General features: G+C 47.4%; 7 protein-coding genes across 8 annotated transcripts in view; 5 read left to right on the top strand and 2 right to left on the bottom strand.

Annotated features, from left to right (window-relative positions):
* The first annotated feature begins 8,630 nt into the window (after positions 1-8,630).
* ccnd1 (cyclin D1) lies at positions 8,631-10,613 on the top strand. The gene is made up of 5 exons (XM_068739250.1): positions 8,631-8,831; positions 9,305-9,520; positions 9,819-9,978; positions 10,140-10,273; positions 10,353-10,613. The coding sequence occupies exons 1-5, from the start codon at positions 8,631-8,633 to the stop codon at positions 10,512-10,514; spliced, it is 873 nt and encodes a 290-aa protein (XP_068595351.1). The 3' UTR covers positions 10,515-10,613.
* Positions 10,614-14,256: 3,643 nt separating this feature from the next.
* On the top strand, positions 14,257-17,822 carry LOC137894194 (C-signal-like). Its single transcript, XM_068739673.1, has 7 exons — positions 14,257-14,403; positions 14,970-15,024; positions 15,331-15,527; positions 15,783-15,840; positions 16,618-16,736; positions 16,917-17,027; positions 17,416-17,822. The coding sequence occupies exons 1-7, from the start codon at positions 14,257-14,259 to the stop codon at positions 17,527-17,529; spliced, it is 801 nt and encodes a 266-aa protein (XP_068595774.1). The 3' UTR covers positions 17,530-17,822.
* A 1,253-nt stretch (positions 17,823-19,075) lies between these two features.
* bcar1 (BCAR1 scaffold protein, Cas family member) lies at positions 19,076-43,755 on the bottom strand. Of its 2 annotated transcripts, XM_068739179.1 has the most exons (9): positions 38,463-38,474; positions 30,921-31,228; positions 30,497-30,878; positions 24,925-25,074; positions 24,180-24,275; positions 22,686-23,051; positions 21,354-22,235; positions 20,969-21,055; positions 19,076-20,288 (listed from the first exon to the last, which is right to left on the bottom strand). In XM_068739179.1, exons 1-9 carry the CDS (start codon positions 38,472-38,474, stop codon positions 19,755-19,757), a joined length of 2,817 nt encoding a protein of 938 aa, XP_068595280.1. In that variant the 3' UTR covers positions 19,076-19,754. The 2 variants fall into 2 exon arrangements, with proteins under 2 accessions (XP_068595280.1, XP_068595279.1); XM_068739178.1 differs by lacking the exon at positions 38,463-38,474 and adding an exon at positions 43,545-43,755 and having other exon boundaries at positions 30,497-31,228.
* An 18,695-nt stretch (positions 43,756-62,450) lies between these two features.
* On the bottom strand, positions 62,451-68,596 carry cfdp1 (craniofacial development protein 1). Its single transcript, XM_068739768.1, has 7 exons — positions 68,530-68,596; positions 66,253-66,391; positions 64,674-64,890; positions 64,010-64,119; positions 62,993-63,100; positions 62,757-62,915; positions 62,451-62,541 (listed from the first exon to the last, which is right to left on the bottom strand). The coding sequence occupies exons 1-7, from the start codon at positions 68,594-68,596 to the stop codon at positions 62,451-62,453; spliced, it is 891 nt and encodes a 296-aa protein (XP_068595869.1).
* Positions 68,597-92,565: 23,969 nt separating this feature from the next.
* On the top strand, positions 92,566-100,423 carry gal (galanin/GMAP prepropeptide). The gene is made up of 6 exons (XM_068739210.1): positions 92,566-92,646; positions 93,504-93,558; positions 95,756-95,821; positions 97,346-97,432; positions 98,709-98,780; positions 100,289-100,423. The coding sequence occupies exons 1-6, from the start codon at positions 92,566-92,568 to the stop codon at positions 100,333-100,335; spliced, it is 408 nt and encodes a 135-aa protein (XP_068595311.1). The 3' UTR covers positions 100,336-100,423.
* Positions 100,424-104,280: 3,857 nt separating this feature from the next.
* Positions 104,281-137,936, top strand: wwp2 (WW domain containing E3 ubiquitin protein ligase 2). The gene is made up of 24 exons (XM_068739209.1): positions 104,281-104,350; positions 107,330-107,486; positions 107,697-107,818; positions 108,626-108,763; positions 110,959-110,967; positions 112,916-112,994; positions 114,973-115,127; positions 116,438-116,642; positions 117,068-117,157; positions 122,734-122,908; positions 127,264-127,318; positions 128,469-128,550; positions 129,900-130,028; positions 131,575-131,653; positions 133,007-133,078; positions 133,415-133,503; positions 134,679-134,838; positions 135,352-135,485; positions 135,562-135,702; positions 135,778-135,898; positions 136,522-136,626; positions 136,751-136,847; positions 136,959-137,031; positions 137,356-137,936. The coding sequence occupies exons 1-24, from the start codon at positions 104,281-104,283 to the stop codon at positions 137,453-137,455; spliced, it is 2,637 nt and encodes an 878-aa protein (XP_068595310.1). The 3' UTR covers positions 137,456-137,936.
* A 1,757-nt stretch (positions 137,937-139,693) lies between these two features.
* Positions 139,694-142,312, top strand: part of adat1 (adenosine deaminase tRNA specific 1) — a 3,592-nt gene continuing 973 nt past the window's right edge. Inside the window, exons 1-8 of the mRNA XM_068739693.1 lie at positions 139,694-139,829; positions 140,095-140,163; positions 140,276-140,330; positions 140,411-140,541; positions 140,627-140,763; positions 140,800-141,254; positions 141,510-141,655; positions 141,892-141,991. Coding sequence (XP_068595794.1) covers positions 139,694-139,829; positions 140,095-140,163; positions 140,276-140,330; positions 140,411-140,541; positions 140,627-140,763; positions 140,800-141,254; positions 141,510-141,655; positions 141,892-141,991 — 1,229 coding nt within the window. The remainder of the gene's footprint in view (positions 139,830-140,094; positions 140,164-140,275; positions 140,331-140,410; positions 140,542-140,626; positions 140,764-140,799; positions 141,255-141,509; positions 141,656-141,891; positions 141,992-142,312) is intronic.

Genomic DNA, 142,312 nt, shown 5'->3' on the forward strand with positions numbered 1-142,312 from the left:
TGTGTCAGCGGCACGGCACCAACCTGACACCTTGACTAACCCGGAACATCCCAGAGGTCAATCATGCAGTGGCTGTTCCTTCTCTCGACTGTCAGATTACAAAACGGATGTGGAGGAACGACGTCTTCGTCGTCACACGCCTGATCTGGGGAATGGTCCTGATGCCCACATGGCTCAGAGCCTGAAGATGAAAGTGTCCTTTCATTTTCTTCTCCCTCTACATCCTTTCACTCAAACACATCACTGATTATTTATTAGATTCAAAACTCAGTGAAAAACACAAAGTATAAATGAAGCTGTGTGAGGGGGGAATAGATTAAAGTCACCACGATGAACAAAAAGCAATGAAAGATGCAGAATATCTGCATAACACAGGTCAAATATAAGTATGCAACCGGAAATTAAATGGGAAGAAGGAAGAATGGCTTTCGCTGGATCAGCAGTTCATTCATTGCCTCGGTCCAAATCTTATATTGCAACATTCCGTTTTTCCTGCAGCGCTTATTTCTCTCCCGCTGAAAACGGGCGAGTAAATTTCATTCACCGTAGAAGCGATGACTTCTCATAAGAGCAATGTGTACAGCATGGTGGGGGTTAGCTAAGAAAGACTGAGCACTCAGAGCACAGACCTCCCCCAAGCAGCTCGTTCCCCTCCTACCTGGATCTACACCGTCCACATGGTGATCTGGATCAGCACCAAAAGGTTCTAGATTGTTCTCGGTATCTTTATACACCAACCATGAAAAGTAAAAGTGAATCAGAGTTGATGTTTATTTTTAACTGATGTTAAAATGTAATATTTGTTCCAGACCTCATTCAGAAGACATTTCAATAAAACTTTATGAAAATGATCTACATGTTGTTTAAAGTTCAGCCTTTGCTCTCGGTGGCGTCTCGTCTACTTTCATGACACGTGTCTACAGTCCAAAGCTCCACTTAGACCCAATGTTTCAGAACCGTCTCTGCTGAAAGACTAGATCCCAGGTGGACAGGTGGGTCCAGGTGGACACCTCTAAGTACAGTCAAGTGAATCTAATCCGTGTGTGCTGTACTCCAGTTCACAGTCTTTGTAGCATGTGCTAACAGAGCCGCTACGCTCCTGGTGTGACATCATCAAACATTTAACTTAGACCAAGTTGTTATATAACTAGTTGTTCTGATGGGAGGGGGTTTACAGCCTCAGTGCCGTATCTGTGTGTGGTCCCCTACCTGCAGGCTCCGCCTCCTCTGCACCTGCTGTGGAGGGTTCCTGCAGGTGAAGCCAGTTTTCAGTTTCAGTGGGTTAGTATGCGCCGTGTTTATTCCGTGTGTGCTGTACTCCAGTTCACGAGACGGTGGCGTAGTGGTTAGTGCTGTCGCCTCGCAGCAAGAAGGTTCTGGGTTTGAATCCCCTCTGTCCGGAGTTCGTCTGTTCTCCCCGTGTCAGCGTGGGTTTTCTCTGGTTTCCTCCAAAAACCTGCTCCGTAGTGTTTGTGCGTGAACGGTTGTCTGTCTATGTGTGGGCCCACGATGCTCTGGCGACACGTCTGAGGTGAACCCCGCCTCTCGCCCAGAGCCAGATGGGAAAGCCTCCAGCAACACTCGTAACCCGCAAAGCGGAAGAAGATGGATGGATGTTTTCCCTCGTACTCTTTCATTCTGCTGCAGACCAGAATATTATATCATTTATAAATAAACCATTTATTTTGAATATTCCCCTCTTTAATGCGTTACTCTCCGCATTAGCATTGGATTGTTCAGCAAAGTGTTTTAAAACAATGAAAAGGAACTCCATATATGGGCTTCCTGTGTGTTTTTATTTTCTTCAAGAGGCCTGAAAGTTTCTAGTATATTTGCTATTTCAATTTCAGATTATAATCCGCCCACGCACACATAAACACGCCCTGCCAATCCGCCCACACACAGATAAACACGCCCTGCCTCCACTGATATCCGTGTCAAACATTCCTGTTTTATGGCTCCAGGTTGGTTGCAGCGGACTGATAACACGGATAACACACAGGCATTCTTGTGTGGCACGCAGGGGAACTAATTTCTCTTTCGCTCTGACATTCAGACACAGGCAGCTTATCGCTTCATTCACTGGAACATATGGTTTATTGATTTACAGATTTATCAACTTCAAAGTCACTGAAAAAGTGATGAAATCATTTCAATATAAAATCATTAAGTTCATTGTTTGACATAATTTCATTCTTATAATTGACAACCTCTTTTGTTTTTCAATAGTTGGAGCTGATATTCTGGAGTACCATGTGGACTCGTGCATAATTGTGAATTAAGTGGCAAAGTGTTTTCAAACCTCTCTTGACTTGCGGCCGTACCTGATCTCAGGAAAGGCTTCAGGAGTGGCGCCCCTAAGGCAGGAGGCAGGTGCTTTGCACTTCCTTCCGGCCGCTCCTGCAGTGAAACTGGCGACAGGTTGCATTGGTTCATCCTTTCCCTTGGACCCAGCCAGCGTAACATAAACTGGGAACGCTGGCATCTGGGCAGCCCAGCGTCTCCTTATCTTCCCGCCCAGGCCTTTAGTGCAAACTGGAGAAGACACTCCAGCGGGGTTGCAAGACTCCGTCCCAACATCGGACGAGACACTTACCGGTTCTAAGGTCCAAATGATTGGCTTAAGAAAGAGCGCCAAGGGTCTCGTCTTTCGGTGGGAGAAGCCATTGCAGCTTCACCGGGCAACGATACCTCACACTGGGCTGCCCCCCAGCCAGAAAGGTGTGGCCCCGTCATTGCTCACCTGCTCTACTGGGTGCGTAAGAGTGAGCAAGAACTTGCACCAAATAGTCATAAGAATAAAAATCATCTACTCTTCAAGTTGCAAGCTGTGCCATGGACTCTCCGATGATCTTCAGCAAATTGACGACTCCCGCAAGACAGCGATCATCAACAAGGAACTTGCTCGGCTTAACATTGACGTCTCCCGTCTCCAAGAAACCCAGTGGGCCGACAGTGGATCCCTTAGAGAATCAGATCACACCTTCTTTTGTCAAGGTTTGTCCCGGGATGAGCCCAGGCAGCACGGTGCATGTTTTGCAGCTCAGATCCCCACCACAGAAACTCCCACCGGACGGTCACTGAGAATCCTTGCTCTAGGCATAAAGACATCAACAGGCTTTGTGAACTTCATCTCAGCCTATCCCCCAATGAAGCCAATGATCAATTCTACGAGGCTCTGGAAGCAGCAATGTCTGGAATTCCAAGATCCTATACTTGCCAGGTGATGTCAATGCTCGCGTTGGGACCAAATGGAAAGCATGGCCTACCTGCCTCAGCCACTTCGCCGTCAGTAGGCAAAATGAGAACGGGCAAAGATTGTTCAAACGTTGTTGTCACCACGGCCTCTGCGTCACCAACAGCTGATTGGTGAATTTGATGTACAATCAACAACCAGCAACCCTGTGGAGGCGGATGCCAAATGGTCTTACCTTTGTGATGCTATCTATGACTCAGCCATGGCAGCATTCGGTAAGAAAGAGTGAAAGAATGCTGAATAGTTTGAGGGGCACTGGGACGAAATGCAACCAGACATAGGGAAAAGCACTGCTGGTTCACAAGCACAGCCCTTGCAAGAACCAGTAGACTTCCTGCCAGTGTACCAACAAGTGCTAGTAGAACCTGTGTGCCAACATCCAGCTAGCTGCCGACTGCGGCCACGCTAAGGGGATGTATGAGGGGATTAAAATTCAAGACAGCTCTGCTCAAAGCAAAGAATCGGGAGGTCATTACGGACCAGAGCGAGCAGCTGCAGTCTTGGGTCGAGCACTACCTTGAGCTGAAATCGACCCGGAACATTGTTCCTGTCCTCAACCTGGAATTTCATAGTGTGTTTGCAGTGTAAAAAGTGTGAAAACATAATGACAAATAAAAGCTCATCTTAATCTTAGCCGTAGATGCTGTCCTTGACGACGGAGCTCAGCAAAGCCGTTGACCGTCTCACCTGCGGAAAGGCACGAAGAACAAAAACATCCTATACCAGACAAGAGCAGTGACTCGACAGATTCCACCTACGCTGCCTTCAGCACCTGCTGCACATCAGGTGGCAGGACAAAGTCCTCAACACGGAGGTCCTGGAGCTTGCTGGCCTGCTGTACATGTACATCCATGCGATGTTCATGGCTGGCTTGGCCATGAACAAAGAGGGGGCACCGAAGGCGGAAGAGAAAGTTGGAGTCCAGACGACATTCAAGAAAGCAGCGAGGAAGGAACGCACCGCCTCTGCATGTGATCCCAAAACACACATCTGTGCCACCTGCAACAGAAGATCCTGCACAAGCCCCCAGCGATAAGCCCCGCCTCTTCAAGACGATGATGTCATACATACAGTTATGTCTAAATAATATGAGGATTTAAATGTACCTGACTGTGCTGCTGTCATCATTTATACACTTCAAAATGTAAAAACATATGTATGTATGAATATGATTACACAAATAAATATGAATATACAATAAATAATAAAATAGAAATAGAAATAAATAAATAGAAATAGAAATTCAATTAGAATAAAGACTCGAATTGGAATAGCACCAAGATTAGTACATTCCTGGGTGAAAAAACAAACAGATGTTTGTCAACAAAATACAAAAACATAGTACAGTATATACATGTGTCAGCATTTCTGTCAGAATTCGCGTTTCAAACGTTTATGAATGTCGGTGTGAAACCGACAGGCCTGCGCTGCCTTGCTGATCACTGTCAGGTTCCGGTTCTAGAGCTGCTTCTTTGCGTTTGTCTGGATGTTCCATAGTTTTTCCACTTGCCCCCCCCCCGGCATGGACCGCCCCTCAGCCCCAGCATGCCAGGACTCCAGCTGGGTACCACAGTGCATTGTAATAATGTATTGAGTATTGGAATACTTTTGACTTGACATGAATAGAAAACGGAGGAAACTTACTGTGCATTTACCGTGTGGAATATTGTTGCCATGTCTCATAATCAACCTATCAAAAATATCACTGGTTGTTTTTTCATACTCATCAATGCAATAAATAAAAGACAACATGAAAACTGATGATTTGGAAGTGGGCGGGGTTAATGAGACCTTCTCCCACTACATCAACAGTGGCATAAAAACGTCTCTACGAACGGACCAGAGGCATCAGAGGTGTTCATTAAAATGTCCAACTCCTGCTGGAACAAAAGTCCTTCCAGCTCATTCAGATCACAGATGTGCAGGTGGCGAGGGGGCGGAGCCTCAGTCCCACATCAATGAATAGCAGCTATTAGCTTTCACAAATCTGAGCAACTTTTACTGTGCAGGGTCATTAACTCGTACAATGCGCTTCTCTTTAGAGGGCATGGACCCAACAACCTATATTGTGCTTTAAATTGGAGAGCTTTTTATCTTTAACCCCGTGCCTGCTGCCTTTAAAGAGCTGAGGGTGGGTTTTATCAGTGAAGTGATGGGTACTGTAGTCCAACACCTGAAAAGAAACTACAGCCTCGATAATGCACATGATTAATACCTCAAATGGAATATTATTACCTCCGTTAAGGACGTGTTTGTTTGTCTGTTTGTTTATTTAGAGAGCGATTCGGATTCCCATCTGGACACAAAAACATCTGGACTTTCCCATTTACTTATAATGAAGACTTTTATAAAAAATCCTATCTTGTAAAATCTGCATTCGATTCAGTCACCAAACATTCCAGTCATAAAGGGGTCCGATATGAACCGTCATGAAACACGTCTTCTGGTTCTGATCCAGAATGAGGTCAGTAAAAAGTATTACATTTTAACATTAAACCCATTTATGGATTCAAGAATCAGTTAAAAATAAACATCAACTCTGATTCACTTTGACTTCTCATGTTTGGTGTATAAATATACCAAGAACAATCTAGAACCTTCTGGTGCTGATCCTGATCACCATGTGGAAAATACTGAACCATTGATTGCCCCCAGCAGTGGTTCAATTGGTGTGAATGTTAACTACCCCTAAAGAGCAGGTGGTTCCTGCAAGGTCCAAACGTCCCCACCGTGAGAACGAGGGTGAATGGCTGAGGGCCGGCTCGTGTAAAGCGCTTGGAGAGGTCCGGTCCAGTTCCAGCAGACCAGTTCAGCGCGGCGGACTCTTCTGGTTAGTCTCTGCCCCTTTATGTATTTTGGGGGGGGGGCAGAGAACGAGTGTGGGGCACCCACTGAGAAGGACATTGTCGTGGGGGCTTCCTCATTTACACCCTTGGCCTCTCGGGCTGTCTCTCCTCCTTGCTCTTACTAACACACACACCCACGCCCCGCCCCCTCCCGTCCTTTCAGACAGGACAATTACTCTGTCCATCTTTTCACCCGCTCCATTGTGCCTGAAGTCTTTTATTTGAAGCCGCCTCCTTCTCTAAGTTCTTCTCGGCTGCATTCAGCAGTGATGAAACGTCACGCCGTTGGCCCGGTAAAGAGTTCGATGTGTGTTAAATTACTCCAAATTACTTAGGTTCTGTCCAAGGTTTCTTCCTGATAAAAGGAAGTGTTTTCTTGCCTCTGTCTCCAAAGTGCTTGCTCATGTGGGTCCAGTTGGGTTCTGCCTCTCCCTGCTACTCCTGTAAAGTGCCTTGAGATGACTTCCTGTTGTGATCTGGCGCAATAGAAATAAAATACAATTGAATTAAATTGAACATTGCGTACGTAACGTTGTTCTTGAAGGTATTATTTGGTCTGGTTTTTAAAAAGACTGCTTGTCATTATGTGCATGGAGATTGTGTTCATTTAAATGACTATAAAAGGTCACTTCAAAGGAACCTGCATCCAGGGAGAAGTTGCTGTTATTTCCAGTCATTCGTCTCCTTGTCGCTCCGTGAATGTGGATTGTCAGGCCCGGTTCTTTTCATTAATCTGATGAAGGATGATGATGATGTCACAGCCCGGAGACCTCTGTGTGCTGCCGCCACATTCACCATTATGCCTGGGCTTGCATGTCGCTTCTGTCCTCCCCCTCCTCTGGTCTTCACATTTTACATCTCTTTAAACAGAATCCGAGCTATGCTGCATTAATAATCTGCATCCATTTGTGTTTCAGTCAGCAGGTGAAGTCGCAGTACAAAGGTATTTAATATATATATAAGTACAAGTTGTTTCCTTCCTAAAGAGAACACGTAACTCCTGGTCTGATCCTAGAGCCCATCCAGGGACATTAACCCCTTAATGATCACAACGGATCCGTCTCTATTGTAAGAGCAATCAATCCTGATGAATCAATAGAATCTTCAGTGTTCTTTTGTATGCAGTGTCCGGAGTATGACCCTGGAGACGACCACCCTGCGAAAGGGAGGTTAAAGGTCCCACAGACGCAGATAGAGACAGCGCGGATGACAAGACATACCACTTCAAATCGCAACGCTGCTAAACCCTGAGGACACGGCACGATGCTAAACCCTGAGGACACGGCACGATGCTAAACCCTGAGGACACGGCACGGTGCTAAACCCTGAGGACACGGCACCATGCTAAACCCTGAGGACACGGCACCATGCTACACCCTGAGGACACGGCACGATGCTAAACCCTGAGGACACGGCACGATGCTAAACCCTGAGGACACGGCACGATGCTAAACCCTGAGGACACGGCACGGTGCTAAACCCTGAGGACACGGCACCATGCTAAACCCTGAGGACACGGCACCTTGCTGTAGCAAGGACACGGCAGGATGCTAAACCCTGAGGACACGGCACGATGCTAAACCCTGAGGACACGGCACAATGCTAAACCCTGAGGACACGGCACCGTGCTAAACCCTGAGGACACGGCACCGTGCTACACCCTGAGGACACGGCACGATGCTAAACCCTGAGGACACGGCACGATGCTAAACCCTGAGGACACGGCACCATGCTAAACTCTGAGGACACGGCACGATGCTAAACCCTGAGGACACGGTACGATGCTAAACCCTGGGAACACGGCACGATGCTAAACCCTGAGGACACGGCACCATGCTAAACCCTGAGGACACGGCACGATGCTAAACCCTGAGGACACGGTACGATGCTAAACCCTGGGGACACGGCACCATGCTAAACCCTGAGGACACGGCACAATGCTAAACCCTGGGGACACGGCACGATGCTAAACCCTGAGGACACGGCACCATGCTAAACCCTGAGGACACGGCACGGTGCTAAACCCTGAGGACACGGCACGATGCTAAACCCTGGGGAAACGGCACGTTTTTTTTTGTTCATAGTCCACACATTACAAAAACACAACTTTTAGCGTTCCTAATATTTAAATGTTGGGTGTAAAAACAAAACAAATTCCCAGGTTATATGTAATTAAACGTGTTGTTTTTTTACAACCTTAATAAAACCCTGTTTATCCATCCACCGCTACGTTGAGTGTCATTGCCGTGTTTTATTTTGAAATGTGAGACCGGAAGTGTCTTCGGTTCATGCTGTCTGACTTGACTTGAAGCGATGCCATAAGTAGGACGGCGTGGAAAGGAGCCAGTCCTGCGCAGCAGAGACAACGAGGGACATGTTCCTAGAATAAAGTCCCTTTTCATTTCTAACGCGGGACATGTTCTGCTGCAAATAAAGACGCCTCCGAGACACTTTAGTCTCCGAGATGTTGAGCGGCTGACTTCCGGTTCCCGAAGCTCTAGCGTGCAGGTTCTCTGCGGCAGCGGCGCATGGATCCTCGGCTGCTGTGCTGCGAGGGGAACCGGCCGGTCCGGAGAGCCTACCGGGACGCCAACCTGCTGACCGACCGCGTCCTGCAGGCGCTGTTGCGCGCGGAGGACAAGTACCTCCCCGCGTCCAACTACTTCAAATGCGCCCAGAGAGACATCGCCCCGTGCATGAGGAGGGTCGTCGCCACGTGGATGTTGGAGGTGAGTTGGTGAAAACATTCTAATAATCACATCGAGTTTTGCTCCAGTGACAACAACAAGGTGTCTCCGCGCGGAGGGACGCGCGTTTTGGTTCCGGAGTCCACCGGAACCCGATGGATGGATGGAAGCGTCTGAAGCACGTCTGGTCCATGTGTGAGTCTATGTCAGACGCTTCTGACGTAGCTGAGTGGGCTTATGACGTCATTAAAGTTCCTGTCCAGACGCTGCTCCTCGTCTTATTACCACGTTTATTACTCGGTTATATGATGCTGTGTTTGTCACGTTTACGCTGCAGCGGCTCCCTAACTCATTTGAGCAGTTCATTTCTACATTTTCCTTGTTTTGGGTGTTTTATCCCGTTGGCATCGCCGCTGACCGCGTTTGTCAGTGAATCGTGACATCGTCGCATTCCAAACCAATCGAAGCGACATCTTGTTACCAGACGTGAGCTGCGGGACGTCTTTCGTCTGCAGGTGTGTGAAGAGCAGAAGTGTGAGGAGGACGTCTTCCCGCTGGCCGTGAACTACATGGACCGCTTCCTGTCGGTGGAAGCCACCAAGAAGAGCCGCCTGCAGCTCGTCGCCGCTGCCTGCATGTTCCTGGCGTCCAAACTAAAGGAGACAGTCCCACTGACTGTGGACAAACTCTGCGTCTACACGGACCACTCCATCACGGCCGGCCAGCTGCTGGTGGGTTGCCTAGCAGTCACAGCGGCTCCGCGTTTCCCGGGAAACCGGAAGCAGCATGTCTGTTATGATCCAGCTATTTCAGCAGTTACTGGCTGTTATCTTGTCGTCATGGTAACGCCCTGACCAAACGTGTAGAATGTATGTTTGACTAGCATGTTGTATAAAGAACTGGCTGCATGGAACTTTACTGTGGCGGCGACTTCCTGCTCCTTTTCCCAACATCAGCCAGTCCTTTCTGTCTTTTTGGCTCTCTCCTGAACCTGTCCTTCTGTCCCGCTGGCCGTCCTCGTCCGCTCAGCAAATGGAGCTGCTGGTTCTGGCGAAGCTGAAGTGGGACCTGGCTTCAGTGACCCCTCTTGACTTCATTGACCACTTGCTGTCTCGGCTTCCGGTCCAGCGAGAGAACGTGGCCATGCTCAGGAAGCACGCTCAGACCTTTGTGGCGCTGTGTGCCACAGGTAGGCGTCCATGTTTACTGCTCTCTGATTTCACAGGGAGGCGTGGCCTCTGTGGCATTAGCCTCGCTGAGGGAACACTCCCTCAGCGAGGCTAATGCTAAGCGAGACAGAGATGATCATTTTAAATGTACTGTGTTGATATGAAACCTCGATGCTTGCAGACGTTAAATTCATAGCCAGCCCTCCGTCCATGGTAGCGGCGGGCAGCATGGGGGCAGCAGTGGAGGGCTTACAGCTACGAATGGCGTCCCAGAACCTGACCGCGCGCCTGGCGCTGACCATCGGGAGCGACTCGGTGGGTCCAACAGTCCCCGGCGGTAAACATTTCATTCCTGCTCTGATATTCAGACTGACCTGAACTCTTGACTCTTCAGGACTGTCTCAGGGCATGTCAGGAACAAATTGAGTCCCTACTGGAAACCAGTCTCAGACAGGCACAGCAGCACCACCGCACAGTTACCATGGAAACTAAGAGCATCAATGAGGGGCTGGACCACTCGGCGACACCCACAGATGTCCAGGACATCAACATCTGATGAAGTGCTGCCTGGATGAGACCAGAAACAGGTTGAAATCACGATTGACAATCGTCCCCAGGGACGGGACTCGACGGTCCGGTTCACACTGGATGTCCTGGCTGGGACGTAAGACATAATAAAACGTTCTGAGTAACGGTTGGATATACCCACCAACGTTACGCTCCGTCTGATACCACGTACGGAGCTCACAAGCACCGAGCAGGAAGAGTGTTGGGACGTTGTGGTCGATCGGCACACTTTACTGAACAGCAGCCTAAAAGAGCACATTCTATCTTCATACAGTTAATCACGTTACAGATTACCTTTTAATCTGATGTAAAAGTTTTTTTAAATGTTGCTGTGTCTTTTTTCTGCATGTCTTTGTGTCTTTTAGTCCATGAAGCAGTTGTTAGAGGCTTGATCCCTCATGTTCCCTCATCAGAACCACACTAGCCTTGATTCAGGCGGACCCTCAGCTGGAACCTTCCTTGTTTTACGCCTGATATTCATTTGTCCTGTTCTCCTGACTTGTACAGTAATTTAACGGTGAAGCTAATTTGTCGCATCATGGGGAGATTTGATTATTTAGTGTTGCACTCGAGGACCGAGCGTGTCTCCGGTCTTACGTTGGGGATCCGCCTGTTTATCAGAGGACAGAGCGCAGAAGGAGGAACAAATAAAGGAAACTGGTCAATCGCCTGGTGTTGCTCTGTAGACGGGTGCTGTCATCCTAGAGGTGAGGCTACATAAAGCGTGGGGGGGGGGGGCTTCCATCCCAGGTGGGCGAGACGCAAAATGAAAACCTCCACTCTTGTTTATGTGTTGTCTACATCTTATATTAATATTTGTGTAACTGGATTATTCAAACCCAGTTCGGTAGTTCAGGCAGCAACATCCGGACTGAAAAACACTTGTAAATGATGTGAAAAGGATTTTTAACTTCTGTCATCAAAGGGGTTTAAAACAAGGCTAATAGAAAAGTTTATCATCACCATCTAACAAGCAGCAGAGTGCATTAACTAAAAAAATAAGAGCCAACATCTGACAGGTAAGTAACGGCTGGCTCCACCTTTGGAGATCAGAGGCAACCCCTCCATCCAAGGAACACAATGTTCTCCAAGAGTGACACTGAAATATTTTTAGAATATGTGTCTGGTCTTTATTACTGTTTAATATCTGAGGAATTTAAAGTTCAAAACGTTGGACAATTAGGGGGAGGAGGAGATGTCAGGTATGAAGAAGAAAGCAAGTTTGGAGGGAGGAATTTAGGGTGGAATATCAATTAAATAAAAATCAACTGGTCTGAGGTAGAGGGTGTTACTCTGGACTTAGAGGTAGAGGGTGTTACTCTGGTCTGAGGTAGAGGGTGTTACTCTGGTCTGAGGTAGAGGGTGTTACTCTGGTCTAAGGTAGAGGGTGTTACTCTGGTCTGAGAGGTAGAAGGTGTTACTCTGGTCTAAGGTAGAGGGTGTTACTCTGGACTTAGAGGTAGAAGGTGTTACTCTGGACTTAGACGTAGAAGGTGTTACTCTGGTCTGAGGTAGAGGGTGTTACTCTGGTCTGAGGTAGAGGGTGTTACTCTGGACTTAGAGGTAGAGGGTGTTACTCTGGTCTGAGGTAGAGGGTGTTACTCTGGACTTAGAGGTAGAGGGTGTTACTCTGGACTTAGAGGTAGAGGGTGTTACTCTGGTCTGAGGTAGAGGGTGTTACTCTGGTCTGAGAGGTAGAGGGTGTTACTCTCGTCTGAGGTAGAGGGTGTTACTCTGGTCTGAGGTAGAGGGTGTTACTCTGGACTTAGACGTAGAAGGTGTTACTCTGGTCTGAGGTAGAGGGTGTTACTCTGGTCTGAGGTAGAGGGTGTTACTCTGGACTTAGAGGTAGAGGGTGTTACTCTGGTCTGAGAGGTAGAAGGTGTTACTCTGGACCTAGAGGTAGAGGGTGTTACTCTGGTCTGAGGTAGAGGGTGTTACTCTGGACTTAGAGGTAGAGGGTGTTACTCTGGTCTGAGGTAGAGGGTGTTACTCTGGACTTAGAGGTAGAGGGTGTTAATCTGGGCTTGGGGGTAGAGGTTGTTACATTTGTACCAGGTCTGAGGCATTTTCTAGTGTCTGGTGCTGAGAACAGAATAGTTGGGACCAACGTACCCCATATGGAGCAAGGAGGACATTGTTGGACAGCATAGCTGAGGGGATGGGGCTGAGGCACAGAATAGCCTGCAGCTTAATGGTCTGGATGAGCCGAGGACTTCCCTCATAATCTGTTCCTTCAGTTATGACCAGAGACTCATCCGGTTCTTGTGTCGCTGGTTGTCGTTAAAAATAGTTTTTGTTTTTTTAACGAGGTATCATAGCTATGTCTTTGCCTTGTAACTTTAAATGTCATCATGTCTCTTGGGCACAATGAAAGGGAGCACATGCCCCAAAACAAGTCAGACAGCATTGATGATATACTTTTGTCCCCACCTTTGAAACATCCGCCTGGATTTATAAGAGACAACGTCCTTAATTTTGCAATAAATGCATGAGCACTGATGTCCACTGGCGAAGAAAATCAAGTTGTGTCCAAATGCTGCTGGGACACCTCAGCTAAACATTCCACTGCCCATATTTTTGTCCCAGTCCAGAAACATGAGGGTATTAGACTACTGGGGGACTGTTGGGGACATTAGACTGTTGGGGACATTAGACTGCTGGGGGGTATTAGACTACTGGGGGACTATTGGGGACATTAGCCTGCTGGGGGACTAATCTATCAAATGCTCCCTCTACTTCTACTCTTTGATTCTGCAGCCGCCTGCTATCCGGTGGCGCTGTGACCATTGATTGATTGATTGATTGATTGACCACAGTATAATATCACACCCTTACCCTACCTGCCGGCAGCATACTCCCTGTGTCTCGTGAGATTATCCAGAGACTACGCTGATTGTTGGACAATAAGCAACAAACAACACAACAAAAACATGTACTGGCTCTTTGTTGGAGGATTGAAAACATGTTGACTGTTTGTAGTGAGACCCAATCAGAATCATTTTTATTTCTGTAACACCAGATCATAACAGGAAGTCATCTCAGGGCACTTTACAGATGTCGGTGGGAAAGACAGAACCCAACTTGTCCCACAAGACCAAGCACTTTGAAGACGGAGGAAAGGAAAAACTTCCCTTTAACAGGCAGAAACCTTGGACAGAAACTAAGGCTCATAGTGGACAGACATGTGTCTGGACCGGTTGGGTTGAGAAAGAGAGACAGAGACCAGGACATGTAGGAGGAGAGTCAAAAACAGAGAGAGGAACAATTGTCCCTGTAGACAGGAAGTTGCTAAACCCCATTGTCAGTTTGGCATTTTTACATTTCAGCATACCACAGCCTTTCCAAATATCCTGACTCACGTTGTCACTCTGAATTACTGCACTAGTTTTAAATGTTGCTGATGTAAACACGTCAAACATCAGGACACGTTGGCTATTATTAGCTATTATTAGCCATTATTGCATGAGCAAAGGGTGATTATGAGAAACCAGCAGAGAGTCAGCGCTGACGCGTTCGCTCTGGCAAGGTCAAACGTCTGATAATAAAGCACGGCAAACGGAATCAAAGGATGACGAGTACACACGCTTGCATGTGAAGAATGTGAGCGGCTTAGTCCTGCCTCCTCACAGAGGCCACGCCTCCATCAGGTGCGTGGCGCACACGGGGCCAGTAGCACAGGAACGCTGCACAGCGTAAAAGCAGTTACCTCAGCTCAGCTGACAGCCAAAATGTCAGGGGAACTGGAAGGCAGTATCTTAGTGACCGGATCCAATAGAGGTATTGGTTTGGAGCTGATCAATCAGCTGGCCCAGACAACCGGAGACGAGTCTCACATCTACGCCTGCTGCAGGAATCCAGAGGGACCGGGGGCCCAGGTAAGACGGCTGCCTGGCAGGTTCTTACTTTCTGACACGTAAACACACGCTCGACCTGTTATATCATTATAGAGTACTGAGTACCGAGTACTGAGTACTGAACGCGGGACCTGATTAATGACTCCTCTATGGACTCTGGAACCCGGAGGACTTTGCATATGGCCGACAGTTAATGATTTACCTGTGGCTTAAGGGCACGTTAAAGGCACTGAGATCCCTTCATGCTTGAAACACACACACACGGGAGAAGCAGATTAAAGGTTACGCACTACAACTTCGATGTTCTTTAACGCACCATCGCGTGGCCCCTCTGAACAAGCAGCCTGCTCATCAATCTAAGCCAAATCCTGACTGATGATTGGCTCATATTTCTGAGAGAATAGTGAAATGGCGGTTTGGTATAAATGATGTCACTTTTTTTCATGAGTTTCACATTTATTTGCAGTACTAGTATTTGCTGTATTTTATGAAATCGCTGAAAGCCAATGAAAGTCGCTATTGCTCATCATTTGTCTGGATAACGAGGGAATACTTCGAACATCTCTTGCTTTTTCTGATCCCTTCAGGCGCTGAGAAGCCTCAAGGCTCAACATCCCGGAAAGATCACTGTCATCAAACTGGGTAAAGACGACACGCCGTACTTACACATCGAGAGACGTGCTTTCAGGGCTTTCAGAGATTCCGTCCTTAATGATTCATACCAAACCCTGAACGTGCTTCACAGATGGATTACCTCCTCTGAAACATTACAAGTTAGTTATGTGATTATTACAGATGAACAAATGCCATCTTCCTGCAATAAAATTTACGGCTTTAGCTTTAACTCCTCATTTATTGCAGGCATTTGCTGCATATTTAAAAAAACGAACATGTAGTAAAAGAACGATTTGTTGTATTGCCATCTACTAAACGACCGCCTGTGTGAAGACATGGCGGACGAGGACAGCATGACGGCTGCTGTCCAGGCTGTGAGCCAGCGGGCCGGCGCTGACGGGTTGAACGTCCTCGTCAACAATGCTGCCATCAACAAGCCCGCAGCACCGGCACCGCTGTCCAGCACCGGCAAGAAGGACATGATGGAGGTGTACGAAACCAACGTGGTGGGGCCGTTCCTGCTTTCAAAGGTCGGTTCGGCTGCACACACACACACACACACACAGTCGATGTGTATTTTTAACTGATTTTTGAATCCATAAATGGGTTTTAAGATTAAAGTGTAAGATTTATTATTACTTTTTCTTTATTAGGATTTGTAGGATGCTTTAATCAAATGTAATAAATGAATTAAATGAAATGGGTGGATTCAGTTATTACCAGTCGGGACGCAGCAGAAACGTGTTTGAGCTCTGCTCAGGAAACCGTCTCCTCTGATTTTTCAGATGTTTCTTCCACTTCTCCAGAGAGCAGCGGAGAGACGGCCGTCCGACGAGAGCGTGGGTAAGCATCTTTTGTTGCAGTGGTCGGCAGTGTGCCCTCACAGGAAGACGGTTCCCTCTGTTTGGTCCGGCTTCTTCCCGCAGTAAGAAGGACAAGCATGCAAACCTTTTGGAACTTTCTGCATTAAAATGCCATCAGATGTGATCTGATGTTGATCTAAGTCGATGCGGTTCACTAAAACAATGTGCCTAAAATAAGGAATGCATAGAACAGCTAAGAATTCTGAAACCAAGACAAGCTCACAGAGCTAGTGGACCTTTGAGTTAGGATGCTAACTGGTGTTAGCATACCTGGAGGCTTTGAGCTGGACTAGAGCTACTAGAGCTCACCAAAAAGAGCTTTCAGGGGGATCTACGATCAACAATAATTTCTTTCCAGGAAGGTAAGTGTTCTGAAGTGATTTCAAAGTAGAAATTCACCATTCTACGGTTACTGTCTACAAACCATCGTAGAACCTGGAACAATCAGCGCGTGGATGGACAAAGCGGTATCGCTAAAATGTTCTGTGGACTGACGGATCTAAGATTTTATTGTACTATTTGGAAAGAGCAAACAGCAAAGTTAGACACGTAGAATACCGTTCAGCACTAACAGGACAGGCTGATATCGGATGTTGTTGTGTCCACAGGAAGCATGAAAGACAAAGCTGGGCTGCAGTTATTTACCTAACCCTAACCCTAACCGCTGCGACCACCCTAGATAGATGTTGATTAGTGCATCATGTTTGCTGGTATTCATGTTAAGTGATGCAGGGATCTTCATCTGTTTCCCTCTCAGGCAACAAAATGTCGTGCAGGAGGTCAGCCATCATCAATGTCTCCTCCTTCATATCATCTATAGAGAAATGTCCAGAGAACTTTACTATTGCACAAATGTACCCTTATAGGATCAGCAAGGTACTGTCAGCCGACACCGATCCAAAATACCATCAGCTAACTACACAACTGAAGTAATATTCAGAGTAATCAGCCAGAAAGACCAAATATCTCGGTTTCAGAAACACATATCTGTGTAACAGCCATTCAAAAAAACTTTATTTACTGAAACATGGCATTCTTTTTGCTGCTGGTCACCAGGCAGCACTGAACATGCTGACTCGCTGCCAGGCAGAGGACTTTAAGATGCAAAACATTCTGGTGGCAGCGATCCACCCCGGCTGGGTTCGCACCGACATGGGAGGAGAACAGGTGAGGAGAGAAGAACCGGACCGGTGTGCTACTGCCTCAGAGACAAGGTTACAGTGGTTACTCACTACGGAAGCAGCCAACCTTCAGTGACCATCCGGTACCCGCCTCACCATGGAGGTTCTGTCTGTCTGTTAGCTAGATTACTGAAAACCTGCTGGATGGATCTGGATGAATGACATGTGTTCTCTGAACTGGCTTTATTCTGCCCGACTGACTCAAATTGATTCACAAAATGAGTTTATGACACGGAGGATGAGGTTTAGTGTGTCAGTGAGAACAGCCCTGATGCCACCGATGTCCCCAGTGGGGACACAGTCAGCACATAAATGATGCAGTTGCCTCCTCTCTTACCTTAAAGTGCTTTATTCCTTTTTCTTGTACCCTCTAGGCTCCTTTGACCACCCAGGAGAGCGTCCTTGGTATGCTGAATGTGATGTCCTCACTCAGCAGCAAAGATTGCGGGACACTTTTGGACTGGAGGGGTAACAGTATCCCTTGGTAAACCCCGCCACAGCCGTCCACAGCAGAGCTACCACGCTGACGAGTTTTCCATATCTGACAGTCGTCCCGTTGAAAGCCCTTCTGCTGCGTTGTCTCTGACGTCCATCATCGGTGAACAGAGCGGCGGCTGCTCGCAGGTTGGGGCCGTCTCCTCTGCAGAGCGGGAATGTTGGGCTTGATGTGGGACTCTAGAGCCAATTCTTTTCAGTTCCATTTTAATACTCAGCCGGTCACATGTTTATCATCCATTCTGCTCATATTGGCAATAAAGAGTCCTGACTTGCCTCTAATTAAAGAGGGACAAAATACACCGTCTTTGTTTTTGTGTAAACGCTTGTAAAATCACTGAGAGCACAGACCTCCGCCAAGCAGCTCAATCCCACAAATGTCCACTACAGAGGACACGCTAACAGGCTGGGTCTCAGGAGGATATTGTGATTTATACCAAAAATAATGCAATTTATATCATCTCTATTTTTAGATTCCTTAACCATGAAAACATTCCAACTGGATTCACATTGATATCATTATTAGTTTAGAAGTTATTCACGAAAAGCACATGTTCATTAATGGCGGTTTCTTCTGGATCTAGATCAGAGCTTCTGTTGGACCTCCGTTGGGCCTCCGTTGGTTCTCCGTTGGTTCTCCGTTGGGCCTCCGTTGGTTCTCCGTTGGTTCTCCGTTGGTTCTCCGTTGGGCCTCCGTTGGCCCTCCGTTGGTTCTCCGTTGGGCCTCCGTTGGGCCTCCATTGGCCCTCCGTTGGTTCTCCGTTGGGCCTCCGTTGGTTCTCCGTTGGGCCTCCGTTGGCCCTCCGTTGGTTCTCCGTTGGGCCTCCGTTGGTTCTCCGTTGGTTCTCCGTTGGGCCTCCGTTGGTTCTCCGTTGGGCCTCCGTTGGTTCTCCGTTGGGCCTCCATTGGCCCTCCGTTGGTTCTCCATTGGTTCTCCGTTGGTTCTCCGTTGGCCCTCCGTCGGGCCTCCGTTGGTTCTCTGCCGGCCCTCCGTCGGGCCTCTGTTGGATCTCCGTTGGTTCTCCGTTGGGCCTCCGTTGGTTCTCCGTTGGTTCTCCGTTGGTTCTCCGTTGGCCGTCCGTTGGCCCTCCGTCATGCTACATGGGAAAGTCTCACGTCCATTTTTCTGTCCAGTTAGTATGAGTGTAGGATCCACAGCTTTGTGTAGCTTAGCAGTTAGCCTAGCATGATTTTATTTTTCACCTTTCATCAGGAATCATTGAAAATGTTGGTGCTGTCCCATTACGTCCACTGTCCAGCATCAATCTAATCTTTGGTAACGTCCACCCTGAAGACATTTATGCAACGATGTTCAATCTCTGCAGATAAATAGCATGTAATTCTTGACCCTCCTGATTTGCTGGCGTTAATACAGGCTCTTAGAGTTCCCCTCCGATTTACACGTTCAAGATAAATACAAGTGTGTATTTATATAGCATTGAGTTTTTTCAGTGATTAAACTTTTTGGTAATTTTAGTATGATGATCATGAAATATATTATAAAACATAGCAGAGAAAAATTAGAACGCAAGACATGCCTACATAAAGTTTTCCAAAACTGAGACGACACCAAGTTCATCTTAATTTTGGTCAATTTATTGATCAACAGGCATAACATAGTGCGTCTCCTCAAAGCCGGCGCGTAGAACGGTCCGTTCCATCAGGCTCCAGTGAATTCTTTTGGGAAGTGTGCCTTTGGCAGGGATGTAGAAGAACCTAGTACAACATACAGTCACACAGTCTCCATGACAACGATCAAGAATCAGAGCCATAATTATATGCTATAGTAATAAAACAATTATTATTGTCATCTTAAAACTACACTGATGCTTTCATCTGTTCTGTCTTCAGAAAACAAAACCATATATTTCTATTCATAAACTGGAAGTTCTGAAGCGTCTTTCGTCTTTTCTGACTTAAATATTTACAATGATTATTTTACAACCATTGGCCCAGCCCACTGAAGATAAAGGTTCTTTAAAGCTTGTCTAGAATACGGAGCTGACGGAGGAACGGTCCCAGTGAGAGGCGAGGGGGGGGGGGGGGGCAAGGGATGGATGTGAAGTCTGCGTCCCCGTTTCCCAGAAAGGCTTCCGGTGAGGGACGACGAGGCACGCAGGATGGATGTGCAGGGGGCGCTGCAGGATGCGCCCCCTGCAGGCTCCTCCGCCGCGCTGCAGGAAGCGCCCCCGCTTGCGTGACCTTTGACCCCGGTCCTCTACATCACCAGCAGCTGTCCCAGCACCATCCTGAACTGCTGGGTACAGCCCGCCAGCTCCCTCACCCTCTCAGTCATCTCCCGGACGGCCCCGGGGGATGGGTACTGCAGGGCTGCAGCCTTCGTGCTGATCACAATGTCTTTGAGCTTTTCACAGAGGGTGTTGCTGCTCTGCGCCGCCCGACCCCTGACCTCGGGAGACTTGGACTGCCGCGACAGCGTGTCGCCGATAAACACCAGCTTGTGCGCGCTGAGGATGACGAACTTGCTGTGAGCCACAAAGATCTTGGGGGGCTGGTTGGAGTTGATGGCAGAGAAGAAGGCGTCGATGGCGTTCGTCACCGTGGTGACATTCTGCTCGCACTGCTCCTGGTAGAAGAGGAGGAGCTGTCGGTCGCCATGGCACAGCTTAGAAGAGGAGGAGCCTCCGGAGCCATTCTGGGCCAGCGGCTGATATGGGGCCGGAACCCAGCCCGTCATGTCATTGTTGATTGGCCGACTGACTTCCTGCTCCAGGCGTTCAAACTGTTTAATCTGGAAGGGGAGGGAGGAAGTTAAAAACACAAACCCAAACATTTTGCAGTAGCGCATACTTCAAAGTTGAAGAGGTACAACTTGAAATATATTATTTTTGGACTGATACCGGAATGAATTAAGATTGTAAACCAAAGACGCGAATGCTGCGTCGCTAATGCTGCGTCGCTAATGCTGCGTCGCTAATGCTGCGTCGCTAATGCTGCGTCGCTAATGCTGCGTCGCTAATGCTGCGTCGCTAATGCTGCGTCGCTAATGCTGCGTCGCTAATGCTGCGTCGCTAATGCTGCGTCGCTACACAGCACTGTCTGCAACGCTTCAAAGCTTTGTGCTTTAGATACCAACACAAGACGACAATTTGTGTCCACAGCAGGACATCAGATCATCATCATCATCATCATCATCATCGTCGTCGTCTGACCCCCCAGCCCCTGATGGACCCGGTCTTGTAACTTAGTTCTAACCGACAGTGAATCTTCAGAGACACAAGAGGACATTCTTCAAGTTTGAAAGCTGTAAAGATCTGAAGGCATACTTTGCCAGGCTCCACACACACGCACACACACACACACGCACACACACACGCACACACACACACACGCACACACACACGCACACACACACACACACACACACGCACACACACGCACACACACGCACACACACGCACACACACACACCTGTTGCTGTTCCAGTTGTGTCTTGTGTCGGTTGATGTTGCCTTTGTCCAGCAGCTGTCTTTGGTTCTTCTCAAACTCTTCCTTTCCCTGATGGAGCGACACAGTTACAGTTACAGTTACAGTTACAGTTACACCACCTGCACTCCGTGCCAGACGGCGGCGCTAGAGACTTAACTTGCTGCAACCCCCATAAAACAACAAAAGGAGAAACTAAGACGCCACTCGTGCAGCGTCAGAATGAGGCGGTGAACGATGCGCCACGGCTCCGGCTCAGAATCATCTACACTGTTTACATGCAAACATCTACGAGCCACCAGAGAATACCTGGTAGTCAACATCAAAGGTAAGACTGAAGACGTTCTCTCTGAGGTGTGTGTGTGTGTACCTGTAAATGTACATAGTCATAGTCCTCCATCCACCCTTCCCCTGTGGACTCGTATGGCCTGTCCGCGCCTTCCTCCTCCTCTGGAGACGGAAACTTTGGTGGAGGTGGGAGGGGCCGTGACTGAATGTTCCCTCTCTCCCCTCCCTGATAGGTGCCACTCCCAGACCCGACCATGTGACCACCGATCTCCCCCGGGATGGGAGGAAGTGGCAGCTGCTGCTGATTTCGGGTCGTCCTTTTGAAGAGCAGCGAGGCGTTGCCATGGAGAAAGGACGCCAGCTGCTTGGTGTCGTCCGGTATGCCTCGCGCTGTCATGATCAGCTGATCTAAGTCATCCCCGCCTGATGGCGGCGCTGCGAGCGCCGTGTGGGACCAGGAAACGGCGTCTAAGCTCTGACTGTGCTGAATCAGACTGTGGAAGACCTCCTCCATCTTGCCCACCTGACGGCCCAGTTTGGCCTGCAGAGAGCGGTCCGTGGCCTGGGCAGCGTTTGCCACGGCCCCCCCGGCAAACTCCAGGAAGTCTCGGACCGAGGCGCGGACCCGGTCAGCGGCCTGGTGAATCGCTGGGAGGTTCCCTTCCAGGTGGGCGGGGCTTCTCCAGTTACCGGCGATGAACGACATCATGAGGGACACACTGGACTCGACGGCTTGCTGGAGGCGGGACAGACGCTCCATAGCCTGCTCCAGGTCCAAGATGAGGGGCTTCCCTGGAACGGAGCCAGGAGCAGGAAGTGAGGAGGACGAGGGGGTGTCACGGACAGGGACGGCGTCTAAGGAAGAGCTGGAGTGATTGCTCCGTGTGCTTCCTGTGCTCGAGGCGGACAGTCTCTTGAAGGACATGGTGAGCTCGTCGCTGGTGGGCGGGGCATCACGCACAACCTGGAAGACACACATCGCCAGTGACAGCGCGCAGAGACATTGTGTCTCATGATCTGTGCACAAACTCAGTTGGCTCCTCCCACAGAGTCAAAGAACCATCAAACAGATTGTAAATGCATTTTGTTCTGTCTTGTCTTTTTATCCCTCTCCCTCCTACTATGTGTTGTTGTCTCTCTATCGTGCTCTCTCCCTCTCTCTGTGTCCTAGTCTCTCTCTCTCTCCTTCTTAACCCAGTCGGTCCAGACAATCAGTCTTGGGTTCTGTCCAAGGTTTCTGCCTGTTAAAGGGAAGTTTTTCTTTGCCTCCGTCTCCAAAGTTCTTTCTCTTGTGGGACAAGTTGGGTTCTGTCTTTCCCTGCTACTCCTGTACGACTTACTTTGAGTCGTGATCCGGTGTTATAGAAATAAAAATTATTTGATTTCAGTTGAATTTAATGTGGGACTGTCCTACCTGTGGTGGGACATCATAGACGTTGTTGTCCCTCATCTCTCCCCCTTTGTCCTCTCGTTCCCGAGGGAAGTCGTAGACATCCAGGACGGGGTGACCTCCAGCCCTCAGACTGGCCGGGAAGTCATAGATTTCCTGAGTGACTCCGCCCCTTTCTCCGTGGTAATGTTTGTCAGTCAAGATTGGAGGCGGGACATCATACACGTCCTCTGGAATGGGTGGCTCGTCGTCGTCGTCATTGTGCAGATACGGGGTTGAAGGGGCTGGTGGCTTGAGTTTGGCAAAGTGGGGCGGTACATCGTATGTCTCCTCTCTGATTGGCTGAACATCAGGAACGTCTTTATTGACAGACGGAGGGAAGTCATAGATCTGTGGAGATGAATGCTGAATTTAGTCTTATTGATCGTAGCTTTGGTCTCACAGCACAAACATTATTTCTTACAGGTTAACGAGTGGCTCCAATGTTCAATGTTCGTTCTTTCATTTGACCTGACATTGTTGCTACGCTCCTTCGATTAGCATCATCTTGACTGCTCGAGCTAGCATCAAATGCTACTGCGCTGCGACCTGAACCTCTGATGGTTGCAAGTCAAGACTCCCTGGCAGGCAGAGAAAGGCCCGCCGTGCACGCAAAGCAAAAACGTGCTGTCGTTTTCACCTGTGTGCTGAAAAAACTCGAGAAACAAGACGCCGCGTTTACGGCGGAACACGAGGGCAGCATGGATCGCTTAGCATTTAAAATGCTAACTGCATAAACAGCGAAACGGAAGAATCCGATACTCTCCCTCGCTCGAACCATGTTGTGTAGCTTTTCAGCCAGAAGCTACACTGAACATTACTGGCTGATGAGTTTTATTCAACGTCGTAGTGTAGCCTGGTCCTGCTCGAATAAACACAATGCATTTCATCATCATATTATATAGACGTTAACAAAATAGATTTCCGCTGAGGCGCTTCAAGAAGTAGAAGCTCCTTCATACAAAAAGTGAAAAGATAATTTTTCACTTTTCAAATGATCCGTCTGCTACAGTATTTTTTATTTCTTTAATGCTCTTTAATTTTCTCTCCAACACAACATTCACAATTTTTAATCACATGTGTCTCATTAGTCACATAAAAAATAAACATCATGCACTTAAAAAGATTTAATTTTATGAAAGTAGATTTCAATCAACACAAAGTTGGGGAATCTATTAATGTCTCCTTGGTTTTAATGTACTGCTATTTGTGCTCATTGATTTTGTATTATTTCAATATAAGATATAATAATATCTAATATATTTCTATTTCTATTTATTTACTTGGTTTTTGAGTCTTGTACTGTGTATTGTTCATTGCCTATGGATATCGATTTCACAATAAAGTCAAATAAATGAATGTTGGAAGAGTCATCAGACCCATTCAAACCACAAAGCAGTAACTGCACACAGAATTAAGTACTGTACACAGAATTAAGTACTGCATACTGTCTACTGCATGGCACAATAACAGTTTTACCGTCTGCTGCGTGTTCTTGTCTGCGCTGGCTAGCGTGTCATACACATTTAGACCACCAGAGGGCCCCTTCACCACCATGGGAGGGGTGTCATAGACCTGAACACAGGGAGGAAAAATAGTTCAATTCACTTAAAGGCTAAAACCCAAATATGAATGAATGAGTGTGGTAGAGGGCTGGCTGCCCCCGGCCCCCACTGACGGCTGGACAGCCCCTGCTGCTTTTAACGCACGTCAACAGTTTAACCTGCAACGATAGACTTTTCCTGTTAAAAAGACGTTGGTAAAAAGGTACTACAAACTCACTTGTGAGCTAATACTGCCTACAGCTAATACATTTACTACAAAGGAAGATAAAGGAGCAGGGTTAGGGTTCTTTGGACCCGACTCTGCGTGGACTCGTTTGGGTGGAACTAACAGCGTTATTATAATAAAGCTGCAACTGCTGCTGCATCTGCATCAAAACAGACTAAGAAGGTGGAGCGAACATGAAAAACTTGCCGACTTACATTTGTACTCGCACTGATTACAGTAGCAGTACTAATGAGTTTAACTTAATACCACACCCGGCCTGGCTACGATACTGCATCCATGTATCTTTGTCGTTTTACGGATCATTTGGATTTCGTTCATGTTGCATGTTTAAAAAAAACATTTGCATTAAATGCTGAGTGAAAACTGTGAAAGCAAGTTCAACAGGAAACACTGTGGCAATAATAGTACACACACACACACAAGGTAGTCCGACCTGAGTGTTGTACTGCTGGCGGGTGGGGGGCACGTCGTATATGTCCTGTTGAGTTACGGGCTGATGTCTGGGAGGGACATCGTATTCGTCCTGCTCCTGTTTCGCCGTGTCGTACACATACACCTGTCCAACCCGAGTCGGAACCACCACCTGCACACAGAAGCAGAACCGGGGGGGGGGGGGGGGGGGGGGCAAGAACGAAGACTTCAGTCTGAACACAAGAGGAAAGACGCCAACTCGACTGCAAATGATCAATGGACAATGGACAGCATGGCCCCAACCCGGCGACGGACAAAGCGGGTTCGGAAGATGACGTCATCCTGCAGGGTTGCTTTCTACAGGGTGCACCGCCATCTGCTGGCTTGACGTTATTACTGCAGCCTGTCAACCCTTTTTGTTGGTCATGTCCCCCAGCCTCCGTCACATTAACATGACTGTCGGTGACTCCAGTCTGATGAAAGCTGCGTTCCAGGGCGGGAGCCGCTGGACAGGTTGCAATGATGTCATCAAAGCTGCGACTATCCTGAAGAATCCACGCCATAATAATCCAGAATTACAGGCAAAACAATGAAATTAAACTTAAAAAGAAAAATTACATGTAGTAAGTCCAGAAAAACATAGTTTCCACAAAACGATTGAACTTTTCCACGATGTTCTAATTTGAACACCGGCTCTCTTAAAATGTGACGTTTTTATGTATAAACATTTTATATTTCGTTCTTTGTTTCTCTGCAATTCCCAGTCTGTCCAATGTGAACAAGCCTTTTCTGTCAGAAAGCTTTTAACAGTATTGATGACAGTTGGCTAAGTGCCACACACACACTAAGTGATTAGTTCGTCTGTGAGTAAAACATGGATTTACAGTAACAGACTGCTCGTCATTTAGGAGTCCGTGTCCTCCTGCAGAGTGACATCATACTCCGGTAAGTGTCCCGCTATCACCATCATCAGAGCTTCAGGACTAAAGGAAGTGTCTTTGCATTATTACTCATTCCTTTGTCCACGTCCTTCTTGCCGAGGGTTTAATCCGATTACATTTTTACGATCGACCTTTAATCCACGACTCAAGGACAATGGAAGGTTTGACATTTGCAGGCTTTCCTGGTGAGTTTTGGTCGGGCAAACAAAACGGTCCGGGTGTAGAACTGAGCACCAGGGTGTGGCGCCGTCTCCGCCCCCCCATGTGAAATGTGAAATCTGCTGCAGCGTATAGAAACGCGACAGACTCGTAATCCGCCTTCTCTTTGATCATCAAGGAATATGATGAAAGCAGAAAGAGAACAGTTTGTCACACGAGGCGATTTTAGTTTCACCAGCAGGTGGCGCCATCACTGAATAGTTGAATGCCTTGACGAAGGTACGAAACCCTTCCAGATTTCACAAACACTTTAGCGTGATCGTCGCACTGTCGGGAGGTTTTTGGCTGATTCAGCGCACCCACAGGTTTGTGCAGATAAAGGCACATTGAGGAAGTGCCTCTGGAGTCTCTTGAACAGGTGCCGGACCGTCCAGAGGCTAGCAGCTATGCATAAACCACCCCTAAAAATGCTAACGAGCTGACGCGGCTGCAGCGGGCCCAGAAATACATGAAGACTAACGTTCAAACGGTCTGGTGCACTGGTGGACGCCCACCATGTCCCAACAAGGCTTTGAGGTAATGTTCACACCTTCAGGGACCCTAAAGGGGCTGGCCGGCTCTCTCCCCGTAATTCTTATCTCCCATATTGCTTGAAAATGTTGGTCGGCTTAATTAACGTGGCTCATCCTTCTTTCATGGGTTTACCTGGTAAACTAATTGTCACAGGCGTCTGAGATTGAGACACAAAACCATCTCTAAGTTGAAATGTGATCTTTGTGACACTTAAACACAAGGTGCATGATTATTTGGAACGCGGTTTGAGACTTAGTATTTGTATTTCTTTATGATAGCATTAGCATTTATAGCTTTATATAGCAGCTCTTTAGTCAGTACCTTGTTCAGCAGCCTATATGTTACATTTTATTTTTGTCTGCTCTCTCTCTCTCCTTCCTTCACCCAGCTGGTCCAGACAGATGGCCGTCCACCATGAGCCTTAGGTTCTGGCCAAGGTTTCTGCCTGTTAAAGGGACATTTTTCCTTTCCTCCGTCTTGTGGGACAAGTTGGGTTCTGTCTTTCCCACCGACATCTGTAAAGTGCCTTGAGATGACTTCCTGTTGTGATCTGGCGCTATAGAACTACAATTGAATTGAATTGAATTGCTGGGTTAGGTTGGGTGGGTTTTGTGTCTCGATTGTCCTGTCCTTGTCCAGCTTTGCCTTTTCTCTCTGTACCATTCTCCACTTTGTGGCAATGAGAAAATGACAGATTATGAAAAAGCAGCTATGGGCTTTATATCTGTGGGAATATGCCACAGCAAATATGGAATAGACTCGTGTGAAGTCCGGTCTTCCAGCTTCAAAGTGACCACACAAAGAGAAGAACTCTGTATGAAGCTGCACCAAGAATACATCTAACAGCACAGACAGTTCAAAGAAAGGAGTGTAAAAATAGCGAGTCCTGCTTCCAGTGGACGCTTCGGTGGAGTGTCTGCGCTGGTGAACACGGCTGCTTCAGATCCAGAGCTGCGACCGTACAGCGCTTCATTTCTCAATACATTTTCCACTAGTCGTGAACCTGCAGCATTTTGTAGTATGTACTTGTAGTTTTTGGTACATACAAGTCTTTCGGTACGTTCTTTTATTTTTGTGCTGTTCATTTAGAGAGGGTGAAGATTTACTGGAATGTTATTTTAGAACATTTTTGTCAAGACAAAAGTGGAACATTTGGTTTCAGGGTTATGAGCATGCATCAGGAATGGACAAAGGTTTTGTAATTGTACTCAGTCTCAACACAGACTAAATGGTTACCATAGTTACCACAAAATATGATTCCATGTTGCTGTTATGTGCAAAACAGTGCCAGCACATGCTGAGAGAAGTTAACTCATAAATGACCTGGACATATTGTTGGGAAAAGATTTTACTAATAACTAGAACAGCACTCAGAGAGCACAGACCTCCTCACTGGATCTACCCCGTCCACATGGTGATCTGGATCAGCACCAAAAGGTTCTACTGCAAAAGGTAGAAGTTACTTCAACACCTACTCTAAGGATGTAAGCTGGTACATAAACCAGTACTACTACCAACACAGAGGAACAATGGATGACAAAGGGTCTGAGCCACAGCCTGGAAATAACAAGAAGTTATGTTTGACATGTGGCCTCTCACACACACACACACACACACAATACAAGGGTCTTAATGGCTTAGCTCATGGGGAGACAGACTGCGTCTCAGGGCAGCACCAACACGGCACCACCAGACTGAACTGGATTCCAGAACCACTGGGCAGAACTGCTGGGTGCTGTGTGTGTGTGTGTGGTGTGTGTGTGTGTGTGTGTGTGTGTGTGTGTACAGCCTCAGATGGCTGTCTGCTGATTCTGGCCAGATCCAAATGGGACGATTTATTTGTTAGCATGCTGTCACTCAGTCTGACGTTTGGTCAGTGTAACTACAATGCAAGCTCTGTGCACGCGTGAGTCACTGATTCAAGCCAAAGCAGCATCAGCCATGTCATGGTGGCACATGATGATGAGGAGGAGGAAGGTTGATGTGTTGTGTGTCCAGGAGACCAGGTGGAAAGGAAGCAAGGCTAGAAGCTGAGGAGCAGGATACAAGTTGTTTATAACGGAGGAGAGGAAAGAGGAAAGAGGAATGGAGGAGGAGTTGGTGCAGAGTGTTGTGTGGCTTTCAGGGAAGAGGTGAGACAGGCTTTGGGTGGACAAGAGAGGCTTCCAGAAGACTGGAATACAACACCTCAGGTGATCAGGGTGACAGGTAGGAGAGGACTGGGTGTGTCTTCTGTAAGGAAAGGAGATAAGGAGACCTGGTGGTGGAACCAGGAAGTGCAGACCTGTCTACAGGAAGAGAGGTTAGCTAAGAAGAAGTACGACATTGAGAGGACAGAAGAGAGTAAACAGGAGTACAGGGAGATGAGACGCAAGTCAAAGGTTGAGGTGGCAAAGGTCAAACAGAGGAGATATGATGACCTGCATGCCAGGTTAGATAGTAAAGAGGGAGAGGAGGATCTGTACAGGCTGGACAGACAGAGAGACAGAGACAGGAAGGATGTTCAGCATGTTAGAGTGATGAAGGGTAGAGATGGGAAGGTGTTGACAGAGACCAGTAGTGTGTTGGAAGATGGAAGAAGTATTTAGAGGAATTAGAGAATGAGGAAAATGAGAGAGAACAAAGGGAAGTAGAGTCACCTGTTGTTGACCAGGACGTGACAAAGTAATACAATAAACAACACTTCAATGACCGGAACAGTTAAATAATTTATATTCCATATCATCTATCTTTCTTAGGCCAGATGCCAAATGGCATAACGTGTCAGTCCAGATTTGTGCTGATGCAGCGGCCATGTTCATGCCCAGTGCACGCATTGTCTAAGCGTCAGCTTCGTTAAGCAGCCGTGTGACTGTCGGCCTTTGAGTGAGGTGCGCTCAGGCGCATCACAACTGGCCGTGGCGTGATGAGATGGAAGGAGGCAGCCGCACCAGTAAAGACACAAACTATGGCATCAGAGACGTGTCCACATGCTACCGGTGGACGGCGGTTTCACTCCAGATCATTTCAGTGGATGGAATATGCGTGACCTTTTGCTCATGTTGACGAACAGAGAAATGAACATCGGCTCCTGTCAGCGTATCCAGAAAGGTGAATAATTAATAAAGGCAGGCTGCCTCTGGGCCAGGCAGCAGAGAGGAACGCATTGCTTCTTCTGCTGCAGATAAATATTTAAATCACGTATTATTCCTCATCTGATATTAATCTGAATCAACATGTATAACCTCTTATAAGCAATTGTCCCCACTTGGCGGTCAATCCAGGAAGTTGACGTGTGGGACTGCTATGTTTTGGACAACCTTGTGAGAAACTATGATGAATGGTCCAATTTGCAGCTAAGCAGCTTTTTGCATGTGTGCAGGTTGGATTAGCATCAACTGCTGCAGCGACCCTGCTCAGCAGCAAAACAGCAGATTAGCCTCGCCTTGGGTTGCGATGGGACAGAATATAAGAACTTCCATTCCATTCCATTTACCACATACTTCAGACCTAAGGTTATGCAGCAGCATCACAAACACTGACTAGAGTATTAGTACTGCAGTTTTACCAGTGCAATAATCCTCTTATGCAGTATCCAAGTCTGAAGCCGGTTATTCCATGTCTGAACTGAATAGACCCGGAAGAGATCTTGATCCTTCATACGTCACCAAGACTTTTGACACATTCACATTTCATTAGATTAGCAAACAGTTTATGTTTAAAAGTAAATCTTAAATCCCTCAATTAATAGAGGAATATAAAAGCTGGTGTATGGGACGGGGGGGCGAGGGTTGAATGACCACACCTGTAGAGGTGACTGATATCCTACAATGTTCCGACACAGACACAGACACAGATACAATAGCAGGATCTGCGTGTGCGTGTTTTCTTTATTTTCAGTAACACCTTTCTGCTCAGTTCATCCATCTGATTGATCCTTACCTTGCCCAGTGGTTTGCTGCTGGCCTCCCAGTTCCTCTTATCCAGGGAGGGGGGCACCTGGTACACGTCCTGCCCAGCTCCTGCCCCCCCAGCGGACGCGGTTCCCTGGCCTGGTCCTACGGATGGGGGCACCTGGTAGATATCCTGCCCAGGCAGCAGGCCCTGTCTCTGGACTAGAAGTGGGGCTTTGCTCGGGGGTCCTGGCTGGGCCTGTGATGGGGGTCCGCTTGGGCCAGAGGGAACCTGGTACACGGTTTGGGGGCTTGGTTTGGGGCCATGAGAGGGAGGCATCATATAGACAGAGTCCAGGTTGGGCTTTGGGGGTCTAGTGGTGGAATAGGCCTGGTGCATAGATGTGTACTGAGTCGAGGGGAGTGGCTTACTGGTGAACCCAGATGAGGAGGAAGTAGCAATAGCAGCGCACGATGAAGCAGGTGTTGGTTTGGCATAGGTGCTCAGCGAGGGGAGGGGCCTCTGCCCCAGGGATACAGGACAAGGAGCAGCTGAATCCGGTGTGGAATGCATTGCCTGCTGTTTGCCGTCGTACATGCCGACCAGGATCTTGAGGCGGTTGCCAGGGACGATGCCTTGGCGACCGTGGAGGGAGCAGAGCCACCAGCCGTCCAGGCCCTGCGTGTCCCGCTCCATCACCGTCATGATGTCACCCTTACGAAAGGACAGCTCATCTGGAGACTCTGCCACATTGTCGTACAAAGCCTTGGCCAACACGTTCTGTGGAAGGGCAGACGTAAACGTGCTTAAGATCAAATGATGAAGAAATACATTGCACATTTTAGCTTGGGGGGTGGGGGGGGGGGGGGGGGGGGCAGCGAAGCGGGTCGATGCAGCACTGCATCAACACAACAAGGTTTTCCTCCCTGACAGAACTTCTTTCCGGCAGAGTCTTCTACTTCCTCTGTGCTCTGATCGGGACACAATCCACAAAAACTGATGCTTTCACACTCAAAACCTGCTTTGAGTAAGTATTTAGTAGGAAACTGAGGGATGACAAAGGTTCTGATCTTGTGTTGCCATAGAGTGGGTGTGCCGGCGATCCAAGCCACAGCCGGGTACAGCAGCAGTATCGTCTCACCACACACACACGCAGTCTGTGTGGAAACCCAGCCTGCAAGCAGAAACACCTCGCCTCACTATCGCCTTCAATCTAAACCAATATTTGTCATCCACATCTGAAATGGGCTCGCTGGCCTCGTCCCGCGTGTTAGCTCGCCTATTAGCGACTGGTACAGCCTGTACTGTCAGCGCCACACACTCCCACTCCCACAGCCACAACAAAGCACTTCTCACTTCAACAAGGTCATGCAATTAGCTTCCAGACTTGTAGTCTGCCTAGTCTTCAACGGCACCAAAGACCTGCTCATGTCTCCAGAGAAGGCTGGGAGTGAGACGGAGACAGACCATAACACACTCACACCGTACAATCCACTGCATTACAACACGCTAAAATGTCCCGACAAGAGGAAACGACTTAACAAATGTGTGGGAGTCATCAATGTTAGTCTGTGCACCAAACGGGAACACATGGGACAACACGGCTGAGCGTCCCCGATTGGCTGCAGAGCCACAGAGTAATCCAGGACACCTTTAGCATGTGTATGTACCTGGCCAGGAATTGACCTTTCTGTGACATGCCCCCTCCCACCCCGTAATGTGACAGAGCGGTCATTCCGACATAAAGGGATATAAAGGGATGAAATCTCGTTGTGTTCCGATTTATGCATTTAAATCAGTACAATTTTTTACTGAAGAGTGGGAAACGGACTTCTGTTTCACAAATGTAAAAGACAAGTGTGTGTCTGATCTGTGGCACGAGAGTAGCAGTAGGTAAAAAATGCTACGTGGAGCATCACAACAACTTCTCCTGACATTTTCCTGTGGGAAGCAACCTCCGCAAACAGAAGGTGAAAGAGCTGAAAACGACACTCCAAAAACAACAATCTCTCTTTACTAAACTGACAACGAAGGCCAGCGCATCAACCGAGGCGTCATTTAAAGTGGCGCACATCCTAGCCAAGCACAAAAAAACCCTTCGCTGATGGCGGTGTAATCAAAGAGGCAATGACCGCCGTGGCAAAACTGTTAGTCCGAGACCATAAAAATAAGATGGAGATTCTGCCCGGTATTGCCGATGTCCAGCTCGGTGTGAACACTGTGGCGTGGCGCGGATCAGCCTCTGGTTGTCACTGGTGTGATGAGTCCATGGACTCCAGTGACACAGCACAACTGGCTCTTTTCATGGCGTTTTTGACGTTACTCCCACTGCAAACCATCACAAAAGGGAGTTGATATGTACAACACCGTAAAGAGCATAACAAATCATCAAGTCCATTCGTGCAAAGACCAAGCAACACCAGAGCTTCAAGCTTTTCTTGGAGGTCTACTCCTTCATGGCTCGGGTAGGATATTACGACTTTCTTCAAGATGGACGGCTCAACCTTTCTGTGTTGACTCTGTGCAGACGGAAATGGAAGTCATAAACCTCCAGAATGATCCCAGAAGCATTCGCAGCTGTTCTGGAGTTTAGTACAACCAGAAAATTATAAAAGACCTTCACCAGGTTACTCTGAAAAAGGCAACTTTGTTTGGGTCAACATATTTGTGTGAATCTGACATGCATGTCATTAAATCAACGTTCAGAACCAGACTGACAGATTGTACAGCTTCACCTTCAGTGTTGGTCCTAATATTTATATACCAGTAATAATAAAAACAGTTTTAACACAGTGGTATTTTAATGGGCCGGGGGTCACCAGGGGTCAATGAATATTCACATCCTGTGCAAACACACAAACATCCTGTGCTCTCTCTCTCTATCACATTTGGATGCAGCTCAAGACGCTCCCGAGAGAGATCCGCTATCTGGGAGTCATTACTTTATCTACCCGGGAGAACATGGTGGCATCTCTGACTGGAAGGACGACGTTGGCCGAACTCATGAGAGGAAACATCTCTCAGCTGGATGATGACATCACACGACACACAGAAGACTGGGGGGTGTCCAAGCCCCTGTGTGCCGACCACTGCGCTAACTCTTGGTCGCCTATCATGGACATGTAGGCTCTGACTCCAGATCAGGGAGACTTCCTGTTACTCGCTCTACCTGGTTCTGTCACTCCGCTATTGCTGAAGCGAGCCTGGACCTGTCTCACTCTCTCCCTTCCTGTCTGTCTCTCCCTCGCTCACACACACATTCCAGACATGTCACAACACACACGCACAAAATCCCAATAAAGATAAGAAAATAAATCAGAACAGGGATTCTCCTTTTCCTGTCTCCGCTCCCCTGCTTTCTTTTTCTCTCCTCTGCTCCTCCTCCTGCTTCCTCCACCTCCTCCTGCCCTGGCATGTTCGACTGTAGTTATTGAACCAGCAGTAAAAAGCCCGATCCCGTTGGATCTTTCTTTTGCTCCGTGTTTCCATGTAGAGGGTCCGAGTCATTTCTCATCGGGTTATGTGTTCTGTGGCTGCTGCGATGTCAACCCTTAACGCTACGCTAAGCAACGGCTAATGCTGCAGCTTTTATGCGCGATGATGCCGCCTCCAGAAACGCTGCCCTCCGGCTATGACTAACAGCAGAAACAACAGCACACGTTGTGTAGCCTGAGGCTCGGAGTACGCTCTGGAGGTGTGGCCCGAATATTGCTCAACCTGATGACACACACAGCACCACTTTACACAGAGCAGAGACAGCAAATGTGCTCCTACTATTGATCATCCTGCCTGAAATAGATTTGAAATCATTTTTATTTATTTTTTGTAATGTAAAAGGTGACTCTCTGTCAGAACAGAACTAATAACCACCACTGCACTTTGACTGAACTGGAAAAGGTTGTTCTCACCAGGCCAGAATTTGGTGCTAAAGATTAAATATGTGTTAGCATTGAAAATTATTTCTGCTCTGTTCCAAGACAGTCAATTTGAGCCAGGGTACCGATAGTGTGGCCGCAGAAAGAAGAAAGTAGTGCGGAGCACAAAAACACGCAAAACAGAATAAAGTAGAAAAGCACTCAGAGAGCACAGACCTCCTCCAAGCAGCTCGTTCCCCTTCAAACTGGATCTACACCGTCCACATGGTGGTCTGGATCATCATTAAAAGGTTCTAGGTTGTTCTTGGTATCTTTATACACCAACCATGAAAAGTGAATCAGAGTTGATTTTTGAATCCGTAAATGGAGTTTTAACGTTAAAATTGAACAGACAGACAAATAAAGCTAAAACGAACCTCCTTGGCAAAGTAACAACACTTCGAGAAGAAAGGACAACAGATTTAGTGTTCCGCATGGATGCATCCGGTTCGCAGAGACACAACGAGTTGACTTTAACACATTCTAGTGTTAGCATTTAACAGAAACTGATGTGATCAGGATTAAGGCTATTTAAGAACTGGAGTTAGTTCTTGGAACATAAATCAGAGCCGGCCGGTGTGTCTTTTTTGTTCTCAATTGTTAGCTGCTTAGCTAACTAGAAATTCTGTTGGCTTCCATTCACCAGGTGATCGTTGATCATGACCCGTGACAGTCAGAAGTGTTTGTGCGTGTGTGTGTGTGCAGCACACAACAGCGTACTGCCCACGCCGGTGTTTAACGGCTGCACCAACCTGCACTTAGCCAAGACTTCATCCGCTAGCTGTTGACACAACACGCCGCATCACGAGCGTTGGATGGCAGACGTCATCATCCAACTTACCACTGAACACAATGACGTGGACACATTTGTCTTCTGACCTGGAACTCTTTTGCTTGAAAACATTTTCCATACACTTGGACACAACCAGAAGAGGCCCTGAAAGGCAACATGATCTGTTGCCGTGGAGACGACCGAAAATCAATATCTGAAAGTCAGTAGCTGAAATGCGTGTACTATCAACAGGCAAGCAAGCATATCATTAATTAGTGTAGACATTTAATCTGGAGAAATGAAGACTAACTACGGGCAGTCGTCGATTTACAACCACAATTAGTTCCAAAGGTTTTGTCATAAACCGAGTTGGTCATTAGTCGCGTAGAAAGAGACAATGTCCTCTTGGTAGACATCGTGGGTGAGACCGCAGAAACTGACTTACACTCGATTCGCTCGCTCGCTTTCCAGTATGTTGTAAAAACACCTCGTAAACAAAACAACAACAGACCAGTGAGGTTGTAAAGTTGCGAGACGTGTAGGTCGTAAGTCGACGACCCCCCCGAACTCACTGTGTGGATCTGTATGGCAGCGGTTTCTGTCGTGGGCGTCTCTCCATTGGACAGAGCCTGTCTGTCCCTGCAGGCCTCGATCTGATTGGCTCTCACAGACACTGGACCATCTATGTTCAAAGTGACCGTGGTCACGTATCTGGCAGACAGAGCACAATGCAGAACCTTTGGGACTCGGACGGACGGCCTGGGTGCTTGTCATGCAAGAGACAGAGGAGATTTCCTGCTGTAAGCCAGGCCTCCGTGACTCAGCCAGTGAGTCAGGACAACACATGGCCTCAAGAATGTGCAGTGAGACAATGAGTACCACAGAGAATACTACGCTGCCCTTCATATCGGAGTACTTGTACTCCATAACGAGGACCTGCAACACCGTTACAATGCTGGGAAAAGACAAATGAAGTGTTTAATGAATTAGTAATGAATCTCAGCGTGCACACGTCTGGAGGAAACGTCACCGCTAAGATAAACACACTCCTCCACATGAGGACGACAATTCTACACCTTTGAGTTCTTCTGAGACAGATTGTGATCTGACTGCCGGAGACGACCTGAGCAGTAGCTAAAACCTACGACTAGACCAACCACACTTAGCGCTTCCACCTGCTCTAACAACCCACGTCAAAGACCCTAACCCGGACAGCACGGCGAGGGGTCAGCCCCCAGGTCAGGCCTGCAACGGGAGACAGGTCTGTTACCAGGCAACAGATTAATGTCCTAATCACATCCATTGGCCGCTGCATAAATGCCCTCTCATATTTGCCTCCTGGCCTTCTTCTGTGTCTCCTCTCCTGTCCAACACTACATGAACAAAGGACGAGTTTTTACAATATATAGTCAGAGGATAATGATAGAACCAGAATGATGCCGGGGGTTCCAGCAGGTTCCATCGAAATGACCGAAGATCAATCTGTGTGTTTAAGCCCCTCCCGTTTGGCCTGTTGTTGGCCTGGTGGGGCTCTCGTTGGCCTGGTGGGGGTCCTGCTGGCCTGGTGGGGTTCTCGTTGGCCTGGTGGGGGTCCTGCTGGTCTGGTGGGGCTCTCGTTGGCCTGGTGGGGGTCCTGCTGGCCTGGTGGGGCTCTCGTTGGCCTGGTGGGGGTCCTGCTGGTCTGGTGGGGTCTCGTTGGCCTGGTGGGTGGCCTCATACAATGGTTGGGCAAACATCAGGCTGTGAGGACTTGTGACTAAACTCTTGAAAGCTCAGAAATGACTTTTTATTATCTCAGACAGGCCGGAGGACACATGTCCAGCACGGCTCAAACTGTTATCAAGTCATATTCAGGTGTGATGCCACCATCGCTGCACCCAAAAGATGTTTCGGTGCTGAACTAGCTGGACCAGGAGGCCTATAATGGACATTTAACATGCATATGATGTCAGCAGTACCGCAGCAGGTTCACGATGAAGACGCGCCACACAACACCTTGTTTTTCCTCAACTGGGTTGAAGATTTAAACATATATTAAAGTAACAATCATCGTAAATCACAAGTGTAATACAAATCCCTTTTAAAAACAACAACATTGAAGGACTGATAGTGACACTCCTCTTTTCTTCACACCTCTCCTCCTTCCATCCCCTCCATACCAAACCTATTAGCATTCGCTCCGTCAACCTGTCCCCCTCTGTCTCCAAATCAATATCGTAATCAATAGCTGAACACGTCATCTTGCTCTCTCTCTCTCCCTCATTTTACTGAGGCATTTTCCTTTTTCGGTGGCTCGCTCGTTTTCTGGAAATACATCCCTCCTTTCTCCTCTCTTTCCCCCTGAATCAGCAAAAAGGCAAACCTCGGCTCAGCCTCTCTTTTTTTTCCTTTCGTACCGATTTTGTGCAGCGTTGCGTTTAAAGAAAAAAGATGAAACGAAAACCCGCAATGTTAGCGTGGAATTGAATAAGCGGGTGGATTGACTGTTGAGGATATTGAAAGTAAACTGGAGACCCACAGTGGGCCACCAAAACGTTAACTTTAAGACAATGACCAGGATTTGAATCAAGATCTACACCACAATACAACTCCTTCACCCAGTTTCATAGTAAATCATCAAGTCTAAGCCCGATTGAAAAATCTGATCTGGAAATGTTAAAAAGCGTAAAACATTTCTGAATCTTGTTGATCAGGATCAAGTACGAAGTTTGATTCGTCCTCACTTGTCCAACTCTTCAACCAAGCCTCACCCGAAGCTTCCAGGTAATTTAGGAACTGGTGAAAAGAAGAAAACTCATATCTTAAATGTCAAACAAAGAAGACGTCTCGGCTGGATCCACTGGATGAAGCGCGGCCGAGCATTTTGACGTCTTTGACACCTATTTTGGCAGAAATAACTCTTCAGGGATGTAACCAACAAAGGTTGTTTTACTCCTGCCTGCCCGTGTCTACGTCCCTCAGCTCCTTCACTGTGATAACAGTCAAACGCCTCAGAGAACTTTACAGGACAGCGACGTCTCCATGACTTCTTCTGACACGGACATAAACATGCCCTTCGCTGAGAGCCAACAAGAGGAAGGACTCTTCAGAAAAAATGTCACCTCCTCTCCACTCCTCTCCCCCCCTTCACCTTTTCTTTGTACTGACCCCCTGCTCTCCCCCGTCCCAGCCCCGGTCCACGTACAGCCGGGGGACGGCAGCTCCTACTAAAACACTCTGAACACACACAAAAGATCCAGACAGACATGGAGGAGTGATTTTACATACACCCTTTGATCTCTCTCTCTCTCTCACACACACACACACACACACTCACACACACACTCACCAGGTAGTTCATGTTGCCCCTGTTGCAGCGATCCAGGGCAGGGCTGTAGCTCAGCCCCGGTGATACACTTTGCCAAGTAGATTCTTTGTGGAGGGTAGGTCCCAAAAGATTCTGAAAGTATTCCAAGCCTCCCCCACTCTCCCCCTTCCTCCCGTCCTGTGCACTTGCGTCCCCCGGCCTCTTCTTCCGTCTTGCTGGGTCTTGTTTTCAGGAGGCGAGCAGATCCCGACACATTCTGTCGCTCCGTGATGTCACGCAATAGGAATGAGACCGCTGCTTGACCCATTTACTTCTAACCCACTCACCCTCTTGATCTCGCTCTCTGTTTGAGGAAAAGAGGGAGGAGTCTGTAACATGACACGTCACTTCCTGCTGGATTCTGACATTCCCTTTATCCATTTCGGCCTGAGCAGTTTTTTTTCATGCAAACAAGCTTTGCATGAATTTGACCTTTTCCCTGTAATGCTACCTGTAAAAGGCCAAATCCTAATGTAATAGGTTTTGCATGTCATTTATATTAGTATTTATTTATATGGAGTATTAGCTCACACAAATACTCCATCCATCTGTTCCTCGCCCGGCCCCTTTGTCAAATTTTAGAACCCATTGAGGCCCGCGAGTCAAAAAGTTTGCCCACCCCTGTTCTATGGCAACCTTCTACATCATGAAGACAAATACAAACAAATCATATCAAGGATATGAAGGTTTTCCAGGACCCACAGTTTCCTATAAAAGGCTCAATCATTACTACAAGCAAGAATACTACAATAGAATAATACTCATTTAAAACTACATTTCTATATTTCCGACTACTACTGGACTTTCTTATTGTCCCGTGAGGGGTCGCCACAGCAAACCAACGTTCTCCACTTCACCCTGTCCTTTGCATCGTCCTCCCCAACACCAGCCACTCTCATGTCCTCCCTCACTACGTCCATGTCTCTTCTCCTGGGTCGTCCTCTAGTCCTGTTCCCTGGCAGTTCCATCCTCAGCATCCTTCTACCAATATAGTCCCTGTCTCTCCTCCAGACATGTCCAAACCATCAAAGTCTGGTCTCTGTGACCTTGTCTCCAAAACGTCTAACCTTCACTGTCCCTCTTATTGTCTCATTTCTAATCCTGTCCAACCTGGTCACTCCCAAGGAGAACCTCAGCATCTTCATCTCCTCCACTTCTAGCTCTATTTGTCCTAAAAACAAAAGAAAACCGTGCAATATTATTTCAGAAAGCCCACCGTACCTCCGAGTGGTCGTTAAACTAGTACGTCGTTAAATGAAGACCATCTGTATTTAACCCCTCTCTCCCGAACGGGTCGCCGGCGATCCTTTTGTCTTTGCCCAGTTTTACCGTAATACGCACCACCGTTACCGGGAACAGGCGCTGGTGCTCCGGTCGCAGAGATCGATTTTGACCAGCAGGTGGTGCTGGTGCCATGGCCGTAATGGCGATAGGGTGCGCTCAGACCATCAGGACTACAGCGAACACACAGTTCATAAATGTCTTCCTGTTGGGTAGCTTGTATTGTCGTCAATGGGAGTTCACTGGTTTCTGAGCATGGCTTAAGACCGCAGTCTGGAAGCAGGAACTGGAATTTATTTTTTTTGGTATACTTTCAAAATGTATCTTGCTGTTTCTAGATTAGGAATGGGGGGAGGGGGAGTTTAAGGTTTGTACAAAGGCTTCGTAGTAATGTCGCTCATGCATCCATCGTAGAGGTCGACAATCTTTTATCAGTTGTAACCTCTGTCTGAGGGAATGCACCATGAATGTGTCCTATTCACTGCTCAGCAATAGCCATTCATAGCAGTCTGGGCCATTAACATGCAACTCAAACATACAAAAAATGCCCCCCTATCATGCATGCAGACGTTTGGAAGACAAAACCAACTGGACACCCATTGCAGAGACATACACCAAATCCACAGAATAAATAGCTAAATGTCACCCCAATGACGTCGGCAACCAGACGCCTGGGAGTGTGAGGGTTCTTGACAGCTTCTCGGTTGTTTCCGAGGACTACACTGTTCTGGAAGGAGGTTCACATGGAGTCTGATGGTACCACTCTTGAGCTCAGCCTGTTCTCGCCACTGGTACCATTTCTTGATGTCTACATAGTTTACTCATTCAAGTTAAGAAACAAACAATTGTATAAAAATTGTAATAGTAATAACTATGATCATAATTATATACCATACGGTGTCATATCAAGGTATATTCGAAGGCTTGTCATATCATGTTCTACAATCTTTGCAACCCTACCAAAAGTCTTTTGTCCCCTGAAACATGTAAAAAGCTTCACTTTCACAGTGCAACCTGTGCAAGGTCTTCAGGTAAGCGAGGTTAATGGCTCCTGTGAGAAGAAGGAGTTGAACTGGACGATTGGCAATCCCAGACCACACACCTGACAACTACAGTTTGGCTGACGTCACTTGACTGAGTCTATAGAGCCTTATCTGAGTGGTTAATCATTTCTTTATTCTTTCAAGAGCCAAGCCTCCTCACAGACAGTCCTCACAAACACTGCTCGGTTTTTATTCCAAAGGCAATGTCTCTTTGCTTCCAGGAGAAAATGCCACTTGTTGACTGTTCGATAGACCTTTAGCTTCAGATCATGTAGCCTTTCAAGTATGATTATACTCTATATACATCCAATGTGTGGTCTGGAGTTTAATGAATACAGTTTTCTGCAGATGGCGAGTGAGCATAAACTTTTCCATTGCATGAATGTAATTTACAGTATCTTTCCACTCCTGTATGATGGTGGGGAGGGCAGATCGGGAGGTAACTATTGACCTGTAAGCTGCTTCTTACCAGCTGTTAAAATGCCAAGTAAACAGTCATCAGGCCAATTTGCCTGAAAGATTCGCACTTCCTCAAAATAATATGAAGAATTACCAGAGCAAGTTGGCGTCAACCTTTGTGTTTCCAGTTCAGAAATTCGAAACTCCCTCACAGACAATCACCCTCCTCACGGGAGTTGATTTATTGTTAGGAGGTGTCATTTTGGGTGAAATCTCAACTTTCAACACAAAATCTCAAAATGTAACCTGTATCCTATAACTTGTATCAACCTGTCTATGACCCTTCAGACCAAAATGTCAATTGTTTTCTAGAAAGTGTCCAACAAAAGGTCACAGAGGAGTGATTTGTGACAAAGGGTGCTCATTTTGATTTTAACATTTGCCTTCTTCCCCTGCAAAATAAATCTAGATTTTCTTTTTTTTTCCAATTGAGATGGTTGCTCTGATGGAATTTCTCCCAGAAGTGCTTGGACAATACGGACATACCTCGGAAGGATATTCATCCTTGTGGTCTCAATTCTATGACTGGGGTCAAGGAAAACATGGAATCCCATATGTGTATTGTACTTTTTGTTAAGACATGCCATAAATTACCATTATTACCATTATTGGTCCTTAATATGATGAAACGATTCTCTAAATTGTTTTGGAGGTTCACAGCTAAAAGTTAAAACACATGTTTTGGGATGTTAAAATTCTACCGTGCTTATAGACCAAATATCTCAAGAACTGAACTACTGAGAAAATTAAGGGGCTCATGTAAGTACAGGTATATTCAATTGTAATCAGCATACAATGTTCATTTGTGGTCATCTCCGCTTATGGAGCGGCCTTTGATGCTTTCAATATGGCTTTTTGCAAGATGCTCTATATGAAGTGCAGGTGACAGCTTGACGTTGGATCGGGAGAAGCACTCCAGAGCCTGCATTGTTGCTTTCAAAGAAGCTTTTCTACATGGTAAGTCGCTCAAAGACTTGTTTTACATACTCCTGTACAGCGTAATGTGTTGAGAAGGTCGTGTGTTACGTCTTTGTGTATTATACGTTAATAGTGTGTTATATGTGAGTTGTGTACTATATCTTATTGTGTATTAGATGTTAGTTGTGTAAATATGTTAGCAGTGTATTTATAAGTGAGAGTTGTATTTATAAGTTAGTTGTATATTGATACGCTAGCTGTGTGTATTTATAATAGTGTATTTATATCTTGTGTATATACATTATTTAACATATTGTATGTATGTATGTAGAAGAGTAATAAGTTATACAAAACTTCCTTCGGGATTAATAAAGTATCTATCTACCGGTATATCTATTGATTGAAATAGAGGGGTAGAGGAACAATCCCTTGAAAGAAAGAACTGCTGCTGCAGCAAAATAAGTACACAAATAGCATGTGAAGTAAAAACTAATGCGAGGAGATGCTAATGAGTATGTAATAGCATTGCTGTAACACACTTTAGAAAACTCAGCCTGGAGATGGAAATCTATCTGCTGATCATCTTCCAAAGGGGGTTGTGTTTAAAAGTGACTTGTAGTATTTCCTAAATACTTTCGCTGGTATTTGGTTTTATTTATATTTTATGGTTTTAGAATCAGGATTCTTAATTTTAGATCTTGTTTGGTCTTCGTGTTGTTATTTTTTAACTTCCTTGCTAATATCGTGGCTGATTTTGAGCCATTTTGAAGTTCTTGTGGGTCCAGTGTGTTCCGGGGTTAATAAAGATTCTGCTAGTCCAGCTAAATAAAGTTCTCCCCACGAGAAGCCTTTACATCTGGGGGCAGAAACCGAGTATAGCCGGCCAGCGTGGGTAGAACTCTGTCCTCTAAAGCTGGGGTTAGGGTTCGAGCTGTCCTCATGTCCCGGCGTGGAGGTCATGGACGCGTTGGACGTTGGCTCGCAAGAAAGGAAAACTGTCATGGAATCCATGGAACAGGGAAAGACATTCCATGCGAATGTCCAGATGTAGGACAGGACATAAAACAGGACAGATTCCAGATGTGGTGCAGCTGATCCTCAGGCACCAGGAGGTTCAGGGATGTGATGAAGAACAACACAACAAGTTCTGTCAAGACATCCAGCCCTGAGACACGCGTGGGGAACCCACCCATCACCCCGCTGGATGTGACGCCGGGCCTGCAGAGAGCAGCATCCGGCTGGTTCCGACACGCCGGACCGGCCCGGCCCACTGCCTCCAGCGGCTCCCCGTCGAGCGGACGGGCTGCTCCGTGACCGGATGTGTTCGGTTGTACGTGGGCCGCGGGCGGGGTGACGCACTTACCGGGACAGACATCGTGCCGGGTGTCGCCCGTCCTTTTCCAAATGGCAGCGCTACTTTCCTTTCACCCACCCCCAGGTCTCCGTCCTCCGTCCATTCCACGGTGAAGTCTGCGGGGAAGGCGAACCGCCCGGGCGGGGCGGGCAGGGCTCGGGCTGCCGCTGACAGCGCGCTCCGTGTCCGGTAGACCCGCTGCTGTCCGTCTTCCGTCCTGTCCTCTGTCCACAGCGGCAGATAATGTTTCACCGTGAGACGACAGGCCTCTGCCGAGACCGAGCGCAGCGCTGGACCGCCTCTAGCACCGCCCGCCGCCTGCTGCCCCGCACGGAAACGAACGCATCCAGCCTTAAAGCAACAGCCTCACGACGAGCAGCCCTTCACCGCCTGTCCAGTGTCCACGGCACGCCAACCCACGGGCAGCCGGGAACACGCCTCCCACACAAACGGTGTTTGTACACGAATCTGGTGTATCTGTACAATCAAACATCCCGCAGAGACCCCCCCCCCCCCCCCCCCCGCGGCACCATGGAGCTCATAAAAGAAATCTAACAATAAATAAAAACACGAACCTTAAATTCCAATCAGAAGATTCATTTTAATCAGTTCCATCATGTATCGTAAAAAACACAGAAACCTACTTGGTCAGCAGGTTTTTCCGACCCTGAAGCTCACCTTTGTCCAACAGGTACAAAATAGTAGTAATACTACTTCTAATGAGAGTACAGGAGAAAATATACACTATATGTGAAGTAGTATAAGACCAATGTCTATGTCCCTGACAGTTTTCAGACTACTAGTATGCAATCGTAGCAATTGTAATTTCAAGTACTCCTTGCTTATACCAGCAGTACTCAATGATACTATTGCACTGACGGTATCACGATGTCACGTGGACCCAGCTCCTGAGCGATGATTCTGACCTCCATGAACAAAAACACAAGTTCTTCTCTTCAGTAATAACAGGGATGCCTGAAATAAAGTCCCCGACAGGCTTCAGCTGCAGAGGGGACACCGGTTTGTCTCTGGAGGACGTGCACACGCTGCTGCAGCTTTTAGTGGATCAACATGTTCCAATATGGAAGAGCAAACATTTGATTCAGAAAGCAACTCCCATGAAAGAGTCAATCCAATCGAAAATATACTTGGGTCCTCCAGCCCCAGAGAGTCCAAGAAATGAAGCATCCAATGAGGTTCTGATGGAGACGCTGCAGAAGTTCCAGACTCCACCAGGCGCTTCAAGAAAAGGGTCAAAAAAGCTTCTGCTTCTGTTGCTGCAGAACAAAAACTGTGGGGGATTGATTTTTTTCTATTTTCATTTGTACGTTTATTTGTAAGTTTAACAATGGGTGTCTCACGACGGCCTACGTGCGGCCTCACAAAGCGCCGGCGTCGCGTCAGGGGTGCTTACTTGACTCCGTAATTAGCTAGCAAGGCGGATAAAACGGCTGTCGAAGAGACGACTGACGTCACCTAAAAAAGCCACATGGAAGTTTCAGTCTTTGCTGTGAATAAATATCAGTTGGACTGATTTGTGAAATAAATATATTCATAGAATTTTTTTTCTTTCATTTTGTACATTTTAGATTTTTGATGTTTTTAATGTGTTGGGACACAGCAAACACTACATACATGTGACTTGATATAAAAACAAACATTAAGACCTTTAAAGCAACACTGTTATTTTTAAATCTAAATGGATTAACACTCAGATGGCGGCGCTTGTTTGTTCCTGGGCAGGAAGCACATGGAGCATTCTCTAATGGATAGCTGCACCTTTTTAGACCGTCAATGATTTACCATGGTGTCATCATATTAGAATACTGTCAAGTGAAACATTTAGAAATATATCATTTATAGACTTTTAAACACTGGAGTTCACTTTGAGGAGTTTTCCTAATAAAACATTTTTACTTGTCTAAAATTCTTGATAGAGGGCAGAAGAAAACAGGTAATAAAATAGAATGGATGCACAGTCCAGTCGTGAAAAGTGCCAATTTTGTGATGGATTGTAAAAAGGAAAAGGGGCCAAAATGTTTTCTTAACAGTAACTAATACTGTCGTAATAATGCAGGTCTGTAAATTGTCCACTAGAGGGCACCGTGCTGCTTCACTGTGAAAACTAGGGACTGATGTGCTGCCATGTGACACTGATCAGTGAAGAGCTTCTCCTTGTCCTGAGGCAGAATGTGAAGGAGTAACGCTCTCCTCCCACTGCCTCGCCCCAGTGCAGTGTCCACAATCCTCCAGCAGAGGGCAGTTATTTGACTGGTTTTGCCCCACTGCCTCACCTCAGTGCAGTGTACAGAGTCCTCCAGCAGAGGGCAGTTGTTTGACTGGTTTTGCCCCACTGGCTCGCCCCAGTGCAGTGTCCAGAGTCCTCCAGCAGAGGGCAGTGGTTTGGACTGGTTTTGTCCAAACTGCCCCGCCTCAGTGCAGTGTACAGCGTCCTCCAGCAGAGGGCAGCTGTTTGACTGGTTTTGCCCCACTGCCTCGCCCCAGTGCAGTGTGTCCAGAGTCCTCCAGTAGAGGGCAGTGGTTTGGACTGGTTCTGCCACACTGCCTCGCCTCAGTGCAGTGTGTCCAGAGTCCCCCAGTAGAGGGCAGTGGTTTGGACTGGTTTTGTCCCACTGCCTCGCCTCATTGCAGTGTACAGAGTCCTCCAGTAGAGGGCAGTGGTTTGGACTGGTTTTGTGCCACTGCAGTGCTCGGAGTCCTCCAGTAGAGGGCAGTGGTTCGGACTGGTTTTGTCCCACTGCAGTGCTCGGAGTCCTCCAGTAGAGGGCAGTGGTTCGGACTGGTTTTGTGCCACTGCAGTGCTCGGAGTCCTCCAGTAGAGGGCAGTGGTTTGGACTGGTTTTGTCCCACTGCAGTGCTCGGAGTCCTCCAGTAGAGGGCAGTGGTGGTTTGGACTGGTTTCGTTTCCAATGGCTCCTCGGTGTGAGCTCCTCCCTCGGCGCCTCCTGCTGGCCTGTAGCAGAATCATTAAGTGCTGGTTAAAGGACAATGCAGAATATTATATCAGATAAAAACGCGGCACAAGCCTCTAAATATCATTTAGCAATATATCCATGATGATTTATTTATTAACCGCAATTGGAATTTTGTGTTTTAACAATGTGCAAAGAGTAGGCAGCAGATCAGATTATTATCTGGGGGGGGGGGGGGGTCGGGGGCGTCCTACCTGCAGTCCCAGCTCCCCCTGCTGGACATCGGGATCCATCCAATGCTCCATCAGACTGACCTCAGCTCCCAGATTCCGGATCCTGTGGAGTAGAGCAGCAAACAGATCTGTGAAAACTAGGGAGTGTGTGTGTGTGTGTGTGTGCGCGTGACAACGCACCACATGGAGGAAGCGGGTCATCCGTGCACCACAGGAAGTCGCCGTGGAGCACAGGCTTCACTTCCTGTACGGCTCCCCAAACGTCTTCTGGACGACGATGAGTTTGTCTGACGGGGTGAAGCTGCTGCTGAACGAAGACACGGAGTCTTAGGAACACAATAAAACACTTTCAACATTTATAATCTTCCAAGTTACACTTCAATATAAAAACTGAAGAAATTAAGTTTTGTTTTTAAATCCAACAGAACCTGTTCTAATATTGCAGCTACAGGAGTGGGATGTGACCCGGGGCCAGGCGCTCCTGTCAGGCATAAATCAGGGAACAATGACGCGTGTGCCTTATCATGCACAACATCAACAGCAGAAGAAGAATCTGGATGAGATTCCTGCTCATCACCTGATCTGTTGACGCGTCTCCACAGCGTCACAAAGCAGGAAACGATCTGTGGGGAACGTCTCAGAACAGAGAAGAAGCAACCGTTCACATTCAGGCTGGATCACAGGCGATCAATGACGCTGTCCGACGGATGAAGTTCATGAAGTACACGCAGGATGTGACCCGCTTCTCCTCTCCCAGGATCGACATCCATGCAGGCCAGAACTTCCTGCAGGAGAACAGGGGAGGAGCTTCAGAGGAGGGCACAGTCGAGGGAGCACCAATGGGAGGAGCAGCGAGGAGCAGCTCCACCACCGTAACACTGCAGACAACAATGAGGAGCAAAGGGTCTACTTTGATGAGACACATTTCAAACAGGGGGGGGGTTCTCCCAGAGGCCTCCTGTTTATTTCAAACATGTTGTTGTTGTTGAACAGCGTCTGATCTGTCAGGATAATGTCAAACGATGTTTGTCACCAGTTCAGCAAACTGTAAAATCAGCCATTAAGTGTAGAGGAGTCGTTTTCCTGGGGGGGCGACAGGAAGAACCGAGTGATACACGCCTCCTGCTTTACCGTCAACAAACTACAGCGTGTGTGTGACGGGGATACAGGACTGCTTCCATTACTGTCGTTTACACACAAAACACACAATACAGACACACACAAAGAAAATCAACAGAATTTGAATAGTTGAATTAAGTGTGGAACAAAATAAGTCACATACCCTGGTTGAGTTTTAGGTGTGTGTGTGTGTGTGCGTGTGTGTGTGTGCGTGCGTGTGCGTGTGAGGACACTCACCTTTAAAGTGTTAAGAGTCATGTCTGCCTTTAGAGAGTCTGGGACCACGCCAGCATCATCTGGTAACCCTGGAAACAGAAACCTGGCAACAATGCATTGTTCCGAGCAAAGCAACTCGTGTAGCTATAATAATAATAATAATAATAATAATAATCGTGTGATGAACTAAATTTGGGGATAAAAGAGAACATTTGAAAAGTGTTCTGAAAGAGAAAACCTGCCAACTAAATTTGAGGTTTCACAAAACTCTAACTTAAAATGCAGAAGACGAAGAAGAGATGTATTTTGTCTCCAGGCTAGCATTCAGGCATGAACGGGTTAAATATACGACAAACACCAGCTTCAGTTTCGGGCTTTCAGATCTGAAAACTACAGGATCTCAAAAGGCTCATTTGAAGAAGCAAACAAAAGGTGTGAGTACAAAGTTTAGAATTTACCGGACGAGGCTGTAGAAAGTAGCCTGAACCTCCGGGACAGCCGGCCCGGAGGGGGGGGGGGTTCCAGCGTGTCTTCCGTCGGTGTCCAGCGTGTCTTCTGTCGGTGTCCAGCGTGTCTTCTGTCACGCTGGACACCACACGACCTGGACCCTGACAGAAGACACGCTGGACACCGAAAAATCTGGACCCTGACGGGAGACACGCTGGACACCGACAGAAGACACGCTGGACACCGAACGACCTGGACCCTGAAAGAAGACACGCTGGACACTGGACGACCTGGACCCTGACGGGAGACACGCTGGACACCGACAGGAGACACGCTGGACACCGAAAGATCTGGACCCTGACGGGAGACACGCTGGACACCGAAAGATCTGGACCCTGACAGAAGACACGCTGGACACCGAAAGATCTGGACCCTGACAGAAGACACCGAACACCGAACGACCTGGACCCTGACAGAAGACACCGAACACCGAAAGATCTGGACCCTGACAGAAGACACGCTGGACACCGAAAGATCTGGACCCTGACAGAAGACACCGAACACCGAACAACCTGGACCCTGACAGAAGACACGCTGGACACCGGCAGAAGACACGCTGGACACCGGCAGAAGACACGCTGGACACCGGCAGAAGACACGCTGGACACCGGCAGAAGACACGCTGGACACCGACGGAAGACACGCTGGACACCGAACGACCTGGACCCTGACAGAAGACACTGAACACCGAACGACCTGGACCCTGACAGAAGACACGCCGGACACCAAACGACCCGGACAGAAGACACTGAACACCAAACGACCCGGACCCTGACAGAAGACACTGAACACCGAACGACCTGGACCCTGACAGAAGACACGCCGGACACCAAACGACCTGGACCCTGACAGAAGACACGCTGGACACCGAAAGATCTGGACCCTGACGGGAGACACGCTGGACACCGACAGAAGACACGTTGGACACCGAACGACCTGGACCCTGACAGAAGACACGCTGGACACCGAAAGATCTGGACCCTGACGGGAGACACGCTGGACACCGACAGAAGACACGTTGGACACCGAACGACCTGGACCCTGACAGAAGACACGCTGGACACCGACAGAAGACACGCTGGACACCGAACGACCTGGACACCGACGGAAGACACGCTGGACATCGACAGAAGACACGCTGGACACCGACAGAAGACATGCTGGACACCGACAGAAGACACGCTGGACACCGACGGAAAACACGCTGGACACTGAAAGACCTGGACCCTGACAGAAGACACGCTGGACACCGAACGACCTGGACACCGACAGAGGACAAGCTGGACACCGAACGACCTGGACCCTGACAGAAGACACGCTGGACACCGACAGAAGACACGCTGGACACTGACGGAAAACACGCTGGACACCGAAAGACCTGGACCCTGACAGAAGACACGCTGGACACCGAACGACCTGTCCAGCGTGTTGCCGTCAGGGTCCAGCGTGTCTTCTGTTGGTGTCCAGCGTGTCTTCTGTCGGTGTCCAGCATGTCTTCTGCCGGTGTCCAGCGTGTCTTCTGCCGGTGTCCAGCGTGTCTTCTGCCGGTGTCCAGCGTGTCTTCTGTCGGTGTCCAGATTTTTCGGTGTCCAGCGTGTCTTCCGTCAGGGTCCAGGTCGTTCGGTGTCCAGCGTGTCTTCTGGAAGACACGCTGGACACCGGCAGAAGACACGCTGGACACCGGCAGAAGACACGCTGGACACAGGCAGAAGACACGCTGGACACCGAACGACCTGGACCCTTACTAAAGACCTTCCGTCAGGGTCCAAATCTTTCAGTGTCCAGCGTGTCTTCCGTCAGGGTCCAGCGTGTCTTCCGTCAGGGTCCAGGTCGTTCGGTGTCCGGCGTGTCTTCTGTCGGTGTCCGGCGTGTCTTCTGTCGGTGTCCAGCGTGTCTTCTGTCAGGGTTGTGTCTTCCGTCTGTGTCCAGCGTGTCTTCCGTCAGGGTCCAGGTCGTTCGGTGTCCAGCGTGTCTTCCGTCAGGGTCCAGGTCGTTCGGTGTCCAGCGTGTCTTCTGTCGGTGTCCTCTGTCGGTGTCCAGCGTGTCTTCCGTCGGTGTCCAGGTCGTTCGGTGTCCAGCGTGTCTTCCGTCAGGGTCCAGGTCGTTTGGTGTCCAGCGTGTCTTCCGTCGGTGTCCAGCGTGTCTTCCGTCGGTGTCCAGCGTGTCTCCCGTCGGTGTCCAGCGTGTCTTCCGTCGGTGTCCTCTGTCAGTGTCCATCGTGTCTTCCGTCGGTGTCCAGGTCGTTTGGAAGACCTGGACACTTTGTGGATCAACCTCCACAAAGTGGGACCACGGACTCCTACATCAAGACGCATTACCTTCAAGTGGAGACCGAGTCCCAGCGTGTCCTCTGTTGTGGTAAAGGTCAGATATGTGACCTTGAGATGTGACGAACGTCCGACATTAACGTCAGATTGAATTAAACATCGCTCAGTCGGAAATCAAATAATTTATAATGTTGCCTCAGTCCAACAAACAATGTCCCGTTTAGGGACACGTGTCGAGTGCGTATTTAGAAGTACTGAAAGAATGCAAGCAAACAAAAAAACTAAAAAACATGCTTCTATTCCGTTTTCCTACGTCATGGCGCTGAGCGTCCAACCGCTGTCCCGCCTACTCCTTACCTCCTGGAGCGACACGAAGGAGCAGCAACGGTTTGCATCGCTCACTCAGTGACGCAGGACAACAAACCTTCAGGGACAGTCAACTCATGAAATCAACTGTTCCGGGACAGACAAAGCGGTCCACAGTCGTCCTTAAAGGACATCTACCTGGAGACGCCCACGCACGCCGTAGCTGGGATCCAGTGGCCCACCGGGGGAATTATTGGCTAGCGTTCCGGAGCTCAGCCGCAGCCGCGCCGCTGCCCGTCAGCGGGACACCGAGGCTGAGCTCAAAAAGGAACAAACACCATTAATACTGAGGAAGTCTTCTTCAGAAAGGAAGAGGAAGACATCACTAGAAAAGAGGACAAGAGAGCCAAGTGGGGGAAGAGGAAGAGCAAGAGGAGGGCGGAGGAGGAGAAGAGAATGAAAAATGGATGAAGGTCAATGGGAGAGGGGGGGTCAAGTTGGGGAGAAGTGGGAAGGGGAGGGAGGTGGAGAAGATAATTAAAAGGGATGAAGGTCAATGGGAGTGGGGGGGTCAAGTTGGGGAGAGAGGTGGAGAAGAGAATGACAAGGGATGAAGGGAAAGGAGCGTATGGGAAACATGGAGAAGCCCAAGAAGGAGAAAGAATCGAATGGAATAGGGATGAAAGAAGAGGAGGGTATGGGAGGCGGGGAGTAGGGGGGAGGGGAGCGTATGGGAGACGGGGAGGAGGCACATGAACTAGGGATGAAAGGAGATAAGGATATGGAAGGCGGAGAGTAGGAGGGAGAGAAGGGTATGGGAGACGGGGAGGAGGCACATGAACTAGGGATGAAAGGAGATAAGGATATGGAAGGCGGAGAGTAGGAGGGAGAGCAGGGTATGGGAGGCGGGGAGGAGGCGAATGAACTAGGGATGAAAGGAGATAAGGATATGGAAGGCGGAGAGTAGGAGGGAGAGGAGCGTATGGGAGACGGGGAGGAGGCGAATGAACTAGGGATGAAAGGAGATAAGGATATGGAAGGCGGAGAGTAGGAGGGAGAGCAGGGTATGGGAGGCGGGGAGGAGGCGAATGAACTAGGGATGAAAGGAGATAAGGATATGGAAGGCGGAGAGTAGGAGGGAGAGAAGGGGATGGGAGACGGGGAGGAGGAGAGAGAGGAGGGGATGGAAAACGAGGAGGAGGAGGTAGAGGAGGGTATGGGAGACGGGGAGGAGGAGGGAGAGGAGGATGAAGATACATCAGCAGAATAGCGGGGGGACCTGCAAGAAAAGTTGGAGCAAGAGGAGTCGAGAGAAATGGGGGAGGAGGGGTCAGGTGGGGAGGAGGTGGCCTCGGGAGAGCAGCGGTAGGGGGGCTCGAAGTGGAACGGCCCGACCGGAACCCTCCTCCAGATCACTCTCAGGGTGCAGGGCCGGTTTGGGCTGGGAATGGAAACCGTTTTCCAAACGCAGCGCTGAAAAATAAGAAGCCAGAAACAAGTTAAAATATCTGCAGGGGGTGACAGAAACACACAATTATTATCGATTTACTAAACGCCATAGCAACACACCATTATTATCTATTTACTAAACACCATAGCAACACAGCATTATTATTCATTGACTAAACAAACACCATAGCAACACAGCATTATTATTCATTTACTAAACACCATAGCAACACACCATTATTATTCATTTACTAAACACCATAGCAACACACCATTATTATTCATTTACTAAACACCATAGCAACACACCATGATTATTCATTTACTAAACACCATAGCAACACACCATTATTATTCATTTACTAAACACCATAGCAACACACCATTATTATTCATTTACTAAACACCATAGCAACACACCATTATTATTCATTTACTAAACACCATAGCAACACACCATTATTATTCATTTACTAAACACCATAGCAACACACCATTATTATTCATTTACTAAACACCATAGCAACACAGCATTATTATTCATTGACTAAACAAACACCATAGCAACACAGCATTATTATTCATTTACTAAACACCATAGCAACACACCATTATTATTCATTTACTAAACACCATAGCAACACACCATTATTATTCATTTACTAAACACCATAGCAACACACCATGATTATTCATTTACTAAACACCATAGCAACACACCATTATTATTCATTTACTAAACACCATAGCAACAAACAATTATTATCCATTTACTAAACAAACACCATAGCAACACACCATTATTATTCATTTACTAAACACCATAGCAACACACCATTATTATGCATTTACTAAACACCATAGCAACACACCATTATTATTCATTTACTAAACACCATAGCAACACACCATTATTATGCATTTACTAAACACCATAGCAACACACCATTATTATCTATTTACTAAACACCATAGCAACACACCATTATTATCTATTATCACCATCAACTGACTGCTGATAGGTCGATGACTCAGTTTATAACTACAATAAATATAAACATTCATATTTAAATCTGTTCTATGCATGTATAACGTGAAACCAAAGACAATGAGGCCAAATCAAAACAACAACGTTTTGTTGTTGTTAAATACGAGTGGGTTCGTGGGTTCGAGCAGGGAAATACTCTCCAACGTCGCTAAAGACATTCTCTGTCCCGTGATTTTTAACAGAAACAGAAACAGTCTGCTTCATTTCAACAGTACGAGCTACAGATTTCTACAGAGACAGAAGATTCTCTAGCGCAGGGGTCCCCAAACTACGGCCCACCTCCACATTTGGCCCGGCCCCCTGAACATTACCCATCAGTGCCCCTATCTGGCCCCCGCCAATATTTTAGGGTCCATGAACGCAGTGCATCCGATCATAATTTTACTCTGAACTCTGATCGGACGAAATAAGTTTTGTGCATGTAAAGGTAGCCGTCTGAGACTAGAAGAGACTAGACTGTGACTAGAATGGAACCTGACATTCAACTTCTCACCAGCCAGACGCAGGCCCGCAGCCAGACGCAGGCCCGCAGCCAGACGCAGGCCCGCAGCCAGACGCAGGCCCGCAGCCAGACGCAGGCCCACAGCCAGACGCAGGCCCGCAGCAGGCCCGCAACCAGACGCAGGCCCGCAGCCAAACGCAGGCCCGCAGCCAGACGCAGGCCCGCAACCAGACGCAGGCCCGCAGCCAGACGCAGGCCCGCAACCAGACGCAGGCCCGCAGCCAGACGCAGGCCCGCAACCAGACGCAGGCCCGCAGCCAGACGCAGGCCCGCAGCCAGACGCAGGCCCGCAGCCAGACGCAGGCCCGCAACCAGACGCAGGCCCGCAGCCAGACGCAGGCCCGCAGCCAGACGCAGGCCCGCAGCCAGACGCAGGCCCGCAGCCAGACGCAGGCCCGCAGCCAGACGCAGGCCCGCAGCCAGACGCAGGCCCGCAGCCAGACGCAGGCCCACAGCCAGACGCAGGCCCGCAGCAGGCCCGCAACCAGACGCAGGCCCGCAGCCAAACGCAGGCCCGCAGCCAGACGCAGGCCCGCAACCAGACGCAGGCCCGCAGCCAGACGCAGGCCCGCAACCAGACGCAGGCCCGCAGCCAGACGCAGGCCCGCAACCAGACGCAGGCCCGCAGCCAGACGCAGGCCCGCAGCCAGACGCAGGCCCGCAACCAGACGCAGGCCCGCAGCCAGACGCAGGCCCGCAGCCAGACGCAGGCCCGCAGCCAGACGCAGGCCCGCAACCAGACGCAGGCCCGCAGCCAGACGCAGGCCCGCAACCAGACGCAGCCAGACGCAGGCCTGCAGCTAGACGCAGGCCCGCAACCAGACGCAGGCCCGCAGCCAGACGCAGGCCCGCAGCCAGACGCAGGCCCGCAGCCAGACGCAGGCCCGCAACCAGACGCAGGCCCGCAGCCAGACGCAGGCCCGCAGCCAGACGCAGGCCCGCAGCCAGACGCAGGCCCGCAACCAGACGCAGGCCCGCAGCCAGACGCAGGCCCACAGCCAGACGCAGGCCCACAGCCAGACGCAACCAGACGCAGGCCCGCAGCCAGACGCAGGCCCGCAGCCAGACGCAGGCCCGCAGCCAGACGCAGGCCCACAGCCAGACGCAACCAGATGCAGGCCTGCAGCCAGACGCAGGCCCGCAACCAGACGCAGGCCCGCAACCAGACGCAGGCCCGCAGCCAGACGCAGGCCCGCAGCCAGACGCAGGCCCACAGCCAGACGCAACCAGACGCAGGCCCTCAGCCAGACGCACGCCCACAGCCAGACGCAACCAGACGCAGGCCCTCAGCCAGACGCAGGCCCACAGCCAGACGCAACCAGACGCAGGCCCACAGCCAGACGCAGGCCCACAGCCAGACGCAACCAGACGCAGGCCCTCAGCCAGACGCAGGCCCACAGCCAGACGCAACCAGACGCAGGCCCACAGCCAGACGCAGGCCCACAGCCAGACGCAGGCCCACAGCCAGACGCAGGCCCACAGCCAGACGCAGGCCCGCAGCCAGACGCAGGCCCGCAGCCAGACGCAGGCCCGCAGCCAGACGCAGGCCCACAGCTCACACTGATAAACATACAAAGGTAAGCTCACCTTTCTGACTTGAATGAGTCATTCTGAGTATGAACAAATATAAACATAATAAAATCCATCTCCACAACCACACTGGTAGTGAAATGTGTTGTGCTGTATCACTTAGTTTGGTTTCTCAGCCTGCTTGCTTTGTGATTTTCACAGGAATGAGAGAGAGAGCTGCAAACAGTGGTATCTACGAGCCTAGTGGAACCTACAAATGGATTATAAGGAATGAACACAAGAACTTTGAGTGGCTGCTCATATGAGTAATATAAGTAAGAGATTCTGCTCTGACAACCAAGCTGAGGTTTTCCTGTTGAGATTGTGCACAGCACGACAGAAAGTTAATGTTCCAGGGAGGGTTATTTGGTTATGTGTGGCTGGAAAACAAAGTTTTACGTGACGCACCCCTGCGTCACGCATTACAAACTGACCCCGGCCCCCAATCAGAGAAGGGAAAAGTGATTTGGCCCTCACAGGAAAAGGTTTGGGGACCCCTGCTCTAGCGTCTCATGACAGTTGCTGCTTTAACAGCACAAACTAAAACACTCCGCCTAGCATTCCTGGACTGGAAGATTTTTTCTAAATGATTGTATGTTGACCAGACCGTAATTCACATTAAACATAGCAGATTAGATTGGCATCACCTTTAATCCATACAATATCTTAATTTATTCACACATTATTGACTCAACTGCCGGGGCCAACCGGCAGTTTTAGCATTAGCATTAGCATTAGCCCTTCTACAGCAAGCATTTTCTCAGAAGTGACCAACTCTACTTGCTAATTCTTACTCTAAGATTCTCAAAATACTGAATTAGAAGGGCGGGACAACTGGATAAAAGTTACTGGCTCAATTGCCAGGGCCAAACGGCAGTTTTAGCTTGAGCATTAGCATTAGCATTAGCTCCTCTACAGCAAGCAAGAAATTGCATTTGATTCAATTGAAACTTACCATCTTTGCAGATTGTCTTCGTGAGAAGTTGTCTTCAAGAAGAAAAAATCTTTGGTATTCCGAAGAAAAGTGCTCGATAAAGTGCTCGATAAAGGCTTCCAGTCGCTGCGGTCTGCAGGAGAGGTCGCTGTGGGTCCGTTTACTGCGTCAAACAGCAAACGAATGAGCGCGCCCGCCTCGGGGAGGCGGCTTATATAGTCTCAGATGACGTCACAACATCCGGGGCCTGCGTCGAGAACGTTGGCATTAGGGTAATTAGCTCACTACCTGTGAACTGTGTGGAGATAAAACAAAGTGAAAATGTCCCGTCTCCTGCTGGATCGATGGATGTTTAAATGGTTCCGTTTAGGTTCGATCGCGTCCCCGTCATTAGACTTTAATGTGGGGAGACGGAGACTCTGGCTGGCTAGCATTAGCATCACGCTAGCATTAGCTCGGAGCTCTTCGTGTTGGTGCGGATCCTCCTGTTTGTTGACAGACGTAATTCCCTCAGGAGGCTGCTGTCTGGTGTCGCTGTTTTGAAATGTGATTTCTCGTAAACAGACGATCGTTTAGCGGCTTGACTGCAGCCTCGGACGCTACAGGAAGTGGTGGAAGCTAGCCGAGCAGCTAAACAATCCTTCGGTCTGAATAACAGAACGCTAAAAACAGTGAAAACCACGAAGACAGAATGAATGTCTTGTGTTTATACGCTGGTAATTTGTGAATGTCATAATTTAGATTGTTTTATTGCAGGAAGTAACTAACGTGCATTAAGTCGCTCCATGGACGGAGCCGCAATGGGAAGCTTTGAATGGAGTTCATACTGACATTAGGAATAAAGTTATTCAGAAATGTTGCTTCTTCATTTTAGCTGCATAAATTAATACAAAATGCGAAATATGTCGAACGAAGCACGTTTAACTGTTATTGTTGTACACCATTATGTCGCCTGTCAAATGTTTGTGTTTCTGTTCCTTTCAATTAAACATCTGAAACTGGAAAGCTCAGTGTTGAAGATATATTATTATGCATGCATCTTGTAAAAGCCTTTATTTTGCGACCTTAAATATTTGAAAACAACAAACAGTGGAGAAGCGTCGCCGTCGGGAAGAGTAATCGATGGATCACAATTGATTAGTTATGCCTGCTTTACTAATTCATGTTCATGTGCACTGAGAAAGACATGCCCGTGTCTTTGGACGATGATACTGTAATGAACAAAGTGGCAGAGACCAGCGCACTGCTCAGGCGTTTATTCAGGTTGTCGGGTTGGCCATGTTTCTTTGAAACGACTCCTATGCAGAGCAACAAAAGATAAAGGCATCATTAGAAAGTTATGTTTCAGTGCAATAATTATTTTATCCTTTAATCAAGGATTAGATATATGTGAACACTAATGAGCTTGATATTTGATATTGCAGAAAAGGGCATTCTGATGTAAAGAATATTGTTGCAGATCTGCCCTCCACTCCTGCTCCCGCTGTTTTGTGATGTGTGATGATGATGATGATGATGAATATATTTATTAGATAGAATGTTAGAGTACAAGTACAGTCACACAGTAGCATGTATTACAGTACAAATAACGTCAAACATCCTGTCTAAGAGGAGCATTTCAAAAAAGCCCTTGCGGGCTTGTTTCCGTTGAAAGTCCTTCGTACATAAATCATCCACAAAAAAACAATACAAATAAAAATAAATCCAATATTAAATTACGCAATTGATGCAACGCAACATTAGAAAGACAAAAATAAAATGTTATTACACCGCCAGTGCAAACTAACAATTAATCTAAAATAAATTACACCACTGATGCGAAATGACAATAAATAACTTACATAAATTACAATAAATTACTAAAGCAATTAATACGTGCAACATAGGTGGACAAAAAAAAGGAGGGGGGGTTTGACCCGGAGAGAGTCGTGATGACTATCTCCGTTTCTGTCCCCCTAAAAGGTGTATTTTTAGGGCCTTTTTGAAGGAGGCCAAAGAGGTGCATGTTTTGAGGGCGGGAGTCAATCCGTTCCACCCTTGGGTGGCCGTATTGTAGAAAGATGATTTACCCATGTTAGTCCTATAGGAGGGGGTAATCAGGTTGTTGTTTGAGCTCCCTCTAGTGTTGTGGCTGTGGGTGTCACTAAATCTGTGGAGGTGTTCCGTCAGGTATGCAGGGATTGAGGGGACTGAGGGCAGAGCTGCATTGACTATTTTAAATGCCAATCCCATTTTGAGTTGTTTAACCCTGTCTTCTACCCTGAGCCATTTTAGGCTAGCAAAATGTCCAGGAAGAAGGTGGGTCATGGGCCCCAGATTGAGGAGTAGCCGAACATACAAGTGTCTGTACTTGTATGTTTTTTGTATTTAGTCATTACTGTTACATGTAGCACGACTTCACAGAGAAACATTCCTAGTCTGTGAACCACCATTGACAATAAACACCTGATTCTGATTCAGATTCTGAACTCGTGGTCTCATATTTGTGGCGGAATCGTTTCCTTGCAGAAGAAAAGGGATGATAGTGTTATTAGAAAGTGCAACACTTTTTAGATTATTTTAAATGTAATATTTTTATTTACAATACATAGGCCACGCCAACACTCCGAGCTGCTTCTTTTCTACATACGTTATAGTAAACATTAATCACACATAATGACACGTGGTTAACTGATACATGGTAGGAATAAGTTAGGGCTCATCCCAGGCGGAGGGTGAAAGCACCCCCTGGGAGGATGGTGATAACGCCCAGGCCCATCGACAGGGGGGGGGGACAACCGGGTATGTTGTCCCGGGCCCCAACAAGTCTGTTGACGGCCCTGATGATGCCCACTATAAAGATCACGGCTGTGGATCATTCGAGACTCTCCCACAGTCACGCTTCCGCGTCTGTTGAAGAGTCCAGCGCTGTATTTCCTTACCAACTTTGTAATTACTGAAAACACGCAGTAAACTTGATATTGTAATCCTGACTCATTATTGAATATACACCTCTAATACGAGAAAAAGGAACCGAGGGGAAATGGAGAATTCTAACAGAACACTTATTTGAACAAAAATATAGATTCTGATATTGTTGTAAAGAATAACGTTTCACTCGTTGAAATAAATATACAACGTAAAGGCACCCTTACTTACACTGAGTTGGAAAAACTGTACAAATATACACTGAATTACAAGGCTTTACTGAACCATGTGCTATTGTAGACTTAAAATGCAAGGTTGTAATTGCATGATTTTAATAATAGGTCGTGATCTAAGGTGGGCCGGTCTGAAGCAAGAAACTCCAGGGCTGAAAATGAGTCCCGCTCTGGCCCTTTTTGACTTATCTTGCAAGAAGAAGGAAAACACACAGAATTGGGGAAACTACCGGTACACGGGATTAAAGCTGATGAGTCATACGATGAAGCTACGGGAAAAGGTGGTTGAGGCTAGACTAAGGACAGAAGAAAGTATTTGTGAGCAGCAGTATGGCTTTATGCCGAGGAAGAGTACCACAGACGCAATGTTTGCGTTGAGGCTAGCAATGGGGAAGGTCAGAAGGAGCTGCATTGTGTCTGTCGTTAGATGGACAGCAGGGGGCGCAAGAGTTTGGGTTTTCTTTTTTCTTTATTGAAATCCTTCAACATATCCAGATCATTTTTAATTTTGTGATGCGGATGTTTTTCAATAAGGAGAGGTGCAACAGGAAATTAGCTCAATTACAGAGATCATTTTCTCACCACAGCAACTTTCTCCACTTCACCATGTCCTTTGCATCGTCCTCCCCAACACCAGCCACTCTCATGTCCTCCCTCACTACATCCATGTCTCTTCTCCTTGGTCGTCCTCGCCCGGCCCCTCTGTCAAATTTTAGAACCCATTGAGGCCCGCGAGTCAAAAAGTTTGCCCACCCCTGTTCTATGGCAACCTTCTACATCATGAAGACAAATACAAACAAATCATATCAAGGATATGAAGGTTTTCCAGGACCCACAGTTTCCTATAAAAGGCTCAATCATTACTACAAGCAAGAATACTACAATAAAATAATACTCATTTAAAACTACATTTCTATATTTCCGACTACTACTGGACTTTCTTATTGTCCCGTGAGGGGTCGCCACAGCAAACCAACGTTCTCCACTTCACCCCGTCCTTTGCATCGTCCTCCCCAACACCAGCCACTCTCATGTCCTCCCTCCCTACGTCCACGTCTCTTCTCCTGGGTCGTCCTCTAGTCCTGTTCCCTGGCAGTTCCATCCTCAGCATCCTTCTACCGATATAGTCCCCGTCTCTCCTCTGGACATGTCCAAACCATCCAAATCTGTCCTTTTTGACCCTATAATAATAATAATAATAATAATACATTTTATTTATATAGCGCTTTTCTTAGAACTCAAAGACGCTTTACAGTGTACATAGTAAAAACAATAAAGTAAAACAAAAAATACAAACAATAAAAATGTGAACACGGATATAGAATCAATAAAATTCAAACAGTAAAATAATACATTAAAAGTGAACACGGTTTAAGCAGTCAATAAAAACTCCAACAGTGCAATTATACAGTAAAAGAAATATCAAACAGATATGTTTTAAGATCTGTTTAAATGAATTTAGATCCGGGCATGCTCGTAGCAGTTGTGGGAGTGTGTTCCAAAGTGTGGGTGCAGCAATGGAGAAGGCTCTATCACCCCAGGTTCGGAGCTTGGTCCTACAGGGGAGGGAGAGGAGGTTGGCGTCTGCGGAGCGGAGGGAACAAGATGGAGTGTGATGGTGGAGCAGATCTGTGAGGTAGGGGGGGGGCAGATTATGGAGAGCTTTGAAAGTGATGAGGAGGACTTTGAACTGTATGCGTTGGGGGACCGGGAGCCAATGAAGGTTTTTAAGGACCGGGGTGATGTGTTCACGGGAGCGGGTGTGGGTAAGGAGGCGAGCAGCAGAGTTTTGAATGTATTGCAGTTTATGTAGGGTTGTTGATGGTATTCCATAGAGAATGCTATTGCAGTAGTCAATTCTGGAAGTGACGAAGGCATGGATCAGGGTTTCGGCGGCGGAGAAGGTGAGTGATGGACGGAGGCGAGCTATGTCTCCATATCTCCAAAATGTCTCCGCATCTCGTTGGCGAAGGTAATACAACCATTTACGATGAAATTATAATTTTCAATCATTTCACACAATATTTTATTTGCTTCACACAATTTGAGATTCTCTAATGCGGCATGTAAAACGGGTCCCACAGGCGCCGCCTGCAGCGAGCAGCGCTTACAGGGTTAAAGGGGACGACGTGGAGACGCGACAGAAACACCGGGCTTTTGTTTCGACCGTCTGTTCTAATGCTGACCCGAAACCAATGCGCATCATCAGCGAAGGGGCGGCGCAGGTGGAGGTTGGCGTTCGGCGCTGATCATGTGATGCAGAGTCCACAGAAATCATCCAATCCAAGTGGGTCCCAGGTGGCCCCAGCGTCCCTCCCCCCGGTGGTTGGACAGTAGGACGATGCCAATGTTTGTCTCTGCCCAGATACTACGGAGACTGAACGAGTTAAGATGCAGCCGGTCAGGTTTACAAACTGCTTCAGGCCTGCTGTCAGGTGCTGCTCTCCGCCCGTCCTTCCACACACCCCACCGTCCTGGAGGGGACGGGGGGACGGGGTGTTAACGTTTGGGCAGTGGTGTATTTGATATGTTTCGTGGGTCCCAAGTATGTTCTCAGCTACAGCGTCTCACACAGCCTGAATTTAAACCAAGGGAACGACAAACTTGAACTGAAAGTAAAACGACGTCTTCGTCCTGGACGAGAGACCCGGAGAGACGCGTCTCCGCAAAGACGTCCCGAGTCTGATGGCCGTCATTGTTTCATGTTGTTCAGTCGCACGGTTTTTTCTAATTGAAACTGCCGGTGGTCGACGCGTTCCAAGAACCTCTTCCGCTCTACATACCTGAACACAGAGAGAGAGAGAGAGAGAGAGAGAGAGAGAGAACCGTTAATGGAATTTTAACTTGAAGACATGTTGATCTGTGACGCTACAGCTGTTTGTAGACGTGGACACGCACACATACACACACACACACACACCTACACACACGCACACACGCACGCACGCACACACACACACACACACCCACACACACACACCCTGCGTGACCCGCTCACCCGTCTCTGCCTCGGTTGTGGGTGGCCAGCTCTTCGGTGATGCCTTTCTCCGATTTGAACGCGTCCCAGTCCAACTTGGACTTTTCCAGAGTGCTCATCTTCGGTTTCTTTCCACCGATGTGACCCAAGATGCTCCCCATGCCTGCCGGGCGCTTGGAGCTGCACGCACGATGAGAGGAAGCGTCTGTGGCGTGTTCCGATCCGGTCTGAGCATGTACAGGTGGATGTTTCTGTACCTGGGGCCGGGTGTGCTGGCCGATGCTTCCTGCTCTTCATCCTTGATGCTCTGACTCTTCATATAACTCTTAGCTTCTCTGGAGTCTTTTGGCACCTCTTTTTGCACCCTGGCAGGGAGACACACATGCAGAGGGGCTAAACCGTGGGGGGGGGGGGGGGCAGAAACTGGAAACTCTCGTCCAGAGAGGATACGGTATGAATTTTATTCATATTCCGACGCCTTCTCAGCTTTAGCGGCTCAGGGAAGGGGGGTGGGGGTGGGTTCTGTTTCAGGGGAGAGACGGCGCTCTTTACAGCAGACGCTCGCTCTCTCTGTCGGCATGGCAACGCAGACGCCATGGAGAACAAAATGACCAAATCTAGAGTTATCCCGTCGATTTTCATCTCTGGCTTCTTCCTCACGTCGTTGCTGACGCTGCGGTTCCGACTGTAAAGGCTGAACGGAGGAGCCGATCGCCGTCTCACGTCACTCCCAGAATGCCTTGCGACGTAAACAACATTGGCGACCCCCAAAACGGATTATATATCTTATAGAAAGTGATTATCTATTTTTGTCCGACACTCAGAGGCAGAAACTCGCCCAGGACTTCTGTTCCGCGCGGAGCGCTTAGATCACGCTAGGAATACATTTAATTAGAACAAATGCATAAAAGCAAAAACCCGAAACGGTACGCAAGTGAACCGAACCGAACATGCAGAACCGAAACGGTTTGATACATTACGATCACGTGAACCATTGCGCCCAGAGTAGTTTTGGCTGCAGTACTTCAGTTTGCAGGATATATGAGGTATTTTGCAGTTTAAATGTGTACTTTTATGTATTTTTGATGGAACCAGCCCAGTTTATTAAAAAACAAAACAAAAAACTGTGATAGTACTGGAATGTGATGTCACTTCCTGTACAGTGACATTTACCTTTACCATCACAATGAAACAATTAGACCCCCCCCCAAAGGCAAGGAAACGTTCCCGACCTGAAACCCTGGCTTGCTGCAAACGGAGGATCAGAGGCATACCTGACTTCTTCTCCAGCGAAGTCGAAGACTTCAGTGATGGTAACGGTGGCCGGGCCTGAGGCTGCGCTTCCCGTCGTCAAAGGAGCAACTTTCAAGACGGAACGATCCTCCTGAAGTCAGGAATAAAAGAACCCAGAGCATCAGGAGCGAGGCAGGTTGGGGGTTACATATCCCAGGGATAATAGGGCGTATCCAACAAACAACAATAAACAACCATTCTGCAGAACGTGCCGTCTATCCTTCCTAAAAACGCACGCATTTCCTTTGCAAAGGAGGTGGAAATTAGCCAGCAGGGCAATAAGGAAGCCAGTTCCCGCTAACTAGAGTCAGAAGTAACAGTCATGACAGCTCCCACTCTCCTGGGGAGGCTGTGCACATGAGGTCAGTGTGTGTGTGTGTGTGTGTGTGTTCGTGGCCTTTCAGGCGGAGGAGGGGGCACCTCTTTGTGAAAGACGAGTGAATGAAGGACAAAGTACACTTCCTGCTAAAAGCCTCGAGAACATTTAATTCAATTCAGTTTTATTTCTACAGCACCAGATCACGCCAGGAAGTCGTCTCAAGGCACTTTACAGGATTAGCAGGTAAAGACAGAACGCAACCTGACCCACAAGAGCAAGAACTCTGGAGACGGAGGCATGGTGGACGGCCACCGGTCTGGATTTACCTTCTGAGACGGACTTGAAGCTGGACCTGTGCTCGCTTTGGGCCTGGACCCAACGTCAGACAGAAAACTGGCCCAGAGATCGTCAGACTTTTTCTTCCGTTCTGCCTCCTCATCGGGGGGGTTTCCCACCTCTTCCAGAGGATGCTGCGCTTCTTTCGCTCCATTCCCATCCTCCTCTTCTTCCTCATCTGCTTTCAGCACTCCTTTCTTCCTCTTTCTAGAGTTTTTCCAGAAGACCAGAGAATAAAGTTCATCAGCATTGTCATCGTGTTCTTCAATATGACTGAATAAAAACCAATAGCAGCACGATACATTTACACTGATCAAAAACGTGATCAGTTCTATACAAAAATCATTTCTACTTCAGAATTTGGGGACATAATTAAACATTTTGCTTATGAGATGCATCGTCTGGAATATATTTATTTATTAATTTATTTATAAAGCTGGAAACTAAAATGAGTAAAAATAAATAAATAAACGTCTTTGGAGAGCTTCTTTACAAAGGAGAAACATCCAACTGAGGAGGAGGAAGAACCCTGGATTAAAAAACAAGAACCCTGAATTCAAAAAACAAGAACCCTTAAATTAAAAAAAGAACCCTGGATTAAAACACAAGAACCCTAGATTCAAAAAAAGAACCCTGGATTCAAAAAACAAGAACCCTGGATTCAAAAAACAAGAACCCTGGATTCAAAAAAGAACCCTGGATTAAAACACAAGAACCCTGGATTCAAAAAAAGAACCCTGGATTCAAAAAACAAGAACCCTGGATTAAAACACAAGAACCCTGGATTCAAAAAAAGAACCCTGAATTCAAAAAAGAACCCTGGATTAAAACACAAGAACCCTGGATTCAAAAAAAGAACCCTGGATTCAAAAAACAAGAACCCTGGATTAAAACACAAGAACCCTGGATTCAAAAAAAGAACCCTGAATTCAAAAAAGAACCCTGGATTAAAACACAAGAAGCCCGGATTCAAAAAAGAACCCTGGGTTAAAACACAAGAACCCTGGATTAAAATGCAAGTACCTTGGAATTTATGAAAGAAAAAAACATGAACATGATGGACAGAGGCCATTATGGAGATCACGGAAACTAAAATGAGGAAAAAATAATAATAAACGTCTTTGGAGAGCTTCTTGACAAAGGAGAAACATCCAATTGAGGAGGAGGAAGAACCCTGGATTAATAAACAAGAACCCTTAAATTAAAAAAAGAACCCTGGATTAAAACACAAGAACCCCGGATTCAAAACAAGAACCCTGGATTTAAAAAAAGAACCCTGGATTCAAAACAAGAACCCTGGATTAAAATGCAAGTACCTTGGAATTTATGAAAGAAAAAAACATGAACATGAAGGACAGAGGCCATCATGGAGCTCACAGCTTCAACCCTGATTTTATCTGCACTGACCCCACATATGACTAATAAGAATAATCTTTGATTCATGAAGTAGACATGTAATAATCAGATATAGCATCACAAAAGTGTGAGATCTCATATTGGAAAAAATAAAGTTAAACCTGCATTGAAAACCCAGCTTTCCTTCATGTTCTCGGTTCTTGGCCGTCTCACCTCACACCGATGCCCAGCCTCTTCCTCTTCGTCTTCGTCTTCGTCTTGCTGCCGTGGTTCGGACGAGGAACATCGTCACACGCGTTCAGAGGGGCTTCCTTTTCACACTCGTTGATGTCATCTTCACTGAGGTCATCATCTGGGAAGAAACAGAAGAGGCAGCAGTTACAATACGAAAAATGGGCTGCAGAACAGCAGATCACCGAACAACGGGGCCAGGAAATCACCGGCGTGGCAGTCCTCTGTATTTAGAACTTCTGGGAATCCTGTGCATATCAGAAATCATGAGTCTAAATGCAACGTCTTTAATATCCAGGGTTCTCTTGTTTATCTTAGATAACATCCAGCTGCCTCGTGTCGGGAGGAAAATAAATCCACCCCGTCAAACATCATCTGGAAGATTTCTCACATTCACAAGGTCAACAAACCGGGACATTGCAAAGTTATCTGAAATGAAATGGAAGATGTTGGAAATGTTGAAGGCACAAAGCATGAGGCCTGGTCTAATGTGACCAACGTGCCAACAATCTAAAGACAAAGCCTTTTATTATTAAAGTACAATAAATGATTCGGTTTGAAACCAAATCTCTGAATCCTTGTCTTTAATCCCAGAGGGGAATTCCATCAGCAACATTGCTCTACTCCAGTGCCTCATGGGTAGTGCGGTTAGCAGGAGCTAACGTAGCACTGCCAGTTTCTCCCTTGTGCCGGTTCCAAGCCCGGATAAATGCAGAGAGTTGCGTCAGGAATGGCATCCGGGGTGTTGTGTGGCTTTCAGGCTCTGGGTGGACAAGAGAGGCTTCCAGAAGACTAGAATACAACAGCTCAGGTGATCAGGGAGACAGGTAGAGGAGAATCTAGAGAAGTGGAGGTCTGCTCTAGAAAAGAGAGGAATGAAGGTGAGCAGGAGTAAAACAGAGTACATGTGTGTAAATAAGAAGGTCCCAGGGGGGACAGTGAGGTTACAAGGAATAGACGTAAAGAAGGGAGAGGACTTCAGGTACCTCGGGTCAACAGAGCAGAGTGATGGAGAGAATGTGGAAAGGAGGTGAAGAATTGTGTGCAGGCAGGCTGGAACGGGTGGAGGAAAGTATCAGGTGTGTTCTGTGATAGGACGAAGGGACAGGTCTACAAGACGGTGGTGAGGACAGCTATGATGGACGGCTTAGAGACAGTGGTGAGGACAGCCATGATGGACGGCTTGGAGACAGTGGTGAGGACAGCCATGATGGACGGCTTAGAGACAGTGGTGAGGACAGCCATGATGGACGGCTTAGAGACAGTGGCTCTGAGGAAAGGACAGGAGGCGGAGCTAGAAGTGGAGGAGATGAAGATGCTGAGGTTCTCCTTGGGAGTGACCAAATTGGACAGGATTAGAAATGAGACAATAAGAGGGACAGTGAAGGTTATACGTTTTGGAGACAAGGTCAGAGAGACCAGACTTTGATGGTTTGGACACGTCCACAGGAGAGACGGGGACTAGATCGGTAGAAGGATGCTGAGGATGGAGCTGCCAGGGAACAGGACTCGAGGATGACCCAGGAGAAGAGACATGGACGTAGTGAGGGAGGACATGAGAGTGGCTGGTGTTGGGGAGGATGATGCAAAGGACAGGGTGAAGTGGAGAACGTTGGTTTGCTGTGGCGACCCCTCAGGGGACAAGCAGAAAGTCCAGTAGTAGGTTCCCGAACAACTCTAAAACGCATGTGTGTTACGAGACGTGGAAATGTCTCGATGATGACGACATCAAAGCCGCTGAACTTTTGGTGTAATTCAATGACCTTCGACACAAAACGCAGAGGAAGTGAACGTTCCAGAATTTTATTCTAATTCATTATTTGTACGATGATAAACGATGGTATTCCTGGAAAGCATACCCCCCCCCCCGGCATTGTTGCATGGGGGGCTGCGATCAGGAAATGCATGCTCAAGATGTAAAAGGAACAGGCGTGATGTAAACACTGTTGGCTTTCTTTTGTAAACTACAGTTTGAAGGAGGGGTAGGATTTAAATAAAGTTATTTGAACTTCTGCCCTTTGAGCAGAAAGTGAATGTGTATTACAGCATCGTGCTCAATAAAAGGCTACCTGTCTGCCTGTCTGTCTGCCTGCCTGCCTGCCTGCCTGCCTGCCTGCCTGCCTGCCTGCCTGTCTATCTTGATCGCTATATGGAAACACAGCGGAGAAAACGAAGCCATCAAAAAAACAATCCGAGATTAATCAGATCCATAAACACGTTAGGAGACACTCCACGGAAGCGCGGGGTCACTCCGCTCACCCGACGGGACGTAATCTGCATCTTCCTTCGATGAATATCCATCAGAGTCGTAGTCAGAGTACTGCATCGCTCTGGGTTAAAGTAGCGCGGTAGTTACTAGTTACAACTTAGAAGAGCAAATACATTCCGTGTGTCGAATGTATTTAACGTACAGTTATCTAAAAATCAGGAAATGTAAGTCCTTCTGCAACGACGGCAAGTCTGGAGGTTCAAAACGATTCCTTTCTTTTCTTCTTCTTCTTCTGACATTACTGCTTCTTCCTTGGTTGCGTTCCAGTGTTTCGCTCGAAAACGCTTCATTACCGCCCCCTGCTGCCCCGGACTGTAAACTAGTCCCCGCCCCATTTTGTGTGAATAAAGTTTTATATCAAAACAAATAAAGACGTTTTTTTTCAATAGAAAGGCTTTATGAACATAATAGGACAGAGGACAAACTCCCAGTGCAGATTTAACCATTCCACATTAAAAAAAAATCATAATCAAAAGGAGGTAAATCTAACAGTGAGATATATTATATCACTAACGCAAAAATGCAGCATATAAAAGAAAAGAACGATGATGAATACATTTATTAGGTAGAATGCTAGAGCACAAGTACAGTCAAACAGTAGTATGTTACAATACAAGTACAGTCACACAGTAGCGTGTATTACAGTACAATAAAAATAAAAATAAAACCAATATTAAATTACTCAATTGATGCAAAATAACAAATTAAAAATAAATTACACCACAGATGCAAAATAACAATAAATTAAAAAGACACATAATATGTACAACGTAGGTGGACAAATGGGGGGGGATTGATCCGGAGAGAGTCGTGATGACTATCTCCGTTTCTGTCCCCCTAAAAGGTGTATTTTTAGGGCCGTTTTGAAGGAGGCCAAAGAGGTGCATGTTTTGAGGGCAGGAGTCAAACAGTTCCACCCTTGGGGGGGCAGTATTGTAAAAAGATGATTTACCCATGTTAGTCCTATAGGAGGGAGTAATCAGGTTGTTGTTTGAGCTCCCTCTAGTGTTGTGGCTGTGGGTGTCACTAAATCTTTGGAGGTGTTTATTCAGGTATGCAGGGATTGAGGGGACTGAGGGCAGAGCTGCATTGACTATTTTAAATGCCAATCCCTTGAGATGGGGAGAAATGTAAATAAAAAATATAATAAATAAAAGAATATACTATACAAGTAAATTCAAATTAAATTACAAGAAGCGGGGGTGGGGATTTTATGTATATTGTATTTTGTAATAATAATGAGACTATTCACAAAAAAAATCCTTATTTTACTTAGTTTTTGAGGATTACACCTATTAGAATATTTTGAGAGAACCAAAATTCAATATCTCCAGATCCGGATGATATTGAAATCTACTTTCATAAATCCATTTGAAGGATAAATGTAATTTATGGTTTTAAAATGAACTTCTTCACACTTTTGGAAAATTGGGAATTTTAAGTATTTTGTTCGAATAGATAAAATTTCATATCTGTTATAATCTTCGAGAGTGAGTGAACTTTTTGTCCTACTCGGACATAAGGTTTTGACGAAATGCTGCCTTAAAAACATATTACATTTTTGGTTTACAAGGTCGAGACCATCTATCTTTACTTTGTGTAAATTTAAAGTTGGCAAGGTCAAAATATTATTCTTTATCGATTGGATTAAGACTCTTTGGATATTTTGTAAAACGTTATTTTTCAATGGAGCAAGATGTTCTATATTTAGCATTAATAGAATAGAAACTGAACAAATTAGGTCAAAGGTTGCTTTGAAGTTTCTCATCTATGCAATAACAGAGAAGTGTCTCCCTCTTTCTGCCTGCGACCATTCAAAACAATGTCCGTTTAGTTCAAGATATAAGTGACACATAACTGATTATGGCTTTCTGTTGTTTGTTGACTTTCATAAAGTGGTCCATTTATTCTTCAATCATTGCAGCTGTTTTGGTGAGAATTTCAGACGAGCAATCCAGTCCCTTTATCTGGATACTAACAGTTGTGTTTCCTTGTTGCGACACACCACTCCTCGGTTTACAGTAAGAAGAGGCGTAAAACAAGGATGCCCAATTTCCCCCTCCCTGCAGAAAGGCTTGATATCCTCATTACATGCTCAAATATTGAACCATTAAATCTCTTTGATTGTCATCTATCTATCAGTCAGAATACAACAGTATTCCTTAAAACTTGGAACCAATCCCCCAAATTGTTCAAATCATGGAATTTCTTTTCTTTTCTTTTCTTTTTTTTTTTCCAAAGGCATCAGCTTTACGACCTCATTTGAATAAGTGTATTCTGTTTCCAATGCATGACTGCCCTCTAGAGGAGATGTTCGGTATCCCAATAAGGGCATCAGTGAAATGTCTTGGGGCGCATATCAATAAGGCCTCGACACAGAGTGAAAACATTTATATTGGAGAGTGTAAATCCAGGCTTTATTGTTGGTGTCTCCATTTTTGGTCGCAACCTAAATACAAAAATGGAAAGTTCTTCACGTTGCATATTCTCTCTGCATTAAAAAAAGCAACCAAAGCTATTAATGCATTGAACTTTGATTACATTTAGAAAATAACACGCTTTTTAACGAGAGCCAGTCTCCTGCAAAGTTTCAAATATGGTGGCCCACCAGCCATTTATTTGGAATCTTTTAATGCTACTTTAAAAATCAAATGGCTGCAGTCGTTTGTGATGAATATCAACAGTCTGTGTCCCTGAAGGCATCTTCAGCAAAGTGAGTGACATAACTTTCCTTTTAAGTTGTGACTTCTTGGTCCAAAAATGACCTGTGAAACGCTCTTCGTCCCACTCTCAGGTCCTGCTGTTCTGGAAAATGATATTCAAGCAGGATTCTTCTCCTTATGACACTCCTCTTTGGAACTGCAGCTTTATTTGATCGGTATAAGTCACTTTTCGTCCCGGAGTGGCGGGAGGAGGGCATGTGGAGCTTTTTGACTACTCCGGCAATGAATGTTGACTATACTAATACTGTATTGTAGAGGATGTTATGTACATTGGCTCAAAATGGAAACATTTGTGAGAATTTCCAAGTCTAAAAGGGGTTGGATTAAATAAGTATGTACTTCTTCCTACTCCTTTTTGCTCATGTAAACTGCATTATGGCTATTATTATTTAAGTTAGTATTAATCATTATTATATGTGATACGTGTGTGTGTAAATGTGTATATACGTGTGTGTGATTGTGTGCGCATGTGTATTCGGTGTTGTTTCCTTGTTTTGGCTTGTTGTATAATCATTTTTATTTTTTATTGTTTGATCAAAACAAACAAACAAAAAAAAAATACATTATCACTTTGGGAAAGCTCATTTCAAAATATTATGTTTTGCATATCTTAAGTTACCTGTGAACCTCAATGTGAAGAAAGTTCAGTTCAAAACTCAAAAGAAATCTTCTGCATCTTTGCATCATCGATTTCAAAATGATTTGAGCAACTGTGTACGGTGAAGCCCTGTATCATCAGTTTCTGATATTACATTTTATAAAAGTTCAAAATATTGCTGATCTGTAATGGTACTTCTTTAACTATTTGGTATAAAGATTAAAAAGAACTAAAACTTGTTGAAAAATAAAGCGATTCAATTATAAATAAAGATTTCTACACACAGAAGTAATTACCAATTAAAGGACCCTCTTTGTGAATTATAACAGACCCCACTGGATTCATGAACCTAATTAAAACAATTCCTCACAAAAACATTAAATAAGTGTTCACATCAGTGTTGACATTGTTGCATTTAAGGGATCTTTGTCAGTCTTGGTGGCAGCAAGGCGACTGCTGTGATCGGATCAAGCTCTTATCCAGCCACAGTCTGTTTCTTTGCTTTACTTTGAAAGCAGGTAAAACTTCCCTGCGCACGGGTTGTTTTCCACAGCTTGGTTTTCTCCTGAAAACCACCCACCTTGTCATAAAGGGTTAAACTGTTGGTGTCCTTGTAGGCGTATTCAGTTCTGTAAGTGCCGAAAATACCTGCAAGATAACTTCATTGGCTAATGATCGCATGTACAGCTGGAAACATATCTGGTCTCTTGCTCTACAGCTTGAACAAAGAGCCATGAAACGTGGTACACTGGACAACGAAGAGTTAATTACATCAGTTACCCCTCTGGCACAAGACAAGAAAGCACACAGTGCCTCACTCTGATATATGTAGGGTAACCCCTAATCCAGACGTCGACAACCTTTTTCCTGACACGCACCACTTTACAATGTACTCAAGCCCAAGTGCCAACACTTGCTTATTTAATAAAACGGTACTGGTCTGTGAGGAATTTATTACCGGGCCGATCAGAAAGTATAACAAAATCACATAATTTCCCTTGTATGGATTATTAGAGTCTAAAAGGTGTTTTCTTTTGAAAAACGACTGCATTTTCACCAATGTAACATTTGCCAGAGAATTTTCTTGGTCACCTGATACTTTATTAAAAAATAAAGCCGCAAACTAGAAAAAATGAGTACAAAACAAATGTCTTTTTGAGCTTTTTTTGCAAAGGGGAAAAGGCCAACTGAGGAGAAAGAAGAGGAGCCGTCGACCTCCAAGAAAAGGAAAACTTATTTTAACGGACAAACCAGGAGTCATACTTAAAACATGGGTTTATCTACAGCTGACTCCGCACCAAGTCCGCTCTGCCTTAATGAGGGAGGGAAGCTTTCAAAACTGCTTCACAGGATTGAAAGACTGCCCGGCTTCGTTAATGAGGCAACGAAGGCATCAAAACTGCTTCGGCACAGAGACCAAGAAGCCTGGATTAAAAAACAAGAACTTGGAATTTATGAAAGAAAAAACGTGACCATGAAGGACAGAAGCAATTATTGAGACCGTAGCCTGTGGTGAGTAAATATTAGCGTAATAATCGTTTAATAGTTATTGCAAGTGCATAATATAACATGTATTGGTAATATTCTGTTCCTCTTTTAATTTAATTACTCCCCTGTCTCCAAAACAAATTGCCCGGCATGAAACGGGTCCGTGGTTGGGGACCGCTGTTTTATAGGACACACACAAAACTCAGCAGAGTTGATACGAAAGCCTCCTTTGTGTATTACCCATCAGCAAATGGTTTTCCATGTTTCACTGTGCAGTGAGAAATGTTATCACTATATGTCTAAGTTAATTGTTGTGTCCCGTAGGGCCAAGGAGCAGAACAAGACCCCAAAATTGCAGAGACAGAGTTGGGAAACCAAAATATAGTTTTTAATTGTTCCCAAAAACACAAAACACTCAGTCTAGACTGTACTGAGGGGTGGACGGGCTGGAACGTCCAAGTAAGAAAACAACACAAAATCGCAGCCAAACAAAAGTGCAGAAACAACAGCTGGTCGGGAAATCAACTCCGACAAACAAAATCAGAATACTCAGCTGGTTCTGGCAACTGGCAGAGAACGGAACGGCTTCTCCAAGAACGCAGGGACTGGAACGGGAGCTGGACCGAGAAACACGTACGGGAGGCATTCGGGTGATCTGGTAACTGACGGTGGAGACCGGAGGGACTTTAAGCAGTGGGGTAATGGGGATGATGGGTTCCAGGTGCGTCTGTAACTGCCGCTCCGTTCTCTGCCACGCCCACTGTCGAGAGAGAGCGGGAGAGGGAAGAATGAATGAAACCAAAACCCCCTGAACCCCAACATTAATTATGGTATCTTGGAATGTGTGGCACTCGCTCTCAGGCAAAAATAATAAAAAACTTAGGCCATCTCTCAAAATTAAAAGCAGACATTTGTCTCCTATATCCCTCCTAGGACGAATAGCCACCATCAAAGTGAAAATGTTACCACAAATCAATTATTTATTTTCAATGATTCCGTTTAAATCAACTTCCAACTGCTTCCAATCGTTGGATTCAGCCATCACTAAATTCTACTGGAAAAATAAAAAAGCAAGCATTAGTCTATCTACCCTTCAGAGGAGTAAATCTAAAGGAGGCCTGGAAGCTCCAAATTTTATGAATTATTCCTTGGCTAACCAGCTACAATATCTTATTCTATGGATGCACCCTGTATGTTCTCTCCAATCTGAAATAACCCTGACTTTCAGGCTAGCAACCAACCTTTCCATGTAGGTACGTGGGAACAGAAGGGAATCTCTCAACTCCATCATCTCTTTCATGACAATGCGTTTATGTCATCTACAAAATTGTTCCAAAAATATGAACTCAGAAGCGGTAATTTCCTTCTCTATCTTCAGGTAAAGAATACAATTAAGAAAATAATTCCAACGCTCCGGGGCCCGCCTCAGCCACCTGTATTTGTTATGGAAGTCACAAAGATTTCCCCGACAGTTCAAAAGACCCTTTCTAAGATTTATAAACTGCTCTTAAGCACAGATACGATATTTCTTCCCATCTCAAAATGGGAGACGGATCTGTCACTAACCTTAGATCATGACTTTTGGACCCAAATCTGGGAAAATGCATTTAAAATGACAAAACACAGAAATCTTCAACTCATCCAGTATAAGATCCTTCATAGAACACACATTACTCAGTATATGATGAAGAAAAGGGGCTGTTCCGACTCTGACATCTGTTCCCAATGCTCCACACTTATTTCCATGCCCTATGGTTGTGCTCACCCATCCAGCAATTCTGGGTCACAATCTCACGGAAACTTTCCTCAATCTTGGACTGTACGTTCCCTTTATCTCCGATCCTGTGTCTCCTCGGCGATTTAGCAGAAATCCTTATCTCACAGAAACAAACGCACCCCACACTCGCAGCCCTCGCCATCGCCAAGAAAACAATCCTCGTTAACTGGAAGAATAAACAGTCTTTAAACATCAACCATTGGTTGAACCTCCTCATAGAACACATATCAATGGAGAAAATCTCTGCCTCCAAAAAAATAAATAAAAACATTTGAAATATTTTACAGAAAGTCTGTCTCCTTTTATTAAATCATAAAAATTTGTGGGAAACATTTTAGACTGAGTGGTTACTTGACAGTCCACATGAGAACCCACACAGGTGAGAAACCTTACGGTTGTAAAACATGTGGGAAACATTTCAGACAGAGTGGAGATCTGACAGTCCACATGAGAATTCACACAGGTGAGAAACCATCCAGTTGTAACACATGTAGGAAACTGTTTACCTCAAGTGGTTACTTGACAGTCCACATGAGAACCCACACAGGTGAGAAACCTTACGGTTGTAAAACATGTGGGAAGCATTTTAGACGAAGTGGTCAACTGACTGTCCCAAACTCCATTAATTTCTATGGGCAAATTCCAAATCGAATTATCGCGAGAACGGTACGTTGTCGGGACTTGGAAACCTGGTGTACCCGACATAATTCGGCCACGCTGAACACGCCGGGCCAAACCCCGTCTCTCTACGACCTTCTCTTCCCGAGATACGGCAAAAATAAAGCTTTGCACGCCTGTAACGTCTACACCGTAAATCACATCAACCTGTCCGTCACCTCAGTTATAGCCCTATGTGTCATCTATAAGTGTACCGAGTTACAGGTTGATGAGACATTTGCTTGTGTGTATATTTATGCTGATTGTAAACTTCTGATGCTCACTGTAGCGGCGCCATGCTGCAGAGTGTGTGTAACACATGACTCACATCATGCATTTTGGTACCTTGAATACGTGCATAAAATACTGGTTGTGACTAACGCTGACGACACACAGGGCTTAGAGGGAGGGGGGGACCCCACGTCAATCTGACGGGCATCTTGTGGACCAAGGGAGACGCGGTTTGCCATTTGTCTCACATTGTGCAGACACAGACTTCATATAACAAACACATTTGCATTTGTCTCCAAAGCTCAAAAATCATTTGGCCATTTCGAGCTGAAGGCAGAACACAGACGGCACATTAGACGGCAAAGATCATAAGAGATGGTTGCTATTATCCCGTCTCCTCCCAAATAACACGTAATCGCCATGTTGCTATATAATGTGTTTAGATGGCTGCCGTGCAGCTCCATCCGAAGACGAGCTGAATGATGACTGATTAAGTGTAATTTACACATATTAGTAGTCGGAGGTGACAAAGAGAGCTAGTTAGGACCTGGAGAGGATGTTCACAGCGCCGCGATCACACACAGTCAGAGTCAGCGTTAGCATTGTTTGATTTGAATGACTTTTACAATAATGAATAAATGAAAGCATGAAAGTGGATAAATAATACATTGATCAGGAGGACAAATTGCTTCATAATTGTTTTGATGCCGATGCCAAATAGACACAAGTGTGTAGTTTTATATAATACCACGCAATCATTGCACAGAACTCTCAATGAGAAAATAACCCTTTTATCGTTAATTAAAAACAGGATAATTCCCACACCCAAAGGCGCTGAGTAGCTTTTTGCATGCAAGCTAATGGGTTGGTTTAAGAGGGATTAGAGCCGTTGCAATAGCTGCTTTGGTGAGGCTGGAAGACTGGACGGATGGGAGACGTTGGTGGGAGGGACAGTGCTTAGATATAAGAAGCATAAATTACTTTATTATTCCGTTCAAGCTCAATAATGGCTGTTAAAATGCTACGAGCCAGGATGCACGGTGTGTAATATGTAAATAATTTAGGTGAATTAGTTGTTGTCTACATGCTCTTGTTCATGAGGACCTTGAAAACATTCTTTTCTGATATAAGTGTGTTGTAAGAGGAGGAGGAGACATCATAACAGCCAGTCCTCATCTGGCCTCCTCCTGTCGCCCTGACGATGGAAGTGCTCAGCGGCAGATGCTTGTCATCCCACGGAAATCAGATTTTAATCCGCACTCTGCAGTTTTCCCGCTTCTGCGTGTGACCGTGAGGTGTTAAGACCTCTGATGGGGTGAGAGCGTCGACGCCTCTGTGTGAAGGAGCGGATCCCAGGATGATCTCAGTCTCTCTAAATGCTAATGATGTGTGTCGGAGAGCGATCGAGTCTCAGCCGCAATGTAGCGGCTGAGGTTCCCTCATGTCACTGCAAAATACTCACAATGACCCAGCAAGAGTTTGAATTCACACAAGATTTAGGATTACCTCAGGAGACCTGCGGGATTATCTGTCTTCTTTTTGAAGGAAGACACCTTTCATGGATATTCTGAGCTCGGTTTTAAATCATACAATATTCTGGTTTAGTACGACCAAAGAAAGCTCAATTCAGATAGCAAACCTTTTCGGTCATTTCCCGATATGGATTATTAAAATGTAAATGTAAAACTGTAATGTCATTTTAATTAGGAGGGTACCTGCTGCAATGATCAGAAGTTGATTTAATGCCCCCCGGTCGTCAATAGTGTCAGTACTTTACCTGAATAAAGTTAAACCCAAAAGTTAATATCTGTGCATTGAAAATTTACAGGAAGAAATGACAGAGCCCCACGATGTGCTGGCGACGCATCCGGGGTGTGCCCCACCTCTCACCCACAGTCAGCTGGTTTAGACTCCAGAAACACCCGTTACCCGCAAAGCGGCTGAAGACGATGGATGGATGGATGGATGGCTGGATGGATGCATGGATGGATGCATTCTACTGGATTTAATAAGGATGAAGCAGAACTTCAACTGCGTCCCTGGTTTTGGATTTAATTCCTTTAACTCTACTTCTACTCTGTTTTTGGCAAAGCTGTGCATGCTCGGTTTTTATTAAAAGCAATTTCATTATTGTAATTGAGATGGATTCACACACACACACACACACACACAGCCCTTAATATCTCTCCTCTCCATGTTTTGATTTGTGTTGTATTCTGTTGTTGTTGTTAATCTGCCAGTCTATATTTGTTTTGTGTTTGTTCAGTTACAAGTCTCTGCATTACGATCATATTTTCTGTCAGGACAAAGTAAATGGATTTACAATGTGAACAAACGAGGGTGATTCTCATGAAATCAACATTTAGAAGGTGTCAAGCATAAGAATTTTTAACATGCCCTTGAATATTTATTTTTTGTACATATAAGATTATGGGGTGAACTAACTAAAAAGTATATTTTCAGAATAAAAAAAAAAATTGCCTATGTGTTTATCGACATTTTTTTAGATGAAGTCCATAACAAATTATCATTACCGCAACTTAACATTGCATGAAATATATGGCTAAAAATGATTATTTTTGGCCATTGTTACAGTAGACTCTTATTACTCATGCTAAAACCTATATATAACTCTGGAGAGATACATTTTAAAATGTTTTAATTTAATGTAATTTCCTATTAATTCTCATTACCGAAACATTTGTGAGGATTTACAATCGTGTTTATTTAATTACTTTTGTAAAAGATAACATACACATTTTGTATGTATCGGTCACTAAATAACTAGTGTGGTATAACTTGTCTGTATATTTTAAAACAAAATATGATAATATAATTATTACTTAATTTGTAAAACAAGACCAGGTTGCGGTAATGAGAAGGCCATGTCGGTAATGAGATCAATGTTTCGGAAATGAGAATTATATTAACTTTGGACAATGGGTCTGATACCCAACCATATTTGACACATTTAAAAACATACAATTTTTAAATGAATGTTTATTTCATAAACCCCACAAAAGCAAGCCACCTCCCGTGTGTTGATGACTCCTGGCTTTGAGGATGTCACCTGATGAATCTTCAGCGTCCCAGTTTTTAGATTGGGGGGAATCGATTCACTGCTGGTGTTTATCTCTTCTGACACTTTAAACAGAGTCACTGATCAATTGTTCTTCAGTTGATCATACAGACATTCAGCATTTGGGATACTGGTCCCATACAACACTATTCTGTCTGCCAGATTCTTTAAAGCCCTATGCTTTGCCAACCTCTCTTTCGCTGACGCCCTTTTCTTTTCACTTGATGCTTGCCTGCAACAAAATACCATACTTGAGTATAGCATGTCATGAAAAAGATTGACACACAGAAAGATAGAAATGGATTGTTGAATAGAATGAGCAAGAGTTATAGCGCATTCCCTCCTTTATTGGTTTGTTTCTCATTACCGAAACATTGTATCTCTCCACCGCAACAGGCCCTCAACTGTTGCGGTGAATGATAATGGCCAAAAATCATTTCACCCCTCCCTCAGATTCAGATTCAGACAACTTTATTTATCCCAAGGGGCAATTCAGTTTAAGCAGTCTACCAGACCATACAATACAAACACAATAAAAAAATAAAAAAAATAAAAAAATAAAAAATATATATATATTAAAAAAGACACTCAGTATATGGACAAATGCTCAGTAATGATGATTATGATGCGTCTTTCGAAGAGTTTAACAGCCTAATGGCAGAAGGAACGAACGACTTGGAGTAACGATTTGTTCTGCCACCTTATCGTGGTGGAGGGGTTTGAGTGTCCCAATGATGCTAGGAGCTCAGTTGTCGGGGGCCTTATGCCCCTGGCAGGGTCACCCATGACAAACAGGTCCTAGGGGGTTCGGTTTGGTGACCTCAGGATTGGGTCGCTGATTTTTGCGGATGACGTGATCCTGTTGGCTTCATCAGGCCGTGCCCTCCAGCTCTCCCGGCCGCATGCGAAGCGGCCGGGATGGGAATCAGCACCTCTAAATCCGAGGCCATGGTTCTCAGCCGGAAAATGATGGGGAGCACCCACAGGTCGAGGAGGAGATCCTGCCCCAAGTGGAGGAGTTCAAGTACCTCGGGGTCTTGTTCACGAGTGAGCGAAGGATGGAGCGGGAGATCGACAGACGGATCGGTGCAGCATCTGCAGTGATGTGGACTCTGCACCGATCCGTCACGGTGAAGAGAGAGCTGAGCCGAAAGGCAAAGCTCTCGATTTACCGGTCGATCTTCGTTCCTACCCTGTACCTACCCTGCAGCTGTAGCTACCCCGGGGCAGCTGTGGCTCCCAGAGGAGCTTCACCACCACCAAGTATGGAGTGAAGGAATAATGCACAATGTGAAGCGTCTTTGGGTGAGACGCACCAGCCACCTCAGCCGACTCCTCTTGATATGGAGGAGCAGCCACTCTACTCCAAGTCACTCCCTGGTGACTGAGCTCCTCCCCCGGTCTCTAGGGGTGCATCCAGCCCCCCTGCAGAGCAAACTCATTTAGGATAACAGGATCTTGTGCTTTGGGTCATGACCCAGAGCTCATGGCCGTAGGTGAGAGCAGGAATGTAGATTGACGGGTAAATCTAGAGCTTCTCCTGTCGGCCACCACCAATACAACGACTGCATCGCTGCGCCGGTCCGTCCGTCAAGCAGGTTGGAATGAGCTAGCTCGTCACCACATATTAGGCAGGGCGGACTTGGTGCATGAGTCGCCTGTTGACAAACCCTTAGTTTAAGTCTGACTCCTGGTTTGTTTTTTGAGTAACATATCACGTGACCAAGATAAGAAGCATGTTCCCCTCTGGGCCACAGAGCTCATGGGTAACGTGTTACGTTAAGCATGCGGAGGATTCATTTCTCACATGCTAGCTGATAGCAAATCTGATTGGGCGATGGTGATGCAGACAGGTCAGCAGTTCATCGTTTGTAATTTTCATCCTTAACTGTCGCTCTAACCCAATTCAGGCCGACACAGCGGTCTGCACTGACAGCAGTAAGACGAGACTGAGGCAAACCAGAGCAGGAAGAGCTGGTTGGTCTGATTGTAACTGAATCCATTGATTTTTTTTTCCTACCAGATCCACCGCCTGTCGCTTCGTCCATGTCTCCTTTCTTGTCTCTCCAATCAATTTCTATTAAAAATAATTAAACATTCTATAGATCATATTTCAGCTTTATATATAGTTCACGGGACGTAAACATAAAGAAGACCTGTTAAAATACAGTCAGAGAATGACTCTATATGTTACACGTTTACCTTGTTGTTATTTTGAGCCAATAGGTTTCCGGTATCTTCTCCTCCTCTTCCATCCTCTCCTCTCATGAAGACTGAGGACAGAATAAGTACAGCGGAACCTCGGTTCTCGAGCAACTCTGTTTTTTTTTTTTTGTACATAGATTTTATTGAATTTTTGTTACAGAACATAAACAATAACAAGCACTCTGTAATCAAATATATCAAAATACAAAGAAATATACACCACCATCCAAGATAAAGTCGCTTCATATAACTCCATACCATCGTCACTCAAAAACCCAACCCTGTAACCCCGCACCGCCCACTCGTTTCGCTCTAAGAGAAAAGAGAGGGGAAAAAAAGGAGAAAATCTAACAAAGTTAAGAATTAAAATATAGAAATAACTGAAATAAATACAACAAAAATAATAACATGCACAGTAAATTAAATCAAGTCACCAGGAGACAAAAACAATAAGTTCTGAGGTAGATGATGACATTAGATCACGGGGACACTCCAGTTCAGCGCATATCTCCCCTTATTTACTGTGTCCCGAAGGGACGGGGGCAAGTACATCAAAAAGGCTGACCACGTTCTCTCAAAGAGGCCATCATCCCCTTTCATACGTGCAGTAAGCCTTTCTAAGGGCAGAACTTTGTACGCTTCTTGGTACCATTGTGTAACAGTGGGAGGTTTGTCACTTATCCACTGTTTCAGAATGCATCTCCTAGCCAGAAACAGCAGCTTGTCACAGAGTCTGAAATCAAATCTGCTCAGGGATAAGGTTTTTGAAGGCAAGCCTAAAATGAAAAGTCCTGAATCCTTTGTAACCCTAACAGGAAAAATCCTACTCAGTTCCTGGGCTACATTGCTCCAAAACCTTGAAATTAGACGACAGTCCCAGAAACAGTGAATGTATGTCCCCACCGACCGTTTACATTTGATACAAAGAGGGGAGGTCTGCTTATCCATCTTATTAAGGAGATATGGTGTTATATGGGATCTATGAATTATCTTAAACTGGGTTTCTCTCATTCGATTACAAATAAATGTGGATTTGGCAGAGGCTATTGCCTCATTCCAGTCATCTTCAATGTATTGCCCACCCAAATCACGTTCCCATTTCTGTATGATCCTACTGATGTCTGATGGATCCATGGAGTAGAACAGTGAATATGTACGGGAGAGAAAGCGTTTATTGTCCATCCGGTCCAATAAAAATGAATCTAATTCGCCAGAAATGGGAGTGTTTGTGGGGAGATCTTTCATCTTTGACAAAATAAAATTGCGGATTTGAAGATAACCAAAGAAGTGTTTTGATGAAATGCCATATTTTTGTTGAAGTTGCTGAAATGACATCAGCGTATCACCTTGATATAAATCCTTAATAAGTCGGATGCCCCTCACGTGCCAGTCATCAAAAACACTATGTCCAATTCCCGGGACAAATCCCTCATTCCTAGTCAAAGGTACCAATGCAAAGGATGATGTGCCTTCCCCCAGATATTTAGTTATGTCTCGCCAGACCCTGATCGTGTTATAAATAATAAGATTATGACGCATGTCTGCAGGTTTCTTTTTGCCATAGTTCGACAGTTTGCTCAGCAAGGAGTAGGGAGAGCAGTACCACTCATCGACACCTGTCGTAGACTTCAGGTGAGACTGCAGCCACTCCCAGATTATTCGGGTGTGGCAGGCCCAATTATAAAATCTTAAATTCGGTAGGGCTAAACCTCCTCGCCTCCAGGGCAGTTGTAAAGTCTTGATCTTGATTCTGGGTTTTTTATTGTGCCAAATAAATCGTGAAAAGGCCCTTTCTAAATCAGAAATGACCTTCTTTGATATCCATAATGGTAACATCTGTAAAGGGTAAAGCAACCTGGGAAGTACATTCATCTTTATGAGACTAATTCTGCCCATCCAAGAAAGGGGGAGGTCATGCCATCTCTCGAGATCGTTCTTAACAGCTCTAATTGCAGGTACAAAATTGAGTCTCCACAAGTCCTCAATCCTAGGTGACACTTTGATGCCGAGATAGACAAAACCCGAGGTGGCACATCTAAATGGGGAAGTCGTAGCTGGACTCATGCTGCCATGAGTCCCCAAGGGCATAGCCTCTGATTTTGAGAAGTTCACCTTATAGCCAGAAATTAAACCAAATGAGTTGATAACTGACAGAGTGGCCGGAACTGAAATCTCTGGGTTTGAAAGAAAAAGCAAGATGTCATCGGCATATAAAGCTATCTTGTGGGTGGTCTTGCCTAAAGTAACTCCCTGAATATCCTTACTATTCCTGATGCATTCAGCCAGCGGCTCCAAAGTGAGGGCAAAAAGGAGGGGGGAGAGCGGGCATCCCTGTCTTGTCCCTCTGCAGAGTGGGAAGGGAGCAGACCGCACACCATTGGTCAGGACACAAGCCTCCGGAGAATGATAAATGAGCTTTATCCAGTTTATAAAATCCTCTCCTAATCCAAACCTAGCCAGGACATCCCACATGAACCCCCACTCAACCCTGTCGAATGCTTTTTCCGCGTCCAATGATATGGCTAATACCTGATGTTGTTCCTGTGAGGAATACTGTACAACATTGAGAAGTCTTCTCACATTAGAGTACGAAAATCTCCCCTTGATAAATCCTGTCTGGTCTTCATGTATAAGTAATGGTAAATAATTCTCCAGTCTCCTGGTCAGTACCTTAGAGAGGATCTTGCTGTCCACATTTATAAGGCTGACAGGCCTGTAGGACCCACACTCGTCTGATGGTCTATTTTTTTTTAGGATCAAGGAGATATTGGCTAAATTCATAGAGGGAGGGATACATCTTTTCCTGAAAGAGTCCAAAAGCATATTGGTCAGGGGACCCACCACAACTCTGCTCATTTTCTTGTAATACTCTGGTCCGTAACCATCCGGTCCTGGTGTTTTCCCACTTTGAAGTGCGCGAATGGCATCTAGTACCTCCTCCCTGGTAATCGGTCCACTCAAGGACTCCCTCTGTTCTTCTGTGAGGGAGGGGAGACTGACCTGATCCAGGAAAGACTTTCTCGGCCCCTCTGCAGTATCACATTCACTGGAATATAACTTCTTGTAGAACTGTCTCATAATATTGTTAATTTTCTTGGATTCATGAGTTTTGTTACCGGTACCATCTTTAAGTGATGATATTAAATTCACAGCATTTCGGCCCTTTGCCAGGCGGGCAAGGAGGCGGCCAGGTTTATTGCCGTGTTCATACAATCGCTGTCTGGCAAAAAATATAGAAGTCTCTGCTTTGCTTGTTAAGAGCTGATTAAGTGCCGATCTTGCTGCCTCTAATTTTTTAAGAACATGCCTTGATGGAGAACCTTTAAACTCACTCTCTAATTCTTGGATTGAATGTTCTAATTCCAATTGCTTCCTAGTTGCATCCCTTTTTTGAGCCGCCGTGTAGGATATAATAGACCCCCTTATAAATGCCTTAGCTGTCTCCCATAATAGGGAAGGACTTATGCCTGGGGTGTCATTTGTTGACATAAAAAATTCCCATTGTTTCTCCAGAAAATCCAAAAATAGGGGGCTGCTTAATAGTGAGGAATTGAGTCTCCAATGGCGTGAGGAAGGATCAAGATAGGGAGGGGAGATAATTATAGATACTGGGTTGTGGTCGGAAAGTGTACATATGTCAATTGAGCATGTTTTGGCTCGGTCTACTACATCTCTAGACACTAGGAAATAGTCTATTCTTGACAGGGATTGATGAGGGTGAGAGTAAAATGTGTAATCCTTTGCCCCTGGATTCATTAGCCTCCAAACATCAAATAGACCCAGATCTGCACACAGCTCCTTCAGCCTTGCCGTCTTTTTTGAGGTGAAACCCGACCTTGATGGAGATTGGTCAAGACCGGCGTCCTGGACACAGTTAAAGTCTCCCCCGATTACTGTGAAGGGCGTCAGATGTGAGGATGTTGCTGCGAGTAATCGAGAAAAGAATAAGGGCTCAAATGTGTTAGGGCCATAAACTGAGCCGATAAGGATTCGTTCCCCATAAAGAAAACCTGAAACAATAACGAATCGACCTTCATCATCCTTAATAACCTCATCCAAAGTAAAGGGCAATGTCTTATGAATCAGAATGGCTACTCCCCTGCTATGTGAATTGAATGACGAATAGAACACCTGCCCTATCCAGCTTCTCCTTAACTTAACGTGTTCCGTATCTGTCAGATGAGTTTCCTGTAGAAGGGCGATTTGTGCTTTCTCCCTCTTCAGAAGGGAGATAATCTTTTGCCTTTTCACAACATGGCCTAACCCCTTAACGTTTAAAGAGATAATCTTGATGTCACTCATACTAAATGCATGAAGTTAGGATACACCAAAAATGCACTGGCCAGAGTGGATGGGACATGAGCAACGCCAGCTTGACAGCCTTAAATTCCCAGATCTTAACGTGGATGGAGGTAACATAAAATAAAATATATATGACAGGGTTTAGTAGTGATGAGGAGGTAGTATTATATTTCAGAGCACTGAAAACAAAAACTCTGCCCCTGAACAATGGGCATTGAACACCAAAATGGGCCTCAGCAGGCCCAAGAACAAAGAAAAAACAAAAACACAACCATAGTAACCAGGTTTGTGCATCAGTCATAAGAGGTTGCATGACACTGAAAGTGAAAGACACACCAAAGAAGAGAAATAGCGTCATTCTCTTCAAGTAACCCCCGCCCCCATAACCGCAATCGTTTCACACCCCTTCAGAGTAAAATAAAAATAAATAAAACAATCTAATCAGGCCCCTTTCTCCTCAGGAGTTATGCTCTCACCACAGCAGCTATACTTACCAACCATTATGCAAAACGAATGTAAACAGCTGTATTAACATATAAACAAAATAAAGAAAGGCACAACGCAGAATCAGTATTTCAATTGTAGCCTGCCTCTAAACATGTTGCATCTGGAGTATACGTTACCCAGTAGCAAACCTTATACAGTTCACGGTAGTCCATCCACAAAGGACTGCGCTGCTCGGGGGGACTGGAAAGCCTGTTTCTCTCCTTTGTATGTGAAGCAGAGGACAGCCGGGAACCGCATGAAGAAGCGGACGTTCAGTCCGATCAGACGTTCACACACCTTGTTAAATCCGCGCCGCTTCTCCTTCACTGCGGCGGAAAAGTCCTGTTGGAAATATAGCTTCTGCCCCTCATGCGTCAGCTGGCGTTTCTCCCGCAGCGCAGCCATGATCCGCTGTTTATCACCGGAGTTGTGCAGCTTGATGAGAACGGGTCGGGGCCGGTCATCGCGGGCCGGCCCGAACCCCCGGTACGCCCGGTCGACTTTAATTATACCCCGTTTAGTTTCCAAATTCAGTATTTTCGGCAGCCAATGTTCAAAGAAATCCACCGGTTGTTCTCCTTCAGCTCCTTCCTTTAAACCGACCACCCTGATGTTATTCCGTCTCGCTTGGTTCTCCATGTCGTCCGCTTTATCAGCGAGCGTCCGCACCTTCACCTCAACTTCCCGAAGCTTGTTTTCGGCGTTAGCTAGCAGGTCCTCCAGCGTCGACACTCGACCCTCCGCCTCGTCCAGCCTTTTACTGTTGCCCTCCACACGGGCTGTCATGGCTTCCAATGCATTCGTAAATTTGGCCAGCTTCTCCTCCAGAATCTTGCCGACGCTTTCGGTAACTTCCCGAATTAGCTGGGAGGAATAGCCGTCCCCACCTGGGCCGCCATTGTTTACCTCGTTATCGTGTTTGCTTCTCGGATTTCTTTGAGGTTTACTCGCTTTCCCGGACGAGACCGAGCCGCTTTCTTTGCCCGACATTGTTATAAAGGATAGAAAGTTCCAGGCTTCAAAAAATAATAACTCTGTGGTTGTTAAAAATGTAATTTAAGGTAAATGGGAGCGGGAGCTCGGCGCTAGTCCAACCGCTCAGCTCAGTGACGTCATCTCCCCACCGCAACTCTGTTTTTGAACAACAACATAAAATACTTCGGCATTCGAACACACGAGTGGAGATCTCCGTTCCTACCCTCACCTGTGGTCCCGAGCTTTGGGTAGTGACCGAAGGAACAAGGGCTGAAATGAGCTTCCTCCATAGGGGGGGCTGGGCTCTCCCTTAGAGATCGGGTGAGAAGCTCCGTCATCCGGTGTCATGTCCAGGAAAATGTGCTAGGTCATGTCTAGTTTTTGTTTTGTGTCTGTATTTTTCCCACTTACTGTTTTATTTTGGCACTGACCCCTCCGCCCTCCTTTCTGACCTTGACTTCCTGCCTTTGTGTGATTGTCAATCCCGCCCGATTGGTTCCACCTGTGTTCCCACCTTGGTAAAACAGAATCTATTCTTTTTGGGTCAAGACACTCTCTAAGTGAGATAAATGTTGATGATTTCAAGGTCACAGTAGATAATACAGTAATCTCGAGCAAAGAAGAGATTACCTATTTGGGCTGTGTTCTTGACAAATACCTGTCTGGCGATAGTATGGCAACTAAGGTGATCAAAAAAGTCAAACAGAGAACAAGATTTTTGGGCAGAATGTCTGCTTTTGTCAACAAAAGTGCTCTCCGGACTCTTGCTGGAGCCCTCGTTCAGCCCCTCTTTGACTATGCTAGCACCTCCTGGTACTCCAACATCAAAATGTCCCTGAAAACCAGGCTCCAAACCTCCCAAAACAAACTGATTCGGCTACTCCTCAATCTGGGGCCCATGACCCACCTTCTTCCTGGACATTTTGCTAGCCTAAAATGGCTCAGGGTAGAAGACAGGGTGAAACAACTCAAAATGGGATTGGCATTTAAAATAGTCAATGCAGCTCTGCCCTCAGTCCCCTCAATCCCTGCATACCTGACGGAACACCTCCACAGATTTAGTGACACCCACAGCCACAACACTAGAGGGAGCTCAGACAACAACCTGATTACCCCCTCCTATAAGACTAACATGGGTAAATCATCTTTTTACAATACTGCCCCCCAAGGGTGGAACGGTTTGACTCCTGCCCTCAAAACATGCACCTCTTTGGCCTCATTCTGGACAGTTTTGGACAGAAACGGAGATAGTCATCACGACTTTCTCCGGATCAACCCCCCCCCCCCTTTTTTTTTATCCACCTACGTTGTACATAATATGTGTCTTTTTAATTTATTGTTATTTTAGATCTGTGGTGTAATTTATTTGTATTTTATTGTTATTTTGCATCAATTGACTAATTTAATATTAGTTTTATTGGTATTGTTAAGTGTCGATGATTTGTACTGTAATACATGCTCCTGTTTGACTGTACTTGTACTCTAAGATTCTATCTAATAAATATATTCATCCATTCATTCCCCTTCCTCACGTATAAGTTGTTTGCGTCTCCCTTTGTCCTGTTCCAGTTCGTCTTGTATGTTTGAATCCGTGCGATGCAAGTGAGATTTGATTCTTTGATACTTTGTCATTCTTGATTTGTTATTTTTTTTCTTTATCACGGTCATAGTTATATTCCTCTGTGAGAATTATTTCTGTTGATACTTTGCAATAAAACTAAACTGAATTTGACATTGCTTCTGGAGTCGTGCATTTGGGTTAAAGTCCTAGTCCGGGTTGTGACAGAACGAACTGGCCAACATGAACCCCGCCAGCTCGGATCAATTAGCTCCCAGAATGCCCGGCTGAACAAACGGGAGGACCAAATGTCCTCTCTGCACCATGGCGAGAAGGAGCTGGTGGATGGATGGAAGGACTTTAAAGCAGCCATAAGCAGCCAGGTGAACCTCCTGGCAGCCCAAGTACAAGCAGGTCCTCCCCCACCTCAGGAAGGACCCACCCTCACGCACCACAGCAGCTGGGCTTCCCTGCTTAGGCTGCTGCCCCGGGACCCGACCCTGGATAAGTGGTTTGATGATGGATGGATGGATGATTCAAAGCATTTTTATTACATCCTGAGATTATTCACGTATTATCGCGTTGTGTGAGTGTGTGTGTGTGTGGGGGGGGGGGGGGGCTGAAACAACTCACACTCTATTAGTTCAGATCTGTAAAATATTTGTCTTGGTGAGGGAGAAGTGTAAAATAAAGCCTTCATGATTCAAAGCATTTTTATTACGTCCTGAGATTATTTGCGTATCTGTGTGTGTGTGTGTGTGTGAACTGAATCTCCCCCCTTTTGCTACCGTTTCTGACAGAAACTTGGCTCAGATTACGCAGCTACATTCCTGATCTGTACCGACACGAACTCCCGTCTGTCACATCACGTCTTTGATCCACGTCCCAAGCTGCCTTGTATTCCAGCCGTAATGGACACACTGCTCATGGCACTCAAATTACTAGAAGGTAATTATGAGGTGCAGAATGGTCCAGTCTGGCTGCCATTTCTATGACGCCGTGTCCACTGAGCAGCTGGTGAGGCCATTCTCACCGTCCTCCTTTTGTTCACCCACTTTCATGTACTCCCCTTCCTGTTCTCACTTCATGTCACTTTTTCTGTCTTCCTGCCCATCTTCTTGGAAATGTGACATTTCTTCCTTGTTGTCCTTGTACCGTGTCTCGCTGTGTCTCTCGCCTGTCTTTGTCCGGTGTCCTGACTGTGATAATGCCAGCCATCACGTCTGATACGAGTGACCATTACAGTCCATCACCGTTATGCGTCCTGTCGGCTCATTCTCAGGAACGCCTCTACGGAAGGAGAGAAGGATTCACTCCCAGCAGGTACCAGTGGGAGGGGGGGATTTGCTGCTTACTGGCGTCTGACAAATTATAAGGCCGATAATAAGGATGACGAACATGCTAATCACGCAGGTTGATTTGTTGTGGTTGTTTACTGTGGTAATGGGGTGTGGTTGGCACTCAGTGGCAGGATGGACAAAGTGTGGGAACAGTTCAGGGAACAAGGTCTGGGAGACGGACCACACACACACACACACACTCCCACACCCTCTTCTGTAATATCAGACAGAAAATGTGTGTTACGGTAAACACATGTTGCTTGCTGTCAAACATTATTGCTGAAAGTCATTTATGATAATACAGATTATTATTAATGTGTGGTCCTCCTTTAAATGATTATTTTTTTCTGCAGGAATGCAAAAATCCCCTTTTGGGACATTTTAACTGGACATGAAAGACTCCAACGTCAGTTATAGATGATTTTTCATTTAAAATCTCTGAATTGTACAATTCAAATTCAAAGAGGGAGGCGGTGAGGCAGCAGCCAGCGGCGCCTCAGAGGAGCATCTACAGTACCCCGTGGCACTCCTGTTCTACGGATCAGTTCCTTAAAGAACACCATTTGATCAGCCCTGCATTTACGTTTAAGCGTGCTAGCTTATTAAACGCTGCACTAAAACCGACCAGCGTGCATCTGTTCCCGAGCTCTCTCGATGTTTTGAGATCGGGTGTGGCCATGTTGAGGTGTCATCAGCTCGTAACCCCGTCGAACCCACAGAGACACGAGGTGGATGAGAAGCGAGGATTTCGTTGTGAGGTAAACACCAACTGGACTGCCTGCAGCGTAGCAGCCCCTCATGCATTCACCCGAACCAGTGCAGGATCTGACCCGAGGACACTGACGTGAGACCGGTGGGGGTCGAACCACCGACCTTCTGATAAGTGGATCTGCCACACTGCCACATACAGTCAGGATAATATCCAGAACTTATCGATTTGCAATAGATCAATAATACAGAAGAAGAACTGCTAAGATTGATTCATGCAAATCTTATCAGTAGCTAGAATGAAGTAGATTCCACACTATGGGGGGGGGGGGGGGGTACTTAACGCCCCCCCGAGCAGATTGTCCAGTGGCTTGTCATGTCATTAGCAGCTAATGAAGCCTCATTTAAAGTGGTCGGTAATTACATATGAAGAGATTCTGTTGCTTTGCTTTTCAGAGATGAGCCGAAGGAGCAATGTCATTGAATGTTATTCAAATTGATAATCAGTATCTAGATCCAATCAGCTTCGAACATGGTCTCCAGGGACTCTTTACACTGCGTCCTCGCTGTCTGGTCTCCAACATAACATCAGCAACAGCGCAAACGGTTTTTGTTCTCTGTAAAGTGTGTACTAAATCGTGGGTGACACGGTGACGCAGTGGGTAGTGCGGTTATCTCGCAGCAAGAAGGTTCGATTCCTTTCTAAACTGAATTTGTATGTTCTCCTCTTGTCTGCATGGGTTTGCTCAAAATCGATCCAGATGTCTTCTCTTCTGCATCTGTGACGACACAAAAAGGCATGATGAACGTAAAGAAAACTAGAATGTCAATCAGAGATTGCAGACCCTCGCCTCCAAGTGCCCTATCTCGCAATGTTAAAGAATCCTTTAAAAAATTCAATCTGGATCCAGATCCGGATCAACGCCATTCTCGGGGAGGACCGAGCCACGGACAGAGCCTTGATTGTGTAAAAAATTCAAGTTGATTGGGTTACTAGTTTTTGAGTTATGCGCGCGGACAGACAAACAGACAAACAAACAGACCCAATTGCAATACCCTCTCCTCCCCTTCGGCGAGGGTAAAGATTATCAGCCTGTCCTTTTGTCTATTCATAAAATCAACGAGTCATATAATAACTTGCTGTGAGCTTAAATGTTGAAAAATTGAATCAACGTTCGCATCCCCATATTTATTTCTCATTTCTATATCGTATACATAAATATTAATGATAAATCAATGCAATTAAAATACAATTGCAGTGCTTTACAAGATTATAATATACATTTACAAATATACGTAATGAAATTGTATAAATGCATTGATGTGTAATTATTCGTAATTTATTGTCTGATTACACCTCATCATCATTTTAGCAACCCTTCCAAAAAAAACTTGTTTGCTTGTTCTTGAAATCTATCATTTTATTTTCAGAGTGATCCTCAAAGAAAAAATATGATGAATTAAATATAAAAGGAAGGAATGAAGAACTTGTGATGACGTCTCAGCATTAAAATGAGGTTAAAGTCAGACGGACAAACACATTTGTCCTTTTATTATAACTCAATCCCGAAGCCTCCGAGGGCGACAAAGAATAATCTGATGATTGCATTACATGACGTCGTTGAAATCCATTATGTGGTCCGCCTGCTGACGTCATCCAGCAGCAGCGGGCTCGGACCGGGATCCTATAAAACGGAGACGGAGTCCTCACTTCATCCGAACCTCACCGAGCAACGCGCGCCGCTCACTTCAAAGACGACAGGAACGCGATCAAAGGTAAATGAAGAATGATTTTATTACTGACAAACTAAATGTCGTCTGTGATCCTGTTGGAGAAAGTTCTCTGCGCGGACGCCTCCGCTGTCCCCGTTCACGTGCGGGATCCTCTCTCTTTCCCAGATGAAGAGGTGCTTTGCGGTTTTCTGCGTGTCGCTCATCTTCTGCGCGGCTCTTTCTGAGACCGTCGGCTTGGTCATTGCAGTAAGTAGTCAGTTCCATTCAGTTTTAATGTGTCTGTCTAATATTGTGAAGAAAACTTTCACGTATACATGGAACATTATTAGGGAAGGAAAAATAAAAATATTTAAATTCATGCATCTTAGTTGATAAACAATTTTTATCAACTAAGATGGTCTGAAATTAAATTACCTTGAGACGTATGAAACGTGTATAATTGCAGATTATTTTCCGTATCCAGTGTATTTTAAATTTGTCTTTTTGTGGACCCCAGGAAGAATAGCGACAGCTCTGCTGCGCTAACGGGGGTCCCATCAATAAACTAAACTGAACATGCGTATCTCATCTGAATGTACAATAAGACAACAGAAGTCGGACGACTGAGAAATCCCACTAAAACACAAATAGAATACAACATTGTAAACAAATATCAGTAAGTCGATGCCTAAATACTCCTGAATGTAAATTGTCAAATTTCAGCATAAAACGATGTACAACCGTAAATAAACGACAGTCGAGAATGAAAACTTTGAAAACGTCTCATGGTGTCTCCTCACACAAGAAGGTTCTGATTTTGAATCCGCCTGAGCGCCTGCTTCACACGTAGGAGGCCTTCACTTAGTGCTCGACTTCATTTTATTAATTTGTTTAAAAACAAAGGAGAGAAAAAGCCGTAAACGTGTGTGTCCGCATCCTTTATATCGAACCGAGATGTGCACGTGTGTGACGGTGTGTGAGCGGACGACAATAAAAGACATCTGGACGCTACTAAGTGCTACATCGGATATTTAAAGAGACATCAAATGTGCATGCAAAGGGGGGGGGGGCATTGGTCAGTGCGTCTGTGTGAGCTGATCGTTCTTTCTATGTCGGCTGTGCAGGCGAAGGAGAAGCGTGGCTGGACTCTGAACAGTGCTGGCTATCTCTTAGGTCCCCGTAAGTAATGATGTCCCAACACACAGCCTGCTGGAACACCGCTTCAGCCACACCATGTCATCCTGCATTGTTATATAGCCTAAAACAGATATAAACTATTTATTACATATGTTATTACATATGTTAACATTATTGTGGTACACAAACGGCATCCCAGTGTCAGTAGCCATTACCTTTCAACCCATAATTATCCAAACGTCCTTGCCTGGGGGGGCGGGGCCAGGAACGAGGATTCACACCAAATAAAGATTGATCTCAAATCAATATGGATTGGAAAGCTATATGAACGTCTTCCTTTCTTTCAGGCTGAACAACATTTGTAAACGAGTAAAGTGATGACGCTTTGGCAACATGTTGAGGTAATTCCTCCAGCAGATGAAACGATGGCGGCTGCCAGAACAACTGAGAAACCTAATTACATTTGAACGCAGCAGACGGGTTTAACCGGCCATCGCAGGAAAAGCACAGGTGGCAGAGACATGATGGATGAACTCGTCCCAGGGAGCTGGTATTGGACCAGTTCATTCACCGTGTCCACTGGGAGACCTGATGTGGTGATTTACATTTATTGCGGTAAAGTCCTTTCCCCAGACTATTCAGTAGAGGCGTTCGCGTTTAATTGTCACCCTGTCCCAACACTTACATGCATGGTTTGCCGTTCTATGTTGGGAGAAGGCAGCTTAGGCGAACTGTTCACTCCAAGAGTGTACGCTAGATGCGAGTGTGTGCGTGAGTGATTGTCTGTCTATGTTTGGCCCTGTGATGAGCTGGCGTCTCATCCGGGGTGTACGCCGCCTCTCGCCCGTAGTCAGCTGACCTGTGACCCGCAGGGCGGATAACGCGGCTGGAATGAATGAACCATGTGGTAAAGGTTCCCCAGGACTGACACTATCAGTATGTTTAGACTTATTTGTTCTTTTTTTCTAAGTTTTTATTCTTTTATTCATTTTTATAGTTTTATTTGTATTTGTTTTATTTGTGTAAAGGTAAAACCAAAATGTATTAATTTTAAGGGCCATTTTGTGATTTACACAAAGTACACGCGGGACGTCTGGACTAATCACATAGCAGTGGTATCAAATTGTCCACATTTGAAAATCACATGTGATCACATGTGTCAAACTCAAGGCCCGGGGGCCAAATGTGGCCCTCCAAGTCATTTTTGTGGCCCCCGAGAGCTGTGTGCAGACATTTGTTTTGGTAAAATGCTGCATCTGTCACACGTGTTCTTAACAGCCCACATTTGTTTGTTTTTTCCAGCATGTGCTGACATGATCCCGGCTACATATGGAGCTCAGGATCAGCACTGGACAGCTCCATATGTAGTCGGCTACATATGGAGCTGTCCAGTGCTGATCCTGGAAGTGCCGTCTTTTCCGCGTCATTGACGGGGAATGTTCTTTATCTTGCCCACTTCGGTTAGTTTTTTTGGTTTGCGCATGTCCATGACAAGACAAGGTGGTGGCTTTTTGGTTTTGCTTTGATTTTGTATCGATTATCTTTGTTCCTGCGTGGTGATTGCATTTGAATGGAACTTTTCCACATTATTAGATGTATTAATTTATTCCCATCACAAACTTTGGTTCATACTTATGATTTTTCTCATTTACAGTATGGCTTTATCTCTAACAATTTTTAAGTTACAGCCTTTTCAAAAAGCGATATCAAAACTGAATATTTTATTGTAATTACTGTGGCGACTAAATAGTTAAATAAAAACATTAATAGTTATTTAACAGCATGTTAAGGAGTAGTTAAATTTATTTTACATTAAATGACATTACATTTAGTTACATTTTTACTGCGTTACGGTTTACATTTGGCCTTTGGAGGGAAAACATAATGCTAATGTGGCCCTTGGAGAAAATGAGTTTGACACCCCTGTATTACATGTTATTTTTCTCATTTTAATTGGTTCATGATTAAATACATTTAATTTGGAGTTTGTTGCGATTTGAGAATTTAGATGAATGAGTTAGAAGGCAAATATACAAATATTATTTTAAATAAAAGTAAAAAAAAAGATTTTAATATATATTCAAATCATAAATGAATAGCTCACCTGCATTACCTAAAAATGTTGCTAATGTTAGAAGCTCATCGTGTGTAATTTTTGTCCACTGTGTGTGTGTGTGTGTGTGTGAGCGAGAGAGAGAGAGAGAGAGAAGCCCACATAAAGGTTGCTCCTGTGTTTCAGGTCGTATTGATCACCTAATTCAGATAAAGGATTCTCCCAGAGGCAGAGAGGAGCTGGTCACTCAATGTAAGATAGACGCGTACGGCTGCTGCATGGTCTTGGTGTCAGGACAGGAATTGCTCTGTGCAAAGATCCCCCCTTTTAGCTGCTTCTGTCCCTCATCGGGGAGGACATTTGTCCTCCTACGGCTGTCTCTGCTTCTGCTTCCAAACGTAGCAGTTTTATATACTCAAAGTTGATGTTCTGAACTTGTGTACGCGGTGTGGAGGATGGGGATTGCAATACTGCGCTCAATGGTGATTAGTGGTAGCAGCAGAGACGTGAGCGCTAGTCTGGATAACAGAGACATGAGCGCTAGTCTGGAGTCTGGATAACAGAGACGTGAGCGCTAGTCTGGATAACAGAGACATGAGCGCTAGTCTGGAGTCTGGATAACAGAGACATGAGCGCTAGTCTGGAGTCTGGACAACAGAGACATGAGTGCTAGTCTGGGGCGTCCATGCTTTCATTTCATTCTTCTGCAGGGAATTTCCGTATTAAATGGGATTCCACAACGTAATTACATGCCGACACCACTAGGAACGCATCACATTTAGTTTGGTGTTGTAATGACTGATTTCAATTGAACGCATCACAACAGTGACGTCACACACAATGCAGATAAACATGGGCTTAGATTGGCTGAGGCAAAGTCCGGCCTTCAGGGGAAGGCCGGACTCGAGGACGAAGCAGGAAATGTCTTTATTCCGCCATGATGCATTCACGAGACGCATGGTGGAATCCAGTGCTGATATCCGAACTAACTTGTACTGATCTGCATGTTATATAAATATCTTAATCTTGACCCACATCCTCCTTATTGACTACGCACCCACAACGGAGAACAAAGAACCGGGAGAGGGTTAGGAAACCCCTAGCACTTCAGGGGCCAGAGCGCCAGGTGAAATCACTCAACAGTGGTCGCTACCCAGATACAACACTATGAAAATCACATTACGCTTTTTGTGTACCTGAAAAGAACCGCATCATGCAAATATGACAAAAGTTCTCATAATCTCATTTCCTTTTTGCATTAGCCACTAGCCTAGTTTCCATTCCAGCGCTGTTTTCTGTCTTTGCGCTACGCTAGAGCATATTTTTGCCTGCTTTCAGGTCTCAGAGCATCAGAGTTCTGTGTTTTATTTGCTTCATCTTAAACTGTTTTTATGTTAAAACTGCATTCCATCCTGTTATGTGTTTTTTTCCCTCCTCAGTTGTTCAAAACTGTTTTACTGCAATTCCATTAGCCAAGCCCTGCAGGTGGTCCGTAAAAAGTTTGGAACCAAGCAGTTACAAACTCCAAATGTGCATCAACCTTCTTTAGCTCTGACAGCAGTGACGTAGAGAAGAGCCTTGAATGCATGTTTGTTGGTCTGATATATAATGGATCTGTGAAATAACATGGAGCAGCTGAAGATTCTGTTCTTGGACGCTAAACTTTAAAGACAAATATTTGCTGCATTCCACTTGCCAAGCTGAGGAGCACTGAAGTTTTCCTCAATTTAAATCTTGATAATCTGAACCGTGTTGTGTTTTTATTCCACTGCCCAGATGGAATAGATGGACACAGGACGCTAGGAGACAAGCCTGGACTGGCTGGCAAGAGGGACATGGACCAGGAGGAAGACTTCAGAACAGGTCTGTCTGTCTGTCTGTCTTGCAGACTGTTTACTAGTTATGCATTGACAATGTGACACATGGATTTCAGATTTTTAAACATATATATTTTGATGCTGTTTGTTTGTTTGTTAGCAGGATTACAGTAAAACTGCTGGATGGATCTTGATGAATAAAAATCTGAAGTGTTGGGCCTTGGTCTAACTTAGATCCCATTAAAGTTTGAGAGCAATCCGGATACCCGTCTGGATGCAAAAATATCTGGATTTTCCCATTTACGTATAATGGAGGCTTAAAAAAGAAAATCCTATCTTGTAAAATATGCATTCAATTCACTCATCAAAAATTCCAGTCATAAAGGGGTCTGCTATGAACCGTCATGAAAAATTTATTCTGGATCTGATCCATAATGGTCAGGAACAAATATTACATTTTAACATTAAAACCCATTTATGGATTCAAGAATCAGTTAAAAATACATCAACTCTGATTCACTTTGACTTTTTGGTATAAAGACACCAATAACATTCTAGAACCTTCTGGTGCTGATCCAGATCACCATGTGGACCCAGGAATGTTTAAAAATACATCATTACATCAGGCAAGGTCACTGAACTAACGACGTCAACGCAAATTCAATTACGAAAGGTTTGTTTTATGGTCATTGAATCGGAACAATGGAAATAAAATAAAAAATAAGGCTATCCTTATTGTTGTAAGGGGTGACACGGTTAGCGCTGTCGCCTCACAGCAGGAAAGTACCGGGCTCGAATACTATCTGTTTGGAGTTTGTATGCTCTCTCTGGCGGCCCGGTGGCGCAGTGGTAAGCGCTGTTGCCTCACAGCAAGGAGGTCACGGGTTCGACTTGTGGCCTTTCTGTGAGGAGTTTGCATGTTCTCCCCGTGTCTGCGTGGGTTCTCTCCGGGTTCTCCGGCTTCCTCCCACCAAAGACATGCAGCCTAGGCTGATTGGTGACGCTGAATTGTCCGTAGGTGTGAGTGTGTGTGTGTGTGTGTGGCTGATTGTCTGTCTCTGTGTTGCCCTGCGATGAACTGGCGGCTTGTCCAGGGTGTCCCCTGCCTCTCGCCCATTGACTGCTGGGATTGGCTCCAGCTTGGCCTGCGACCTGATGATGGACAAAGCGGTTGGAAAATGAATGAATGAATGAATGAATGTTCTAAGTCATGATATGTTGATGTGGACATAATTGTTTTTAGCAGACTTTGGTTGAAATGTAACAGCAAACAACCAAATCTACCCGGCATTAGATCATCGCTTGTGTCTCTGCCCTCACAGGTACCCTCAGAATAGCAGATGGAGACGTCATTCACACTGTCATAGATTTCCTGTCATTCCTCAAACTTAAAGGTACAGCTGCCAGTCGGCTTTGATCTAAGTTGTGTGTGTGTGTGTGCGTGTGTGTGTGTGGAATCAGTCGCTTTAAACAACAAAATATTTCATGACTAATACACAATTTGAGGACCTTTTTGCTTTGTATGTGAAAAGCCACAAACAAGCCACTCCCTCTCTTTCTGCTACACCATTAGATACTGTTTCGCCATATGCCGGCGAACAGGGCACTAAAACCAGCTCACCTGTCAGACCCAGAGTCCAAAGTTTAAACTCACCCGAAAAGGCAACGTGAGGCCTCCTTCCTGTGGGCTCACCACCCAAAGGAGGGGCCAAAGGCGGGACCCTGGCGTGCCGATCCTCGGCTTCAGAATCTAGCTTTGGGAAGTGGAACTTCATCTCTCCGGAGGGGAAGGAGAAGTTGAGGAGTTCTGATTAGATATAGTCATAGAACCTGCTGGAGGACACCGGCGGTGAGGAATACCGACTCCAGACACAGCAGACGGGTATCGGCAGGCCAAGCGGAGCGCAGCTACCACGGTTGTCGAGGCCAAAACCCGGGCATGGGAGGAGTTTGGTGAGGCCGTGGAAAATTACTTCTGGATGGCTTCAAAGAGGTTCTGGACCATCATCCGGCTTCAAATACCTCGGGGTCTTGTTCACGAGTGAGGGAAGGATGGAGCGGGAGACGGATCTGTGCAGAGTCTGCATTACTGCGGATGTCATGATGAAGAGGAAGCTGAGCTGAAAGGCGAAGCTCTCCATTTACCGGTCGACCTCCGTTCCTCCCCTCACCTGCTGGTCAATCTCCGTTTCTACCCTCACCTGCCGATCGATCTCCGTTCCTCCCCTCACCTGCCGGTTGATCTCCGTTCCTACCTCACCTGTGGTCACGGGCTTTGGGTAGTGACCAAAAGAACAAGGTCAGGGTAAAAGCAGCTGAAATGAGCTTCCTCCGTAGGGTGGCTGGGCTCTCCCTTAGAGACGCTCGGTCATCCGGGAGGAGCGCGGAGTAGAGCCGCTGCTCCTCCACGTTGAGAGGAGCCAGATGAGGTGGCTCAGGCATCTATTCAGGATGCCTCCTGAACGCCTCCCTGGTGAGGTGTTCAGGGCACGCTGGAGAGACTATGTCTCTCGGCTGGCCTGGAACGCCTCGGGACCCCTGGGAAGAGCTGGAAGAAGTGGCCGGGGAGAGGAAAGTCTGGGCTTTCCTGCTTAGGCTGCTGCCCCCGCGACCCGACCCCCGATAAGCGGTTGAAGATGGACGGATGGAAATCAATATTACATCCCTTTGCATGAATGAGTTGAAAATTAGCAACGCTCCTGGTGTAAAGACTTGTTGAATTTCTCTTCAGACACTGTGGCCAGTAGTTTTAGAGATTAACATGACAGCCTGTCATAAGCTACAGGAAATATGTCACAGATTCCCAATGATGCATGCCACATGTGGAACATGTGAGCGTACTTGACAGCTGTGAGGCCTGAGACTTTGTCTGAAATGACAAGCATCTTGTGTGTGATTACAGATCTGGGCGCTTTGGACGGCCTGCCTTCGTCTGGGGCATCAAACTAACCGGTGATCGCTGATCTCCCTGCCTCGCTGGACTTCATCCTGTGTCTATGTTTCTGCTATCTGGGCTCACGATGCCTGAAAGGTCACCTTATTGTAGCTCAGTTCAAACTAAATCTAAATCTGCCCTGCTTTCATATGTGGGGATTTGGATCTCTCAGTGACAGTGATTTTTTTTTTTTTTTGCTCCGGTATTAATAAAACTTTATGTCCAAAGGTCAGCCGGGGTCTGCTGGAGGTGGCTTCAGGTCACCAGGATGTCTTATCATATAATACTATTATCTGAAAGTGGAACAAATAAAGAAATAAATGGCACTGAATTTACAGTTTGAATTCCTTTCAATGCTTTGTTAATTTCCATTTCAGCATTAAAGCATTGAGCACCCTGGGGTACTCCTCCACGGGGTGTGTGTCAGCATCTGCCCCTCGGCTCCACGCCTGGAGTCAAACTCGGCTCTGTGTTTGCATTATCTTCTTACATCTTATCCAGGAATTACAACAACTTGCTCTGTGGCCTTCGCTCAGAGGCCACACCTTTACCTTTTACCGCTAGTGGACCGTATTCAAAATAAAGCATCACCAAGGACTTAAAGGTCTTCTGAATCATCTGAAGGTCAATGGGTCAACAAGATATTAGGACCTGGATAAAACATTGTCCCCGTGATGCGCTGGTGACACATCCAGGGTGTACCCTGCGTCTCACCTGTAATCAGCTGGGATAGGCCCCAGCAAGACCCGCCACCCGCAAGGAGGAAGAAACAGCTGTAGATGAGACGATTGAGGTCGTCTACAAGAAAATAGATGGATGGATGGATGGATGGATGGATGGACGTTCTGTTTGATGTTGCCAGCATGTTGAATTTCTTCCGGGTGGGGCCATCTTCTCCATGGTGTAAGCAAAGATTGGGCCATGGACAACGGAGTTAAAAGAACTTCCTCTCATGGGGAATGACAGCAATTCGAAAAGCCACCATCACATCCCGTCCTGAGCAGGGTACTGATCCCCAACTGGATCCCTGCATGGGGGCCTTAATGGCTGCCCACCTCGGGGGTGGGGCAAAAGCAGAGACGAATTCCCCTTTCATTCATTCATCTTCTGAACCGCTTTGTCCGTTGCCGGGTCGCGGGTCATGCTGGAGCCCATCCCAGCAGTTAACAGTCGAGATGCGGGTTACACCCTGGACAAGCCGCCAGTTCATCATCGCATGGCCACACACACACACACACACACACACACACACACTCACACCTATGGGAAATTTGGTGAAACAAATTCACATATTTTGCATATTTTTGTGGTGGGAGGCAGCCGGAGAACCCGGAGAACCCAGAGGGAACCCACACAGACACAGGGAGAACATGCAAACTCCACTACATGTTAGAACATTCACTCATTCATTTCCTTATGAATGAATGAATGGGCAGAGGCGCGACACATAGACAGACACACTAAATTGCATGTACACAGGAGGACACAGAAGGACACAGGAGCACACAGGAGCACACAGGAGGACACAGGAGGACACAGAAGGACACAGGAGCACACAGGAGCACACAGGAGCACACAGGAGGACACAGGAGGACACAGGAGGACACAGGAGGACACAGAAGGACACAGGAGGACACAGGAGCACACAGGAGCACACCGGAGGACACAGGAGCACACAGAAGGACACAGGAGCACACAGGAGCACACAGGAGCACACAGGAGGACACAGGAGCAAACAGGAGGACACAGAAGGACACAGGAGCACACAGGAGGACACAGGAGGACACAGAAGGACACAGGAGCACACAGGAGCACACAGGAGGACACAGGAGGACACAGGAGCACACAGGAGCACACAGGAGCACACAGAAGGACACAGGAGCACACAGGAGGACACAGGAGGACACAGGAGGACACAGGAGGACACAGAAGGACACAGAAGGACATAGGAGCACACAGGAGCACACAGGAGGACACAGGAGCACACAGGAGGACACAGGAGGACACAGGAGGACACAGGAGGACACAGAAGGACACAGGAGCACACAGGAGGACACAGGAGCACACAGAAGGACACAGGAGCACACAGGAGCACACAGGAGCACACAGGAGGACACAGGAGCAAACAGGAGGACACAGAAGGACACAGGAGCACACAGGAGGACACAGGAGGACACAGAAGGACACAGGAGCACACAGGAGCACACAGGAGGACACAGGAGGACACAGGAGGACACAGGAGCACACAGGAGCACACAGGAGCACACAGAAGCACACAGGAGGACACAGGAGCAAACAGGAGGACACAGAAGGACACAGGAGCACACAGGAGGACACAGGAGGACACAGGAGGACACAGAAGGACACAGAAGGACACAGGAGCACACAGGAGCACACAGGAGGACACAGGAGCACACAGGAGGACACAGGAGGACACAGGAGGACACAGGAGCACACAGGAGGACACAGGAGGACACAGGAGCACACAAGAGGACACCGGAGGACACAGGAGGACACAGGAGGACACAGGCAGTGGCAGTCGGGCCTCAACACAACCATTTTGGGTAATGTGTTTGTGACTAACATATTTAAATTATCAACAGTTTTACAGTGGAATTCCTGACACAACCCTCTCTTCCTTAAATAATAATAATATTAAAATGATATAAAATGACATTAATTACTTTTACGTTTTTAATTTAAATGCAATAAAGGGTTGTGTGACTCTAATTTGAAATAAATGATTAACGCTCATTATTGTGACCCACAATCCTTTGTGGATTGGAAAGACCATTCCGCGTAGCGAGTCACGTGGTGTTTTCATTGAAGCGGAAATGAAAGTTGACTAGCGTCGCAGCGGACCGGAGCGGACCGGACCGCGGCTGAGAAGGTACGGGAAGGACTCCGCGTGTGTTTCAGTCGGTAGAACGTTGTCCGGCGGGAATCACGTGACTAATGATTTTGTGTTGCACGTTGTCAGTCGAATAAAAGAATTGATCAGCATGTCTTTACAGAATCCCCTTACGATGCTGGTTTCGCTAGCAGTTAGCTTCTTACAAGTCAAGCTGGCCTGAGTGGGCCACGTCATAACGGATGTGTCGCGCCTTTCCCTTCAAAGTAAATGTTGAATAGAAACGAACCTCCCAAAAGGTTCGGAATTAGAACGTAAAACACGCAGCGTTGTAGAGAACAGTATCTTGCGACTTGGTTTTAATTACAATTCGCCTCCAAATGAAGCGTGTGGGTTAAATAGGCAGGCTGTGTCTTCGATGACGCTTTAGTTTGGAAATAATGACCGGATGTTATTGTTTTTTTATTGCCCCGGTTTCCAGTGAAGCTCAGAATTGACTCCATCATCTTCCGTGTTTGTGTTTTGTGCGCAGCAGCCAAGGGTATTTAAATGGGGGGGGGGACAATGAGACCTGTTTACCCAGGTCGGATACGTCTTCCTTGCTTTGAATGAGGTCAGCTCCTGCCCGCTAAGCAGCGGATGCAGCGATGCTGATTGCGTGTGTCTGTTCTCTTGCAGCCCGGAGGCAGACACCAGGCGGTCGTTTAGCTCATCCATTTGGCTGTTTGCCTTCATTCGGGGGCCGGGTCACATCTGAGCCTCCATCACTGGCTATTGTTTGGCCTGAGATGCCAACGGCAGCCACTGGTGTCCCACTGAGACCAGTGTTCGGGTAGAGATGTTCTTTATATACTAATAACCGATCGGCTGTAGCGACTGCTCCTGTCAGCGTTCCGCTTCACAGCTTTAGTTTCCGTTCGGTTCAGCGAGCTTCACCGCGGACTTTGCTCGAGGTGATGTCGGTGGGGTCGTGGCACCAGCTACAAACAGGCAGCTTAATGTACATGGCTCTGTATTGTAATACTGCTTTCGTGGTTGTATTGTAATACTGCTTTCGTGGTTGTGTTGTAATACTGCTTTCGTGGTTGTGTTTCAGAGCGGCGAGGTCATGGCAGCTGCCTGCGTGAACAGACCTGGCGGTGCCCAGACCACCGGAAAGTCTCAGTTGATCTTGAAAGGTAACTTATTTGTCCATTTTCTCTCGTCTCGCTGACTAGCTGGGATGTACTGATACAAATAAGGGTTTGCCATTTGCCCAGCGTGACGACTCGATGAGAGAGTTTCCCCTACTGCAGATTTAGAGGGGACATGCGGCTGTTTTTTTATTTGTGTGTGTTCTGTCCAACAATCCTCTCTGTATGACGATTGTTGACGTTTTTATCACCACTCGCAGCAACCTGCTGTTCAGACAGAATAGCAAAGTCATTTGAATTAATCAGACGGTGTGCAGTGTTTCGACAAAAATGTCTTGTGTTGTGTTGTAAACACCAACAACAGATTATTCTCGTGTTTTTGTTTCTTTCTTCTTTTCAGTGTCACTTTTTTGTGACCATTTTGAACTAACTCAAGCGTATAAAGAACCTTTTTACGACCCGAGTTCCCATCTCCGGTGGCTTCGTGCAGCTCGGGTATCTGATGACCTGATCGTGTCACTCCGGGTTCGGAGGTTTTTTTCTCGTCATCAACACAAATTAGGGGTCTTCAGAATAGATGTTTGTGTTTATGCTTCAATGTTAAAGAACCTTCTTTGCTCTTGTCTGTCGAGGGCCCCCCCAAATTGTGGATTTGTATCTTCTTTCATTTGCAGTGGGAGAGCATCAATTGTGAAAATGTAGATTAGAGAAAATCACTCACATTGGTGGTGATTATTGGCATCTGCGCCGCAAACCAGTTACCGTGTATATATTTATATTCAATCGCATTTTACCGGTGGCTTCCCTTTTAACATGGCACACACGTGCGTTTGCACCAAGCGCAGACGCCGTTAGTGAACCTATTGGGACTGAAAACTACTGATACTTTATCCCAGAATGTGGAAGAGAACAAAACACAAGTAAAATGAGTAATTATACCGGCGTGTGAGTTGAACCAGAGTTGTTGGTATTGATCTCCTGATGAATATTGCATAAACTAACCCGCAATGATTCACATCACACCAATGATCACTATCAGTGGCCGTTAAGTTGTTCACGGATCATTTTTCTTTCTAAACTGGCAGGAGGACTCACTTCCCTCATTTCCAGTTCAGTCGGGCCCCCTCCGTGCCGGTCACGCTTCCACTTTCACCCCCCCCTCCTATGTTAGCCAGCTCACTGCGTGTTTGTGACAGGAAGAAGTGCCGACAGAGGCCTTTATCTCTCATCATTCATTCATTCATCCAGACGCCAATGGCATTCTGTTGCACCCTGAGGACCAGACCGGTGTTGAGTTTGCACTGCAGAAGTGATTCAGGATGAACAAACCGTCTCTTGTATGACTGATGCGTGCTGGAACAAGATTCTCCTCAGGTTTTTTTTAGCCCCGAGTCTGACTCATTTGATTCTGAACCGATACCGAGTCCGATACTTGTTTAATCCATAGGAAAAATAAAGAAGAGTAAAAAACGGATCCAGGATTTCCCTTATTTTTTATTTTATCATCTTATTTCAACATTTAACTCTTAAACAGAGCACTTCTGTGGCGTAGCTTGAACATTCAAGTAATAAATAAAATACTTTTTTCACTTTGGACTTGGACTAGTGCAACAGGAAATATTAAATACGAATATTTAAAATAAAATGAACAGCAGATCAATTGGCAGGTTTTTGTCCTCCACTTCAGAATACTTACACGGAGCAGACAGCTTCAAGCTGCTAACGTGTTTAGCCAGCATTCAACCAATAGTCACAGGAAGTGATGTCATGCTGCACGCATTACCATCTCCGTCTGCAGTGGAGAGGTCTCACTCCACAGCGTAACTCCAGATCTGATTAAAAAAAGTACTGGTAATGACAATATATATATATCCGAGTCCTGATCGGGAGCTAACGTCCGATTCCGATCGAGTCCACAGGCTTGCTCATGAAGCATAGAGCGTGTTTTAAACAGCAGTGATTCATCTCTGAGGGAACTGGATCTTCTAAACGCGTCTTGGGCAGCAGGAGAGCTCGAAGTTATCCTCCTGAGACCCCGCCCGCTGACAGGCGTCCTCTGTAATGGACAAATGTCCACTACAGCATATGGACAAGCCTCTTCTGAAGCTTTCATATCTTCCAGTTGGCTCACAACAGACGTTCTTCTTTCAGCCACTGGAGGGCGATGTTTCTGTTTGTCTGCGTGCTTCCAGAGCTCCCAACACAAGTCCATATATTATGTAGCGGCTGTTTACACTGGATAATTAAGAAACCTGTCAACGTGTAAACTAACAAAGGAAATGAACACGTGCACAAATAAATAACTAGAGCGTGGACGCTGTGAAACGACACCAGGAACATGTAATGAAACAGAAAGCGGCGTGATTCTCTATCTGGAAGCGGCTGACAGTCGAATAAATCCACAGAGCATTTACAGGTCGGAAGTCGTATTTCCTGAAAGTGCTTTCAGTTCCATTTCGACAGAGGATGCGGTTATGACAGATCTGAGGTCAGCAGGTGCTTTGCTTCCTGGACCGGAGTAACTTGTAGGGTCGTCCTAATTACTCTGGGTACAGTTTGACGACGGCCGCCTCATTACCTGAGAGGGGGGGGGGGGGGGGGGTCAGAGGTTCTCCAAAGACAACATTTACAACACAAGGATGGAATTTAAGCAATGGAGTGTTACCATCTGAGGATCAGCAGCAGTGAAGAGGCCGTGTGACGGGCCTCGTGTCTCTCGCCACCGACGGCGCATCATTTAGGACGTAGAGGAGGATCTGATGTTGATGTGAAAGCTAAACATTTGACCTTTAGCACACTTTAAGTGGAGATTTGTTTGAGCTGTGTTCAGGGGTCACGCAGCGTCCAGCCGCTCCGTCGCATGAAGTCCAACGTGAATCTGTAGCTCTGTGTTTATTCCAACAGGTGAACAAACCCACCCATTTACTCTATAACTGCTTCTCTTCATCTGTCCGTGTGTGTGTGTGTGTGTGTGTGTGTGTGTGTGTGTGTGCGTGCGTGCGTGCGTGCGTGCGCGTGCTTCAGTGCTTTCAGCGAAGCCGCAATCTCCGAAGCTGCCAAACCGTCACGCCCGGCTCAGCTCCTTCGTCGAGGTGACGGCCGACGGCCTGACCAGTGAGACCAAAAAAACAGGCAAACGCAGTGGACACCTGGAGCTGCAGTGGAATGAAGACCTCGCTCTGTGAGGCCCATCACACACACACACACACACACACATTTGTCATTTGCTTTGATCAGTTTTCGATGTTTATTCAGTTTCATTTACATTTAACACAGATCTGATCTGGATCCGTTGCTTAAATCAGTTTTTTTGAGACTCCGGGACCAATAACTGGAACAATATGTGGGCGTGGCTTCTGTCTGATTGGGTTCCTCTCCTGTGTTTTGACAGCAACGTGACGCCTCAGAGTCGCCTGGACCTGAAGCTGTGGAGCTGCCACACCCTGAGGAAGGAGCTGCTGGGCAGCGCCACCATCGACCTGCTGGACACGCTGCGAACGCACCACGGCAAGAGTACGTGCGCTGGGGGGCGGGGTCAAAGCACGCCCTTCTGCACGCTTCCAGAGTGTAATGGAGAGCGATAGACTGTCAGTTCACGGCGTCTGTGCAGCACTAGTGGAAAAAAGAAAACCCCACGTTGATCATCGAGGCGTCTTTCCCTCCCGTCCGCGGTGGACGCTGAGACGCTGAGACACGGCTACGCCGCGCCGTCATGGACACTTCACAGAGGTGCTCTTCACCCGCAGCCGCGAAAGTGAAGCGTCTTCGCGTGATAGTGAACTGGTGAATGGGTGCCGGTCGCATTCACACAGGAGGATGTCCACAGCGTCACTAGAACAAAGTGCGTCCTTCAAAGCCCGGAGAGTTTCCTGCTCTCCATCAGTGTCGTCCGCGGGTTCCAAACCGCGTTTAGGCCTCGCACAAAAGCGACAAAAACACGCAGATGACGAAAGCAATGTTTGAGCAAAAAATGTCGTGTTTAAAAGTATTAGAAATAAATACGCTTAAATGTTTAACCATTCAACGTTTGCATTTCTTTACGTATTATTTTTGCGAAACTGCGTAACTCCAGGCTTCGCAGCCGCGGTTGGGGCAACAGAACTCCCTTATTGCCCTAGAATCGGCCTCTCTGGACTCGTTGCTGCTCTCCTGCTGGCTTCAGGTAACGAGCGTCAGCCGAGCGCAGCCTGGTGTCACGCCGACCCCTCATCTTAGACGGAGGACAGAGGATGTCCCATTTCCTCGCCCTAGCATGCCTCACTCTCTCCCTCTCCTTTGTCAACCACTCTCTCTCTCTGTCGTCCCCCCCCCCCCCTCTAGTGGAGAACGTTCAGCTGAGTCTGGTGCTGCAGACGGAGAACAAAGGCTCGGTTGTAGCGGGAGGCGAGCTCAACGTCTGTCTGGACGGCATGGCTGTTGATCTGGGCTCTCTGCCCAACGGCAGCGCGGCGGCAGACAGTGAGTCCCACACACACACACACACACGTGGAACTAATGAGGCCGTGTACACATCGGCAATGTGGTGGTTTTGTGTTTTCTGTAGTAAAGCAGCAATGAAGGATCAAATGACCCCCTGTGGGTTATTGATGACAATTTGCTGCCGCTCAACTTCATGTCCTCCCCGATTTCTGCACACAAAAAGGACAGAGTGCAGAAACCGGCATCGCAACGGTCTCAAAGACAAGCCTGGATCAGCTTCTGTTGGGCCGATTGAAAAGGCTATAAAGTCCAAAGTGATGCAATGCAAACACAAAGAGCCTCTTCTGAACCGCGTGTGTTTAGGAAATGCACGTTCTTCACTCGTAGGCAAGGATCTGTTGGTGCGAACTGTTTCCCACAGAAATCCAGACGGCGTATTAGTGCAGAATACGCCACAACACGAGACCGCTCCTCCTCTCACTCTTTCCTTTCCAGTCTCCTTTAAATGTTCACTAATATTGCCAGCAACCGCACACGCATGCTACGCTGTACAGTCGGATGCTTGTCCACGTCTCCGCCCTGCTAATGACTGTTTTCCCCACTTGGAAAAAGCCCCGGGTTTTACATTGTGTAAGTCGATTCTCCGCGTGGCTCTGAATTCAGGCTGCGTGGATCTGAAGACATTTTCAACTCTGCGGCTTGTTGGTATGTTTGAGGACTGAATCCTGATTTGTCTGACCCCTTGATGAGCGTAACATAGTGAAACCGTAACTTCTTCATGTGTCGTCCTGTTTGTCAGCAGTAGTGAGACAGCCGGACGGCGCTGACGTAGGTGAAACCGAAATGTTGCAGCACAGCGAAATTAAAATGCCGAAGCATCCTGGATTTCTCCTGCATAATATTTATCACTCGCATGAAGATAAGGAGGGCACTTATAGCGCGCTGTTGCCCCATAGTGGGGGGGGGGGGTGTTATTGCACAACTCAACAGTATACTATATACTGAATGTGACCCAAATATAGAAGCGTTTCAGAGACTCCCAAAGACCGAGTGACCCTCAGTCCGCAGCGTTTACAGCTTCCGGGCTCTGTGCTAACATTTTACTCTCCTTCATGGTTTGGAAGCAAATACAAGATGTCTTTTTAACAAACACACAGTTATGAAGCTGCTCTTAAAACCATATCCACACCCATACATCCATCTTTTCTCTGTAACACACACACACACACGAGGCTTTTCATAGCACGCCACACAGAGCCCACAGTGTGTTCTGTTGAATGAACACAGCGGCGGCAGTGGAGGCCGAGGCCGGATCGGTGTGTGTCTGTGTGACGGCTTAGGCGTGTTCCGGCTGCTGTTGTTTGTGACTCTGTTTGACCAGGCGTCTTTGCAAGGACAACAAGATGAGGGAGTTCCTGACCAGTGGGAATGTTGAGAACGTTTTCTGTTCTGAAGCAGGTGAGTTGAGTTTATGGAGTCCAAAGTAAAGACGTGATTTATTTCTCTGCTGGGCCTGAAGCCGTCTTCATCCCGTTGCTGCGTGACGATCACTCGATCGCCGTGATTGGTTGCCTTCGTTTGGCGTCGGGATTGAGGCTTGCTGTGATTTAATGCGAGGAACACGGCAGTAGAGAGGCAGTGGGATTCCTGTTCTCAGGCTTAATGCTAAGCTAAGCTAACATAGCACTGGCTCCAGCTCCACATACTGATCTTATCCAGCTTTAAAAAAGTCAATAAGCACATTTGACCAAATGTGGAAAGGCTCCTTTAAATACTCATTATGGGAATGAATGGAGTCACGTAAATTCAATCAGGTGTGAAGGTCGGAGGTTAATGTCCAATGACTGCTGTTGCCTTTAGACACACACACACACACACTCAACGGGAGTCTTTTCATCTCATTTGTATCTCAGAGTTGTGTAATTGAGTCTCAGCAGTACAATCGCCTCCTGTGATCCTGAAGCAGTGTTCATGCTAGCAGGGGGTTTCCTCTCTTTGATTGGGGGGGGGGGGGGGGGCATGGATCACAGAGGTCATGTGTGTGCGTATGTGTGTTTTGGTGGGGGGTTATTGAACAGAGAAATGAACTGTGCCCATGGTTTTAAAATGAGGCGCTTGTCTGTGTGTGTGTGTGTGTGTGTGTGTGTGTGTGTGTGTGTGTGTCTGTTTTATGATCGCAGGCGTGTCAGTGCAGGCGTGTGGGCGTGCACGTACATGTGTTTTACATTCTGCAGTGTGTGCAGGCGTAAGTGGGCTGGGCCGAGGAGTATAAAGGTGGAAGTGTGTTGCGTTCTGGCCGTGTTAAGGCGCTCTGTGTTCTCGCTCTGAACGCACCTCTGTTAGTGTGGACGTTTTACTCATTTCCCCTGGCAGCGTTTCTGACACACATACTCACACACACCTTAAAACACACACGCACACGCAAAACAAGCTTCATAACCAAACCCTTGTATAGAAAGATAGAGTGAAACAGAAACCAGGGCGGAAAGATTTCAACTGTTGGCACACTTTGGAGTCCCTAAATGCTGACATGCCCCCCCCCCCCCCCCCTGCATGCACGACTTCCATCCACACATTCAGACCAGTGGCGGACTCCTTTCTGAGCGCGTGTTTAACATGCATGCACGACACAGACGTACTCGCAAGGCATCATTCATGATATATGTAACTATTATTATCAAATTATTGGCATATTCAGCCCTGATTCCAAAGCACCGAAGTCGTACATCAGAGGAGCAGGACAGAATTCCACTTTATAGATTTGATCATTGCCAGAAGACACAGCGAAAGGAGGTGAGGAGGGGGAGGCGGGACGGTGCTCCATCCATTGTCTTTTATTTGGTTATTACTTAAAACCTGTTTCATTGATTTTGTAGAACTTTTAACAAACAACCACCAAGTACTGAAGTTTCTTTTACTATTTATACATTTTTATTATTTTGAATTCAAGCTCATTCTGAGTGGAATTTGTCGCAGATGCTGCGGTTTCTGTCTCTGTAAGTCTTTATACTCACATTTCTCATTCTTTGGACAACTACATTTACAAAAAAAAATTAGTTTGAAAAATATTTACTTTTTATTGAGGAATTTCATTTGAAGTTCAGTTTACAGCGAGAAACTAACTGACTCCCTCCCGCTCTCCCTCCTTATGCATTTATTCAAGTCATTTATTCTGCAAAAAGGCCGAATCATTTTCTGGTTTCCACTAACTTGAGGAAGTTCTACATAATCACCCATTTGTTAACTCGATATCTGTGAACACCTAAAATGTTTACTAAAATTGAAAGAATCAAATTGATTCGAAGACTGGTGCATCAGCAGCAAGAGAAGAGGGAATGGAAGAGTTTAGGACTGAGAGTAGAGACTTTGAATTTGGTTCGCTGTGGTGAGCCCTCCCAGGACGAGAAGGAAGTAGCAGAAAGAATGAATGAAAGCATAAAGTGGTGACCTATAATAACCTTTACTTTACAAAGGGTTCTGAACTCGAGTAAATGCCGTCGGCCATCTGACCACACTGCTGGTTTTACTGTTTCTTTGTTGACATGTTTTTGTCTCTTGACTGGAAGATCTATTTCCTCACACACACACACACACACACACACACACACACACACACAGACCAGGAATTACCATGTTCCATTTAAAGGGAAGGGGAGATGAACTCAGGCTATGACACGATGGTTTCTCCTCAAGACCAATGTTTATTTTTCTGCATGTCCATTGGGTCTGCTCACAAGAAGCCCTTTCATTGCCACAAAACAGTGCTGTGTGTGTGTGTGTGTGTGTGTGTGTGTGAGAGGAAGAGAGCGGCTGAGTCAGAGATGACCTGTTTGCCTTGCTTTAGATAGCAGGATTTAGCAATGTGGCTTCACACATGCAGATGTTGTGTTTTTAAAGGAGATGAAATCACGTCCTTGTTCTTCTGTCACACTGAGGACGAACATGTCCTCACACAGTCTGTACACACACACTAACACTGCACACACACACACTAACACAGTCTGCACACACACACACACACTAAAACAGTCTGCACGTAGATGCAGGCCTCCATTAAATTCCCAACTCGACCTGCGTTGTTTCAAGTCACCTCACAGCCCCGGGGCTCATGACTCTATCTGTTAATATAGTAGTATAAATAGTGTATATATATATATATATATCATGATGACGTTTTATGTCCTCATGCAGAGATACTGCAGCCAGACAGACCCAACCTGAGGAGGACACAGAGTGAGGAGACTCCCAGTACAGCTGGAGCTCAGAACAGGTGAGGACACATGTACAATCACAAGCATACACATGTCTTTATGAAGTGTTTGACATTTAGATGCAGCGAGGACAAACCAGCCTGCATGTCTCAAAAGAGGACACAGGGCGGAGAGCAATTTCTAGATCTTTCTTTGGGCTCTGGGAAGTTCTGACCACTTTTCACAAAGATGTGAGAAATCAAATCAAACCATCGTTACTCTCGGGCCCGAGAAAATGCAGCTGCAGCTCTAACAGCAACGGAATGAATGATGGAATAGAATGAAATCCATCCATCCATTGTCTCATGATGATGAATATATTTATTAGATAGAATGTTAGAGCAGTACAAGTACAGTCAAACAGTAGTATGTATTACAGTACAAGTAGTCAGACAATAGTATTACAGTACAAGTACAGTCAAACAATAGTATTACAGTACAAGTACAGTCAAACACTAGTATGTATTACAGTACAAGTAGTCAAACAGTAGTATGTATTACAGTACAAGTAGTCAAACAGTAGTATGTATTACAGTACAAGTAGTCAAACAATAGTATTACAGTACAAGTACAGTCAAACAGTAGCATGTATTACAGTACAAGTAGTCAAACAATAGTATTACAGTACAAGTAGTCAAACAATAGTATTACAGTACAAGTACAGTCAAACACTAGTATGTATTACAGTACAAGTACAGTCAAACAGTAGTATGTATTACAGTACAAGTAGTCAAACAATAGTATTACAGTACAAGTACAGTCAAACAGTAGTATGTATTACAGTACAAGTACAGTCAAACATCCTGTCTCAGAGGAACATTGCGGTCTTGTTTCCGTTGAAAGTCCTTCGTACATAAATCATTGACATTTAGCAATAGAATAAAAATAAATTACACCACAGATGCAAAATAACAATAAATTAAAAAGACACATAATATGCACAATGTAGGTGGACCAAAAAAAGGGGGGGGGGGGGATTGAACCGGAGAGAGTCGTGATGACTGTCCCCTGAAAGGTGTATTTTTAGGGCCGTTTTGAAGGAGGCCAAATAGGTGCATGTTTTGAGGGCAGGAGTCAAACAGTTCCACCCTTGGGGGGCAGTATTGTAGAAATATGATTTACCCACGATCTACCCATGTTGTGTAAGAACACAGCAGGAGGTGACACAAACCTCAGCCAACTTTAAGATGGTTCCTGTTTTTGTCTGACATCGACTCAGACACAGAAAACCACATTTGTAGTTCTAAATCCAGCGTCGGTTTCAAGTCTCTGCGGAATTTGTGGTTTAATAATAATAAGAATGGCTCAATAATAAACCTGGATGACCTTTTTCTGAAAGGGCTTATAATACAAGAAAGTCGTAAACGCGAGGCATAATTGCAATCTAAATAAGTGAAGTGAAGAAGAAAGGCCCGCGTGAAGGCGTCCTGCGCCAGGAGGGGCCACTGGAGCCCGTTTGTGGAGCGCCAGCGTTATTCCCCTCCGCTCGAACGCTGCTGGGATAATAAACGGTGGAAGGGGCTGCGTTTCTTTCAAAGCTCTGTGGCAGCGGTGCGTGGGGTCAGATGGTATTTCCCTACAAACATAGCAAGGGGGGGGGGGGGGGGGCACGAAACACGGTTCAGCCAAGAGCTGTCCTGGAGAAGCAGTCAACATCTTCATCCTGTTTGTGCCTGGTGTCCGTGTCCTTCCTGTGCTGTGGCGTTTCCTTATACACCCCCCCCCCCCCCCCCCGCTTTCTGCTTTCCTCGGTCCCGGGGAGGGAAAGCAAACCGGATTGTATGAGAGGTCTTGTCAGAAACGCAAAGTTATATTTAGTGTCAGGAAAGTATGTGTTTTTTACCCTTACACACATGTGGCAGCCCGCCCCCCCGCCCTGCCAGATCCAAGTTGTGAGGTCACAACAGAACAGTCCTCAACACTTTGACATTAAATAAAACGGTTTCTTTGTCTCTCCTCATCTCATCACCCCATTCTCTGTGTCCTCCTGCCACACAGGAGTGACAGACACTCAGTTGGGGGTCCACAGGGGGGCTCCCCGGGGGGCTCCGGACGAGACTCTCTGACCAACGGAGAGCTGGATGAGGAGCAGGTCCGGGGGTCTGGCCGCCGTCGTTCTCCTAAAGGTCCCGGCAGCCCAGGAAGCAGCGCAGGTATGAAAACGACCGCGAGCCTGAACTCGACGAGCCTTTAACTTGAACAGGACTCGACAGGAGCAGAAGTTCCACCTCGAATTTGATATGCATTCTGATTAGTGTGCAAAGCGCTGAACTCTCTGCATGGCATCACAACCAGCTTGTGCTAACATTGTAACGTTCCTTGGTTTACTTTCTACAACCATTTATTTCCCACCAGAGGTGGAAGTCAGGCCACGGGGATGCCCTCTGTGATCGTCCAGGGCTTCTCCTGTCTTGGATCTTCATCATCCTCACAGACGGGGAAACATTTTCTTCTAGGATTTCACCATTCTTGAGCTTACTCTCTCCACACCGCCGGTTCCCGGTGTCTGAGGGAAGCCATTGTGTGTGACTGGTGTTCTTTACTGCAGTGGGCCGCGGCCCGGTACCGGTCCGTGAGGCTTTTGTTCCCAGGCCGCACAGAAAGAATAATTTATACCATTATTAGTGTCTAGAGGGTGTTTTAGTTTGAAAAATGAATGTAACATTCGCCTGTGAAATGTCTTGATCACGTGATACGTGACTAAAAAGCAGCCGTAAAGTAGCGAAGGAAAACGACAACAACAGAACAAGCGTCTTCGGAGAGCGTATTTGCTCAGGGGAAAAGTCCAACTGAGGAGGAGGAAGAAGAGGAGGAGGAAGAAGAGGAGGAGGAAGAAGAGGAGCCGACGACCTCCAAGAAAAGAAAACGTTTTTTAACGACCAGGAGTCAGACTTAAAACACGGTTTATCTACAGCTGCCTGGCTTCATTAACGAGGCAATGAAGGGTTCAAAACTGCAAAACATGGAGACCAAGAACCCTGGAATAAAAAACCAGAATGTGGAAATTATGAAACAAAAAAACATGAACATGAAGGACAGAAGAAATTATTGAGACCACAGCGTGTGGTGAGTCGATATTGGTGTAATACTTGTTTAATAGTTATTGCTAGTGCATAATATAAAATTTATTGGTAAGATTCTATTCCTGCCCGGTCCGTGGCAGGAAACGGGTCGGGGCCGCTGCTTTACAGCGTGCGCTCCAGTCCTCCTCCTCCAGACATCCGGTTCCGTCGCTCCACAGAGCAGCAGCTCGTCTTACTGGGACGTTTCTGACTTTCCTTGTGCGGTTGGGTCAGCAGTGGTGGACGTCTCGGCGTTCCAGCACGCGACTCGATGGACGAGCAGAGGGGATTGTGGGATGTTGATTCACGGCACCAACCTAAACCCATCAGGGCGCTGTGGTTCTCGTTCCTTTGACTTCCTCTTCCACAGATCCCTCACGTCTCCCCATGTCTCCTCTCAGACAAAGTGGAGTTGACTTCTAACGGGCCGGAGAGCAGTCGCCGGGGCGTGGCCCGCCACACGCCTCCTCCGTCCTCCCCGGCTGCCAGCAGCAGTGGTAGCCCCTCTCCAGGCCAGGACGCCTTGGGTCTGGCTGCACCATCGGAACCAGCGCCGAACGCCACCTCGGGCTCCGAGCAGTCCGGCACCGAGTCGCTTCCAACAGGGTGAGGGTCGATGCACGCAGCAATGGAGGATGTCGGAGCGTCTCGCGTTCAGCCGACCGCTTCAGGTTCCGTTTAGTGTCCTCTCTGACGCAGACGAGTCAGCACGATCTGATTGGCTGTTCCTCTTAGTTTCTGAACGACAGCCATCTTGTTTGAAACGACTGAGGAGCTGTTTCCTGTGTGTGTCTCCCGTCTAAATGAACTAAAGATACTGCAGTACACTAATGGCGTGTACATCTGAGTGTACCATGCCGTTGCCTTTACACATACTACAGGTCTATCTGACATGTTTTAATACACGGGAGCTCAGAGAGAGACCAAAGTCTGTGTTACTGTTACGCACAGTTCTGGTGTACAGCGTGTACTACTAACAAATACTGTTGTATCCGTCGGATCCATGACTTGGCCTTTTCTCTTCCGTGCAGCTGGGAGCAGCGGGTGTTGCCACATGGGCGAGTGTATTACGTCGATCACAACACCAAAACCACAACCTGGGAGCGACCGCTGCCTCCGGGGTAGGCCTGCCGCATCTCGCTTGAGTTTCCTTTGGGGATGCATGGTGTGTGAAACACACCAGGGTTCGGCGTTAACGTCACATTTTGTGTTGGCATTGGGCTTCAGACAGTCTTCTGCCTTCTGACAATCTGGAAGAAGCAGAAAAGATCATACGACGGCTCTCCTGAGCGGCTCCAGGCTAAGCGTTGGTTCCTCTGGTCGTGTGAGATGAAAAGCCGGTCCATGCTCCAGATGAACAGGCGGCACACAACTGTTTCATGTTGTGCCGAATGGCAAGAGGAGGCTCCACAGAATGCCCGATCAGAATGATTATTAAAGGAGAGAAAAGTTCATACAGTAAATTCAAAAGATGTGCTTGAGATTTGTCTCATCGCCGTCTGCGTGTCTCGATCGGGACGAGTTTATGCAGTTAGCACAACAGCTAGCGCGCTCTAAGAGACTCTCTTTCTGTTTCCCTCACTCTGCTTTCAATCCCCCACGCACACGCACTCTCTCTCTCTCTCAGTCTCTCTCTCTCACATCATCATAGTTTAACTCGGGGCTCTCAAACTCAAATTTTAGGAGGCAAAGTCTGGGTGAGGTCGGGCCACATCAGGTATTCCACAAAAAAAAGAAAGATGGCTTAACCTCTGACCTCTTACTTTTCCAATTGTCTGAAAGAAGTGGCTTTGAGAAAATGTTTAAATATTACCCTCTTCAGCATTTTAACAATCGAAAACTCAAAGGGTATTCTTGAGCTATTCATTCATTGAATAAAAAACTAATATTGTCCTGCGGGTCGCGAGTTTGAGATCCCTGGTTGAGCTCAATGTGAACATTTCCTTTGCAATGGATGGAATTTGCTTCCAAACCTTCCCGTCGTGTCCTGCAGGTGTGGCCGCGGCTTCGCATCATCAGACATGCAAATCGAGTGTGTTCCGTTGTTGTTAGAATCCAGACCAAGCCTTCCTGTTTCTCTTCAGTATTATGGTCTGCATCGTCACCTAGTTTGAGCGCTGAGCCGTCATCATGAGCTCAGTTTTCTTTGTATGCACCATTTAAAAAAGAGCAGATCAGCAAGCGGCCGGCCCTTTTGAGACATTCTTTCTTGCACCAATTATTGGTTGATTTTCACAGTGTGACAGAGAAAGAGAGCGAGGCTGTTTTCAGGAAAAGGTCAGCGCCCCCTCCTCCTCAAATCTCCACCCCCCCCCCCCCATCTCACTTTTTCCATGCAGTGAACGAGAGCGTGGGGGCCCAGAGAACAAAAGTCCTTTCTTAATGCCACATGCACTTCCATCCACCACTGTGTGTTGGCTTCTGGCCGCCGAGGCTCTTCAGAGGATCAATTAGCAAACCGGTCTCGAGCTCCAGATGCACGCGCCAGAATTTGTTTAGAAGTTGGGGGGTGAGATGGGGAGGGCCGGAGTGGAAGCTGAAATAATGAAAGCCATCCGAAGGTTGAGCAAGGTTCCTGAGTTAGACTGCTCAAATGTATTTATTGTTGAGTCTCTGCTACGTTTTATGATGCCACAACATGCTTTATTTGACACCAGCGGAACGAGGGTGTCTTTAATCAAAGGGCATGCTGTGTTTACATAAATCTAGCATTGTCTAAAGGAAAGAGCTCTTCCAAATGATGCACCGAAGCCGCGTTCAGTAGTTCAGGACTGCAGGCGCTCTCATGCTGTTGTGTGTCCAAATAAAAGTGAGCTCAGCAGCACTGAGGCGCTTCGAAAGCCACAGTTTGGTAATGAGAGCAACACGAGCCAGCTCAGGCTCGAGCTACCAAAAGAATGTCTCTAGAAGCTCTGAAGTAAAGCCCATCAGAACCGGGCCGCCACGGAACAGAAAAGCTCCGGATCACGTTTCAACAGAAAGATTTAACACAACAGTTGGGCCGTTACGATGAACAGTAGTTCAAGGTGAGACGGAAAACACTTGTTTCTGTCGGGATGTCAAAGTCACAACGTCTTCCAGCGTCTCCGGGCGGGGCCGCAGCGTTACGAGGACAGCCGTGTGCAGCATTTAACCGTCAGAGTAACAGGACATCAAAGTCACAACGTCTTCCAGCATCTCCGGGCGGGGCCGCAGCGCTACGAGGACAGCCGTGTGCAGCATTTAGCCGTCAGAGTAACAGGACATCAAAGTCACAACGTCTTCCAGCGTCTCCGGGCGGGGCCGCAGCGCTACGAGGACAGCCGTGTGCAGCATTTAACCGTCAGAGTAACAGGACATCAAAGTCACAACGTCTTCCAGCGTCTCCGGGCGGGGCCGCAGTGCTACGAGGACAGCCGTGTGCAGCATTTAGCCGTCAGAGTAACAGGACATCAAAGTCACAACGTCTTCCAGCGTCTCCGGGCGGGGCCGCAGTGCTACGAGGACAGCCGTGTGCAGCATTTAGCCGTCAGAGTAACAGGACATCAAAGTCACAACGTCTTCCAGCGTCTCCGGGCGGGGCCGCAGCGCTACGAGGACAGTCTTGTGCAGCATTTAACCTTCAGAGTAACAGGACATGGTCGTCATGACGTCTCTTCTCTTGAGGCAGCGCTGCGTCATTGCAACTGAAGTTGTGTTTGTTATTCCAGATGAGGTCTTGAGGATTCAGAAAAGATGCATGTGGGTATTTGTAGAAGTCCAGTCAATGGCTCCAGTGCGGGTTCAGACGTGAACAACGGCCAGCTGGAATGCTATTTGACATGCTGCTGTGTCTTTGACTATTTTGACACAATGTTGAAGACAGAGATGTCCTCTAGACTTTCTGAAAGGCAGTGGCCTTTCTAACATGAGGATCTGCCGTGGAACGGTGTGTGTGTGTGTGTGTGTGTGTGTGTGCGTTTGCATTTCTCAAGCCTATTCGTATCTGCAGTGTATTTTTGTTAGCAGACGGAAGTCTGTAGCGCTGAAGTCAGAGTTATGGAATTAGCATGAGAACCGCTGTGGTGTGTGTGTGTGTGTGTGTGTGTGTGTCTGGGTGGAACGTCTGTATCTCAGTCCATGTCCAGACCCCGTCCCAGGGGTCCTCTGAGTCAGGACGGACACACGACAGCTCATGGTTAGCGTCACGCCAGAGCCTTGGTGCTCTTTTGTTTTGCCTCGTCGTCATTGAGCGCTGATGTGGTCCTCAGAGGGACGCTGGTTCGGTGCCAACGTGGTCATTGAGCTCCGATGCGGTCCTCAGAGGGACGCTGGTTCGGTGCCAACGTGGTCATTGAGCTCCGATGCGGTCCTCAGAGGGACGCTGGTTCGGTGCCAACGTGGTCATTGAGCTCTGATGTGGTCCTCAGAAGGACGCTGGTTCGGTGCCAACGTGGTCATTGAGCTCTGATGCGGTCCTCAGAGGGACGCTGGTTCGGTGCCAACGTGGTCATTGAGCGCCGATGTGGTCCTCAGAGGGACGCTGGTTCGGTGCCAACGTGGTCATTGAGCGCTGATGTGGTCCTCAGAGGGACGCTGGTTCGGTGCCAACGTGGTCATTGAGCTCTGATGTGGTCCTCAGAAGGACACTGGTTCGGTGCCAACGTGGTCATTGAGCTCTGATGTGGTCCTCAGAAGGACACTGGTTCGGTGCCAACGTGGTCATTGAGCTCTGATGTGGTCCTCAGAGGGACGCTGGTTCGGTGCCAACGTGGTCATTGAGCTCTGATGTGGTCCTCAGAGGGACGCTGGTTCGGTGCCAACGTGGTCATTGAGCTCTGATGTGGTCCTCAGAAGGACGCTGGTTCGGTGCCAACGTGGTCATTGAGCTCTGATGCGGTCCTCAGAGGGACGCTGGTTCGGTGCCAACGTGGTCATTGAGCTCTGATGTGGTCCTCAGAGGGACGCTGGTTCGGTGCCAACGTGGTCATTGAGCTCTGATGTGGTCCTCAGAAGGACGCTGGTTCGGTGCCAACGTGGTCATTGAGCTCTGATGCGGTCCTCAGAGGGACGCTGGTTCGGTGCCAACGTGGTCATTGAGCTCTGATGTGGTCCTCAGAGGGACGCTGGTTCGGTGCCAACGTGGTCATTGAGCTCTGATGTGGTCCTCAGAGGGACGCTGGTTCGGTGCCAACGTGGTCATTGAGCTCTGATGCGGTCCTCAGAGGGACGCTGGTTCGGTGCCAACGTGGTCATTGAGCTCTGATGTGGTCCTCAGAGGGACGCTGGTTCGGTGCCAACGTGGTCATTGAGCTCTGATGTGGTCCTCAGAGGGACGCTGGTTCGGTGCCAGCTGCAGCTGGAGGATTAAGTACAAAGAGAATGAAAATCGTTCTGTTTAATCGTCTCCTGTCACAGACGCAGTGAACAAGTGGATTTCATAAAAGGTCCGGGTTCTTTTACTTAACAAAATAATGTTATCATGAAACATTCTAAAATGGAAAACAAATGCAAGCCTGGTGCGGAGGGACTTCGGTTCATGTCCCATGTGCTGGACTGGTACCTTCTGGTATTTTGGAAATGGCACAGATTTTATTTATTTGTTTGTTTGATTGAAACACGGTTTTCTCAGATAAACCAATGAAAATGACGCTTAACAGGAACAACTTCAACCTCGGTGTCCCTACAGTGAAAATCACCTTTGTTGGGCGGTTCTGAGGACACCATGCTTGTTCTGTTCACCTCAGTGAACCCCATCATGAAATAAGTAGATGTTTTATTGATCCCGAGCATTTTCTGTCTGAAAAGATTTGATTCAACCCGTGTGTCTTTCTCTTCCTTTGTCCTTCACCTTTCTTCTCTCCTACTTCATCTTTTCTGGTTTGTCTGCTTCTCAGTCTGGGGCCCATGACCCACCTTCTTCCGAGCCATTTTGCTAGCCTAAAATGGCTCAGGGTAGAAGACAGGGTTAAACAGCTCAAAATGGGATTGGCATTTAAAATAGTCAATGCAGCTCTGCCCTCAGTCCCCTCAATCCCTGCATACCTGAATAAACACCTCCACAGATTTAGTGACACCCACAGCCACAACACTAGAGGGAGCTCAAACAACAACCTGATTACCCCCTCCTATAGGACTAACATGGGTAAATCATCTTTCTACAATACTGCCCCCCAAGGGTGGAACTATTTGACTCCTGCCCTCAAAACATGCACCTCTTTGGCCTCCTTCAAAACGGCCCTAAAAATTCACCTTTCAGGGGGGCAGAAACGGAGATAGTCATCACGACTCTCTCCGGATCAATCCCCCCCCCCCCCCCCCCATTTACATTTACATAGTATGTGTCTTTTTAATTTATTGTTATTTTGCATCAATGGAGTAATTTTTTTGTAGTTTTATTTGTATTGTTAAATGTCGATGATTTATGTACGAAGGACTTTCAACGGAAACAAGACCGCAAGGGCTTTTTTGAAATGCTCCTCTTAGACAGGATGTTTGACTGTACTTGTACTGTAATACATACTATCTGAATATATTCATCATCGTCTTCTTCTCTTCTCTTTCTTCCTCCACTCTGTCTCCCTCCTCCTTGTTTCCTTTTCTTATCCCTCGTCTCTATAAACCAGTTCTGTTACTAACTACAGCGCACCTCTTTGATGCGCCGCCCACTCCTGTAGAGCTTAATGAAGGTGTTGTTGAAGGCTAACGGCCCCCTCCCTCTGTCTGCCCCCTGCCCCAGGTGGGAGAAGCGAGTGGATCAGCGGGGCAGGTACTACTACGTGGACCACAACACCAGAACCACCACGTGGCAGAGGCCCACGGCCGAATCCGTGAGGAACTACCAGCAGTGGCAGAGCCAGCGCAGCCAGCTGCAGGGCGCCATGCACCAGTTCAGCCAGCGCTTCCTCTACCAGGTACTCCAGGGCGTCACAGGACATCTGGACAGTCACACAGTATAACAGTATACAGGGGACAAAGACAATACAGGGGTCTGTCCTCTGTATTAGACCGTGGTTCTACCCCAGAGGAGTGTCTGTCCTCGGTAATAGACCGTGGTTCTACCCCAGAGGAGTGTCTGTCCTCTGTATTAGACCGTGGTTCTACCCCAGAGGAGTGTCTGTCCTCGGTATTAGACCGTGGTTCTACCCCAGAGGAGTGTCTGTCCTCTGTATTAGACCGTGGTTCTACCCCAGAGGAGTGTCTGTCCTCGGTAATAGACCGTGGTTCTACCCCAGAGGAGTGTCTGTCCTCTGTATTAGACCGTGTTTCTACCCCAGAGGAGTGTCTGTCCTCGGTATTAGACCGTGGTTCTACCCCAGAGGAGTGTCTGTCCTCGGTATTAGACCGTGGTTCTACCCCAGAGGAGTGTCTGTCCTCGGTATTAGACCGTGGTTCTACCCCAGAGGAGTGTCTGTCCTCGGTATTAGACCGTGGTTCTACCCCAGAGGAGTGTCTGTCCTCGGTATTAGACCGTGGTTCTACCCCAGAGGAGTGTCTGACCTCGGTAATAGACCATGGTTCTACCCCAGAGGAGTGTCTGTCCTCTGTATTAGACCGTGGTTCTACCCTAGTAGTACTCTGTTGGTTTAGCCATGCTGCTGCTCTTTATCCCAAACCACCCAGAAAAATGTTATTTTGCCCCAAATGACAAACCCTACCCGAGTCGTAAGCAAAATTTGTAGGTGGAAAAATGATTCTAGCATCCTAATTAATATCTTTGGGATCAAGTTTCTGCAATTCTGACTGAATTAAAAAAAGAGCGTTGTGTTTTGGAAAGGTCAGACGTTGACGCCTCATGTTGTCGCATTTCACTGGTGAAAAGTTTCACAAATGTCCCCACTTGAAACGTGACCATATCAAATAACAGTCCTTTGTTATCTCCACAGTCGTCGCGCTTTGATTCCTATCGGTGGTGCGATCACACACCCCACACAACAGCTGGAATGCCTTTATTTTTATTGTAACTCCTGTTGTATTTTCCCAGAGGAGACATTTGCGGTTCTGCCATGTCTCTGTCCTCTCAGAAAGCAGCCATTATTAAAACCAGCCCTAAGCGTCTTCCACCCTACACTCCGCGTGTGTCTCTCTACGCACCACGTCCACTCCTCCTGAATCCGGCGTGCATCCCTCGTCGCCACTCGCGTCAAGGCCCGACGGTTCTCTACCATGCTCCCGTTTCCTCCCTCCTCTCCCGGTGTGTGTGTGTGTGTGTGTGTGTGAGAAAAGCCAATCGCCATCCACGCTGATAGGAGGACTACGCTGTCTTGGAATGCCCACGCCACTGATAGCAGCGGCTATTTCTGGTCTCTGTGTGTGTGAACAAGGACACACACACAAGGACTCGTGGTTTCACTGCGAGCACCGCCGCATGTTCTACTGGCCGACTGACGTGTGGGAAAAAACGTTCTGCCGTTAAATCCAGAGCGCGGCACCTTGTGAGATTACTTGTGCGTATTTCAGTCAATCCAGTCATTTTGCTCTGAATATGTTCTCCTGATGACGTCAGTTACTCTGAAGCCCTCGCAGCGCCACGCCAGGGAGGTTCTGACCCGTTTAAAGGGTGACGGTAGTTTAAGGTTTGAATCCCCGGCTGTTAAGAAGACGGGAGGCTGAGACACAGCCGTCCTGCTCGGGAAACAAAGCTGCTGCACATGCTGTCAGTGAGCACGGCCTCACCTTCTGTTGTTGATTCAGGTGTGTGTGTGTGTGTGTGTGTGTGTGTGTGTTTTCACAGCGCTGTAATGTTGAAGTCAGGTGCCACATTTCGATTCTGTTGCGCATGACAACCAAAGAGGGACAATGAGCCAGTCGTCCTCTTAAATGGACCGTGACTCTGTAACGGGTGCCTACGTTAAAACACACACACACAGACACATAGAGATGCACACACACACACAGATACACACACTCACAGGTCATAAGCATTGAGAGTTTTCATGTTTACAGATATACATTCTTAAACTGGTTTGCTGTGTGTGTGTGTGTGTGTGCGTGTGTGTGTGTGCAGTGTAATTACCGGGCCCAGCCAGAGCAGCCTCAGAGTCATTAACTCCGGTTTCCGGCTCTCCCCTCTCCTCCCCCTCCCCCCCCCTCCTACCGGTTCTTTACCTCCTCCTCCTCCTCCTCCCACCTCCCCATCGTCCTGTTGCCTCTCTGAAATCCCCCCAAACTCAGTTTCCCCTCTTAAAATCCCCCTTTTCTGCACCCCCCCCCCCAAGACCGTGCTTTCTTATTTCTGTTCTTGCCACCCTCCGTTTGCCCCTCTCACCTTCCCTTCCTCCCGTCTCCTCCTCTCTCTCCCACCTTCTCTCCATTCTTGCTGGAACAAGGACCCTTAACAGCCGCCCTGCGTTCTGTCTCCCCCACTGCTGGACAGAAAACTCGCACCAACGTCGCGTCCATCGTGTTTCCGCGCCAGCCTTCGCTGCTCGTGTTTCCACGAAGCCCGTTTGTGAAAGCACAATGAACAGAGCTCGGCTCAGCCGCTGCCGTTTCCTTCACGTCATGGCGGCGGTTTGCTTTAGTTGCTTTTATTTGTCCTGTCAGCAGTTTATTAACCTGTTTATTAAACCCGTTTATTAAAATGACACGCTGAATCTAAACATGCGTGGCACGGCTCGTCTGAGAGCCCGCATCGCTTCCTGTGAGATGGTCGACGTTGAGCCGCTCAGACTGCGGCTGAACTCGCTGGCCGCCGCTTTACGCCGCTTTGAAAGTGGCCGTGACGGCGTATCCCGTCCAGACCATTATTTCACACGTTTCTGCCAGCCTGCCGCTTTTCCCGCTCCTCCTCTCCCTCCCTTGTTTTCTCCCTCCAGCCTGTCTGGAAGCTGCTGAGGAGCTGAATGCTCCTCGCCAGGATGAAGTCATCATGTCTTTATATCATTATATTCTCCTTTTACCTTTTTTAGTCACAGAAAACCCATAAGGGTGGGGCGCCGGGGCATGGGCTGCCTGTCGATGGGAGCAGCACACGCACACACACACACACGCACACACACGCACACACACACACCCTTTAACCTTGCTACACACCCGCTCCCACTGCAGCAGGCCTTGTCCTTTCCATCCCAGCTCCCTCAGAGTTTCCATGACCGAGCCGTTTTCACGTTGCTTTTTGGGACTCGCTACGTAAAGTGACGCCGACGCAGGAAATAATCATCACAAAACCAAAAAGCACCTCTTTGAGAGTCCACCAGCTTCCACTTCGATCATCGGGTTGGTGAAACGAAGCGGGATCAACCAAAACGACTGTAATTGATCGAGTTGTTCGCTCCTCTAAAATCGGGACGCTGGGCTCGTCCTTTTCTTGACGGCGCCGTTGATGCGCCGTGACGGTTGAAGCACATCCTCGTCTGTGACACGGCTCAACGGCCCGTTTGATAAACTTCAGAGTCCTACAAGCGTCTTTTCAGCAGCGTTTCCACTCAACCTAATAGGTGTGTGTGTGTGTGTGTGTGTGTATGTGTGTGAATTTGAGCGCTGGCTGAGTAAACCCCGCAGAGGTTTCCAGACCCAGGGTGAATAAAGGTGCCTTTTGTCAGCTCGGGGTGCGTTGGGTTGGGCGGGGCGGGGGGTGTCCAGTCTGGAACAAGCATGAATGTTCCCTCAGTTCCCTCAGACTTTGCACTTCCCTGCCTACTTTCACAGCAGTGCTCCAAGAGAAGGGAGGAGGAGGAGGAGGAGGTCCTCAGGGTGGGGTACAGAGGGTGCCAGGGCGGAGGACGGCGGGGCGTGTTGGAGGAGGTGAGCGGGAAGCCAGGGGGGCGGGGCCTGCGTCCAGCCCGTGAGCTCATTGGAACAGCGTTGTTGTTTTATCCTCCTCCTGAGCATGTCGTTTTTGGAAGGCATACGAGCCACCAGCCGTCCAGCTCCCTCAGTCACCCCTTACCGCTGCAGCAGAGAGGAGCCCCCCCCCCACCCTGCCCGGGCCTCCGCGCACACACACACACACACACACACAGGTATCACCCGTGGCTACCGAGGCCAAGGGAAAGCGTGACTCCCCTCGTCTGGAACAGATTTCATTGAGTGAGTTTCGCGGGCGTGTTTTTTTAGATGTCTTTCCCAGCTGACCTCTCGTTGGTTCCCGACCTTTTCCTCCTCCTTATCCCGCTGTGGCAGCGACAAACCGACTGGACGGGGGGAAGAGTTTCATGCTGCGCCACGCAACGAGGACAAGCGCTCAGCAGAAGCAGACGGGAGCGAGGCGGGGGACAGAAAGGCGTCCTAACGGGAATCGTTTTCTCTCTTTCTGTGTCTCCCTCAGCCGTCTGGTGCGCCGGTGGAGAATGATCCTCTGGGCGCGCTGCCTCCCGGATGGGGTAAGTGTGCCCGGCGTTCCCTGTGTGGAGACCTGAGGGATGCTGAGGCTGAGCGGCGGCCTTGATATGTGTCTTCCATCAGCAGATGGGTTTCTGTCCTCCGTGCCTGCGACCCTTTAAAGGATTGGACTTTGTTCCGCTTTCAACCACAACCCGAACCGTTTCGGAGTCACGTCGGTGAATCTGGCAGCCGAGTAATGCCTAAACATGAGCTGTTTGATTTAGTCCTTTGAAATCATTCGAAGCCTGCTTTAAATTTAGCTTGAAAGCTGTGTGTGTGTGTGTGTGTGTGTGTGAGCCTTGTCTTCTCAGAACCCGAAGCCTTGACGAGCATTAGAAACAAACATGGTTCTGTTCTTCCAGTCTCTTCCTCTCAGGGAGCAGAGCGTTCCAATCGTTTACGTGATTGTAATTCCCTCTCTGTAATTGGATATCTAGATGCCCGTCGGCCTCCTTCGGCTCTCAAGTCCACAAATTACAGAGGATTGTTATTATTGATGAGACGCTTCATCATCCCACATTTTCCCAGAGGAGAACCGTAATCGGATCCTGGCAGGATTGTTGCGCGCATTCATTCATTCATAAAGACTCGCTGCTGGCAGCTTCCCGCAGGCTTCATCGCTCGGCCGTGTTCCCTCCTCGGACCCTCGCACCCTGCCCTTGATGCCTTTTCAGCGTGTTGCGGTTCCTCCAGACGAAAACCTCAATTATATCTTTGTCTTAGATTTGTCTCTCCGGCGCGCTTTTTTCACCTGCGGTCGCCTCCCTCGCCAGAAAGTAGGAAAGAGGGAAAGATGTTGGACGACGAATGAAAGGAAGCAGGGAGGAGGAGGGGTCTTTACTGGATAGTAGAGTGGGGGTGGGGTGAGTCGGGGAGAACGCTAGTGAAAGTTGCCATGGTGAGCACTACTGTTTGCGGCCCCCGCCACACACTCCTGTTAATGAGAAAAAGATGTTGGAGCGCCGGAGGGAGGAGGATGGGAAGCGGCTCCTCTCGGGAGGATCCGGATACGCACGTCCCTCCGTCTGCTTCCAGCGGCCCGTGTTTAAAAGTCCCAACGGCGCGCACGCACACATACACGCACACGCACACAGGCGCCTCTTCTGATCCCTCCACCGACCTTCATCTCTGCTCTGCTTGTCTCCACAGAGAAGCGTCAGGACAATGGCAGAGTCTACTTTGTCAACCACAACACGAGGACCACTCAGTGGGACGATCCCCGCACCCAAGGGTGAGTGCCAGCCTGTGTGTGTGGGGGGGGGCAGGCTGCTCTGTGTGTGTGCTCGTGTGTCTCACCACACACGCCGTCGTCTGCTGCTTGACGTGCGTCGCTTTACCATCCATCAGGGACGCGCCGCTTTAGTTTAGGATCTTTACCAGATTTCATTTTAGGATTGAGCGTCCGGAACTCAAAGGTTTGAGCGTTGTGTCCCCCAAACAGCGGAAGTCCAGTCTGGACACTCTTCAGGCTTTAAACCGGCGCCGGCGCTTCCACGGGCTGATTTTCGACCATTTTTCTGCCATCACTTTTTATTTCTTTGACATTTTAAACTCCTCCTGAGCTGTTTTTGTTGTTTCCCCCTCGCCTCACTCATTCTAATGTAAACTTATTAGAGCCAGGCATCGATCATAAGGATCAATAAAGCTCCGTCCTGCCCTTCTGAAGGTGACTTCGGTCCTTTTAAACCGCTGTTTCCCCGATTTGTATCGATACACTATCTGCACAAGCGCGATGCGAGTGCGTCGGCAGCGGCATGACGGATCGATTCGTTTACGAGAGACGTACATCAGATTTCAGTTAATCACGATATATAGCGTCAATAAAAGTGTGCTTTTCCACGACCTTCCATAAGTACGTCCGTGCGTGAAGACGTCTTCCGCGGTGGATTGTGGGAAGGGGCGTGGAGCAGGGCGGAGCCTCCAGACATGACAGCATGGAATCAAAGCGGCAAAATCAGAAACATTCAGCAGCGAACTTTAAATCAAAGGTTTGGCAGCACGACGGCTTTTACAAGCAAGATGGAACGCTCGACAAATGGAGCGCGGTTTGCAAACTTTGGGATGAAGATGGAAATGAGTGTAGAGAACATATAAACCTACAAAACAAAATACTGAATCACATCATCTTGACCAGCCGACGCTGAATCCAGATGCATCATGGGAAGGGAGTTAACGGAATCGTATCGCATCGGAGGTTTTAACAGATGCATCGTGAATGAATGGGATCGTGACGAGTGTATCGAGATACGGATCGGACAGAGATTCTAACGTGCAGTGGACTCAAAGGTAGCCGGACGTTATAAATAATAATGCAGGGGGGGATGATCCGAGGCCCCACTCAGAATACTGTTCAAGTTGTAACGGGGGGCCGTTTCATGCAGCGGCCTCTTGATTCTGAACTCCATTGCTTTGACTGAATAAGTCAAACTTGCCTCTGGGGGGTAAACGCCAGAGAAGCGGAGCACAGCTGGAGGTTTTCTCTTCGTGTGCTGGGCTTTAGGCCCGCAGCTGTGTTAGTTTCATCCCCAGGATGGGGCCCCTCCGGCTGGGACTGTGCTCACTGCCCTCTCCCTGTTGCAGGATGATCAAGGAGCACCCCCTGCCCCCGGGCTGGGAGATGAAGTACACCGCAGAGGGCGTCCGATATTTTGTGGACCACAACTCACGCACCACCACCTTTAAAGACCCCCGACCCGGGTTTGAGTCAGGGTAACTATTCTCTCAGCCCCTCCTCCAGACCTTGCTTTTTAGAGAATCAAAGCCAAAGCATGTCTCAGACTGAGGCAAAGATATCATCTCTGTCATCCAGGTGCCTCAAAAAATATAATCTCTGTCATCCAGGTGCCTCAAAAGATATAATCTCTGTCATCCAGGTGCCTCAAAAGATAATCTGTCATCCAGGTGCCTCAAAAAATATAATCTCTGTCATCCAGGTGCCTCAAAAAATATAATCTTTGTCATCCAGGTGCCTCAAAAAATATAATCTCTGTCATCCAGGTGCCTCAAAAGATATCATCTCTGTCATCCAGGTGCCTCAAAAAAGATAATCTCTGTCATCCAGGTGCCTCAAAAGATATAATCTCTGTCATCCAGGTGCCTCAAAAGATATCATCGCTGTCATCCAGGTGCCTCAAAGGATATAATCTCTGTCATCCAGGTGCCTCAAAAGATATAATCTCTGTCATCCAGGTGCCTCAAAAGATAATCTGTCATCCAGATTCTTCAAAAGATAATCTGTCATCCAGCTGCCTCAAAAGATAATCTGTCATCCAGATGCTTCAAAAGATAATCTGTCATCCAGCTGCCTCAAAAGATAATCTGTCATCCAGATGCTTCAAAAGATAATCTGTCATCCAGGTGCCTCTAAAGATAATCTGTCATCCAGGTGCCTCTAAAGATAGTCTCTGTCATCCAGGTGCCTCTAAAGATAATCTCTGTCATCCAGCTGCATCAAAACCTCTGAAGATCTACTAAATCAACTTCTTTATCCAGATTGCACCATGAGTTTGCCTAAATCTGACATATTTCAAAGCTGCACCCCAATCTAAGATCCCTCTTTTTATGTTTTTCCTCCGTATTTACTCTGTCCATGTTTTTGCCATTTCCTTTCGCTTCAGCTTCTCCGCCGCAGACATTTTCACCAGAATGTGTGTTTTACCGCAGCAGCAGCAGCAGCCGGTGGAGCTCTGCCCTGCCTTGAGGCAGTTTTACCACAGAAGTCATGAGAATGTGCAGATGTGTGACAGCAGACCGTCTGCGCTGCCGTGTGTGTGTGTGTGCGTGTGCGTGCGCGCTGCTTTTCTTGCTGATGATTGTGTTAAAGCAGCTGATCGCGGACGCCGTAGGAAGAGCGCTGTGTGTTTTTGGATCTGTCTGCCGCCAGCTTTCCACTGCTGCGGTCTTCCTTTCCTGACCCACGCCGAGCCCGAACCCAACTCGCTACAGGCCTCCTCCTCCTCCTCCTCCCTTCTTCTCACTATCTGCTCACTCTTTCTCTCGCTCCGGTGCTGACGAGGCATGTTTCCCCAGTGTGTTCACGGGTTGGTGGAGCTCGATGCTCACACAGCTGCAGCGCTGGACTCACCTTTGCCTTTGAGACCGGGACACACATTCAGCAGGAAACATCAGATTCTGGATCAGCTGCTTTGATTATTACCTGCCACTCCTTTGGGATTTTTTAAAGAGTGTAAACTTAACCTAGCTACTCTTTCCTCTCCGTGTGTGTGTGTGTGTGTGTGTGCGCGCGTGCGTGCAGGTCACGACAAGGCGGATCACCCGGGGCGTACGACCGCAGCTTCAGGTGGAAATACCACCAGTTCCGTTTCCTGTGCCATGTGAGTGTGAAGTGGGTTCTGAAGCACACACACCTCGTCGTCGTCGTCGTCGTCATCTGGTCAGCCCAGATATTCATATCATTGTTTTAGAAACACAGTTTTTCAATCCGCTGATGTCCAAGTCCGAACTTTTATTCACCTCCATTGATTTTGAGTTGATGGGAAACATTCCAGCGGCTTAAGACTTAAGAGCTGAAAACAAAGTCATGTACAACAAGAGACATCACAAGACCAGTGACATCAAAAGACCAGTGACATCACAAGACCAGTGACATCACAAGACCAGTGGCATCATCACAAGACCAGTGACATCACAAGACCAGTGACATCACAAGACCAGTGACATCACAAGACCAGTGACATCACAAGAACAGTGACATCACAAGAACGGTGACATCACAAGACCGGTGACATCACAAGGCCGGTGACATCACGAGGCCAGTGACATCACAAGACCGGTGACATCAAAAGACCAGTGACATCAAAAGACCAGTGACATCACAAGACCAGTGACATCACAAGACCAGTGACATCATCACAAGACCAGTGACATCACAAGACCAGTGACATCACAAGACCAGTGACATCACAAGACCGGTGACATCAAAAGACCAGTGACATCAAAAGACCAGTGACATCACGAGGCCGGTGACATCACAAGACCAGTGACATCACAAGACCAGTGACATCACGAGGCCAGTGACATCACGAGGCCGGTGACATCACAAGACCAGTGACATCACAAGACCAGTGACATCACAAGACCAGTGACATCACAAGACCAGTGACATCACAAGACCAGTGACATCAAAAGACCAGTGACATCAAAAGACCAGTGACATCACAAGACCAGTGACATCACAAGACCAGTGACATCACGAGGCCAGTGACATCACAAGACCGGTGACATCACAAGACCAGTGACATCAAAAGACCAGTGACATCACGAGGCCGGTGACATCACAAGACCAGTGACATCACAAGACCAGTGACATCAAAAGACCAGTGACATCAAAAGACCGGTGACATCACAAGGCCAGTGACATCACAAGGCCAGTGACATCACAAGACCGGTGACATCACAAGACCGGTGACATCACAAGACCAGTGACATCACGGTAATAACTAGGAGCTCAGGTTGACAAATTAAAAGACGTGTTAAATGCTCTCCAGTGAATATTTAACATCAGAACCATCGCAGCAGCAGAGCTGTGAGTTTCGTAGCTTTGACTCCTCATCAGTCCGATCCTGCCGTTCCTGTCTGCCCCCCCCCCCCCCCCCCGTTACACGGCGCCGGGCGTCTGCTCAGGAGCTGTTGCTGCTAGCCGAAGCTAATTCCTGCTCTCTGTCCAGTCGAACGCCTTGCCCAGCCACGTGAAGATCTCTGTGTCCAGACAGACGCTGTTTGAGGACTCCTTTCAGCAGGTGAGACGCCCGTAACCCGGGCTCGGAGCATGATCACAACGCTGCACATCCACAGCGGATGAGGGCGGGGCTACCGGGCTTGGGCCCGCCCACTTGTACAGCTATGTCATTATTGATTTAATTGTAGCTCTCGCTCAAGGGTCTGATCAATCAATCAGATCTCATCCGATCAGAGAAGGCAGCCGTTGGTAGAATTAAACGGTTTCCACAGGAGGCTTCGAAGCGGCGACGAATCGCTGACGCGTGGCGTTTCGCGTGGGTTCACCGCCACTGTGCGCTGCTGCCTCCTGCCTGCTGGGAGGGTGTTCACACTTGTGTTCATGAATGACTCATCAGATCATGAACGTGAAGCCATACGAACTCCGACGCAGACTCTACATCATCATGAGAGGAGAGGAAGGCCTGGACTACGGCGGCATCGCCCGGTGAGAGCAAAACAAGCGCACCTTTCTTCCCTCATTCGTTCATATTTCATATTGTGTGTCATATTCTCATTTGGTGTTGATGTTGGTGAAGGTGCCATTTCTTTCCCCCCTGCGCCTGCTCTGTTCCAGGCCGGCCGTCCTGTGTGTTGTTATTTTGTTCTCATGTGTTCCCTTGGTTTTGCATTTGTCTGTCTCCAGTGTCACGTCAGTGGTTTTACCCTATGGTAGGTGACATCATGCTGTTCTACCACAGGGTAGAACCACGGACGGGATGTTGGGAGTTGTCTGCGTCCCGTCTATCCGTCAGTCCATCCCCCCCTCCCATAAACCTCAAAGGGGAGCGCAGGGACCTGGGGGGGGCGCTTGGTTATGCTGCTGCTGCAGCTGCTGGTGGTGGTGCTGCTGCCGGGGAGCCTCTAACATGCGTCCTTTCATGTTTGTCTTTTTATTCTGCCGTCTGTATTTATCCATCACTCTGTTTCGTCTTCATATAATCCATGTCTCTTTATGGTCGTCACAAAAACCACCACAGGAAAATGACAGTATGTTTATTCACATCTGAAGCTAGCATGTATTTAGCTTAGCATTAAGAGAACAGACGCGTCATTCATTAAAGGGTTAACCTTTCTGAAATGTAATTTCATCCCCTTTTCAGACGGATGTTTGAATGTCGGACGATTGGGATCAGGCTCTGCCGGGGTTCTGTCCTCGGCACCCTTGTGTTCCGGGTCATTTAGGTTCAAATCCAAACGCATGTGAGGCAGGAAAACCGTTTCATTACCTTTGTTGTCCTTCTATTTTGTCTTCTGCAGACTTGTTTTCTGTCTGTGGAATAAATGTCCAATGTTTGAGTCCACTCGTAATCAGACGTCTTCGTTCTTGTCAGCTGTTTGATGTTTCCTGCACAGCTGACTGGGTTTTCTGCTCCCACTGGTCGCTGTGGCTTCGTGTCTGATCTGTATGTGTTCAGTCGGCACCAAGCGGCCTTCACATTCCGGTTGCTGTGGCAACGACGGCAGTGAAGCGGGCCTCCAGCGTCTCACTCGACGTTTGCTCCATCTGCATCGTAGCTCCGTGAATTCTGCTCGGCATGTGTGCTCTGCTCGTCTCATTGGAGCGTCCCCGCCGCGTCCCCGCCGCGTCCTTCCTGCACTAACGTGTCCTGTCGTCTCCAGGGAGTGGTTCTTCTTGCTGTCCCACGAGGTGCTGAACCCCATGTACTGTCTGTTCGAATACGCCGGCAAGAACAACTACTGCCTGCAGATCAACCCGGCCTCGTCCATCAACCCCGACCACCTCACCTACTTCCGCTTTATCGGGCGCTTCATCGCCATGGTGAGCTCCCGTCTGGGACGAGTCGGTGGCTTCTGCGCCTGTATCCACGCTGCTGTTGGATGACGGACGGATCCGGACGGTTGTCCTCTGACTAAACGTGACTTGATTCATGTGAACGTGCCGAAATAATTTGACGATGGACAAACTCCTGAATCCCGTCTCTTCCTGTGGGCTCGGATCCCACACCCTCCGTCAGCCGCCCCGCCCCTCACCCACGCTATGACCTCACTGCCGCACCCTTCCCACACTCGCCAGCAGCTGCCTATATTTAGCCCTAAAATAAAAACGCTCGTCTCATCGACCAAACCCCGTCTACAGCCTCCTCCTTTACTTTCTGTCTTTCCACTTTCCACTCCTCCGACCGTAACACATCGTGTGTGTGAGAGAGAGAGAGACTGACACATTAAACATCGCTCTCTCTCTCTCACACACTATGACGAGGTCATCAATCAGCTTGATGTTTTGTCTCAGTCACGATGGGGACCGTGTCCTCATTGTCTCCCGTCCCTGCAGGCTTTGTACCATGGGAAGTTCATCGACACCGGCTTCACGCTGCCGTTCTACAAGCGAATGCTGGACAAGAAGCCCACGTTGAAAGACCTGGAGTCCATCGACCCCGAGTTTTACAACTCCATCATGTGGGTGAAGTAAGTAGCGCGGGACGTGTCCTCTGGGGCTCGGTGGCGGCGACGCGTCTTGCTTACCTTGCGTCCGTGCGTCCAGAGAGAACAACCTGGAGGACTGCGGCGTGGAGCTGTACTTCGCACAGGACATGGAGATCCTCGGGAAGGTCTCCACGCACCAGCTGAAAGACGAGGGGGAGAACGAGCTGGTGACGGAGGAGAACAAGGAGGAGTACATCAGGTACGTCGGCGCGGCTGAAACGGCGTCGGCGTGGGCGTGAATGAGGGCAGCCGTAACCACGCCTCCTCCCCTCAGCCTCCTCACAGACTGGAGGTTCACCCGGGGGGTGGAGGAGCAGACCAAAGCCTTCCTGGACGGCTTCAACGAGGTGGTTCCTCTGGAGTGGCTTCGCTACTTTGACGAGAAGGAGCTGGAGGTGAGGAGCAGCAGGAGGGAGGGAGGGGCAGCATGTGGGAGGAGCAGCAGGAGGGAGGGAGGGGCAGGAGGTGAGGAGCAGCAGGAGGGAGGGAGGGGCAGGAGGAGGTGAAGAGCACCAGGAGGGAGGGAGGAGTAGGAAGGAGGGGCAGCAGGAGGTGAGGAGCAGCAGGAGGGAGGGGCAGCATGAGGTGAGGAGCAGCAGGAGGGAGGGGCAGCAGGAGGGAGGGGCAGCAGGAGGGAGGGGCGGCAGGAGGGAGGGGCAGCTGGAGGTGAGGAGCACCAGGAGGGAGGGGAAACACAGACCTCATCTGAGCTGTGTGCATCACCTTATTCTGGGTCACCTAGAGGTTCCTGTATGAACTGCTTCTGCTCCAGACTGATGGAGCCTCCTTCCTCCTCCACGCCTCCTTCCTCCTTCCTCCTCCACGCCTCCTGCAGCTCAGCTCAATGAGTCCATGTCCGACACACATTCAGTTAGTCTGGAGGGGGACATGGAGACCCAGCGGCTCGCTGCTGAAGAAAAGACACACAGCTGCAGTCTGAACGCTGAGCATCTGTGTGTGTGTGTGTGTGTGTGTGTGTGTGTGTGCGCGCGTGTGTGCGTGTGCGTGTGTGTTGCAGCTGATGCTCTGTGGGATGCAGGAGATCGATTTGGCCGACTGGCAGAAGAACACCATCTACAGACATTACACCAAGAACAGCAAGCAGATCCACTGGTTCTGGCAGGTAGGGAAGCAGCGTGGGCTCAGAAGCCTGACGCACACACACACACGAGCACACACACACACACACACACACACACACGCGCGCGCGCGCGCGCGCGCGCTGTCATAACGTCTGATGTCTCCAGGTGGTGAAAGAGATGGACAATGAGAAGAGAATCCGTCTGCTTCAGTTTGTGACGGGAACCTGCCGGCTGCCTGTCGGAGGCTTCGCTGAGCTCATAGGTACGCAGCGCCCCCTCCAGGCCGTCGCCGTCTGAGACGTCCGAGCGGCGTTCTCCTCTGACGCGGCCAAATCTAAAAATCAAATGACTTTGAGGTTTCTTTTTCTTTTAGGAAGTAACGGCCCCCAGAAGTTCTGCATCGACAAGGTGGGGAAGGAGACCTGGCTTCCAAGAAGCCACACCTGGTAAGAAGCCGTTCAGGGACGGGGGTGCAACAGGATCCAGAGGGGGGGGGCTGTAGCGGGACAGCAGAGATAGATTCAGATAGAAACGGTTAATTTAAAGGTGTTTCTCACGAACTTTGATATTCAGCTGGTAAATGATGCATAAATGAATGAGGTAATTTAAAAATGTGTTTCAAACGGCGGTCAGGCATCAAGCTGCAGGAAACGATGTGAGTCCAGTGTTTCTATTGGCCGACTGGATGAATACAGGAAGTAGGTACCGCTGACAGCAATGACGACTGGGATGAGGAAGGGCTAACGGCCTCTGTCTCCTCCTCCTCGCAGCTTCAATCGTCTGGACCTGCCCCCCTACAGGAGTCTGGAGCAGCTCAGAGAGAAGCTCCTCTTCGCCATCGAGGAGACGGAGGGCTTCGGGCAGGAGTGACGCTAAAGGAGGACACTTCAGTGGGATTGTTGCTCTTCCTACTCTTCATTTGCTAGCCCACAGGGCTGGGGAAGGGGGCGTGTCTGTGTCTGTGTGTGTGTGTGTGTGTGTGTGTGTGTGAGTGGTTGCTCACGTCAATGCCATAGTGTACGTGCATATAGACGGTGTGTATGTCCATGACCAGAGATCCTAGCGGATCCACACAAAGCGCTGCTCACTGCTTAGAACCGCAGCAGAACCAGACAGCAGGGCCTTGTGATGCTAACAGCAGCTACCCGCTAACGCAGTACGACACATTTACCAGAGACAAACAGATATTTTAACATTTTAAATGAGCGAGTGCGTGTGCGAGTGCATGTGCGTCTCTGTTCCTCTGGTCAGGGGCTACAGGGGTGAATTGGGGGGGTTTTATTTTTCTGTTCCTGGTGAAATCCAACATTTTCTCCTGTACATAACAAAATAAATGAGACTTCAATCTTGAGTGGACTCGTCTTTATTTAAAGACAAGCATGCGTGCTATGTACATTATTAATAACTAATAAATAGTTCTGTGGCGTCAGCTGAGGTCCTTCAAGTCCGTCCTACGGAGGCCGTGAATGCTTGAATCCAAGTCACGAGTCCATCCTCACGAACCTCATGGCTTTTTGTGGCCCCCGAGAGCCGTGTGCAGACATTTGTTTTGGTGAAATGCTGCATCTCTCACACGGGTTCTTAACAGCCCACATTTGTTGGTTGTTCTGCAGTTCTGCCCCCCCTCAACTGTGACAAAAGAGTTTTGGACAAACTCGATGTCATAACTTGTGTTGGATGATATTTTTCTTTATTATTTAATATTATTTACTTGAATAAGTTTGATTATTGATTGATGGAGTAGTGTGGTTTTCTTAACCTGATCAATTGAAAGGATTTATGTTATAATAACAGCAATAATCTATCCATATATTTTTACAACTATACAATAGAATATGCAATGTTTGTAACTTAAGTAGTGAACTGATCAAACGGAACAATTCAGCAGCATGTCAATAACAATAGCAACACGCTGCAGTCAGGAAATCAATAATCTGCTGGAGGTGACTATTGAAGGTTATTTGAACTTTTTTGTTTTTTCCAGCATGTGCTGACATGTTGACCCCGGCTACATATGGATCGGGATCAGCACCGGACAGCTCCATGGGTAGTCGGCTACATATGGATCAGGATCAGCACTGGACAGCTCCATAGGTAGTCGGTTACATATGGATCAGGATCGGCACTGGACAGCTCCATAGGTAGTCGGTTACATATGGATCAGGATCGGCACTGGACAGCTCCATAGGTAGCCGGCTACATATGGATCAGGATCAGCACTGGACAGCTCCATAGGTAGTCGGTTACATATGGATCAGCATCAGCACTGGACAGCTCCATAGGTAGCCGGCTACATATGTAGCTGTCCAGTGCTGATCCTGAAAGTGATGTATTTTCCACGGCATTGACGGGGAATGTTCTTTATCTTGCCCACTTCGGTTGTTTTTTTTGGTTTCTGCATGTCCATGACAAGACAAGGTGGTGGCTTTTTGGTTATGCTTTGATTTTGTATCGATTATCTTTGTTCCTGCGTGATGATTGCATTTGAATGGAACTTTTCCACATTATTAGATGCGTTAATTTATTCCCATCACAAACTTTGGTTCATACTTATGATTTCTCTCATTTACAGTATGGCTTTATCTCTTTATCTCAATTTTTAAGTTACAACCTTTTAAAAAAGTGATATCAAAACTGAATATTTTATTGTAATTACTGTGGCTGCTAAAGAGTTAAATTAAAAAAAGTTATTTAACAGCATGTTAAGGAGTAGTTACATTTATTTTACATTAAATTACATTACATTTAGTTACATTTTTTGCTGTGTTACGGTTTACATTTGGCCTTTGGAGGGCAAACATAATGCTAATGTGGCCCTTGGAGAAAATGAGTTTACACCCCTGCCGTAGGTCGTTTTCACACTGTGGGTTACTGAGTGACCCCAACATTACTTAATTACTTTGTTTAATACTATTTATACTATTACTAAACTGCAATTAATAATTGTATAATTTAATTATGTATGACAGTAATTACAGTATACGTATTTTAGCGAGTTAGTCGGTTTATTATTTAAAGAATTTTATTGTGAAAGTAACGCGACCCGGAAGTAACTTTGTTTTCCTGCCGGTTCTTGTTGGACGCGCGTGGCTTCCGGTCCAGGTCGTTATGGTGGATGCGGATGAAATCGCCCGCCTGTGCTACGGGCGCTTCCAGCAGCTTCCCCGGAGAGGGAAGCCTGAGGCCGGCAGAGAGTGGACGCTGCTGGCCGCCGTGGTGCAGATGAGCCGCCGTGGTGACGCAGGTGGGCCCGCCCACTCCGAGTTCTCAAAAAGACAGAGAAAAACTTTATTAGAATGCAAGAAAAAGTACAGTCGTAACTCTACAGGACGAGCAAAGCAGAAAATTACGATGAATTATTCTGATTATGAATAACGGAAAGAAATGCGAGTAAAACTATTTATGACGTCACGACAGCAGAGCGATGACGTCGTCCATTGTCAGCCCGCTTCCTGTCTACCTTCAGAACGAACCGGCGTTCATTCTAATGAACTGTCTCTTCTGTCCAGTGGAAAAGGAGGTGGTTGCTATGGGAACTGGGACCAAATGCATCGGGGACACATCCGCCAGTCCTGACGGTGTGTCTTTGTTCTGTTCAGGTTGATTGATTGATCGATCGATCAGCGCCTGGGACTGTTCGATCGGATAGAGATGAACTCTGTTTTGTTCTTCGTCCCCGCCTCTGTTCAGGGGACGTCCTGAACGACAGCCACGCCGAGGTCATCGCTCGGAGGGGGTGTGTCAGGTCAGCCTCTCGCTTCCAGGTGAGCGGGCTGCGTCGCGTGACGCAGACGGACTGACGCCATTGGTTGTGTGAAATGGAAGGTACCTGATCCAGGAGCTGCGCCGGGCCGTGACCGGCGGCCACAACAGCGTGTTCCGTGAGGCGGAGGAGCGAGGCAGGTGGAGCCTTCGTCCTGGGGTGTCCTTCGTCTTCTTCACCAGTCACACGCCCTGTGAGTGCAGCGTGTCCCCGCCCCCGTCCACCTTTCATGTTTCACGCAGACAGGAAGTCGTGTCATCCATCCTTTCTACCAGCAGGTGGCGACGCCTCCATCATCCCCGTCCCAGACGGCCCGTCTGGGCTCCGCCCCTCCGTCAGTGATGGAGGAGGAGGTCTGAAAAGGAAAGCTGAGCAGCAGAGCACCGGGGGAAAGCCTAAAGCGGCCCGAGAGGCAGCGGGGACGGCGCCGGAGGACCCAGCGGGGGCGGAGCCGGAGGACGGGGCGGGGACGGCGCCGGAGGACGCAGCACGCCCGAGACGACCCCGTCCCTCGCATGCATCTAGGTGTGAAGCTCCAGAGGAACCCGCCCCCCGACCCTCAGAGCAGCTCGAGATGGAACACAGAGCCCCCCCTGGTGGGGCTGGACCACCTCTACAGGCCCCAGACGTTCACAGGACGGGGGCAAAGTGTGTCCCGGGGGGACAGGTGGACCCCCTGCAACCCGGGGTTGGGTACCACAGGACAGGCCTTCTGAGGGTCAAGCCTGGACGGGGCGAGCCGACGCGGTCCCTCTCCTGCAGCGACAAGCTGGCCCGCTGGGGGGTGATGGGCTTTCAGGGTGCACTGCTGTCCCACTACCTGCAGGAGGCGCTCTACTTCAGCGCCGTGGTGGTGGGGGCGTGTCCATACAGCCCAGACGTGATGCACAGAGCTTTGGTGTCCAGGTGAGGAGGACGCTGAAATAAAACGGGACAATTGTTGCTGAAAGTGTGAGGAGGAGGAGGAGGAGGACGAGGGGGAGGAGACCTTCCTCCTCTTGGCTTATGAAAGTCCTGCTGGGAATTTCCTCCCACAAAAGTGTTTTTTTAAATAAATTAAAGCTTGTTTCAGGACGTGTCCCTCAGTTGGTCACGTTTTTAAAGCCCTTCGCCCAGCGTTTGGCGTCGGGGTCATCAGATCTCCTCCCTCCTCCTGCTCAGGTGCTCCGGAGTGTCCGACCTCCCGGCCGGTTTCTCTGTCCGTCCCCCGGCGTTGCTCCAGTCCGGCTTGGAGTTCCCCTTCAGCCAGAGTCAGACGGAGCGCCGCCACCGGGCCGGGCAGGGACGCGTCTCCCCCTGTGGGGCAGGTAGGCTCATCGCTCGCACGCCGACGCCGATGAAAGGGATTCCTTTGGGTGTGGATCAATGAAACGATCGCGGCAGGGACGGTGGAGGCCGGTTCATTCAGGCCAAAGCGGAGTTAAAGGAAAGGACGTGAAGTCCGTCCCTGGAGGACGTTTCCATGACGCAGCAGATTATGTTCATGTCCAACGACTTGCATTCATCAGCACTAAGAAGGGTTTCCTTTCTGTGGGCGTTTCAGCCATCAGCTGGTGTAATGTCGCTGAGCGGCCACTAGATGTCACCGCCAGCGGCTACAAGCACGGAGCCACCAAGAAGGCCGTGGGCACGGCGAGCGCCAGGTTAGCACGCTGCTGTCTCTTCTGTGTGTCTCCGGGTCTCTTCTATGTGTCCCAGGTCTCTTCTGTGTGTCTCTAGGTCTCTTCTGTGTCTCCAGGTCTCTTCTGTGTGTCTCCAGGTCTCTTCTGTGTCTCCAGGTCTCTTCTGTGTCTCCGGGTCTCTTCTGTGTCTCCGGGTCTCTTCTGTGTGTCTCCAGGTCTCTTCTGTGTCTCCGGGTCTCTTCTGTGTGTCTCCGGGTCTCTTCTGTGTCTCCAGGTCTCTTCTGTGTGTCTCCAGGTCTCTTCTGTGTCTCCGGGTCTCTTCTGTGTGTCTCCAGGTCTCTT

This window comes from Brachionichthys hirsutus, chromosome 5 (assembly GCF_040956055.1).
Source record: "Brachionichthys hirsutus isolate HB-005 chromosome 5, CSIRO-AGI_Bhir_v1, whole genome shotgun sequence".
NCBI classification, from domain to species: domain Eukaryota; kingdom Metazoa; phylum Chordata; class Actinopteri; order Lophiiformes; family Brachionichthyidae; genus Brachionichthys; species Brachionichthys hirsutus.

What these genes read in the sequence shown, in the direction of transcription:
- wwp2 (XM_068739209.1), top strand. Translation starts at nt 104,281, where the DNA reads ATGGCAGCTGCCTGCGTGAACAGACCTGGCGGTGCCCAGACCACCGGA. An exon ending in ACCGAGTCGCTTCCAACAGG is followed by an intron (nt 116,643 to 117,067) that starts GTGAGGGTCGAT and finishes TCTTCCGTGCAG; the next exon opens with CTGGGAGCAGCGGGTGTTGC. An exon ending in AGTTCCGTTTCCTGTGCCAT is followed by an intron (nt 131,654 to 133,006) that starts GTGAGTGTGAAG and finishes CTCTCTGTCCAG; the next exon opens with TCGAACGCCTTGCCCAGCCA.
- gal (XM_068739210.1), top strand. Translation starts at nt 92,566, where the DNA reads ATGAAGAGGTGCTTTGCGGTTTTCTGCGTGTCGCTCATCTTCTGCGCG. An exon ending in TGGCTATCTCTTAGGTCCCC is followed by an intron (nt 93,559 to 95,755) that starts GTAAGTAATGAT and finishes CCTGTGTTTCAG; the next exon opens with GTCGTATTGATCACCTAATT. An exon ending in GGAGGAAGACTTCAGAACAG is followed by an intron (nt 97,433 to 98,708) that starts GTCTGTCTGTCT and finishes CTGCCCTCACAG; the next exon opens with GTACCCTCAGAATAGCAGAT.
- bcar1 (XM_068739178.1), bottom strand. An exon ending in GCCAGCAGTACAACACTCAG is followed by an intron (nt 24,276 to 24,924) that starts GTCGGACTACCT and finishes CCCTGTGTTCAG; the next exon opens with GTCTATGACACCCCTCCCAT. An exon ending in TCTATGATGTCCCACCACAG is followed by an intron (nt 22,236 to 22,685) that starts GTAGGACAGTCC and finishes TGTGTCTTCCAG; the next exon opens with GTTGTGCGTGATGCCCCGCC.
- ccnd1 (XM_068739250.1), top strand. Translation starts at nt 8,631, where the DNA reads ATGGATCCTCGGCTGCTGTGCTGCGAGGGGAACCGGCCGGTCCGGAGA. An exon ending in TCGCCACGTGGATGTTGGAG is followed by an intron (nt 8,832 to 9,304) that starts GTGAGTTGGTGA and finishes TTTCGTCTGCAG; the next exon opens with GTGTGTGAAGAGCAGAAGTG. An exon ending in TGTGGCGCTGTGTGCCACAG is followed by an intron (nt 9,979 to 10,139) that starts GTAGGCGTCCAT and finishes CGATGCTTGCAG; the next exon opens with ACGTTAAATTCATAGCCAGC.
- LOC137894194 (XM_068739673.1), top strand. Translation starts at nt 14,257, where the DNA reads ATGTCAGGGGAACTGGAAGGCAGTATCTTAGTGACCGGATCCAATAGA. An exon ending in GATCACTGTCATCAAACTGG is followed by an intron (nt 15,025 to 15,330) that starts GTAAAGACGACA and finishes GCCTGTGTGAAG; the next exon opens with ACATGGCGGACGAGGACAGC. An exon ending in GGCCGTTCCTGCTTTCAAAG is followed by an intron (nt 15,528 to 15,782) that starts GTCGGTTCGGCT and finishes CTGATTTTTCAG; the next exon opens with ATGTTTCTTCCACTTCTCCA.
- cfdp1 (XM_068739768.1), bottom strand. Translation starts at nt 68,596, where the DNA reads ATGCAGTACTCTGACTACGACTCTGATGGATATTCATCGAAGGAAGAT. An exon ending in TTCGCTGGAGAAGAAGTCAG is followed by an intron (nt 63,101 to 64,009) that starts GTATGCCTCTGA and finishes TCTCCCTGCCAG; the next exon opens with GGTGCAAAAAGAGGTGCCAA. An exon ending in GCCAGCACACCCGGCCCCAG is followed by an intron (nt 62,916 to 62,992) that starts GTACAGAAACAT and finishes TCGTGCGTGCAG; the next exon opens with CTCCAAGCGCCCGGCAGGCA.